The sequence below is a fragment of the Alosa pseudoharengus genome, unplaced genomic scaffold, assembly GCF_046254945.1.
Source record: "Alosa pseudoharengus isolate Yale_2024_CS ecotype anadromous, Long Island Sound unplaced genomic scaffold, YU_APseudo_1.1 YU_APseudo_1.1_scf_16, whole genome shotgun sequence".
Classification (NCBI taxonomy): domain Eukaryota; kingdom Metazoa; phylum Chordata; class Actinopteri; order Clupeiformes; family Clupeidae; genus Alosa; species Alosa pseudoharengus.
The window spans coordinates 10,860,974-11,005,152 of NW_027468630.1; the positions used below are offsets into that span (position 1 = coordinate 10,860,974).

General features: G+C 40.8%; 6 protein-coding genes and 1 long non-coding RNA gene across 11 annotated transcripts; 1 reads left to right on the forward strand and 6 right to left on the reverse strand.

Annotated features, from left to right (window-relative positions):
* Positions 1 to 15,024: 15,024 nt before the first annotated feature.
* On the reverse strand, positions 15,025 to 33,251 carry LOC143125496 (uncharacterized). The gene is made up of 2 exons (XR_012987267.1): positions 33,018 to 33,251; positions 15,025 to 16,154 (listed from the first exon to the last, which is right to left on the reverse strand). It is a non-coding gene; the product is annotated as an uncharacterized LOC143125496 (long non-coding RNA).
* A 725-nt stretch (positions 33,252 to 33,976) lies between these two features.
* Positions 33,977 to 37,512, forward strand: foxf1 (forkhead box F1). Its single transcript, XM_076287000.1, has 2 exons — positions 33,977 to 35,245; positions 36,416 to 37,512. Exons 1-2 carry the CDS (start codon positions 34,264 to 34,266, stop codon positions 36,580 to 36,582), a joined length of 1,149 nt encoding a protein of 382 aa, XP_076143115.1. The 5' UTR covers positions 33,977 to 34,263; the 3' UTR covers positions 36,583 to 37,512.
* Positions 37,513 to 40,723: 3,211 nt separating this feature from the next.
* Positions 40,724 to 44,864, reverse strand: mthfsd (methenyltetrahydrofolate synthetase domain containing). 2 transcript variants are annotated; one of them, XM_076286998.1, is made up of 8 exons: positions 44,710 to 44,864; positions 44,506 to 44,609; positions 44,063 to 44,176; positions 43,720 to 43,833; positions 43,352 to 43,442; positions 43,142 to 43,254; positions 42,826 to 42,951; positions 40,724 to 41,744 (listed from the first exon to the last, which is right to left on the reverse strand). In XM_076286998.1, the coding sequence occupies exons 1-8, from the start codon at positions 44,735 to 44,737 to the stop codon at positions 41,058 to 41,060; spliced, it is 1,377 nt and encodes a 458-aa protein (XP_076143113.1). In that variant the 5' UTR covers positions 44,738 to 44,864; the 3' UTR covers positions 40,724 to 41,057. The 2 variants fall into 2 exon arrangements, with proteins under 2 accessions (XP_076143113.1, XP_076143114.1); XM_076286999.1 differs by lacking the exon at positions 44,063 to 44,176 and adding an exon at positions 44,216 to 44,329.
* Positions 44,865 to 56,077: 11,213 nt separating this feature from the next.
* Positions 56,078 to 87,705, reverse strand: LOC143126169 (uncharacterized). Of its 3 annotated transcripts, XM_076288081.1 has the most exons (11): positions 87,594 to 87,705; positions 87,057 to 87,080; positions 86,100 to 86,411; positions 85,618 to 85,902; positions 72,979 to 73,062; positions 72,635 to 72,653; positions 71,709 to 71,737; positions 71,577 to 71,617; positions 58,130 to 58,199; positions 57,942 to 57,973; positions 56,078 to 56,650 (listed from the first exon to the last, which is right to left on the reverse strand). In XM_076288081.1, exons 1-11 carry the CDS (start codon positions 87,640 to 87,642, stop codon positions 56,501 to 56,503), a joined length of 1,095 nt encoding a protein of 364 aa, XP_076144196.1. In that variant the 5' UTR covers positions 87,643 to 87,705; the 3' UTR covers positions 56,078 to 56,500. The 3 variants fall into 3 exon arrangements, with proteins under 3 accessions (XP_076144196.1, XP_076144197.1, XP_076144198.1); XM_076288083.1 differs by lacking the exons at positions 56,078 to 56,650; positions 57,942 to 57,973; positions 58,130 to 58,199 and adding exons at positions 71,131 to 71,211; positions 71,308 to 71,339 and having other exon boundaries at positions 71,496 to 71,617; XM_076288082.1 differs by lacking the exons at positions 56,078 to 56,650; positions 57,942 to 57,973; positions 58,130 to 58,199; positions 71,577 to 71,617; positions 71,709 to 71,737 and adding exons at positions 70,533 to 71,211; positions 71,308 to 71,339; positions 71,496 to 71,524.
* A 2,548-nt stretch (positions 87,706 to 90,253) lies between these two features.
* On the reverse strand, positions 90,254 to 99,317 carry LOC143126171 (uncharacterized). Of its 2 annotated transcripts, XM_076288084.1 has the most exons (11): positions 99,214 to 99,317; positions 98,681 to 98,707; positions 95,619 to 95,930; positions 95,149 to 95,436; positions 93,725 to 93,817; positions 92,552 to 92,570; positions 92,269 to 92,297; positions 92,070 to 92,110; positions 91,594 to 91,648; positions 91,219 to 91,250; positions 90,254 to 91,093 (listed from the first exon to the last, which is right to left on the reverse strand). In XM_076288084.1, exons 1-11 carry the CDS (start codon positions 99,263 to 99,265, stop codon positions 90,947 to 90,949), a joined length of 1,095 nt encoding a protein of 364 aa, XP_076144199.1. In that variant the 5' UTR covers positions 99,266 to 99,317; the 3' UTR covers positions 90,254 to 90,946. The 2 variants fall into 2 exon arrangements, with proteins under 2 accessions (XP_076144199.1, XP_076144200.1); XM_076288085.1 differs by lacking the exon at positions 98,681 to 98,707.
* Positions 99,318 to 117,393: 18,076 nt separating this feature from the next.
* On the reverse strand, positions 117,394 to 119,633 carry LOC143126083 (guanylyl cyclase-activating protein 2-like). The gene is made up of 4 exons (XM_076288000.1): positions 119,430 to 119,633; positions 118,910 to 119,059; positions 117,627 to 117,732; positions 117,394 to 117,515 (listed from the first exon to the last, which is right to left on the reverse strand). The coding sequence occupies exons 1-4, from the start codon at positions 119,631 to 119,633 to the stop codon at positions 117,394 to 117,396; spliced, it is 582 nt and encodes a 193-aa protein (XP_076144115.1).
* A 13,290-nt stretch (positions 119,634 to 132,923) lies between these two features.
* On the reverse strand, positions 132,924 to 134,770 carry LOC143126172 (guanylyl cyclase-activating protein 2-like). Its single transcript, XM_076288086.1, has 4 exons — positions 134,573 to 134,770; positions 134,275 to 134,424; positions 133,384 to 133,480; positions 132,924 to 133,045 (listed from the first exon to the last, which is right to left on the reverse strand). Exons 1-4 carry the CDS (start codon positions 134,768 to 134,770, stop codon positions 132,924 to 132,926), a joined length of 567 nt encoding a protein of 188 aa, XP_076144201.1.
* Between the last annotated feature and the right edge of the window lie 9,409 nt (positions 134,771 to 144,179).

A 144,179-nucleotide genomic window follows, 5' to 3' on the forward strand; every position in this document is an offset into this window, starting at 1 on the left:
CTCTCCATCTGACCCGAACCCCAGAGAGCGAGAGAGCGAGAGAGCAAGAGAGAGAGAGAGAGAACTGCTGGGATCCATAAGCTGCATTCGCTCCCTCTCCTCCTCCTTCTCCTCCTCCGCCTTTTCCTTCTCTCTCTCTAACTCACACACTGTTGTTTTTGCTATTCGTTTTTTATAGTCTGCTACTAAAAGATAGCAGCAGAGGGCTTGGTGTGCATGGCATATTGTGAGGTGTGAGCGCCATAAACCGCTGCTAAATATAGATTTGTGTCTGTAGGACAATGGCAGGTGTCCTTTGCATGCCCTGCATATGACTTAGATGGCAACATTTCTATACTTAGGAGGCCAAATTGCATACAGTGTTACATAATAGGCCTCATGTGGATTTTAATAAAACAGGGGACACTGAGGTTGAGGTTGGCAAAAACCACAGAGTGTGCCCCACACAACACAACACTAAGGCCAGAGAGTCCTTACGGGAAAATGTCAATCTCAGGAAGGAGTTGTAGAAAGACCGTTATAAACGATTCCTAGCCTTTATCACTCTGTGGATTTTCAAATGAATGTCAGTCTATTAGTTTCCGTATTAAATGATCCAGTCAGTAAACATTCACCATGACTTTTTAATTGTTTTAAACATCATATATAGAAAATGTATTTATACTCAGTGTATACTCGAATTACATATTTTTAAATTCTTCCTTTTTTTAGCTTACTTACTTTGATGAGTGAGATCGATTGATACCTTTAGCATTTACCGCTCTGTTACTCAGAGTGCCGAGTGATCCCACGGTGATGAATGAATACTGTACGAGCATAAACTACTGTATATAAAAAGCAGGTCGCCATATGATGAGTATTGGGGGGATAAAGCACTATGGAAACAATAAAAAGCTAAATGCGAGACATAAATAATAATATCATCCCTGCACTTTTAAGTTAAGGCAGGGACACAGGGAGGACAGAGGAATAGCGCCCAAGATTCGAGACGGCATCATCATCAATGCACAGCTACCAGAGGCTGTTAAAGTGCCGTAAATGACTTGTGTGTCTATGTCGGCAGTAAATACAGAGCAAGGCAAATCAGCACAGACAGATCGACTTGTTTTCCACTAACTGAGAGCGTACATATAAATCTGTCAGGAACTTTAGTTTTTAAAATCGTGAATCCCTTCTCTTTCGTGGTGGCAAAGGTAATATATGTGATATTAAAGGAGAAGTAAGCAAATAAAATATAATCATATTGATGAAGATCAATCCCCAATTGCATACGGGAAGTTTTTTTTATTTTTTATAAAACTTAATAATTGTTATAACTGGCAATTGTATGCAATGAAACAAGTATTATTTGTTATAAATAATGGTATGTCTTCAATGTGAAATTATAAACCTTTGGCATTCTTCATTTTCTTGCCTCCTTTAATTTACATAATTAGAGTTTTTGCAATTATATTGTATCACCCATTATCTAAGCACCCACTATTTCCATTTTACCCAAATAAAACCACTCAAATGAAAATATGAGGGACGTATTTCACAAAGCTAAAATATGAATTAGTTTTAAAGTATGTCATAGTGTACATATATGTGTAACCTATTTTTAGTAACATTTTTCATGTGCATGGAATGATACACATACACTAATGTTAATGTATTTTCTAACTCCCTTACAACATTTTCAGTATGTCTCGTACATGCCTAATATTCTCCATGACTATAGCTGTCGAAAGTTATTCATTTTCTCAACAGTTCTTATGTGCCATAGATACTTTTTTTCTACCATATGTTTCAACTTTTTAAATATGAATGGTCGAGTTTCAGAAGCAGAAATATTTTTGCACAAACATTTAAGCTCGTATATAGTATGATGTAAAACATGTAGAAACAAACTGATTATTTCAACTGTACATTTTAAGATGTTCATTACCCCAAAATACTTGTTTTACTGATCTCACAGTTCACTGTAACTTCACTTCACATGTGTGTGTAAATACATATCTTCCTCTGCTGTGACCTCCGGCTCCCTGGACAGGTGCTTTATGACCTAACCAGAGTAATTAATGGCCATTTCAGCCTTCACCTTACTCTGGACTTCCTGCCGGACCTGGCTCAGGAACCAGTCTCTCTGCAACAATGGACATGAAATAAGTTTTTCAACGAGCCCAGGTCCATTCCAGTCGCCCTCCTTATCACCATCTTACAATGCCTGTGCAGCTGGCCCTGCACCCCCCTGCTTTCTTCCCCTCTCTCCCTCTCTACCTTTGAGGACTTATCTTTCACTGTGGGGGACCGCAAGGATTTTTTTGTCTAAAAGATCTTCCGCCGTGTATGAACAACTATGGCAAGGAAGGCCTCCAGAAATTATAACGTGCTGTGTAAAATGTAGGCCTACACACAACTAGACAGAGTAAGCTACTGTGAGATTCAGCTTTGTAACAATTCAGGCAAACACACACACCCACACACACACACTAATAATCATGCAGGCATATACATAAACCAGCAGACTAAGAAAGAGACTATGAACACATTTCAGGACGAAGAACTGAATTTCATACAGCTGTGTGTTATGACAGCGGATTACTGATAAATGTTTTCAGATCGGGCGGAGCACCAGGTCGATAGAGTGCACCGCCACTGTGTCCTCGGTTGTACCAGCCGCACACACTACACCATATGGAGCCTATCCCTTGTTTTTTTTGTGTCTTGTTTATTTTGCTTTATCAGGCCAATTGCTAAGACATGGCGGCAGTTGTTTTCATGGCCTATAAATAGAATGTTTAGAGTGTGTGTGGGGATACTGTTGTCTGTGTAGGTTTTGGCGCGCCTAAGCGGAGGTCTTCGGAGGAAACTCAAGCCTCCTGGGAGGCGCAGGTGTTCTTGGCCTGTTCCCCCATGTCGTGCAGGAGTCCAGTCATGTGTTTGTACACATGAAGAGTTAGTGGCAGTGGCCAGAGGATGTTTAGCATTTAGCCTGCCATATAACCACTGCCCGGGCCATGCTAGCTCTGTTTATGCTAAGCTCATTCCCTACTTCTCCACCTCCTCCTGATGATACCTGGCTTAGTCCATCTCTCTTTCTTCACCTCCTCCTGATGATACCTTAGTCCATCTCTCTTTGGGTAAACACCTGTAAAAGACACTTAAAGGTGTGTGCGAAAATAGCACAGACGTTCACCTGGACAAGACCATTTCGTTCGGTTCCCGACGGATTTCTCGCACTTCTCAAGCAACACGTCCCACTGCATGGGCTGATGCATGGAGAGCGGAGCTTCAGCACCAACCGCAGAGCAAAGTAAACAACACATTTGGCGTGGAGCTAATGGTGGAAAAATGAAACGTGGAAGGAGAGAGAGAGAGAGAGAGAGAGAGAGAGAGAGAGGCTGACCTCAGAGTAAATCCTCCATCTTCGCGCCGCTCACATTCAGACTTTCCACATTTACCAAACACCACTTTGATGCTGAGAGCAGGAATGCTGGGTGAGCGATCTCTCTCTCTGTGTGTGTGTGTGTGTCTGTGTGTCTGTGTGTGTGTGTGTGTGTGTGTGTGTGTTTTGTGTGTGTGTGTGTGTGTGCGCATGTGCGCGCGCATGCATGCGTGTGCGTGTGTGTTTGTATATAAATGTGAATGTGAGAGAGAGCAAAAACTGGAGCAAGAACTAGGTATGTTTAGGTGAAATGATGTACGGACAAAATCTGTGAGCCTGTGTGTGGGTGTGTGTGTGTGTGTGTTACTGTGCCTCTATGTGCATGTCTATGTATGTGCGCATGTGAGTTGGGGGGGGGGGGGGTTTAGTTATCGAGGCAGCAGATGTAGCAGGAGCGAGGGAGGGAAGGGAGAACTTCTTGGGCGTCCTCCTCGCCTCCCAGTACCATCATTTTAACTGATTTGGATTAATGTTTTAATTGGGAAATGCACACAGACCGTGAACATCTGCAGCCCATAGCGCAGGGACGCGCGGGGCCAAAACAAACCTCCAGTGAATCAGGCCGCCCGGATTCCAACGAGGATTCATGGGCATTAAAAGCCTGTGGCAGAGATGCAAGTGGACCTTAATGATAGTTTATTGGAAATGTATTTCTGTGGGCCATTGCTCATTTGCTCAGCGCTGCCAGCCCACAGCTAGGCTCACGCGGTGTGGGCAGGCCCCACTCTGGGCCCGACAGCACCGAGACGCTGGCCCACATCTGGTTTCACGATGCCATTAAGAGCCCACTCACACAAAGGGAATCAAGCGCTAATTTCAGTTACTGTTCCCCGTAGTAATATTAGCTTGTTAAAAGCTTTAACCCTGAAACTTTTACAGTGAGCAAAGAAACATGGGAGAGGGAGAGCTGAAGAAAAATCCTTTGTTGTCGTCAGGAACGGGCCAGGCTGGGGGAAAAAAAGGCACTTGGCAAGGAAATGGGAGGGTTCGGGGGTCATGCAAACATTGATTTTCAAGATGGCCGCACACGCTGGGAGGAAGCCTTGGCCTGGTATATATACCAGACACCTTTGAAAAATGAACAGGACTGCAGCAGGATCACACTAGGCTGCTGTTGTGTCCACAAATTTTAACGTTATTCATAACCAATTATAACAAATCGAATTTAACAGTCAAACAGTCAAACGTAAAAATCAAATACTATTGCATGGAAATACTTCACAACATTTTTTTTTAATCCAATAATCAATCAAATTAAGATAAATCTGGTTACAAATGAGATGGCAATTTCAAAAGAATGAATCAAAATAGAGTCTCCAAGAAAATTATCTTAAAGGCATACACATCAGAAATTCCCTAACATAATGTTAATTGGTTTCATTTTGAAGTTCCAAGACTTGATTATGTGTTCACGCTGTGCAGTGCAAAACCACAGTGAAATAAACCACAGAATGGGTTTCTGTTCTAGCAATGCAAAGAGATGCCAAAGGCTGCCCAAAGTTCTCTCAGTGAGCACTCTACTGGAGGAAATTCCACGCCTTGAATTCCTCCTTTTCAGTAAGCCAGGCTGTCTCACAGTATCCTGCAATGTGTGTGACAGTCGTATGTCTATGCAGTCCAGATGCAGTGCCTACTACTCAAATTGGGCTTCAGAAATCTTTAATTAAAATCAATGAACATAATCCTCCTAGCAGGAATTTCAACATCAGAGTTCAAACTTGGTAACCGAGTCACTTTGCTGCCGTCCCAAACACATAACAACGGCTCTCTCCTATCAGCTGTGATATCTCAAGACACCCAATTAACCTTGGGTGGCACCAAAACAAAGGAAATTGACAGGCTGAGAAACCCATTACAGACTCATCTCCCACCCTGCCCTGTCTCCCTGTGTGATCCCCAGATCAAACGGCCGCATGTGATGACTTCCAAATGGCTGTCAGCTTGGCGAAAAGACGCACGGGCGTGTCGCAGGCCGCGGCCTCTTGCCACACCACCCAAAAGCTGGAGGTGCCCATAAACAAGGCCAGTAAAAGCTTAAATGGGGCGATTGGGGGCTTTTTCTGCACTTAGCCGTTCACAAAACTCTCTGTGAGTTCTATGTAGTCTGTCTCTTCTATGTAGCTGGCTTTGTTTGTACATTTTATTTGACGGTTCTGTTACATGTTGCAATGTTGGTGGGGAAGCACTTCAACTTGAATTTCTGACCCCCCAGATAAATGCTGAAATGATTCAGCAACTTGTAAACCACTAATATCTCTTACAATTTTCCACACAATAGCCAGGGCCATAAATAGGAATGTGAAATAGAAACTGTTCTACATTACAAATACTCCCCTCCCAGATGCAAGGCCCCTAATACACTGAACCACACAACACCAGAGCCTTGCTAATGACCTTCATTATTCTATCCCTGACCCACCTTGTCTTGCATGCCAATCTTAGTCATCACACCCTCACACACAAACACATTCTCTCTCTCTCTCTCTCTCTCTCTCTCTCTCTCTCTCTCTCTCTCTCTCTCTCTCTCTCTCTCTCTCTCTCTCTCTCTCTCTCTCTCTCTCTCTCTCTCTCTCTCTCTCTCACACACACACACACACACACACACACACACACACACACAGTGAGATGCTAGGGATCAGTCTCTTATCTGCTCCACAGAGTGGGAAAGTCTTGCTAATTACAAGCACCGGGGGTAACAAGAGACTCGCAAGGAAATGAGCCCATCCAGGCCTGAGCCGTTACAGAGCAGTCCAAGAAATCAGACGTTTTGGATGGTGATTAATTGAAGTGAAATACTGGGCTTAGGATTTGACCACAGAGTCCAAAATGTATTACATCTAACCTTGGAGAAGAGGAGACGAGAAGGAAAGACGAGGGGGGAGGAGGGGAGGGGGGGGAGTGGGGAGGGGAGTGGAGAGAGCCCTTGCTTGCTGTGACTGCCAAATCTGGTCTGGTGTGCCTGTGAGCGCTCCCACTGAGGTCTCATATTCGCCCCGATTTCTTTGATGAAGTGGTTCTGCACCATGCTAACATCAGCATGCCTAATCAACACGCAAACACCACACCACGTGCTCATATGGCAGAAACACATGACACTCTCGGTGGTGCTGATACAAGACACAGAAGCACACACACACACACACACACACACACACACACACACACACACACACACACACACACACACACACACACACCATCTGGTAATGTAGAGTACAAGTGAGGGAATCAGTGCAAGCTGCTGATCTCACACTCATCCAGGGCCGTTTGCTATAACTGCTCCAGCACGCTGAGTGGATCACTGCTCTCTGTGAACCAAAAACAGCGCCCGGGGCAAGAGCTGACATCACCTACCCTGGCCCTGAGTGAGAGATGTGTGCGTGTGTGTGTGTGTGTGTGTGTGTGTCAGAGTGTGTGTTTGTTCGTTCGTCCATGACCTTGATACAATCACCCACTACAGAGTGGATAACACAAGTTCAAATCCTGGTGGGTCTGTCAATCAGGCAATCCACCACCCACCTATCCAATCCTTGGAAAAGCACAATGCTTTATTAAAACTGAAGGCCAAGGGAAATGCAGCAGTCTCCCGATATCCTAAATGAAAGTGAATAAGGCAGCCTCATTTTGAAATCTTTCAAGGGGGAAACAACACATACAGCTGTGAGCAAACATATGAAAATATTCCAGAGGTCCACCAAGCAAGCACCAGCAATCCATCAGTTATTGTGAAACATCACCGTGGTACAACTATAGCCATCTTAAAAATATCTATATATCTGTTATGCACATATTAAAGTATTAACATATTATGCACTTTATGCATGTGTCATTGTAGGGGTGACATAATGGCAGTGACATGTGCCTTCCCTACCGTTACACAAGGAAGAATGCTCTCCTAAACAAGTTATTTTTTCCATTTTGAAAAAAGTAATTAATCAAATTATTCCAATTTAAGGTGTATCATTTTACCACCAAGCATCGATGTCAGAGTTATGGTTACTGGTGTCTAGGCCTTGCTCCCACAACAGTCTGATTGGGAAAGTCATTACGGCTAATGAATCCCCCGTCCATTTACAGTGAAGTCACCACTGGTGTGATGAATTGATCTGAAGTACACCGAGAAAATATACACACATATAACTTTGGTTTTCTAAATGAAAATCTGACTTCTGACTCCAAACCACCATCCATATCATCCATCTCTTACAGCAGACAAAGAGGGAAAATACCAGTTGTGCATAAACACTGGGCGAGTGAAATTAGGGGTGTCAAAAAGTGGCAGACGATGGTGGTTTCACTGTGCCCATTCGCTCACTATAAATAATCTGGCAACGGGCAGAGGCTATGAAGGCATCAACTACTGCCTTAATAGATTGCCAACACCTTTATTTGAAGCACGGCCTGTGCTGATGCACTCTATACTTTTCAATCTGTGACTTCATTTGATTTGTGGTTACAGGAAGCATAAATTGAGCATAAACAGTAGTACAGAATGAAATACAGAAAGAAATAAAAACATTATTTTTTAAACATGTAATGTGTATCTATTTCACATCTATTTGAATTGCACTGTTAGAACAAGCAGGCGACGGGGCTTTGAGGAAATCTCTCGTGCATTAGGGGGTCACGGAATGCTCCTCGATTAATTTCTTTATTTTTGCAAACGAGCCCTTGGGAGGTGTTTACACAGTGGCGCTAAAAAAAAAGTAATTCAGGCAAGATCCTTGGATGCAGACACAGGTGTTTATCTTTTCTGGACTTGTTGTTATTATATGCTTTCTGACCCCAGTTTAAAGGCCAAATCAGACCTGAGTGTGAGTGAGAATGTGTGTGTGTGTGTGTGTGTGTGTGTGTGTGTGTGTGTGTGTGTGTGTGTGTGTGTTCGTATGTGTGTGTGTGTGTGTGTGTGTGTGTGCGTGCGTTCGTATGTGTGTGTGTGCGTGCGTGCATTCGTGTGTGAGTGTGTGTGTGTGTGTGTGTGTGTATGTGTGTGCGTGTGTTAGTGTGTGTGTGTGTGTACACGCAAGTGTGTGTCTCTGTGCAGATACGCACATGTTTATGTTCAGTGAGAGAAGGCAGAGAGGGAGAAAAAAGGGCAGATACACAGTAAGAATTTGCATCAACTTTGATCTAACCATTTGTAAACGTTCTTTTCACTGTGACCTTGTTAACATGCATCACATTCAAAATTTTTTTATGCATCTACAATTGCCTACCATCTCCCTCTATTTCTCTCTCTCACACACACACACACACATGCACACACACACACACACACACACACACACACACACACACTCTCTCTCTCTCTTCCCTCGCCTCTGAGTCAACACGTTATTACTACCCCAGGGTCCCTGGTGGGCTGCAGACTCTGTGGCGATGTGTGGGGTCTTGCGTGCAGCGCTGGGCCTGCTTATTGATTTTCAAGCATGAAGCAGGAATATTGTCCAGGGTTTTACTCTGCGCTGCATGCCAACTGCTTTTTCAACCTCCTACCATTTCAGTTTTCTAAAGTCATTTCCCTGCTTTTTGGACTCCGCAGCCACCAGAGCGGAAGGTTGCATTTGAAATGCTCTCTGAATGACAGCAGTGTGTGTGCTGAGACGCTCTCACACACACACACACAAAAGATCTGATCTCTCTAAAACACAACAAGGTTAGTGAATAAAATAGTCACACACCAACACAAGCATATCTCTCTCTCTCTCTCTCTCTCTCTCTCTCTCTCTCTTTCTCTCTCCCTCTCAAACACACATACACTTGCTCTCACACACACGCACCTAATGGAAGCTGGGGAATCAAATGTGCATACACACACAGACATAAACCCTCCATACCTGAGGACAGAAATATCAAGGCAATGAGGAAATTGGAAAACTGAAGTCCTGCCGTTGTCTAATTAAACCCTGTGTTTGGCACGCAGCGGCAGTGCAGATGTGGAAACTAAGTAAGGCAAGGTTTTGATTTGTAAGAATGGCAGCTACGGTACAAGGCAAGGGATGTAGCCCTAAACCAACAAATGTAAACAATTCCTTGCTCTTGAAATTGGAACAAAATTTAACTTCCACGTTAATTTAAACCTGACAAAACTCTGCTGACTGCATGATACGGATTTATCAGCCTCCTAGAAATACCGTACCGGACAATAAAACACCAATTAAAATGCTACTTTCCCCCTGTGGAGCACCACAGCCTGTTTGCAGGGAAACATTTAGGACACGGAGGGTATTTCCCTCAATGTCTGAGGACAGTGGCTCAGTTATTAAACGCCTCTTAGAAGGGGAGAGACTTAAAAGGAACAGGAATGAAAACAGCCCCTCTGCTACACCGCTGAAAGAACCTGCTGAAAAATGCGTAGAGGTGCCTCAGATACCAGGGGCCAGAAATAATATTGCTCAGCCCACTGAGAAGCAAGGGGTGGAGTGTGTGGTGTGGTGTGTGGTGGTGGGGGGAAAATGGCTCATATTCATATGTTACACACTCCTCGGTTCCAACAGCCACTGAGGAACCTGGCCTTCTGGGGAACACGTCACTCACGCAGGGGAACCGCAAACTGACAGCGGGCTGCGAGTGTGACGGCTTTTCCGCGTGTAGCTTTCATGACAAGCTGCAAAATATGATTTCTTTTCTTTTATTTTCTTTTTCTTTTAATTGATCTCCTCAAACAGAGAGCCCTATTATGCCCATATCTTCTGAAGCTTAATTCATTTTGACAAGGAAACGCTATGGAGCAAATCCCTGACAGCTAAAAGTCCGGGGATTTTTCAAGAGCCTCTCATCAGAGAGGATGATGGAGAACAACATGGGGTCTTCATTATTAAACCACAACTGGATTGAGCTTTGTTCCTAACTCATAGCCGGCTCAACAAGGACACAGGACCCAAACAAATTGCTGACGGGTGGAATTAAGAGTAATCTGATAATTTTTGTAGGGGCTAGATCGCAGACTGCCTTGACAGGAGGCTGTTTGGCAAATAGCTGGAGGCCGTCTATGGCAGGCACCCACTATCTCACCTCAGCTCAGAAAGATGGCGTCCACAAAGGCCCTGTCATGTAAAAGCTATGACAGTGTGGCTGTGGCCAGCATTCACTCTGTGCCATCTAGGACAGACAGGAACCGCTGTTGCAGGGCAGTGCGGTGAGCGTGAATTACCTCAGGGATGTCACTGGCCTTGTCCCCACATCCCTCAGGTTCGGAGCCAACTCAAACAGGGGGCCCCCTATCCTGCCGGACCTATTTGGCTCCGCCACTGGAGAAATTTCTGAAGGGGTTTGGGCACTCACGCTGCAATTAGCTGCTGGCTTGGACATCTCATATACCCCTACCCCACCTCGCCACAGAATATGTATTATAACTCCCCTCACAAAAGAAAAGCGCCCATTAAAAAAAAATAGGACTCACGCTCTCTCTCTCTCTCTCTCTCCCTCCCTCCCCCCAACTCTCTCTTTCTCCAGCTCCCGTCCACTCCAACATTGAAAACATCCCTTTCTTTGTGTTATTTGGCTGCTTTACTTTTTTTCGTTTAATGTCTTAGTTCCCGTCTGTGTGTGTGTGTGTGTGTGTGTGTGTGTGTGTGTGTGTGCGTGTAAAGAATAAACTTCTGTGCTGAGAGACGCATTAACAGAGGCTGCACCAATTTGGAACATCATGCAAGGAAAATAAGAGGCCGTGAGTTTGTGTTAACGCATGAGAGAAATTTTTCTCTTTTTTTCTCTCTCACAGCGAGTTGTTTTGGAGAGGTTGAATAAGTCTGGATGAGACAGCCGAGGATTGTTTTACAATTACTATTCTTACACGTAGCAGTATCCTGTGACGCAAGATGATGAAAAGATTAATTGTGTGAGGTAAAAAGTGTTACTTGATACATCTGAGTGAGTTTTAATGAATAGTTTTACAGTCACCTATCAGCCTTGCCACCTTAAAAAAAAGACTGCAAATTGACGGAAAACAAATGGGAGGTGTCTGAATGTACTGTAATGCGTTCAGGGTGCAAAGCAGCCAAACCCTACGAAACCACTCAAATTATATAAAACAGAAAATCCATTTTTCTCACACGTAAAATAGCTCAGCAGAAATCCAAGCATCATGGTCTGTTTAACAACCCACTGAGCTCGCTCCAAGTACTAGCATTGTTCGGCACAGAGCATGCATGTCTTGTATTATGGGTGTTCGTTGAGGGGTTGAACGCCTGCCATCGCGCTATTTATTTTTGCAACTTCCATCTGTACACCACTTCCACATTGACATTCCCCTGAACAACTGCGACCCTTGCGAAACCTTAGGCAACAGCATGACACTGATCATGAAACCTGTCGTCATCATTCCTCATTCATGTGACAATATGGAGACGCATAACTGTCTACCCTCCTGTCTGTCTGTCTCAATGTTTGTCTGTCTGTCTCTATGTCTGTCTATATATCAGACAGGGCCGCCTGCCCAGTCCCACAGGAGAGGACGGAAACCATAATCTGGTAATTGGGAGTGGTTCTGTATGATTAAAAGAACAAGAGGATTGGGCGCAGCTTGGATGGGCCCACACAGCATGGGGCACGGGCCTGTCCGACAGGCAGCTGCCTCTGCCAGCAAGCCTGGTTGCAGAACTCAGACCAGACCCCAAGCCTTGGGGAAGCCCCAGGTTACGGTTCCTACCCACAACAAGGCAGCATGTTGGTCTGTGGTCGCCACGACTACAGAAGCTAATCATTATAGGCACACAGGGAATGTAGCCCACAGATACATTATGTATGTACATAGCCTACATTGCATTTTGTGGATGGAGCTGTCCCATAAGCTTTGTATTTACAATTAACTGACGAGCACCAAAGGGCAAGGTTTGGACGCCACGATAGGTTGGCAATCTCGTATGCCCTAGTTTCAAGATTCAAAATCCATTTATTACTACACCTTATTAATGTATAAGGAGAGTAAAAATCTTGTATTTTGGCTCTTCTTGCAGCAATAAATAAATAAATAAGAGTAGTGTATGTAAGTGCTAATGTGTTGTGTTGATGTTGGAGAGGGTGTTTGTGTGTGCGTATGGGGTGTGGTTTGTCTGTAGCACTGAGAAACAGTTTAATGGCCATGTTTCACACTTACCCTTGTTTATTAATCTGAGAAGATTAGTCAGTATTTAGAAGCTGATTCCAGAAGTACCTCAAGTTGTTGGTATCCATACGCTCATATGAAGGAACCTTTTGAACCAAGGAACACATAGGAGGATCAAGACTAATTCATATCTACAAATGAGCAGTTTATGCAATCCTTCACTATCAAAAATGAACTGTTAAATTAAAATACCAAGGTTTTTTTTCCTAAAATAATATCCCAAAAGCACCACTCCAATATCTGCAACAGAAATTAAGATTTTAAGTGTGACAGAATTGTTGCACAAATCCACAAAATATCAAGCTCTCTATACTCTACAGAGGGCATTAAAGATTCCAACAACCATAAGTCATATTTGATTTGTAATTAAGCCTCTCAAGAATTCTAGTGTTTGTTCCATGTAATTATTTCTCTGCTGTTTACACTGCTTTTCTAATGAAGCCTATCCACTTAACCAAAAATAGCAAACATTTCAATGGGCCTTCTAGCAGAGATTGATATTTTCCTTCAGACCCACAAAACCAATAAAATCTGAGATCCTTGCCATAATAAATAATGATGTTGTAAACACAGCCGTAGGCTTAAAGCAAAGTTTCTCAGTAGAGGAGGAACTCAGTTAGGCTACCAGTCTCCTCTCCTCTGGCTGGTAAGTAGTAAATCGCAGAGGTGAAATGGAGTGAGCCCCTCAGACGCAGCAATAAGGCAACCGGCTTTTTCGGTTTGTCATAAACAGTCAGATTAGTCTACCTTTTCACAGGCTGAAGAAACCTAGAAAATGGCCTGGAGTTTGTATTCATCAACAATTCAAGACTTGAATTGAATGAGTTGCACGTCGTACAATTTGGTTGAATGTTTGTTTGAGGATTCGAGGAAATATTTTAGCGCAACACGTCTTGAAGTGAGATGGATAGTTTTGTTTTGCTAATCTTTTAGCATGTAGCTTACCTTCCATCTGCCACAGGTAGAAATATCACGAAATATGTGACTAACTTGTCTTTCTTTGGCTTTCGAAAAAAACTATAAAGAGACATTTCTGGTAAGTAGCAAACATTTGCTCATGCACAAGGAGGCAAGTTCTCGACTTTTAGCAGGTGCAAAAAGTGCACGTGCATTATGTGCGACGTTGAAAATTTCGAAACAGCCTATATTGGCATTTTTTTCTGTTTCATAAAACCTGCACCCCTGATTAAAAAAAAACTATATATATCGAATATGGTTGTTTTGGTTTTATATATTGTTATATATGGTGTTATAGTCTATTTTAATCGTTATTTTATTAAGTGCATTTCAAAGTAAAAAGCGTTCTCAGAAAAAGCATCAGCACCAAATAGGCTATGCCAGTTTACGCATGTCCAAATTACCCTCCAGCAGGGATATGTTTAATAGCGCAACACAAAACATCTGCCATTTGATTGACTCCCATATCAAATTGACCTTAGCAATGAAATGAGCTTGAGCTTTTATAACCACCATTTCAGCCTAAAACATGGCCCATTACCAAATGACTGTTCATCACCAATGCAGTCTGCAGACCTCATAGAAGGATGCACCCACACAGTAGGCTACAGTGTAGCCTATGTACTGTGTAGACACAACCGTTTTCAATATTTACATTCCAGTATTGTATAGACAAAACATAATCCCTTTTGCTGTCATATCAGCAGAAATTTAACCATTACTCCCCTTTGCTTTTTCTATATTGCATAAAAGTATGCTCAGCCAAAAACAACATTTTGATACTTTATAGGGATCCTATTGTCAATATTAATATAAGACCATAGTTATAATTTGCATATAGGCTACCACATTGCCCAGAGCAGACATAAATGCACAAATGTACAGTATAATTCTTAACTCTATTTTGCATTAACTTAATATGACATGAGATTGGAAGTGGCTGATGAGTAACCTTGTCTCTTAATACAAGTATGTTATATGACAATTTGAATATTAAGGAAATGTATGCACTTTAAGGCCATGTTAGTACATCTCAGTTTCTGGGTCAATGGACCTTCTTTCTTTCTCCCAAGACAATGATCACACAAGCAGGTACACTAGCAACGAGCACAGACATGATATCACTTGGTTACTTCACTTTGCACTGCGTTGTGAGGATACAAATATAAATACTGTACAAAACAAAATGGGCACATATTTTTTCACAAGGCTCTCAGAAAATAAACAGTTTTCAAAAGTCTTTAATTAGCATTTAATGTCAGACCTTTGCTGGAATTAAGGAGGTACAGGAGTCGTTGTGGTGAGCCCTGATTACTTAATAATATGTTGATGAACACGACTATCAATCAAATGCCTTGACAGGCCTTACAATTCAAGAGAAACTGTCCAAAATAAGGCCTGCTGACTCTTTCATTGTGGGAACATGTGTGAGTTTTGGGACGGGGTGGGGGGGGGGGCAGGGAGAGTATCCAGCACAGGTCAATGATGAGGCTCAAATTGAACAGGGAGAAAAAACAGAAGGAAAACTGTCAAATGACTGCATGCATTTTATTTACAGGGTTAAGCAAACTTAGCCTCCAATACAAAAACAACAATTGTGAAATTCCAAAAAGTGCCTGAGACTGGGGTAGGATATTGCTTTTTAATCATAGAGAAGGAAGGCGGCTTGCTTGCTTCAGTTGCAAAGGCAGAATACACTCTAAAAAAATATTTTGGGAACACGCAAGAGCCTGTCAGAGTAGAGTGTGCTAGTTAAGTGCATGAGTAATATTTTAATTTTACAGTGATATTGGGTTCATATAAAGAACAGGAAATGTCTTATGTGGTCTTTTTATTTCATTTCATTTTTAAATAATGCATCAAATAAAAAAAGTGACAGGTAACCACAAAAAGGGAAAAATTTCACTTTTCAAAGTAAAGACATCCCTGCACTTAGTTTAGCTCAAAATGATTAGAATTACTTCAACTTAGACAATTATTCCCAAAAGAGAATATAAATAGATTGGTTCAGTAGATTCAAACAAACTATACAGAATATATATGACATTTGCTTTTTTAGATTTCGTCTCTGATGAAACTCAGATTATGTCATTGTTTGTGCTCTACAGTTTTACTTTTGCAGTTTTGGAAATGAACTGTTATCGTTTTTACTGCAGTTCTGCATCTCCAGCCATTTCTGCAGAGACAATACAGCAGCAGTGGTTCAACCTGCAGGTACAGGACATTCGCCAAGGTTTTCTAATTTTAGCACTGTTATGACACACACACACAAATACACAGAGAGTGAGAGAAAGACACACAAAGAGAGAGAGAAATAGATTTCCCTCCCTGTCTCGCTCTCACTTTCTCTCCCTCTTCTGACTTTAGCAGACCATGGCGCTCCTTCCCTTCCTTGCGTGACTCTGTAACGTAAACACACTCAGAGAAGTGACTCATCACTATTTATCCGATCAATCACTAGATATAAACACGTGCTGGAGGTCAAAGGTCAGTGCCCTGGAGGGCGATCTGGTGAAGTGCTCACCGTGTGGCACATCTCACCGCAGAACGTACCCCTTGTTCCCTTTCAGGTTCATCCAGACACCCATGATCTCTGCAGAGAATAGAAACTGTCTTTTCAGGTGATGAGCCATATAGATCAGCTTGACCTCCACTCTCTTCTCCCTACAAGTAAAAGGGGAATAAGAAGAGAAGAAAAAAACAGACATTTTGAGACGAACGATCACTGCTTTCTCTCCAGCCCTGCAGAAATGGAAAGAATGCAAAACTGATGAGCTGCTTGTATCTCTTTTCAGATGGAGCTCTCCCCCTGTTTTTGTAATGAGCGAGTGAAAACCTATTCTGATGCGGTGCGGCTTTTGGACATGACGGCACAGCGTAAATGAGCTTTATCCTGTTTCATGTAGTGGTGAGTTGATTTACGAGTAGTGAAAAGCCTGTTTGGTTATGCATGCCAAGTTGCCTTTTCTAGCAATTGCCACTTTTTGGTCGGTGTGTTTGAATATCTATTGCACAGAATGTCTAATAATGTGTACTGAAGGAGAAATTTTGGATTACTAAAATTTTTTTATATTCTGTATATGCTTTCTATACATTCAATACTGTGCATCAACTTTGCTTTGTCTGTCATTTGCTCTTTCCATGTCATGATTTTCTAATAAAGGTCATGCGACCCCCTTTGTCACGAGTTAAGGGTATTCTGCCTGAGGCAGTAATATTAGGAATATCCCGACAGGAACTAGACTATGGCAAGAGAATGCTGAAGGATGTATATGTATTGTATTGACCAATTATCTACTTACTTGGAATGACCCCCATGACTTGCGTATGGTGCATGGATCACATGCTATGTCCAAGAAGTGTATATGTATTGTTGTATTTCTGCATGTATGAGGATTTTTGGAAAAGACCATTGTACTCATGTGATTTGTATTACCAATGTAATTAACATGTATAAGATGGGGCTTCGCCCTAGAGAACTTTGAGTAGTGTTACTGGAACATGATGTTGCTAGTGACCTGCTCCCGGTATCGTGAATAAACCTGCAGTGGTTCCTCACACCTGAGTGTTGCCTGGATATTTTTGACCACATTTTGGTGGCAGCGGTGGGATACCTAACTCCGAGACGCGGCGGTGAAACCTGGAAGGCTTAGGACCCGAAAAGGCCTTACGGGAGATCTATTTTTGATTTTGGGACAATACCGTGGAAAAAAGGCAACAACGCCCGCGGGACCCATCCTTGCCTAAAGGGAGTCATCCTGTGTCTCGGATACGGTATTACCATATTGTGGTCACAGGCACCTAGGTGGTGAGTGGGAAGCGATTTTTTTCTACCGCTTTGTAGTTAAGAATTGGCTTGTGTGCCGGGGTGCCACCGAAGCAATCTGCTCTACTTGTAGGAAGGTAGAAAGGTTGGCTTGTGAGCACAGCCGAAGAGCAATCGATAAAGGATCTGCTAAGAGAAGCAATCGGTAGGATTGGCTTAAAGCGCTTGATACGGGGATTGGATTGGTTGAGAACATTGCTATTGTACTCTGATAGTTTGCTCTGTTTTAGGCGTGAGGTAATTTGGCTAATAAAAATATATTAAAGGGACACTGCTATGGGGAATAGTTAAACTGTTAAATTGCCCAAAGGTATACATAATTATGGATGTTTAAAAGATATGTATAAGAAATATGGATCGATCTGAATGTGTAGATGAATGTTTATTGAATAAGTGGAGTAGATGGACTGAAGGAAAATTTCCTTTAGATGGTACGTTGAGTTTTGAAAGGTTAACTGAATGTAGGGCTAAGATGGAAAGGAAGGCTAGGCCTTTTAAGTATGATTTGTTTGATAAGTGGGAAAAAAGAGAAGCGAGGGAAAGAGAGGAGAAGAGAAAAGTTATGGAACAGAAAGAGCAGGGCCAGAGAGAAAGAGAAGGTTTGTGCGGAGCTATGGACATTTCAACTGAAGTCTATGTGCAGACGAGTGAACCTGACAATCCAGCCCTTATAGTCCGTAAATCTCCACCACCATTCCCTTCAGCACCCCCTACACCACAGCTGGCTTTGGCTATTCCTGCCCCTAAGCCCCTGCAAGTATTCAGCTACTGAAGATTGGACTAAAATGGCTTACAACAGACTGCTAGAGAATTCTTGGGAAGAGTGGCTTCAGCAGTTAACAAACTTTGTGGAGGAAGGAGAGCAGGATTTAGGTGGACTGAAAGAAACGGTTGCTGGAATTGTGGAGACGTAGAACACATAGCGAGATATTGTCCGAAACAGGGTGATTGGAGACAAGACGGGGATAAATCACCACAACGACGCCCTCAGGGTCCGGTCTGGACACAGAATGGAAATTCTGAATAGGACAGAGAGGACTCTGAACAGGGGACTCCGGGACCCCTCACCAACACTTCTGTATCACCCTATGAACTTTATCCACAACTTACTTTGAATGCTGCCACACAACCTAAGCTAACTCTTTCTCTGAATGGTAATGATGTATCTTTTTTAGTTGATACAGGAGCGGATGTTAGCACACTTGGAAGGAAAGATAGTTGTAAGTTTTTAACATTAAAAAGCAATAGAGTTATATATGTAACAGGAGCTTCAGGTCAATCAGTGGCAGAACCAGTTTCTACCCCTTTAGTGGTTCAATATGAACATCAGACAGTAGAACATTCTTTTCTCCTGAGCAGTGTTTGCCCTGAAAATTTACTAGGCCGAGATCTAATGTGTAAATTAAATCTTACACTTTTTCTTTCTCCTGAAGGAGTAGGTCTAGAAGGGCCCATTTATCTGTATTGTCAGAGAGTTAACCCCACATGGATAGGATATGAGTGTAAAGACATTAGTTTAGCATTAAAATCTCCGATCTCGGTTCTAGAAAAGACAGAAAACCCTGAGCAATTTCAGTGTACAATCGCATGTTTTCAAGGCTCTCCAGATCAGCTGTATGTGAAAGAGTGGTACCAGATAGGAAATAGTATTGAGACTATTGATGTAGCCGGCGTATTGACCTCTAAAATCTACTCTGCAGTAGTAGTAGACCTGTCTCCAGGTCTGAAATATTTGTTTGCAAACCCAAATTCTTATCCACATGTTGCATTGGTGAAAGCCCAAGATAATTAAATTGATTTAGGGTCGTTTGTGAAAGCGTGTGTGAATGCTAAAGATTGGACAGGGGTCCAAGAAACCCTAAATTTGTTTTATTAGCCATCACAAGATGCATGCAAGATGCATAGTGTTCTTTGAAAGTTACTCCTGTGCAGAAAGAGCTCTCTGCATGTTTAACACCCTCATTAACCCAACCCAATGAATGGAGGGTTCTCTCTTTAAAAGAGAAAGCAGATCTGTTAGCCGCTGTTCCAGATAATCTCTGGGCAGCTGATAGTTATGACTTTAGGACTATCTACTGCTCAACCAAAAAAAAATATGCGCAAAAACATTGCATTACCCGTCGAAAGCCCAATATCCGTTGTCGAAAGAGGCTGAGCAGGGGATAGAGCCCGTATTCAAATCATTATTGGACAGGGGAGCTATTGTGCGTTGCAGTTCCTCCCCAGTTAACACACCAATTTTGCCCGTTAAGAAGTCTGATGGTACTTGGAGATTTGTGCAAGATTTAAGACTTGTTAATGACGCTATTCACCCGAGGCATCCTGTTGTGCCAAATCCTTGCACAATTCTCTCTAGTCTGCCATCCACTGCGAAGTTTTATTCTGTAATTGATATTAAAAATGCGTTTTTTATGATAAGAGTACATCCTGCCTCTCAATTTTGGTTTGCCTCCACCTTTAAAGGTCAAAGGTATACTTGGAGTTGTTTGCCTATGGGATACACAGAATCACCTTCAGTGTTTAATGAGGCATCAGTGGCCTGTCTGACACAATTTACTCCACTGGCAGGAAGTACTGTTATTTCTTATGTTGATGATGTTTTATTAGGAAGTCCATCAAAAGAATCATGCCTGATTGACACAGTGGCATTGCTGAAATACCTGGCCAGGGAGGGACTTAAAGTCTCTAAAGAAAAGTTGCAACTCTGCCAAGAGCAAGTTAAGTACTTGGGTCATATACTTACTCCTGGCTGAAGGGCCCTGGATGCGTCACGCATCACTGCAATTACTGGCTGTCCGAGACCCAGGACAAAGCAGCAATTGTTAGGATGACTGGTTATTGTCGTGCTTGGATTTTAGACTTCTCGGAGAAGGCACAAACTCTCCGAACGTGTGTAAATGCTTGTAAGAGTTTGACTGACATTGTAACTTGGACTGACGACTGTGAGACTGTTTTTGTGATTTTTGAAACAAGCTTTAGCTTCAGCTCCAGCTTTGGGAATGCCTAATTTTTCATTTGTTTGTGTGTGAAAAAGGAGGTTACATGTCTGGGGTATTATGTCAGTTGCATGGTGGACAGTATAGACCAATAGCCTATCTGTCAAAGAGACTGGATCGGTAGCAAGAGGCTGGGTGCCTTGTTTGAAGTCTGTTGCAGCTGCCTCAAATGCAGTAATGGCTTGTGCGGATCTAGTATTAATGCATCCTTTGACTGTTCATGTTCCACATGACGTGCATGCATTGCTTTTACAACCAAACACATCACATCTGACAACTGCCCGCCTCCTCTCGTACCAACATGTGTTATTGACTTTAGCACATGTCACACTTGTACGTAGTACCACCCTCAACCCATCGACATTATTACCTTCTGCCGAAGATGGTGAAAGCCATGATTGCTGTGATGTCATAACAATTTGTACTAAACCTCGTCCTGATATATCTGAGGAATCCCTTACTAACCCTGACTTAATTTTTATGTTGATGGTTCCTCATTACGCTTGGAATCTGGAGAGGTAGGGAGTGGCTACGCTGTGGTGAATCAATTTGAAGTGGTTGAATCTTACTCGCTCCCTCCAACTTTTTCTGCCCAATCTGCTGAGTTGATTGGACTTTTTCGAGCTTGTGTGTTGGCAGCTGGAAAATCTGTTTGCATATACACTGATAGTCGTTATTGCTGGGGAATTGTTCATGACCATGGAGCAATATGGAAAGAAAGAGGCTTTCTTACGGCTACTGGTAAACCTGTACAACATAAAGAGTTCATTGTATTGTTGCTGGAGGCAATTCAGCTTCCTTCTGCTTTAGCAGTGGTTAAGTGTGCAGTGCATATTAGAGGCGCTGATGAGGTCAGCCTTGGTAATGAGAGGGCTGACTCGGCTGCTAAAAGTGCCGCGAAGGGGGGAGTTAAGAGGAAGATACCACCTGAGTTTGTAAGACATTCTTAATTTTAGTGTTTCTAAATGTATAAAATAGATATAAAAGAAAGATGAAAATGGAAAAATTGTAAAAAGAATAATGATGATTTGTGGCTACATACTCCAACAGGCAAGCCTGTTTTACCAAAATCATGTTTTCATATAGTTGATAAAGTCACTCATGCTTTAGATCATGCGAGTGCAACAGCTATGGTAAAAACAATAGAACAACTTTATTTTGCACCAGGATTCACCACCGCGGCAGCTGCTTACTGTGATAGGTGCATTACCTGTCTAAAACATAACACCGCACCCACAGTGAGAACCCAAGGAGGGCATCACCCACCACCATCAGACCCGTTTGAATATATTATAATGGATTTTATTCAATTGATCAATTAACAAAATGCAAAAGTTATGAATATTGCCTTGTAATTGTAGATATGTTTTCAAAATGGCCAGAATGTTAATGGAATGTTGAAAGATAAACTGACTAAAATAATGGGATGGAATTAGTTGACTGCTCTACCTTTGGTTCTCCTCTACCTCAGAGGCCGTGCATCAAGATCAAAAGGGTTAAGCCCATTTGAGATTTTGACTGCCCGTCCCATGCCAATTCCAGGTTTACCTAATCCTAACCTCATGTAGTTGGTACCTTGTCTGGTTACATGCGAGAACTGATTGCTGCTCTATCTTTTGTTTCTTAACAGGTGGTGTTGGCTTTGCCTCAAAGTTTTCTGGATACATACCCAGTGCTTGTTAAGGACTTTCGAAGAAAACGCTGGAATGAAGAACGGTGGCGCGGACCGTATCAAGTTCTGTTGTCTACACCAGTGAGAATTGCGGAAAGAGACTCTTGGATTCATCTGTCACACTGCAGAGTGGTGAAAGAACCGGAACATTATCTCAACGGATTGTGACTTTATGCTTGAGGTTGACCAGTGGAGGTTTTGGCAAACTTCGCCAGTAGGCCTTTGGATATATTTTCCATCGGGGATAAGGGAAGTGTTGCAAGATCCTGCTGTTTTAACCTGCATTACAACTAGAAAGTATTGGACTGCAAATGAAGAGAAGTATACTCTGATTGTTACACATTTTACTAAGTAAAGTGTGAAGTCCTTTGAGGGTAGGGAAATCAATTAGTGTGGTACACCAGTGTCTATTTAAATTAGTGGATTCAACCATCCATCATCCAAATCAATGGTGGATATTAAAAGTAGAAACAAGATATCAGTATACACTAAACTAGCACTGTTTTATTTCCAGTTTAGCTAGATATTTAATCATCGCTGGACAGTGACCTGGGGAGGGCCTAAAAACCCAAGCCAGCTCTGCTGTTGAAGATAGAATAGTCTTTGTTGTTTTGTAACTGGGAGTAGAGTGGGGCTAGTGTTGCCATTCTGTGTGTTCTTACTGATTATGCCCACTTCTCCAGAGGATGAGATCTGTGGTACTAATAAAGCCTGTGAAGTGGCTTTCCAAGTTAGAACAACTGTAGCAGGGACGAATGAGACCTGCTGGGTGTGCCAAGAAAAGTCTTTTTAAATGTGTGTTTTTCCCTACAGGACTTCTGATGATTCTGCATGCTCTGCATCTCGACTGTGTACTAGTAAAGATTGCCTTAACATGGTATGTGTGACAGGGATAGAACAATTTATAGGTGGTTCGTCCTTGAATATTATGTTAACATTAATGGATTCTGTTTGGAAAAATAAAACTGGACAAAAGATTTGATAGAATGATATTAAATTGTGAAATGAGTTTTACCCTGATATGATGACCCGGAAATGTTTTTGGAAAATGTTATTTGAAATTGGATTTTTCTTTTTTATTTCTCTTTGATTACTAAAATGTTTTTGTGGCCTTAAGCCCCAAAGGGGGGAAATGAAGGAGAAATTTTGGATTACTAAAATTTTTTTATATTCTGTATATGCTTTCTATACATTCAATACTGTGCATCAACTTTGCTTTGTCTGTCATTTGCTCTTTCCATGTCATGATTTTCTAATAAAGGTCATGCGACCCCCTTTGTCACGAGTTAAGGGTATTCTGCCTGAGGCAGTAATATTAGGAATATCCCGACAGGAACTAGACTATGGCAAGAGAATGCTGAAGGATGTATATGTATTGTATTGACCAATTATCTACTTACTTGGAATGACCCCCATGACTTGCGTATGGTGCATGGATCACATGCTATGTCCAAGAAGTGTATATGTATTGTTGTATTTCTGCATGTATGAGGATTTTTGGAAAAGACCATTGTACTCATGTGATTTGTATTACCAATGTAATTAACATGTATAAGATGGGGCTTCGCCCTAGAGAACTTTGAGTAGTGTTACTGGAACATGATGTTGCTAGTGACCTGCTCCCGGTATCGTGAATAAACCTGCAGTGGTTCCTCACACCTGAGTGTTGCCTGGATATTTTTGACCACAGTACGGTTGACTGAGTGAGTGTGTGTATGTTTATGTGAGACTGTGCATGGTGCATGCAAGTGTGGGTGTGTGTGCGTATGTTTGTGTGTGTGTATGTGTGTGTGTGCGTGTGCGTGTGTGCATCTGTGTGTCTGAGAGTGTCTTTGTGTACATAAAAGTATTTTCTGAGAAAGTCGTGATCAGCACATTGTCCTATTTTACAGCCCTTGTTTCACAAGAGGTGCTGGTGCTGAATAGAGGTGAGGGTTGTGTGGGTGGGTTGGGGGGATGGGGGGGTGGGTAGGCTACTTCCCTTTTGGACCAGATCTGAAGAAGGGCCAAACATAATCCTACATCAATCTTAGTGCTGTCACGAAGCACTCTCCAGCCTTTTCCAGTGCCATTGTTATAGAGCAGGCCAACGGAAAGAGGTCTGGAGCAGGTGGAAATAAAAAGCCCTTTGACGGTTTTGGGCGTAAGATTCCCCGTGTGCTCCTTATGACATTTACACAAACCCCAGGGAGCGAGCCTTTGGCAGTCGACACACAACGTCTGGATACACACGCTAGCTGTCTTGCTTGTTGGCCGGCGTGTCTGTCTGTTTCATCCTCGGAGCACGCTCTGTGACCGCCACTCCACCACTGTATTCCTCCCCCTTTTTCATTATACTGTCATTACGACTGGCATCAGGCGTAGACGTAGCAACGAGCAGAAGACTAAATAAATGTATGAGCTTTGGTCAGTAATTCAGTTTCATCTACCCAGCAGCTTTAGAAATCTCTAAGAAAGTCCTAAGAAGTATTATTCAATGCTAGTTTTAGTTGTATTTAAAAAGGCTAGTGAAGGAACGTTTATGTTTTTGTTTTGTAGCATCTATGGTTCTTTGTTATGAGTATTGTTCTCTGACTGGGAGCAGCCATCTCCTGTAGAGTTTCCCATACTTTCAAATTCAGCTGGTGTGCATTCCTCTTGCTCTGGAGCAATTAACAATTTAGGGGCTTCTGCTGTGCTCCCTCGCTCTCTTCTCCAATTGAGATCACAAACTGTGCCTTGGCGGGCTGCACGTCACATGATGCCAGTTCGGTCTGATGCATCACTGGGACCCCCCTCTGCGCAGGAAATGCTCACAGCCCTTTTTCCCACCCTGGTCTTCCGCTGTGGGGAGAAGGCATTATGGGGCCGAATCACATTACGTTTCCGAAACATTCTTAAAGCCGACCACTGCTTGGCTATCGGTTCCCACAGACAATGAGGATATGCCCCGGGTTCAAAGTTACACGAGCGTAGATTGTACAAGCATAATAATGTAAGCTGCCAAGCCTTGTTTGTAAGAGAACAGAGATGGGGTAAACTTCAGAGAGGAAATTACCACACAACCCCCCCGCCACCCCACAACCACCACCACCCCACCCTGACTTTTACCCCCCTACCCCCACCCCATCCTTCTGGCTACCTGCCCCCACACTCAGTTGAGGTTTTTGAGAAGGTGCCTCCTCAGTGCGGTTCAAAAATAGTTGAGGGCTGTCTCAAAGGAAAACCTTAAGAGACTCAAGAACAACACATTGCACAACGACATCGTCTATTGTTGTGCGCTGTTTGGGAATTCTTAATTGCTTTTTCCGAATAGCCTCCCCACAGGAAAATCCCCCTTTAAAGAGTGGTGGTGGTGGGGCGGGAGAGGTGGCGGGGGGCGGGGGGTGGACGGAGCAGCCGCGAGGCCATGTAAATACAGTACGGATGCAAACGATGGCTCTCTCGTGCGCTCTCTTTAAATTCAAATCACTGTATATCAAAAGATTAAACCTGCAACAGACGCCACCACACCAACCCATTCTCTTCTCTCTCATGTTCAGCCTGAGTGGATGTCTACTGTGTGATGTCTCTCCACTGATGTATAATGGGCTGACATGGACAGACTCTGGTTAATTGTGTGTGTGTGTGGGGGGGGGGGGGGGGGGGGGGAGGGGGGGGCCTAGGGGGTGGCAGAGCAAAAGAACACAAACACGAACTTCACAGTGGGTTCCTTTCAGCCACCCTCCCACAGGCATGTGTGTAGATGTGTGGATCTAAGAGGCCAGACTGGATTGTAGGAAGCACAGAGAAGTGCGTGAGAGAGGGAAAATGGCAATTTTATAGTGGGTTCTCCGGCATTTCGCCCCCAAGGAGAAAGAGAATCTTTTGCGATCCATAGCTCTCAATTATCATTAGTCTGAGGAATTCTAACAGGCAGGAGGTAGGAAGAATGGGGAACTGATGGAGGTACTTCATTGGATCCCTTTGATAAGAAGATCAGCCTTCCTGGAAACCCTGTAACTTTATATAGACTACACACTTCAGACAGTTCAGAAGAAATAAGGGTTTGATGATACTGAAGAGATTTCATCATAGTTCTATTGAAATACATACAATTAAGTCTGAATGGGAGATAAATACCTTAAAAAACAATGCTGAAGCTAATTTGCAATAATCATTTCGTTTGAACATGTTGCTAATTTTAATTGGTAAAATGAATTGATGAACCCATAACTTTACAACGTCATTATCACTGATTGCAATTGACAATACCATCAGTTTACATACATTTAACATGGCAATTTGGCTTTTTAAAACGCATACTATACCTGCATGACACACTTACACATGACATTTCCTGAATAACTTTGTTTGCCTAACTTAAAAGTAACTTAAACTGCACTTATTGTCCTAAAGGAATTGCATATGGCTGCAGACCACCATCACAGTCCTTTTCATTCTCATCTTCTGACCCTTTGCGCACATCCTCATCAGTGTGCATGTGTTTGTATACTGGCCGAGGCTTTGTGCTGCATCCTAGAAGTGTTAAACGATAAAGGATGTTATAATCCTGAAGTAAAACGAACGTGTTGTGGCCAGACCGTCATCGGGGAGACATATTTACGCTTCCCAGTGTATTCTGGTTCCTCCAGTTTAAAGTAGGAAAAATTAAATATGAAACCGAAGCTCAATTGCTCGTTTCTTCCGTCGGGATATGTTTTGTTTACTTGTTTTCTTTTCGGTATGCGCTAAGAATGCTGTCATTTTGAGTGAAAATAAAACTCTTGGGCTTGTGCTTGCAGAGGAATTTTACATAGGCCACACTCAAGCAGTTTCAGTTTATTGCCACGAATTCAAGTCAAGTTTTCATGGCTCCTGCCCTTCACTCGTGTCAAGTTTTGATGCGGCTTTGTAAAAGTAGCCTACCTCATTTGATCCAAAGAACAATGAAATTGTTGCATTTGTTTCATTTATTTTTAATTGCTTGCTTGTAGAGCTAACAACGTTTGAGGCTTTAATGAAGAAATCTCTGTTTATTTTTAAACATGCGTGCCTTAATTCTAAGGCCTGTACCGCGCTTTATCCATCTATTATTTTCATTTGACAATGCCTCTGGGATAACTTGGTGATGCTTGAAATCCAGGGAGAAATTGGCACTTGCAGACTTCTTTAAGCAGTCTAGTTCTCAAGGCATTTGGCCTGATTGCTGTTCCTGAGAAATAATACTCGTATCTGTTTTAAAGACCATGAGTTTGTGAAAGGCAAAGAAATAAGTGCAAATATTGTACAATTTTGGGAAACAGATTAATTTAAAAATAGGCTATATGCAGATTTGGGTCGTGTGTTAGTGTTCCATAATGTTAACACACTTGACAGTGTATCACGTCTTATTTCTTATAATAATGTATTTGGTTTTAATTAAGTTAGAAGTTTAATGGTGTGTGTTTTTGCACAATTTCCATAATGCTGTTAGAAAATTTGCCGGTAGGCCTATTGTTCTTGCTGAGCAATCATAACTAGCCAATGTTTGTAGGCTTAATTACGCATCATTGTTGAGCTCAGGCGCAATCAAAAGAGGCTTATGCCCCAAACAAAATAAGCAATAATAAAGAATTTAGGTTGTCTAAGTATTTCCGAAACAGGTTTACCCTGTAAGTTCATTTGCACGAGTTGAAATCACAACCCAAACAGAAATACTTTGATTTAGAGACAGCTACCTTTGATATAGTAAACATGGGCCTACCGGAGAATTCCACCATGGCAGTCAGGTATACGCGTTGGTCAAAAGGAAGTAGACATCAAAATATTTGCCTTAGAGAGTGTATTTGATGATGAGAGTTCTGGGTAATCTGGCCAGAGATGCAGAGGTCTGGACACAAGTATCAAGAGACAGAGTATACAGGACAGAGGTCATCGTTGCTCTCAAGGAGGCTTCGTGCTTGTTTTGGGGTAAGATTCAAATGATCAATGACCATGTCACCCACTTAGGACCACCATGAAGCCACTTCAAGTCCCTTATTATTTTGTGTTTCCTGCGAGCCAACAAGCAGATTTGCCGTTCAGTCAAGTTCTGTTTCTGACGTGAGTGAAGATCTGAAACGAGGTTAACTCAAACAGTCCGGTGTAAGTGGCTTGGGATTTCATTGCAAATAGGCTACTGAAATATCACTCTCATTGATGACGTAGGCCTATGCTATTAATTTAATACACTAATTAGGCCTAAATATTATGCCCATGTGCAGACAATGCGTATTAGCCTGCGTATTGTATTTTGAGGTACAGAAATACAGTCTCAATGGGTTTAGCCTTAAACCCATAGACATAGGCTATCTTAATTTATTTATTTGTATGGTTCTGTATACCCATGCTACAAGTGGAAATCTCATTTGCTTAGCCTTTTCAAGTCTGTGTTGTCCTAGAAATTCAAGCATACATATTAATTCAAAATAGGCCTAGGCCTCTACATTAGACATTTTGTTATCCGTTTCCGTAAATTATCGTTTTCGTATTTTGATTTTCGATCCGTCATTAAGCAACATGTTGACCTGAGTATTTGAGAGCGTTGGATAGCCTATGTGACCTTATGGGGAATTAGTTCAGCAGTGTTTGTAAAAATCCCTATACTAAATTAAGTGAACCACTATCCTTATATGTTGCAAATAAATCAGATGAATATCTATGTTTACATATGAGAGGGTCGCCCTACCCAGATACCTCGTGCAACCTAACCCTATCCAATATTCACCTGCTTCACGTAGGCTAGCCTACTACACCATCCTATCTTCAACCACTCAGAGATGCTATTGTGTGTGGGGATCAATGACAGTCATTCCGTCCGTCCTTACAAATCAATATGTATTCATGAAGCAAGCGACAATAGAGCAGTTTTCAAAGCAACTGTAGTCGTGTGATGTGAACATGGTCAACATAGTTGCTGTGGAAGGTCGATCGATTTACCCACTTGACCCTTTCTCTGTTGCTGTAGTGTCTTGGTACACTTACTTGTCCCGTTACGGTCAGACGATGCAAGCAGTCTGCCTTCCCGCCTCTTTACCACACCAAATCACCAGGGTGCAATGGCAAATTCTCGCCAAGGAAATTAAAAAGTCGTACAGTGCGATTTTAGCGCCGCTGATTACAAGAAAGGGTGGGGCCCCCATCTTCCACAGTTCAAATCAATCCCGCGGCCCAATGAGCGCAATCAGCCCTCTGTGTAATCCCATCCTTTTTCATTCACATAAACATCACTTGAACAAAAATATACATGGCCACCTACTGAGTAAGTGAAAGTGATGTGAGTGTGCTAGCCTGTGTGTGTGTGTGTGTGTGTGTGTGTGTGTGTGTGTGTGTGTGTGTGTGTGTGTGTGTGTGTGTGTAGAGAATGCAACAGGATTTATCTTATATCAAAATTATCATTTGAAATCACCTGAGACTCAGCTAATTAAACATTTCTCAGTGGCCATCCTTCTGTAGCCTACATCATAACTGAGATAATAGCTACTCACTCAGGTCGCTTACCTTGCTTAATTTTAAAAGGTCTGTCATACTCCTCTCTGGAGCAAATGACGCAGTGACACAAGACTTATTTGTAGCCTACGACAGCATCTGCCTCTTTATCTACCTCCTTCAAAAATATGCATAGTGGTGTGAAAGGTGTTTCATATCATGTCAACATGTACTTGAAATACTATTTTACCACCATGTCCATCAAGAGAATACTTGAATAGCCTACTCATTAACACCTGAATAATACAGGTATTAAAGAAAAATTAACTTACAATGGTTCAGCTAACAATCTAGACATATATCGTTCACATTGTATTACAAGTAACGCTATCTACATATGAATCAAGAATTATAAATGTAATTTCCCACCAAAAGTCTGGAAATGAGTTGGCTATGTGAAATGTTTTACCACTGTATTGTTGTAGCACTTCTCTCAATCACACAGTGAACATCAACAGAGTATTTCTTTCTTTGTTTCTTATACAGGGTCATGCAGGTGTTTCTTCACTATTATATTCATATTAATATGAACTAATGCAAGCTAACTGGTCCATCGCAACAGCCAATAATAATATCCTAGGCCTAATAATAATAATAATAATAATAATAATAATAATAGCCTAATAATAATAATAATAATAATAATAATAATAATGTGTTTAATCGTATGTTTTAAAATACTACACACTATGTTCTTTAGGGATACTATCCAAATTCAATTAACTGATCAAAATAAACACATGAGTAGGCTAGATATACTTTAAAATATCGTTTTCCTAATAAAAACGTAAAACACAAATTCGTTTTCTATTCTTCCAGAATAAGTCTTCAAATGCTACAATTAGCAGACTGGTTGGTCCTAAAGAGGGCAGAAAAGATGGTTCATCTTAGTGTTCTATTATCTAGCCTACCTTGATTTTGAATTCCTTGTCTGTATCAGATAGTCAAATAGGCTACATTTTTGTATTTACCTTGATTTGGAATTCAATGTCATTTAATGTCAAATATGGTTCGCTTCACTATTTTAATAACCCAGTACAATAAATAGTGTTTCTTCAGGTTTGTACCTTGTTTGTCCTATTTGAACCTGAGTAGCTCCCGATATAGTAACAGAGCCTTCATTAAGCTGCCAAACACCACAACGTTGCTCAACTAGCCTATACTTGAGAATTAAGGATAGCCACATTGTTTATAAGTGATTTGTGGTTTCAAATAGAGATGTGTGTGACAACATCTGCTTAGAAAGGCGTTGTCTGCTATACATAGGCTAGCCTATATATTGCTGAAATTTAGAAACGGGATTGAATATAAGGCGTTAAATATTTCAGTCACTGTTGAACGACTTGCGACAAGGTAAATCAAAACACACAAACTAAAACTATATCACCTGTTAGGCTATATCAGGAGAAAAGATAGGCTATCAGTGTGCGTTTATTTCTAAGTAAGACATCCCAAAAGCTCGTGGATACCCATCTTGCCAAAACGGCAATTATTTCATATATCAATCGAGCAAAATGAACATTTTAGAGACGTTGTTACGCCAGCGATGAGGAATTGTTCTACCTAAGTGACTGCGCATTCCAGGGGATGCAATGCTGTCAAATATTTCACTGGCAGACGTCATGGAAAATGAGCGCGCATTCAAGAAGTGAGTGGAAGCCGGGAAGGATTTCGGAGAGTGGTTTAAAAATGGCTGTGTTATGGGGGACCAAAAAAGTGCTTGAAATGTCCTTATTTAATGGACTCTTTATGAGACCTTTTAAAATAATCAATTCACGCAAAGGCTAAGTTGTAGTAATTTAATCTAAGCTAATAGGCTGAATTAGCCTACACTGTAAATTATAAATTGATTTAATTAATTACAGTAGGAATACAAGTGTTAACGTCACATTTAGAACTGCTATCAAAATATTAAAACCAATATTCTCGGTGGGCCGATGTAGTCGTTATTAAACATGTTTGTTTTTTAATAATTTTATAACTCTCTTTACAGATACCAATTCAATGTCTGTAGGTTGTAGTTTTGATGTTCTGCCGACACACTTTTTCAGTGTCGTTAAATAGCATGCCAATCATGGTTACTGGATGATCTATAATTCATGGCGCATGCACACTCTGCCACAAGTTTAAGTAAACACTGAAGCATCCCATATCTATAAACTACAGCCAGGTTGTAGAGGGCATGTCCTGGAGAGTGGAGGGGTGGGAAGAGTGTGAAAGGCACTGGTTTTGGGGAACGGGTCGAAACAAGGGGTGCTCTCGGAATGAAGTCATCAGCGTAATTAAATGCAGGGAGAGAGAAAAGACGGGCGCGCGCCTAGTTCTTTGGCGCGCTGGGTGGTCCATGTCTGATAAATGCATGGGCCCCATTCCAAGCGGGCGCTCCTTGTAGAGCGGTTAAAACAATACTTCTAGCCATATACATTCCTCACTTGGGTTTCAAACCTGGCCACCCCATCAAATATCTCCCTTGCACCTAAACTGCACGTTGGCCATGCGAGGATTTGTATGTTATGGTCACCAGGAGCAATGTCACGCAGGCTCCGACCTTATACCATGTTTTGCAGTAGGATTTAGGCTACAACTCAACTCAACGTGTATTATATATGACAATAACTTGCATGCATTGTTCTTGGCATGCATGTGATATTTTGAGCAGCCTTCTATAAAGAGGCACCGTCACATAAATGTTTTTCCTTCTATCGTGGGTAATTAAAAAGTCACCGATAATTTATTTATTTTTAAAAACGGGAGTCTAATAGCATACAGTTACATTTAAGGGCAGTGCAATAATGAATGCAACTACAGTATTAAGACAGTGTCAATAGTTGCACCTTTAAGGCAGTGTCAACTGCACATTTCAATGGCTTCAGGAGTGAAAGTTGTGCACTGTGCACACTGGCATTTGCTAACTGTTTGTAGTTTACTTGCTTAAAGTAAATGTACAGAGCTGTGTGTGTAAAAGTGCATATTAAATCCGACTGCTACAAAAGGCCTGAAGTTGGCAGAAACCAAAACAGCAGCCAGAATATCTTATTTCAGGGACCGGCGAGCCACCCGGAGTGAACCTGCAGGGCCGTCCGTCTGCGAGGGGGCGAAGGCTGAGAAATCTCGAGCTCTCCCGGGATCAATGAATACCAGTACTGCTTTCAACAGCTTAAGGCAAAATAGCAGAAGTTCTCTGCCACGCACAGACGGCGGTAAATGTATATTTAGGCTTGCGCAAATTTGGCTTGAAATGGTTTTGTTATAACACAGACACGAACATGTTTTTTAGTATTTTAAAACCCTCTTAGTGGATAGAACACTCAATTTTTCCCGGTTTATTTCACTGCAAAGAAAATAAGGTTAAAGGACGTCGATTTGGAAAGAAAGAATATATGGTGCTGAATGTAAATAATCTGGAGCAGTCCGTTACTTATGTGACCACGGAGTCAAATTGTTGCTTATACACACTCAGTATCCTACACAACATCATTGTATGTCACAAACTAAAGTTAATCAAAACGCTAGGCTACATGTCCACTTTGTCGTCGTTCATACTTGACATTATTCTAATTACTTGCCTTGAACTTGCGAATGGCTGGGTTCATCTTGAAGGTTTGCAGGGCGCTGTTCAGAAGACTCCATCCGAGTTTCTAGGTTCACAGCTCGGCCATACTAAGGGTGTCTCTCCTTCTTTCGCAACTAAAATATTATATTCATTCTTCTTTTCTGTATTCATGATTAAAAACAGTATCCAAATGCTGCGCCGAGTGCTCTCACAAACGGGCACAATGTATCATCAGAGTATTAGCTGATCTAGCTGGACTTTTTGCTTGATTTTTTATTTAAAGAAGGCTAGGGAAAATGTTTACATTTTGCAGTATAAACATCCTGCCCATGTTCCTGTCTATCTTAAAAAGAAATCAGCATCGCGGTTTTTGAATGGGTACAGCTTTTCCTTTCCAACAAACTTTTTGAAAATAATAGAATTTTACATTTATTCCTGATTTTTTAAATCGGCCCAACTATAAAAGGTTTCAGATATTCCAAAATGCTAGGCGACACCCACTACTTAATGTTTGGGGAACACATGCAAAACACTAATATTTTTGGTGTAAAAAAGAAACAAGTATTGCTCATGAAAGCCTACTATAAATTGGAATTACTAACCTAGGTTTATGAGCACACAGATGAAAACTACAGCAATCGTGTAGCCTAATCTGGAACGACCAAACATATTGCAGGTGTATACATATCAGTAGTATTACTATGTACATACATTGAATACATTCAAATGTAAAAAATGAGTAGTCTTTGTATAATAAAATATTCTTTACTTGGCGAAGCACTGGACGATACAGGTTAGAAATTAGAAAAAAACAATCATACGGAGAGTTGAGGCGGGCAGATGTTCCGGTAGCCCACCCCAGCGGAGTGGGAGGGGACTGGGCGGGCCTCTGGGCTCCTCTGACGCTCGGATGGTGAAGAGCTTTGGAAGGCACTGATGGCAACAGATAAGTAAAAGGCGATCTCCTAAGGAAAGACGAGAAGAGTGCGACAGAACTTGAAAGAAGTTCCCTCCTGTCCCTTGCTTTTTGAGGACGCTACTACCAGAGGAATTCGGGACACCAGTTGCGGGGTACACGTAATTACGCACGAGATAAAACCATTTTGTCTACGCATTACGGCTATAACTTCATAAGTCGACTATTTTGTTTCTATTCGCTAAAAAGGTCAGTACAATAGTTTGAAAAAGACTACCCATTAAGTAATTGTTATTAGTTTTAACGTGGAGATTTTGACTGAAGATTGAATTCCTAAAACCAAATGACGGCCGAGGTCCAGCAGCCCTCAGTGCAGACTCCTGCCCAAAGCAGTCCGATGTCTGCTCCGGAAAAGCCGCACAGTCAGACGTCAGTGATGGAGACGGCCTCCTCTACGACCAAAACCAAGAAGACAAACGCTGGTATTCGTCGCCCTGAGAAGCCGCCGTATTCTTACATAGCCCTGATCGTCATGGCCATCCAGAGTTCCCCTACAAAACGTCTGACTTTGAGTGAGATTTACCAGTTTCTTCAGAGCCGCTTTCCTTTTTTCAGGGGCTCTTATCAAGGATGGAAGAACTCCGTGCGTCACAACTTGTCCCTGAACGAGTGCTTTATTAAATTGCCAAAGGGTCTTGGTCGACCAGGGAAGGGCCATTACTGGACTATCGATCCGGCCAGTGAGTTCATGTTCGAGGAGGGATCTTTCCGCAGAAGACCAAGGGGTTTCAGGCGTAAGTGTCAAGCGTTGAAGCCGTCAATGTATAGCATGATGAACGGACTTGGATTCAACCATCTACCAGAGTCGTATAACTTCCAGGGGAGCGGGGGAGGACTGTCCTGTCCTCCAAACAGTTTATCTTTAGAGAGTGGAATTGGAATGATGAATGGACATTTGGCGGGCAACATGGAGGGAATGGGGTTGGCAGGGCATTCGATGTCACATTTGTCGGCCAACGGTGGACATTCCTACATGGGAAGTTGCACAGGGTCCACCGGGAACGAGTACCCACACCACGACAATTCTGCCTCTCCCCTGCTGACCAGTGGAGGAGTCATGGAGCCTCATCCGGTCTACTCAAGCACACCATCCGCATGGGCTCCTGCGCCCTCGTCCTCGCTGAATAACGGGGCCTCTTACATCAAGCAGCAGCCATTGTCTCCATGCAACCCCGGAGCGAATCCACTGCAGCCAAGCTTGCCAACGCATTCTCTTGACCAGTCATATCTGCACCAGAACGGACACAGCACAACCGACTTACAAGGTAATGTCACTTAATCAGGTCACACAGCTTTTCCTGTATCATATTTAAACCAAACGAGTCTTTTGAGTTGTTAAATGAATCCGTATTAAATTGCAGACACTGTCACAAATATATCTGGCTAAATCAGTCTAATTTCGATCAATGCCTGCTCAACTAAAATAATCATAGTCATGTTTAGTCCATGATAAATTGAGTATACGTTTTGAAAGTAATCAGAGCGCGTTTTGTCTCTTTGGGGTTGTGTTTTATACGAGGGTAGTCTGTCATTAATGATAAAGGCCCTCCACAATATAAGGCTATACTGGGTCATATAAACCGGCTTATAACCCTGTTGAGGGAGAATGGACGAAACTTTAAACCTGACTTTGGTCTCTAAATAAATTTCTGAAGGGGTCATCGAAGACAGGCCGAGGGCATCTCAGTAGGGACACGTGATTAGGACGGTGCCAATCCAGAGTCTATGATAACATGCGCGAGCAGGGCCAGTCTGATTGCCCCGCGGCATACAGTCCTCAGGGACTCGCGTGCAAGCAGTCGACTGTCAATTACAGACTCTACCACCCTCAAACCCACTTTCCAGGCCTTTTAGCCCTCCTCCCTGCAAAGACACAGATGACAACCGAGAGTGCTTGCTAGACGTTGATAAAATAAATACTTTTAAAGGGCCTTTGTAATGTAAGCACTTCCGTAATTATTTAACTAGTGAAAACTGGCTTTTTTGCTAAGACATTACATTATTATTATTATTATTATTATTATCGTCATTATTATATTATTACTATTATTATTATTATTATTATTGACTAGAATGGTGATGCTTTTGGTTGACTGTAACTGTGCTCTTAGTATTAGGCTTATACCTAACTAAACTAGGAATATGAGAGCAGTTTGATTTGGGTTAGAAATGTAGGAATCGTGCTATGACTTCCAAGATTATGGTATTACACATTACTTATTTATATCCAGGCGTGCATAATACTTATTGGATATAAACTCAGTGCGCAAGGGCGGTATGTTCTTCATTTTTATTTTTCAGGCTTTAAAACGTTGTGTTTCTACTTTTCTAAATCAGGCCTTCTGAGTCCTTACAGTTACACATGAGAGCCATATTTTGGCCCTAAGGTTTATGACGGCCTGTAAAATACACCAATTTCCCTCCTTGTCTTACAGGTATCCCTCGGTATCATTCCCAGTCTCCAAGCATGTGCGACAGGAAGGAATTCGTCTTCTCCTTCAATGCGATGACGTCGTCAACGATGCATTCACCGAGCAGCGGGTCTTATTATCACCATGCACAACAAGTCGCATATCAGGACATCAAGCCGTGCGTGATGTGAAGGCAGTATCTTGAATTAAAAGACAAGACTGACAAAGAGCCACTAAACCTAGTATGCAGCTGTAGGGGAGCAAGGGAAACGCTCAGTCGCAGCCCCATAACAACGTGGCCTAGAGCAGAGATGGCTTTTCATGACTGCGAAGATTACCAAGAAGCAAACTCCAGTCACTGATTTCAGTGAGCAGTGGATCCAGTCGCAGAACCACGACTTCAGTGACCGTTATTGCGGTGGGAAATTACCAGAAAGGTGCATTGACTTGATTTCAATTTCCCGAGTTGCCAGCGTACCACTACCAAAGGTAACGCCGCAAACAACCTCCATAATTCCAGTGCATCTCAACCCCTGCAGCCGCTCGGTACTATAATTCTGCTGGCGGATAACTACCACTTGACAATTTGTATTTTTCTTCAAACTCATTTGTATTTTTAGACAAAAATGATTCTCTATTATACTTTACACTCGGGTTTTTAATTGCAACACTATTTTATGACTTCATCTATTTTTAATCAGAAATGAAACTGAGGGGAAATGAAGGCACTTTTAAATACCAAAGCGCAACTCATTTTATTTATTCTGTGCATATTTTAATTGTAAAAAATATCGCCACATATTGAATGCTTTATTGGCAATATTTGCCCAGAGAATTTTTTACTGAGGTTCAACAGATAATGGAGAATAAATGTAAGCACTGTTAGTTATTATTTGTCTTTATTTTGGTGTATATATACATACTGACACCCGTCTTACTTTTCCCAGCACTATAAATTGTACATGATGTAATATCGTTGAGTGGACTTTTTGTCTACTTTCATTGCTTTAGATTAGGCTAGTATGTATTTTAACTACTCACGATTTGTATAGAATTAAACGTATTGGCATGAAGTTTGTTCAACTGTTGAAAACGTCTATAAAATTGTTTTCCCTTTCAAATGAAGTGTCATGGTTTTTCAATTATGGATTTATTTCACATTATGCAACCTTACTAGGCAACCCATTATTTCTTAAAATCCAAGCGTAGAAAAAGTGACTGGTTTTGACAACCATGTAATTCTTCTATAGGCAACACTTGATGAATACCAAAACTCCAGCGTACGCAACCAAACCGATTGCAAGCATTCTTTCTCCTGGCTTTGACATTTTGCTAAAAGGTTTCAGTGGTTCTTTGTAAGAATGGCTATGACCAAAAATTAGAATAAGCACGTTTTCAAATATTAACACCGTACCAAAGACCTCTGCAAGCTTATCATTTTGCAAAATGTATTGGTTTTTGGTTAATTTGACTGTCAAGATGGAAAACCTGTGTTAAAGTTAATGTGTTGTTATATGACCCCAAAATAGGCCTATTTTGCATGGTAGGCTATTTCGTCTAGCATGATAGACTGACGACCACCAGAACTTATGACCATCATTCCCAGATCTAGTCATACCTAATCTCACATAGGTCAAAACAGACATGGAATATTTTTGCGATGAATAGACAACCTTGTTCCGTAGGGGGAATAGGCCTTGCGCCTTTTATTTCAATTAAAGTCACATGTGACCTGCAAGTAGTTTTATTCTCTATGTGCAGATTTGACTAGATGTGGGTGCATTTATAAATATGTGTGCTCTGCCTTGTGTTGGAAATAACTTTAGGCTAGAGAAACTCGTGTGCGTAACAGCAAGTATGAATTGCGGCATTTAAGCTGAAGTTTGAGCACGAGCCGTTTTTTTAATGTCAGAATAGCCTTGGTTATGATAAAAAAAAAACACATCTAAGAAATCAATACACGTGGTCATGAAATTCATATTAGCCCAACCATGTAGATCTCAAACGAACATGCCCAATAGGTCAATATGAGAATATTCAATTCGGGCAAAGGCCTTGTGGTGTAGCATTAGCGGCACCTATTGGCAAGATGTCGCTGGTTGGTGTAGGCCCTTCTACCTTCTAAGTATCTAAAATTTCAAAAGTAAGATCTGCAGAACATCTAAAATTTAAAATGCCGTGTTTGACTAAGTTGTTGCAGACGCGGAGTGGGCCGACGCAGCCTGGCTGAGAAATAGTCCGTGATAGAGCCCATGTTTTTTGTGAGTATTCTTATGTAACGCAGAACTGCAATTTCATTACATGTTTTACACTCATATTTTAACAGACCAGGTTAAGCCAGTACACTTTAGTTAGCCTTTTTGGTTTATGATCCCGACTTTTGCTTATGCTATCCGGCCTACTTTAAACTTCGCTCCTTGTTTTTTAACTGTTCAATTACGGACTAACATGTCAATAAAGTTGAATTTATTGTGAATGTGCCTGATTAAGTAGGCCTAAAAGGCCCCTATAAATAATTTCTCTCTGCTAGATATCCCTGTCTAAATGTCTAGAGTTTAAAATGGTTTCCCAAATATTTCCACAGTACAACTACAACTACAAAAGGATCATACAAATATTGCAAATCTGTCTCTATCAAATAAAACGAATGTTAAGATATTGATGATCACAGATCCGGTTTATCAAGTGGTGGGCTCCTAAAAGAAGACTGCAGTCATGAAATGTTTCATTTGTTATGATCCCATTATCATTCAATAGAATTACATTATTGCTCACCATCTCTATTCACTTATACCTTAGATGGCTCCATGGTTTTAGTTCAATCAAACACACAACTCATCATGTATAGTATTTATCAACAGGTTAAATAGTGATTTTAGACATGTTTCTGATAGACAAACAGTCCTACAGAAATTAGGCTATTAAGTATGCCCCTGCTAGGTTCTCCATATTGGCCCTCTGCTTGTCTTCTAGCCTATATTACTGCCTTATCTTGACTAGTGACCAAGCGCTGAACCCAGAGAAATTCTCCTTGTATGAGCAGTGGGGTGCAGCAAGTCCACATTTCTCTGCGGAGCTGGGACCACACATTAGCCTGCTGATGACGTTAGCCAGAGCGGAGCGTTTTGGCCCGGACAAGGAGTTAAATTCTTGTTACTGGCCCACAGCTGTTAGCCAGGGCGGGTGACAGAACCATAAAAAAAAAAAAGACCTGCGCCTGTACTGGTCTGGCTGGAGACTCGGAGAGGCATGCTGATCTTGTACATCTGCCTCAAAATGAAAAGAGAAGGCTTTGGAAGCAGCCGAGCACGCTGTATACTTATATGTTCATGCAGTAGCCACGCATTCCTGTGTGTCTTTTTAAAACTGTTTGTAGGCTCTCAAAACTTCACAGAACATGTAACAAAAGAGAAACCACATATGGGATACAGTATAGGATACATTACTGAAAAATACAAGACCTACATTATGTCAAAAAACAATAGTAATAAACTTGTATATGGAGGCAGTGGTGGAGTCTATATGATACGCAGGACTATACGCAGTATACCCACTTAAAAAGCATCACCATCTCAGTATACCCACTTAAAATAGGCAAAGGATACATCTTAATATTTGGGGTTGATCACAGTATACCCACCACAGCTAACTACTACATCACATTATATCCACTACAGCTAACTAGACTACACCACTGCATGGAGGTTTGCATACAGGGATGATCCTGTGGCCTGTGTATAGCGAAATGTTATGATCCAAAATCAACAAGAAAAAAAAACACGCCTGACACAGTGAAATGTTAGAGGAGTTATTTCTCAGACAATAGGAGAAGTTGACTTTATGATCCTGCTTACAACCAACAACCACTGCACGGACAAGCGTTTGCGAATCTGTGCTCAGGGGTCATCTTATCTGAAGCCTTAGCATACCAAACCCAAGCCAGACTAATTGGACTTGTCAAGCCTCCTGATATGCTTCCCCTGCGTATGAATTGAGGAACTCCAACAGTGGAACGGAGTGAGAAGGCCTTAACTTCATAAAAGTCATGCTGACTTAAAAAGGCCAAAGGAAACTAATTAAATTTGAAAACAAAGAGGCCAACACACAATTCATCTTGTTTGGCTGTGTCTTGTTTGACTGCTTGTGGATTTCTTCCCCATTAGACTACAGCTGTGGAATAAAAACCACAGCAATCCAGTCCTTCATGGCCTTCAATAGTTTCATTTGACATTTATATGTTTTATCCAACCCCAAGTATATTTTTGAATGAGGAGAACTCTGTCAGTCAACTTGCATTTGAGGTTTAGGTTTGAGAATATATTGCCAGAAGTGTAACAACTTGAAGTAAAATTTATTTTCATATGTACTCTACATTTCCATGAATTTCACGGCAAATTATTCCTGAAGTATAAAAGACTCAGGTAAATTAATCCCAGCAGTCAGGGAATAAAAAATGTGCTCCCCTATGCTAGATCACCGAAACATATACACAAACACTGCAACCACTGCAAATTCATCAGTTCCAAGCTTGATAAAAGCTTCTTTATGAATAATAATAAGTTATAAGCAACACAACAAGCCTGCAGTCATTGTACAAAACAAACAAAAAAAAACACAGTAGGACCTTTTTCCTTTTTGCTGACGTTGCAGGACAGTGTCTAGACTATTAGGAAGGAGGCAGATTTTCCACCTTCCTCTTGGGGGTTGGCCTTTTCGTTTTAGGCTTGTCCGTGACTGGTGCGCCAGTGGTGGTGGTGTTGTCAGGTGTTGCCGCAGCGGTGTTTGCGGAGGTCTTGGATCTCCTGCGGTGTGCCTGGCCAGGCCTGCGGTCCCCCCTCTGGCTCTTGGCCAGCTCTGGCTGCAAGGTGTGCTCGTGTATGGACAGGCCCTCGAGGGCCGCAAGGGCACGGTCGGCCGCCTGCTGGCCTGCGTAGTCTAGGAAGGCCCGGTGCTGAGCGCCCTGCCAGGTGAGGCGGAGTGGTACGGCCTCGCGCTCCCTCAGGGCACTCTTGAGCTCGCTCACGCGCACGCCCGCTGGAATGTTCCCCAAGTAGACGGTGGTGACAGGAGCTTGGCCAGCTGCCCTGGGCTCCAAGATGCTCTCCCCCCCTCTGCCGCCTCCACCACCACCACGCCTCGCCGCCACCTCCTCCGGTTGGCCTTCCTTGGGCCGCCGGCGCTCTGAGGGGCCTTTCAGGTCTCGCTTTGGGTCACTCCTGGGTTCCGTCCTGGGCCTGGCTGCCCTCTCCCCTCCCTCAGGACTTTTATTTAGCGTGACGTCTTTTCCAGCCTCCTGCTCCAGAGCTCGGAGTTTCTTCAGGATGGGAATCTTCTCCAGCATGTCTGTGTCTATCTAAGAGGTTATTAAATTACAGTTGTTTTTTTTAAAAACCTGAAATGAGCATAACCTGCTGACTACTGTACAGTAGCAAATGCTAAGATTGTTGAACTTGAAGAGACCCTGGGGAACCTTTCTCACAATAAGAAGGCCCCATAACCTTCCACTGACAGACGCCGTTTCGCATATATATATCTGAACGGAAGCCCCTTTGAGCCCATCCTGAAACACGTCAGTAGAACATCAAAAAGGCCGGCGCACGGTTTTGGCACCATTAAAAACAGCTGATAATAGAATAACTACGCTGTGCTGCGCAGGGGGAAATGGACCCCCGCTGTGTGTTTGGAGCTCTGATAACCCTTCACGTCTTCATCCTTATCAGCACGACTATTTTACTTCCGCCTGCGGCTAAAGAAAGACGTCTTTCTGATCTGGAGGAGGGAAAAGCGTTTTTTAGAAGGGCCTGATCACAGGCTGTTTCATTCAGGATATACACGGCTATTGTCTTTAACCTGACCTATTGACCAGTTTTTTTCCATGCCGTATGCAGGGGGGTTCGGGCTTGCCAGGCATTAAGGTCTTTGAAGATCAGACGTGCCCTTCCTTTCTAAGAGTCGGCCAACACCACCTTTTAATGCCCTTTCATGCTCTGGGAAAGAGCACCATCAGGGCTGATGTGTCAGGCCAAGAATGCAATACATTTGAAAAAATACAACAATTGGCAATAATATAGTCACTGCAATACTCAAAATAGTTTTTTGAATATTTCAAGTGGATAATAGTTTGGGATTTTGGTATTACTGCCTTTTAAGAATTGGATTTTTGCATTATGAATAGCATTAATGAGAATTATGTTTAGTTTACTTTCCGCATTAAGTCGGTTAATAATTTGCCGATATTTTTTCATATATTTTTGATATTATTGTTTATAACCTTTACAACCTAGTATTGTCAGAGGTACTATGGGATATATGTTCTTGCACTAGTTTGATTTCAGTTGCATTTCAGGTAGGATATGAGTACGTAGTATAAACACATTATATCTTTCTGATTATGAACAATATGACTGAAAAGCACAGTTGAAAAGTATAATCACCTTTGACCAAATGATGCCTGGTGGCTTTGGATGTGTGCATTCCGTCTTGATAACTCTCGTTGGAGTAAGAATGTAATCAACAGTGAGGTCATGGATTTCAATTAGATCCTCAGAAATATCCACTACCTTAAAACAAAATTAATATATTAACACGGATTGTTTTCTAATCAGTACCTTAATTTAATTAAAGATACAGAATAACAAATATGTGATATATGAGATATGTGGCATCTTGTGGATGCTAGTCAAGCACTGTTGGCAATGTAGTATGTTGATTACATAAGCAAAATAGACCAGGAGTGACGAGTGAACTGACCTGGCAGTCGTGAACAACTGTGGCTACAACAGTAGACTCATTCACGGCTCCCATAGCGACCATCATGGCATATTCCATGTCTGCAAAACCCTCACCCTTTCCTATGCGATAGCCTTGGATTCAAAAAATAATAATACACAATAAGTAAGTACAATGTAAATTAACTATAGTAAGCAGTACAAGTCTAGGTATAAAGCATGACCGCTTTACCTTTTTCAGACACAGCCACAGACCCAACTACAACAAGATCAACGTTCACTTTGGCATCAAGACCTATCGGGACGCTGAAATCCTTCACACCCTGAGGGAGAAACGGTATTGTAGGATTGCTACCACATTTTAGTGTTGTGCAGAATTAAAACCAAGTGAAAAAATTCTGAATTTCCCCTTGGGGATCAATAAAGTATCTATCTATCTATCTATCTATTCTATCTAGTATCTATCTAGAAAGGGCCCATGTCTTTAAAATGTAGTGTATTAAATATGTAGGAATATAATTAATTATAATGATTTGTTTTATTCACAGTATTAAATGGGTGCTAGTGTAGTATAAGTCTATAGCTGTGAAAAGTCGTGACCTGTGAGGTGGAGCACACACGCAGGTCCTCTTTGCTGGCTCCCTGTGGAGGGATGATCTTGTTGAACAGCCCAGTCCGCAAACGAGGTGTGGGCACCAGCAATGTTTTCTTGGCCTGAACGACAGAGCACACACATTGATAATACACAACAAACAAACAAAACTAAAAAGCAACTTTAGAAACTAGGGGGGGAAGTGACATGCGTGAAAACAGCTGGAGGATTGCTGAGGAGAAGCACAAGTGCCAATTAATTTAGCAAAATGGATGACACACAGTGATGAATGCAGCCTAAAAAAAGGCCAAAGACTGAGCCCAACTCCTTCAGGCCCTGCTGACTGAGTACCTGTAGCACCATTAACCGGGCCCCTTCCAGTGGTTTATCGGGGTCCACTTTCACCTCGTTGGTTCTGCTGAACACCTGGAGTTCAGACACCTTGCTGCAGGCACCATGAGCCCCCTACGGAATCACAGAGAATAGGAGGTGAGTGACACTTACTTCCAAAGTACAGAAGCGTGCCTGCTCCTGGGGCTTGTCTGGATTCACCTTGACCACACTACTGGACTTGAACTCCTGCAGGACCTTGAGCTGATTGCAAGCTTGGGCAGCACCCTGTCCAACCATAAGGGATTTACATAGAAAGTGTTATGTATGGACATTGACAGAACTGAGTAACAAAGGACTAACTGTACCCGAACATGGTATGCACGCTCACGCATGATCAACGCAATTAATGGACACTTTTAAATGACCAGAATGTCACTTTGGGCAATCGATTAAGGACCTACCTTAAAATTGGGAATCCTATTATGAACAGGCCGTGGGAAATTGGCAAGATTATTAGCTTCGATATAATCCCACACTTTTTTGCGGATGTCCCATTTGGTTGCTCCTACAATCAACAAGTAAACATGAAGGTTAAGATTACGCACTCAGTTACAACTCATTTCCAAACACTCATTTCCAAACAGTCAATGATATTCCGACTTTACCCCGGTTTATCTGTATAACCGCGTCCATTTTGGAGAGGGCAAATCGATCGTAATTATAAAAGCAGAACACTTTAATTCACTGTGCAGCGGTGGGCCGGGCAAAAATAGAACCGTTGCATGCATGCCTTGCTGTCAAAACACGTGCGCCCTCCCCAATCCACGCAAACACCGAGTATGTCCTATGTCATAATAAGGGGTGGACAGGAAAAGGAAATGTTTCAGATATTAACACGGACCACAGCGCCCCTGCCGGATTGAGTGCGTACTGTAGTAAGACAACTCATCAAAACTCATAAAACAGACCTGCACGAACATGCAAATGGCATGCGAGTTATTGGTGAATATAATGATATATGAAGAAATAGCCTATGTCGTTTCATACGGGTAAATTCAGAATTCTGTTAATTCTTGAAATAAACAAATTACTACTGAAGTTTATTAGAAAATGTAAAAAAGGTAGCCCACTAGTATCTGTAAGATTTAAAAGATGCGCATCACTATACCCTACATTTCGCTGTTCTCTCTTTCATTTAACCTATTATACTAAGTGTACCATGACACAATATTTCGGCTATCCATAGGGGGGCAGCAACCCCGAAACCAACCTTTGATTGTATTTTAATAACCACCCTTTATGACCTGGAATGACTTTGAAATGAAACCCACACAGCATGCCTCCCGAGAACCCCATGTGAAAACAAGTAGGGAGTAGGGATATGTCAACATCACAATAACTTGTCAGATTTGTTGACCAGAAATAATCATTCTGCAGAAAGGATCAGTGTCAGCAGAGGGCGCTGTCTCTGCAAATAGCACTGTGGAGGCAAGCTGTAGGCCTAACTAAGTCATTCACTTTCTCGTGGGACAGTTTTGCTGTGTGCATAACAAATAATTCTGATAAACCATAAGGGTGAAGCTTAATGTTGCAAATATAGCATACATTGGCCGTGTGTTTTTGATTCTGATATTTGAAGATGGTTGTAATCTAAGCAAAGGCTTGTATGAGGTTCTTGTTAAATGAAAGGGATCAGTGAAAGGCAATTGAAACTTATTATACATCCTCATATACTCCTGCTCTGTCACAAATCCAAGCAGACATTCACAGACAGTGCTTTACGGTGATGTTTGGTTGTATCTCTTAATTTTTCAGACTTCTAATATATTGTGGAAAATATTAAGATACAAATGTCAGTCTAATTCTGTATTTCTACATCTTTGGAGTTGAGAAGAGTGCTGTAGCACCATCACCCTGCTGTAGCCACACATAGGCTACACAACTCTGAATAATCAAAATGATATGTTGTCTGAGAAATGACCACAATACCACTTTATTGGGACATATGAAGAACGGAATATCAAATTTGTTAGTTTTCCTAATCTAATGCAAATTACACCCACATTTAGTAACTATACAGCAACATGCCCATTTGAGTTGTATGTCCCCAAGCAAAAGGAATATGAACTGCAGGGAACAGAATGCAGTGAAGCACTTTAAGTAATCTATGGGTAAGACGAAGGATGAAGCTTATTATACCATGAGCTGGCAGCATTAGTGCATGCAAACTCAAATTAAATTCAACCTCTGATGGATTCTCTGCAGACATCTGGGTTAATTCAGTTTGTCTGGGTCAAATATCAAATGTACTTTTTTTTGCAACAGGAGAACTTTCCCTGTAAGAGCATCCTAATTTGGTTGAATCTTCCTGTTGCCCAAACATATTTGGTGCAATCACACTCATGCTACCCGTTTGTTTCCACTGATGTATTATAGTATGATGACTTTTCAGAGAAAGTTTTTGAGTGGCAATGTAATACCTTCAGGCTACTGCCTCTGTTGGCTCTATCTAAGTTAAAGGAACCGTATGTAAGAAATGTATTTCAATTAATCATAAAATGGCCCTGATATGTCACTAGACATTAAGAAATCATGTTCATTTAAAATACTTATATCACTGACAACAGTTAGTCCGGCCAGAATATTGTCGTTTAAAAAGTGAAGTTGCAGCCCTCAACTGATGTTGATGTTTTCATGTTGTGTTTTGGCCTGATGCGCCACCCTCCACCTATCTACTAATCACAAAGTCAGTGTTTCGGCATCCGGGTTGCCAGCTCTGACAGTCAGGGGGGAGGGTGAGGGAATATACCGCTCTACAGTAATTTGAAAGTGATTGCAGTACCAGTTTTGGCCAAAATCTTACATACGGTTCCTTTAAGCGTTAAGATCGTCTTTGATTATTATCACAGAGGAGCTGACATCCATCCAGCTTGACCAGAACAGTGTTTGGACATTACAGTGCAGCAACACAGCAGAGGTCACTAAGTTCTATCACTAATCGATTTACTGTTAACAACTGTGATCAATACTCAAGAATGTACTGCACCACCCTTCACAAGAAACCTCTGCAACGAGCGATCAAATAATCAAAATAGAAAATAAGGACAGCACTCCCACTTGCAAAGAATTTGTGTCACGACAATATTCAGAGACAAATACTACTAATTAGAATAATTAATCAACATTGTTGGCATTGGCACATTTATTAAGTCATTTTAGACAGACATTTATGCACATCACGCCAGTCACATCTGGATATGTCAGTAAGCTTTACTTTTCGTGTGTCACTTATACATGACTTTTAAACATCAGTGTATGATTTTGAAAGAGTTGGTTAAGAGTAGGATTACATGTTGCCCATTGTAAATATTAAATAAATAATGTAAATAATACTATTGAAATAGCATCAGCTGCATAAATTGCATTTTAACTGCACTTAGTTACAAATTACATCAAATTATGCTTTATTGAAACAAAGGAATTAAAAAAGTAATTGTTGTCAAAGCTACATATATCACATAATAAGTATTGATTGAAATAAACAGCAGAAACTACTGCACAACACTGTAAACGTCATAGACTGATTATGAGTATAATCCTGTATTAGACTGTAGGGATTCTCCTCATGGTTGGAGCTGTTTGGGACATCGGGGATAGTGCTGTACACATGGTACACAGCAGACTAGAGAGAGGTACAAAGAAAGGGGGGGGGGGTGAGATAATAATTGGTAGCCATAGTCGAGTGTATGAAACTGATATATAAATAGGAGTATACTTACATCCTGATCAGGATTCAGGGCCACTGTCATTTCTAAAACCCACACAACAAAACCGCAAAAAGAGTGTAGTCAGAGACTCTCTAATGATGAGACACAGCATTCAAAGAACCCTCCATAGAAATGTATGGGGTTAGTTTGTAACGCCAATATGGCCGTTGTCTACACATATCCTGCCCCTTTCCGCCACCAAGTCGACATGTGAATCATGTGGTATGTTGTGAATACATCATGCCAATCATGTGGTATGTTGTGAATACATCATGCCAATCATGTGGTATGTTGTGAATACATCGTGCCAATCATGTGTTGTTATCTCACAGCTTGATGTTGTGAAGCCTTGCCCACGCGCAGTGTCCCAAAATATCTGCTCGATAACTACCCAAAGTGTGTTGCAAGATGGCCGCCGAGTGAGGGGACTTGCATGAAAGGTTCCATTTGGTTCCATTTGTTGTCTCATCATATTGGCATCAGCTTCTGACCAATCACCTGCATCTGCTTCTGACCAATCACTTACAGATCATATCTGCATTCTTCACACTCAACAGTGTTCTTACCTGAGGCTGCTGCTGTAGATGCTATTGCCATGTCACCCATCACACCAGGCTGATGGAAGGCCAAAAACATCTTTACATATTCAACTCATTCACGCATTGAACAGACGTTTGTTCATGTGGATTTTACTTGGCTATTTTAGAATCACACAATGTCAGGTAGTATTCTGAAAAAAGAATTTGGTGAAATATGTGATTATTTTTTTCTCTTATACAGCAGTGGTAGTGCTCGTAGATCCCATACTAAGATTCTCATCTGTCCAATGCATACAAATATTATGTGAATACATACCCAGTCTGCCTTGTACATTCAAAAGTTGATTGTTATTTATTGTTTATTGTTAACACATACACACTTACATGTACGTCTAACAGGGGAAGCATCTACCTGTGGTCTTGAGACAGAAGGAGAGAAAGAGAAATAAACAGAGGAGAAAAGAACATGTGCATGTGTGTCTGTACACATTAACATATGTCCAGATTAACAAAAACACAGTTTTGACATACCTTTTGGGAGCACATCTACAACCCAAATCACCCTGGGTTCTCTTTTGCATTTTTGTCCTACTTGCCTTACCATTGCCAAAAGAGAAGGCATATTTTTATTATAAAAAAAATATATATTATCATTAGGCTCATGATAGACCTACAGACATTTTTGATGTGGCTACAGCCAAACAAGTGTGTTGTAACGTTAACACATACATGCCAACGTTTAGCTTTTTAAAAATGGGAGATTTTTTTTTTCTTGGGGGGGGGGGGGGTATATGTATGTTTGCATATATATCATGTTTCATACACTTCTTGCAACACTGCATTTTGGTCGTTGCTTTTACCTTACCGAAAGAGATATGCATGCCGGTTAGGTGTCCACCTGCTGGGGGTCACAATTTGCCTATTTGCCGGGGACACAATTTGCCTATTGTGTATCAACAACACTCAATAACAGGTATAATGTGATGTGTTAGTCACACAATTTCCCCTCTAAGAATTTGACAACCTAGTCCTAGGCTATTCAACTAGCTCGCTTTCTTGCGAAACTTCAGTAGCTGTGCAGTGTGCATCCTTATTTGGATTTTGAGTTGCCAGGTTTTATGACAAAACGGTTGAAATTGAAAGTAAGTCATTGTGTAGGCTATGTGTAGGGTGTATTCCATACACAATTTGGCAACCTGGGAAATGTCAGACTAACAGGAAAAATGAATGGATCCGTGATTTTAAAATGAAGTTTGACGGTCTTTTTATATATATATATATATCGAGGCCCTTATCATAGCTGAAGTGCACCAGAAAGAGATCCATGTCCTCTTTCAAATGAACTCACAATGTGAATACAAAATGAACCGACTCCCCATAGTTTTAGTCCACTTTCTGGTGCCCTTTTAGTGGACTGCAATTCTGTAAACTTGACAGAGGATTTCCAAAGACCTGATGCCTTTTCAACTGATGTGTAATACCCACGGAGGTATAAAAATTAATATATAATACACTATAATATAAGACTCTGACGGACTGAGGAGGTCCTAATATAGACCCCATAGGCTTTGTGGCCAAATGGCCCTGTCATGCCGGGTACACGGCATCAAGGGTGTCTGCAGCACCCTCTAGAGGATTTGATAGATGGAGTCCTTTCTTCCATTGCACAATAACATGGCCAAGAAGCTACGACTAGGCTACTACAACAAGGCACGGCTGGCAACCACTAGTCACCATTTCAAGCTGCCTCCAGTTTGCCCTTGTCAGCCCAGTACAAAAGGAGTCACGTCGACCAAGTCCAGTGAATCCCAAACACACTTATAAACAAACAGATTATACTGTTATTCATTTATTCTGATGTACTAAAGCTCAGTTTCATTATGTAGGCTACTGATCATTAATATGTTTCAGATCATTGATGAAATTTTATAATTGAGTAGAAATCCCAAAGAATGGCATTATATTACATTATATTAAGTAAAGAAGATGATAGATATAACAGAAAGGGCGAAGTATAACATTTCCATTTACGAAGCAACAGAGATACTAATGTAGTCCACCAACAAATTCAATTATGGGCAAACTTCCGCCAATATTTTCTAGTGAACTCATTTATTTCCCACAAATTACCCACAATTTTGCTACAAATCTGCTGCAAACATTTCATTTTTGTAAGGGTATGTCTTGCTTTGTCAGTGGTGGTCTTTTCTAGATCTTTTCTACATGCATGTAACTTGTTTGAGCTAATAATGCATACAGTACTTGCAGGACAGGGAGAGACATAGAGGTGGTATTGTGATGATTTGTAGTCAGACATCATGTAAAAATTACCACCACCACCACATTCTCTAACAATGCTGAAGATATTTTTAGGCTGATATATGCAAGTTAAAAGCAAAAGACTCTAGTCTTTGAAGACAGATTTAACTTGGCTGTTGAAAGGTCAGTTTTTCTTGAAGTCCCCTAAATGCTACATACCAATGATGACTTGGATTCGAAGCTTGTAAACTTTTAACTGTTTTGTCAAAACATTGTTTATGTTAATTAGGTGTACATCTCAGTGACCACTCAGAGAGGCAGCCAAGCCTCAACGAACAGGAAGAGTTCAGAGAAGCATGGTATATCATACGACATGTTTGCAGTGAGACAATAAAGAAAGCTAAGTTAAGAGCAAATAAACTGTATTCACCAGCAGTATTATTTGACATGTTTAACTGTTCACTGATCACAGTCTTTGAGGAAGGAATCTCTGGCAGGTTAGGTTTCAGTATGTGTCAGATGAATTTCCAGAATCTTTCTTTATTTCAGTTCTGCAGCATCCTACAGCATCTCCTCTAGGCCATTGTTTTTTTTCTTAACTGGTGTGTTGGGACCCAAAAGTGGGTCACAGAACCATTCTGGGTGGGTTGCAGAGCTTGTGGGTAAAAAAAAAGGCACTTTATCAGATCTAATATCGGACCATTATTTTGATAGACTTTATTCGTATATCAGTCGTTGCCATGGACACAGACAATGTTGATGTGACAGGTCATGTTAGACATCAGTTTAGTAGTATACACAAGTAGGCTACCACCCTGAATATTTGAATCAGGACTTGGATTCACTTAAATTGAGGTCAAAATGGGACTGAAACCCCAGTGTGTGGTGAGCAGTGAATTGCTGGCACATGAAAGCATGAAACCATAAAAACAGAAATACTACATGGAAACTAAGCACCCCTATGGGCGGATTATGAACTTTCGGGCCCCTGGACCCAGATGTATTAAGGGCCACCCACTAATTGTCGCATATGTGGGAGGGGGGGTTTGGGGGCCCTCCCCCAGAAATGTTTTAATTTGTTTGATGTGATTTCCTGTATTCTGGTGCATTTTGGGGATGGCCAATACTAAATTCAATCAGATTCATAGCCTACATCCTGATTTGTTGATATTGAGGCAATGATTCCATGCAAAAGCTTGGGCTTCAGGGCCCCCTGACCCCATGGGCCCCTGGGCCTGGTAGGCCCGTGCAGTAATCCATCCCTGCCTGTCGAGTACTTTGAAAGGTGACATCAGGAGTTGAAGACCTCACAAATGTGATGCCAAACATCAGCATGTTCCAAACAAGTAGGCCTACAGGCACTTTGCGTGTCTTACCATGTAGCTCACCATATCCGTTGGCTTGAAAGCTAAAAAAATATATATGGGTCACGACTAAATGAACATGGGAAATTGTGAGTCCAAAAGCCAGACCAGTTAAGAACCACTGTTCCACACAATAATCTAAAAAAACAATAAAATAAATCAAATCAACAACATTCTCAGTGTTGTTGATTTGTCATGTCATTAAGAACTTTGCTCGGCAAGATTCACAGGTTAGTAAGTCCTCAGCGTGGCTGAACAATAGAACAATGAAACACATTGAAAACAATGAAAATATATCGATGATTTGAGAAATTGACTGATAAAAATGATAAGACTCAAATATTCAACAGAGATGCTTTCAGAAAAGTAAAAGTGACTGAATAAGAATTGATCGAAATCATTCCAAGGACACACTCTATCCTTACTAATTATCCTGACTAGGTCCTTTAGAAAGCAGCCAAATCAGGTGTTCTGCAGTACATTGTAAATGCTGTTGTCCTGAGTGGGTTAAAGTTGGCTATACACATGGTCCACACTGGAGGCACAGTCCTCTTGGTCGGCCACAATCGGGATATCAGGGATGGAGGAGTACACAGGATGCACTGCAGACTTAAGATATGAGACAGAAACAAGGATATAGACATGTATTCACTTATTTACATACCAGTTGGTTCAATATTGCAAACAACTCATCTGTATTATATTTTACCACGTCTGCTCGCGGACCACTTGGGATAGCTTGTGGACCACCAGTGGTCCCCGGACCACACTTTGAGTAATCTGAGTACCCAGAAGCTCTCTGGTTTAGGCTACATATCACATAGGACTTATTCTTTCCTTGAAAGAATGCTTTTTGCTTAATTTAACCATGAGATGCCGAGTCTTACTGGTTAGTACACTAGCAGTTTTTTTTGTCATATTTTCTGTGTGTAGACGGCCTGAAATAAACCACTGTGAAAGTTGAAGAGGCCCCATCTTTCACTGTGCTTTCACTGTGGTGAAATATGAAACATGGTCCACACCCAAAAAAGCCTATACTGTTGATAAGTGTTCAAGACTGCATCCGGTACATTCGGCACACATCTGTATTGAACATCCTGTACCTAAACAGTTAGGTACGAATATGTGTAGCTTTACACCCCTACTTCAGGTGCATTTCAATTCATAGAGACTTGTGATATCTACAAATATCTACCAACCCAAAGAGCCAATAAGTGTGTAACCATAGGCCCCAGCTGTGGTGCAACTGGCTGGGGCACCTGCACCGTATGCCGGCGACCAAGGTTCGATTCAAAAAGTGTGTAACCATAGATACGTCCAGCCATGAAGCAAATGTGAACTTTAGCGTGTGTGTAGGCTACTTGCCTACAGTAGGGAGTGGGTATCTCGTTTAGTGTTTTCTCTACAGTATAATGGAATATAATGGACATATGTAAACAGCATCTAAACTACTGTGTCTTTCTTGAATCCGCAGTCATTTACTTAAAGGAACACGCCACCCAATGTCAGTAGTAATATATGTTCTTACCTTAACTTTCACGAGCTGAGTCATACCTCTCCCGTGTCGGTACGTGCACTCAAACGCTCTGGTGCGTGGCGCGAATGTGTTAGGAGAAGATCTTCCCATGGTCTGCTGAGACAGAAATAGATAGAGAAACAAACAGAAGAGAAGAGAAGTAGCCTATGCTCTCCATTTTAGTGGAGTACATGCCTGTGTCGAAAAGTCCAAAGATATACTCTCACCAGTGACCACAGAGTCTGTGTAAGGGTGGACTGCTGCAAGGTGTCGGAGGGTGTGCATGCATTTTGCACTTCTGCATTTTGTATGTGTGTCTCTGTACACACTTCCATATGTGTATTTAGCATAACAGCACTGTTTGACATACCTTTTGAATGCACATCTTCCTGAGGAGTTACAGTGATGATTAACAAAATAGTATTGGCTATCACTGCTCAACTGATTGCTCTCGGAAGAACAAGAATAGTCCAGCTAAACAGACTGAGTGCTACAGCAATGGGTGCCACAGAAACAAAACTAGAGAGGGAGACAATGAGAAGGGAAGAGCTGCATGGGGATGTCAATAATCAGGAAAAAGGCCAGTTTGAAGAGTCGGGGTTTGAGGGCCTGTTTCATGGATGCTAGGGTGTTTGATTGTTTGATGTGGTCAGGTCTGGAGCTTCTTCCTGGTGGCCTTGAGTGTGTTTGCATCAACTGATCTGAGACAACGGGTGGGTGTGGCAGATGAGGGGGTCGGACAGATATGGAAGGGGCAAGGTTATTAAGAGCTTTGTAGGTGAGAAGTATTTTGAAGTTGATCCTGTGTTTGACTGGGAGCCAGTGGAGGTTGTGGAGGACGGTGGTGATGTGGTCACGATGGCGGGTGGAGGTGAGGAAGCGGGCAGCTGAGTTCTGGACATATTGAAGTTTAGAAGTGATAAGGGTATGGATGAGTGTTTCAGGTGCGGGGAAGGACAGTGAAGAGCCAAGGTGTATAATGTTGCGGAGATTAAAGAAGGCAGTTTTGGCGACTTGGTTGACATGTGGTAAGAAGGAGAGGGTGGGGTTGAAGATGATTCCAAGGTTGCGGACCTTGCGGAGCAGGATTACATGATACCCATGTAAATATGAAATAAATAATGTAAATATTACTGTGGTGTGGATGAATGTATGTGTAGCCTGTGGAACTCGTTCACGGGAGTTAGTCCGTTCTCTTATTGTTTTGTTTCCCCCTTGTAACACTTGTACGCTCCGGTTACGTCACTGATTGGGGCTGACATGGGTGTCAATTAGGAACGGGCATATGTATAGTCACCTGGGGTCCTTAGCCAGGTAGCTTATTCCCTGCTGCTGGCTCAGTGTTGGGGTGTAGCAGTGTTTTGAGTCGTGGTGACCAGGCTAAAGTGTTGGAGGGAGCCGACACTGAGGAAGTTACCGTGAGCCATTTTCCCTAGCGGTGTTCTGGTCTGCCCAAGCGAGTTATGGTGGATTGATTTAGGACTCATTCTGTGTATAAGCGCACAGCTGACGGTGTGGCTGCGGACAGGGGGTAAAACTGCGAGGATTAGGGCTCACAGACAAGGTCAACTTAACACAACGCAGATCTATACCACAGCACTGTGTGCTAGCTGCTGTTCTCTGTAGTTTTGTATGTTTGGTGTGTGTGTGCATGTACTGCTGCTCTTTGTCTGACAATATTCTTATTTTATTTTCTCTAGCCTGTGGGCTGTATGTGTATGTTTGGCATAGGCCTAGGTATTGTGAGCCACCGGCTAGAGGTGTGTTTTTCTTTTTTTTTTCTTCTTCCCTTTTTTTTCTTTGTGGTTTCTGTCTCCCCTCTTTCCCTTATCCAGCCTCGGTGTCAGTCGAGCCCTAGTGGACACCGGGAAAGCAGGTCTCCTTAGTCTGAAACTCACCTTAACGACTGCGGTTAGCAATGCTGTGTAGTGTGGACGCTTAACATCCTTAAGCCTTAGTGGAGTGTTTATCAGAACCCAATGCTTGCAGTGTGTGTGACTTGAACTCGAAGTGTGTATTACTGAAAGGGTGTGTGCACCCGTCCACGTGTGGTAGAGACCATAGCTTTGTGTTAAGTGCTTCTCCCCTCTCTTTTCTTTTTTCTCTGTGGCTCGACTGGCCTTAACCCGGTGGCGGTGTAAGTCCCCTTCCCATTAAATGTATTTTTGTATTTATTGATCAACCCATGCAACAACTCCAAAAGAAAACATTTAATAAAGATCGTATTTTGGTACTTTTCTAAATACATGTGCTTGTGCCTTTTTGGGAGCAGAGTTCCCCTTGCTCTGACACATCAGGTTGCTAGTTACTCAAGGGGTGGCGTAGTCAGCCGTCCTTTACGAGGCGCTACATATGTGTACATTATGTGTGGGTGGTGGGTAGACTACGTCAAGTTCCCAGTTAAAGTGGTCCCATTTCCACAACTCATACGAAAAAGGGGCTGTGTTATTCTTGTATGCCTGTTACATGCTGGTAATAAATGGCCGAGAGCCAATCAGCATGTGCATGTGCAGTTGATTCCTACGTCACAATACTATTGAAATAGCATCAGCTGAATCAACTGCATTTTAACTGAACATAGTTACAACTTAAATCAAATTATGCTTTATTGAAATGAAAAAAATTATAAAGTAATTGTTGTGAAAGCTACAAGTATGAGTACAAGTATTACTGTAAGTACTGACTTAAATTAAAGGAGAATTCCAACGATTTTTTTTCATAGATCTGTTTCTTGAGGTCACCGAGTACTGTCGGTACAAAAAAAGACGCTTCTAGCTCAAGTTGCTGCGGCCAACTGCTAGAGCTGCCAGGCAGCTACAGTGCTGGAGTGTAGCATTGTAGCTACTGTACCTGGTAGCTCTAGCTGTTGGCTGCAGCAACTCGAGCTAAGTGGAACCAATTGTTGACCCTTTTTTCGTACCAACAGTACTCAGTGAACTCGACAAACAGAAAACTATTTGAAAAATCACCGGATTTCTTCTTTACCAATTAGTCGGGTGTAGATACTGAAATCAGTCCATCTCCACAACACTGTAAATGTCATTTTCCTCCTGTGTAGACTGAAGATGAGTATATTCTGGTATTAGACTGTAGGGACTCTCTTCATGGTTGGAGCTGTTTGGGACATCAGGGATAGAGCTGTACACATGGTACACAACAGACTACAGAGAGGTAGAGAGAGAGAGAGAGATAAATGAGTAAGTGCAGTGCCAAGTTTGACGTTGTTTGGATAAGTAATGCAAAAGATATCGTTATTGTATATCAGTAAAAGAAGCACACATTGGCTTTCTCCGCTCTAGCCACATCTCACACAGAGTGTTGGCCGCACTGAATCAGGGCACAGCACGGGTCAAGATGCAAGATGTTTTGGATGATAATCATGTCTGACATCAACAATAAAGATTCCCTGTATGCAGTTTGCTTGCATAAAATGATTCCGCAGATCTTGCAACAACACGCCAACAAACACGGTGTATGCAGTGGCCATTCAAAATTAAGTAAAAATGATGTGCAATAAACTGACACTTCAAATAGCCAGGCTACTTTGGACTTGACACTTTGAATAAACAAACAACAATTACAACTGCAACATCCCAAGTTGAAATGAGTGATAGGCTAATGGTCCCGAATTTAAGGACATTTCAGAATGCCACACAGGTAGATAGATAGGTAGATAGGTAGATAGATAAATAGATAGATAGATAGATAGATAGATAGATAGATAGATAGATAGATAGATACTTTATTGATCCCCAAGGGGAAATTCAAGACAACGAGTGGCAGACAGAGCGACATGTCATATACCACCAAAAGACACTTTTATACCACCAAAGACTGTTTTTGAGTCATATCTTTGCAAATCTCATGATGATGCATCTTTCTACAAAATGGTTTGTCTTCTATCATTAAGCTATTCAATAGGCTAAACATATAGCCTACATCAAAGCATTAAGCTTATGTCATTTCGATCAGCTACAGACAACGAGTGGCAGACAGAGCCTGATGAGATTGTTACTAGAGATTGTTGAGTCACATCGTTGCAAATGTCATACGATGATGCATCATTTCACAAAGTGGTTTGTCTTCTCTATCAGGAAGTTATTCAATAAGCTTAACAATAAACATTTAGCCTTAACTCAAAACAGCTGTTAGGCTTATGTCATTTTGATATGTAAAAATGTCACATGCAGCCATGCCTAAATTCTGCTTACTGCACATTAATTGTAGGCTGATATAGTATAATATTCAGTATTCATTATCATCCAGCTTAACTGGAATGATGTTTTCCCCTTTCATCCTATTTTTAAAGCAGGCATACCTGCGGGCATGTAATTGGGCTATGGGTGATCTACAGGAATGGCATGTTTGAACAGGCACTGCACTAATAATTGGAAGCCATAGACGAGTATTTAGATGAGACTGATATTTATATAAATACAGGAATATACTTACATCATGATTAGGATCCAGGCCCACTGTCATTTCTGAAACCCACAACAAAACCGCAAAGAGGCAGTGCAACTATTACATCAAAAACCCCAAAATAGCATATCTATTCTGGTTCCATTTGTTATGTAATATTGGCTTCTGATTCTGACAAATCACTTACAAATCATATCTCCACACACAAGTGATCTTACCTGAGGCTGCTGCTGTAGATGGCATTGCCATGTCTTTAGATGCCATTGCCATATCACCCATCACACTAGGCTGACGGAAGGCCAAAAACATCTTTACATATTCAACTCATTCATGCACTGAACAGAGGATAATTCATGTGGATTTTACTTGGCTAGTTTAGAATAACACAATGTCAGGTAGTATTATAAAAGAATTTGGTAAAATACAGTAGGTGAATGTTTTTTTCTCTTGTACTTACAGCAGTGGTAGGGCTCCTAGATCCCATACTAAGATTATTATCTGTCCAATGTAGAGAATATGTGAGTATATACCCAGTACACCTTGTACATTCACACGTTTATTGTTATTTATTATATGATACGTTAACACACACACACACTTACGACTAACATGTGGATCATCTACCCATGGTCTGTTGAGACAGACAAAGAGATGAAGAAACAAACAGAAGACCTCACATATGAGTACATGTCTGTGTGGAAATAAAGTCACACGATATGTTCACACCAGTGACCAGAGTCTGTGTAAGGGGGGACTGCAGGATGTGGGAGGTGGTGTTTGCATGTTGCACTTTTGCATGTGTCTCTCTACTGTATATGTGTTTGGCATACTTGCACTGTTTTGACATACCTTTTGAATGCACATCTTCCTGTACAGCAGAGAAAGACATTGTTACAATGATGATTAATGAAATTGTATTGATTATCACTGCTCAATTGATTGCCCTCTCTTCCATTGGAGCAACAGAAGAGCAAACATAATCCAGCTGAACAGAATCGAGATGGGGTAACTTCCTTTTGTGGTCAGTCAGCTTACATATGAACATGTATGCAAATTATACAACTATGAACAAAAACAACAACACTTTGTATTTATGTAACGCTTGATCAAGACATCTAAAGCACTTTGCACTGAAGGGGGGACCACCACCAAAGTTAATCAATGGGTGCTACACCCAGCTATGCTATGGCCTCCTGATAAGAGAAACTCACTGGTTTTCATGCAGAGAAAGGAGGTGACCAGGCCTCCCACAAACATCATCACTCCAACGATTACTATCACTGTAGTCCAGCTTCTCCCAGAGTCTTTAGAGAAAGAAAATGTATTACATTAAATTTCATATATGTGAAAATATAATTTACATTATTTACATGCAATTGTCACACAAGAAAAACACACACAAAACCTTCGGACTGCCTTTGTACAATATTTGCAGTGCTGTAACTTACCAACAACACTGACGGAAGTTGGCTCAGTGACACCTGTAGAAGTGGACACCTGTACACCTGACCAGAGGATGACATTTTCTGTCTGACCTCTAGCTGGTGAGGACTGATGACTGACGCCCTCTACACACAGCTGCGTGCATTGCAGTGCTGGAGATGAATTCCCATTCACTTTACATGGGCTTACGTCATCCGTTGCCGAACTGAATTGTGGGCCCGTTGCATCGCGTTTCTCCCGTCGCTCGCGTTGAGAAGTTCAGCTGTTGCTGCACCGACCAATCAAGCCAATCGACGGACGGCACCAACCAATCAAATTACAGTTATACTTCAAGTCATTTGCATAGCTACCGTCGGGAACACCCACTGGCATGCGTTGACGGAACGCAACTGTGTGTAGAAGCCGTGAGTTATTCTGCTTCATTATATCATTTAGCAGATGCTTTTATCCAAAGCAACGTACAGAATGAGGAATAAACTTGGAGTCCCCCTCACGAGCTTTGCAGCCGAATATAACCTGTAGAAGCCTACGCGCTGACAACAAAAGCCTTTTAAAGGCAGCAGCATATTAGTCCGAAAGACAAAGGACATGGCATATGAGTTCCGTCGCTACCTTCCGCCAAGGATGTATTATTGAAAGGGCCTACCGAGCCCAGGGGCCTTGAAGCCTCAAGCAATCTGCATGAATCAGAGTGCTTCCAGTTTTCACCGTTTATGCCGAAATAACAAAAAGACAAAGGAGACAGAGATGTCTCACAAGTCAGATTAACTGAGTCAGACTGTCGGATGTCAGCAGGGACCACTTTCATTTTAGGTGGTGGAATACCTAAATGCATGGACACAATATATGTGAGTAAAAGTTGTTTTAATCTGATCTCAACAAAGGCAAACTTCAGTGACAAAGATCGGTAATCGCATGCTATTAGTGCAAACTGACCTTGAGCTTGGGTGTACTTAGTAGGATCTAGAAAGCAACATAAAAAAGAGAGGTAGGCTAACACTTTACTTTAGATTTCTACATAAGAGTGACATGTCATAACCCTATACTAACCCTTGTTATGACAAAAACAAAATTACACTTGACAGAAGCAAGTAACAGATGCATTAGGCTATGTGATAAACGTTTTATGACTTGTTTATAATGTTTATGACACGTTTGTAACCCTGTTGAAAATGTATATACACATTTGAATACATAATTTCATAATAAATAGAGTGTAAGTTTAAAAGTTAAGATTCATTGACCAGCAATGAAGTTATGAGTGCTCAATAAGAGAAATGCATATTGGGTAATGTTCATGTTTACTGAGTAGGCCTACAGCATTTAAAATGTTAAATATTTGTTGTTTAATAATAGGCTTTAGATGCTTTAAAAATGCCTGTAAGAATAGTAAAAAAGAGTTACACAAATGTTTTGTGAATTTATTTTATTTCTGAAAGTTTTGTGAATGAGCCAATCACATTCAAGTTCAAAGGACAGGGAAGTGAGGGGTGCGAGAAACGAGAAGACAACGTGAAACGGGAGTTGGGAGGGAGCACGTAAGAGTAGTCAAGGAGAAGCGTGTTTGCTGAAACAAAAATATTTATGTAGGCCTAATGCACCAATTTAGTAAAAGTGTTTGGCCAGGACTCTTATACAAAACGTTAATAGTGATAGTTTCTGTCAGTTTGAGTGGAATACTCAGCACACAAAGACAGAAAGAAGTTTAAGTTAGCTGCTGACTTAGTGGCTAGTGCTTTGCATGGACTTTGCTAACAAGCTACTGTAGCGACCAGCGACCTTGACTTGTTAATGGGGCTATCACATTGTACATGGTATGCACTGCGCTTTGCTGAGCGCAGCAGCAGACCAGTTTTTGCGCACGCAAGCCATTGACTATAATGCATTTCATAGCGCATGCCTCGTGTAATGTGACAGGCCCTTAAAGGATAATTCCGGTGTGATTTTGACCTAAAGTGTGTTGAAACATGATACCGAGTGTGAACGTATGTCTCATAGCTCACCTCAGCTTGTCCCCTGCACTCAGAAATCTGGCGCTATGGGGCGCTGTGGCACAACAGGCTACAGCGCTCATACCATACATGGGTCTAAGTGCCCACGGCGACCCAGGTTCGAATACGACCTGCGGTCATATCCCGGTCCCACCCCATCTCTCTCTCCCACTTACTTCCTGTCTCACTTCACTGTCCTATACAAATAAAGGCAAAAGCCCAAAAAATATACAAAAAAAAAATCTGGTGCTAGTTAGCCAATGCTACCAACAGTGTTTCGTTGCGGTACCTCGGGCATCGGCCTAGCCATGCAAATAAATCACTGTTTTACACCATTTACGAGGCTCAAAGTAGCTCCATACTTCATTTGTAGACTTCCGAGGGCCTTGACATTTAAAACGAGACATGGAGAACTTTGAAAAAGCACTGGTAGTTTATTTACAAGACGATTTATACAGACAGTACCTTAAGGAATTTTACAGTTCGACGCCATCTTGAATTTAGTCACGATAAGTCGAGCGACGAGTACGAACGAACAGGTATGATAAGGGATCAGATTCCAAAAATAAAATTATCAAAAATCCTTACATATGTTTGGATTAGCCACTTGTCCATCATCTATTGACGTGCTACTTCAACCACTCACATCGAAGCCAACCCGTGACACTGAGAACAGTCTCACAATTGCTTCTACGCTACGTCACATCTACGAAGCTCCCGCCCTGCGTCCTGATTGACTCTACCATAAAATCTGGTGCCGAAATCACTCTCAACGGAAGCGATCCCAGATGGATGTGAGTGGAGTTAGGCGGAACGAAATTCATCTGGCGAGACTCAGGTTAATCCAGGCCTGCATCATTTGAACATTTGAAGGGTATTTCCAATTAGGTTAGGTTGTTGCCGGCTATTTTATTTTCTTGAGCCCTTATGTTTTCAATGTGGATGTGAATGTGAAGGTGAATGCATTTATGATTGGAAAAGCGATTTTGAAAAGACACATTTAAATACTTACCTACTTTTTCTAAGTACATTTTTTATAGGCCTACTTTTTTATAAAACAGTTGTGGTGAATGACTATTTTGATATTTTAAGTTAATTAAGAAAAATAGTAATTTTGGTTAAAAATTAAAAGTGTTTAAAGGATAAAAGTAATTCCAAGACATTTCATTTTATTTTAAAGTGTATATTAATGCTTAAAAGTGATTTAAAGGGAAAGAGTATTTCATATATTAAGTTAGTAATTACACACACACAAGTTAAACACGCATTACACACTGATGACGTTTATTAGTGAAACCCCTTTTTGATTGATAGTAGGCCTATAGTTAAAGAACTCACCTCTCACTATTGCCAAACATGCTAGAGAGGCACTACACGTTCATGACAGTGTCATGTCACTCTTATGTAAAGTGTAACCATAAGAGAAGCAGTTACAGTGTGATGCATGATTGTGGAATAACTAGTAAAGCTAGTTGTTTCATATTCAGCTTCAGATACTGTATACTCTTTATTCTAATCCAGATCTAAGAGCCAACTATTTTTCTTATTTTTTATTAATCATGAAACTGTGGCGACCGCTGCATGGTCTTGCCACTTGCTACACAAGAAAATAAAACACATTTCCCAAATTCTCTCCATGCTCTACTTCTGCAACTCCTTGTAAAACGGCAAGTTACTCTTCCCAAGTCCTCTCCACCCCCTCTTCTGTAACTCTTTGTAAACATCAAGTCTTACATGTTCTGCCCTTTTGTTTCTCAATGTTCAACAATGCATGCTAGACAAGAACATAACTGCTTGAAGTACATAAACATCAAGTGTGAATCTATATAAACTTGTGTGCACTGGTTTAATAAGACAGACAGAATACTTTGGTGACACACAGACAGAGTATAATTTGGTGACAGCCAAATGCAGATCAGTATAAATTTTTCTGCGTGTAGTATGTGAAAATCAGAATGTAATAATCTGCAAATCTCGTAAACTCACATTAAGTTGCAAAAAGGACATAGACATATCAGATGTTGAAACCGGCAAATTTGACTATTTAATGGAAAATATAAGCTCATTTTGAATTTGATCTCAAAAAATTGTGCTGGGAAAGTTGTGAAAAGGTAACGCAAACAAAAGCAGGAATATTTCATAACAAATCAGGCTAACTAGCATACTATTGGATATTAAAAAGAACATCCCAGAGAAGCAGAGTCTCTTGCCGAGGTTTTCATCTCTCGGTGAAATCTTCTGTGGGCAAACATTATACGTTTTTTGGGATTTCATCATCTACATATAATACTTAATATCATTAAAATATTCAGAGAATCCAAAATCCAGTCCTTTAGGGACTGAAATGGCACTGGATTTCAAAACCTAAATCATTGTATAAAACTTGCCATATTTTTCTATGAACACAGTTTGATGCCCCATACACAAATGCAGGTTAAAACTCTACAATAAAACAATGGAACCATATAAAGACCAGATCCAGAAATGGAAGAGGAAAAGTGGAAAAATGTGGAATTCTTTTTGGAAATCATGGACTCTGCATTCTTCAGGCTAAAGAGAGAGTATCCAACTTGTTATTAGCACACTGTTCAAAAGTTAGCATCTATGATAGTAAGGGCATGTAATAGTGCCTATGACGTGGGTAACTTGCATATCCGGGAAGGCACAATTAATGCTGAATGATGTAAATAGGTTTTTTCATAACTGGTGTGTCGGGAGCCAAAAGTGGGTCGTGGAACCATTCTGGGTGGGTCGCGTAGCTTGTGGTTAAAAAAAGTAGGCACAAGTAGGCTATGACCCTGAATATATTAAGTAGGATATGGTTTCACTTAAATTGAGACAAAATGGGAGAGAAACTCCAGAGTGCGGTGTTCACTGAATTGCTGGCACATGAGGGAAAATGCCACAAAGCACCCCTGTCAAAGACAAACCTGTCGAGTACTTTGAACGGTGACATGAGGAGTTGAAGACTTCAAAAATATAATGCCAAACACCAGCATGTTCCAAACAAGTAGGCCTACAGGCACTTTATGTGTCTTACCATGTAGCTCACCATATTCGTTGGCTTGATCACTAAAAAAATATATGGGTCGTGACTTAAAGGAAAATTCCGGTATTTAGCACTTTGAGTCCCTTTTCTGGTTTGTTTTAGATGAACTAGAGTGGTGGATACTGAAATTTTGACGATTGCTGTCTCGACTTTTCTGACTCGTTTTGAATCGCCTTTACTGCTTCAGAGTGGCTGCCTACAGGCATGCACAAACATGTCCTTAAAACAACTCTTAATGTTTGTTTTCAAAACTGTGCAACTCACCGAGTGGTTAGTGCACATAATACAAAAGTACGGCTTCATAGCAGAAGAGTCCAGGTTCTACAATGTGTGCCCGGAATATAATGCCCGGAATCGTAACAAACTTCTTTTATGACTACAGAACATATTTGTACTACTGTAAAAGTTTGTTACCATTCCGGGCATTATTAGTGGGGTAATTTATGAGATACACCGTTGGGTCCGTTAGTGCCTGCTCTAAGCTATTATCCTGATAGCGCTAACTCGACCAATGTTCGACCAAGGGAAAAAAGCTTCTGAGGGGATGTTTGGCTCGAGGTCATGGTGCAAAAGACCCTGGGGTGAAATTACTCCGAACCATTGCTTTATGCGGCTGTAATCCTATATTGAGCAATAATGAGACAATATTTCATTCTCAAAACTCCAGCAATTGATCTCCTCAATTCCCAAACATTCACAGACTGTTGTTACATGTAAAAGAAGAGATGAAGCACCGTAGTGGTAAACATACCCTTGTCCCAACTTTTTTGAGATATGTTGCTGGCATCAAATTCAAAATGAACATGTATTTTCCGAAAACAATAAAATGTATCTATGTCAAAAACGGGTGTCTTTGTGCTATAGGATATAGGATTTACATGATAATGCAAATCATGGCATTCTTTTTTTATTGTCGAAATCCCATCCCAAGGCTGTGGGTCAGGCAGCTCTGAGGCCTTTGGTAAGCATGTTCAAGAAATCAGAATTTGATACATTTCAGGAAATAGATGGCCATTCTGTGTTAATCAGGTGTACTTTTCTAATTTTGTTTGACCTATTAATCCACATCTAAGAGCCAGCAAACTCATTAAAATGAAAGTATAAGCACAAACAAAAGCATACACAAGGTCAAACCGATTAGTTATTTTAATTTACCAAAGCTCAGTTTCATGTTGTAATGGGGATCAATAAGATTCAGATGAAAGATTCAAATGTATCGTAGGCTATGCTAATTTTAAACTGAACACAACTTATAAAGAATGACATTGTATTACTCACAAGCAAGGAGCATAGTCACAACAGAAAGGGTGAAGTAAAACAATTCCATCAGTTCCACATCTATGAAGCAACAGAAATACTAATGTCCACCATCTACTAGTAGTAGAATGAAGTAGTTTAAGGGTGGGACACAGGAACACTAGACCTTGCTCTGACATGTGTATCACTTCCCCTGTGGTAACATTCGCTGCTGCTACTGCAGTACTGTACAAGTGTCACGTCTGTAACCACTGCTGACGTAAAACAAAAAAAAAAAAAAAATATATATATATATATATATATATATATATATATATATATATATATATCACTTCCTAAAATATTTAAAGAGTTCAAATGTCTTTGAGAAACAGAGATATTGGCATATGACTATGGGTAAATAAAGTAAAAAATGAGTTTACAGCTAATTCACAACAAAAAAAACATGTACTTCATTAAGTAGCTGTGAGAATGTGTGACCAAAAAAAACCTATTAAGCTGATGGTCAGACAGCAACACATCTATTGAATGCATTGTCAGTAGTGGTCTTTTCTACAGGTGTTCACTTTGGTTCCTTTGAAGATACAGTAAGTGAAGATTGTGATCTGTATGATTTCTACTGATGCAGACTTGCAGAACAAGAAAAGACAACAGAGAGAGTGTGATAACAATTAGAAGTCGGCCATCGTTCAATGAAATGATTACCACAACCACCACATCCTGCACAGCTTCAACTTCAATATCATAAGGCACTTTGGGGAGATCTCAAAACATGCAGTTCATGTAAAACAAACCCATCCGCAAAACAATCCCAGCTGGGGATTTGAAGATGAATGGGCATCTCCACCATCTCAGAAAATGAGTGTACTCATCGACAACTATCACAAAACACTGCAAGCTGTCACTGATTCCAAAGGAGGCAACACACAGTATTAACTAAGGGTATGCAAACTTAACAGGGATCATCTCATTATTTTTCTGTATGATGTCCCCCTGTTTGCAATGTACCGTATACCAGAAACAACATAAAGTGTTACAGATTCACTAGGGTTCATTCTAACTGGCGATGAACGACAGCAACAATGCAGTTTTAAATACATTTCACTTGCCTCTCTGGCACAGAAAGATGACCCTATGAGACAAATGAACCCTTGTTAATGCACTGACAGACCATGATGAGTTAAACAACCCAAAATGTCACTCATATATCACAAGTTGTAGGGTAAATGGGTATTTCAAATGCAACTAGATGTACCGCAGAGCGGTACAAAATATGACCGCCGCCCAGTCCAGCACATTTTTTCCACAAAAATAAATCACGCTGAAAGGCCTATATGATTCTAACTGTCTCACTAAATTGCATTATCCTCACATACTCAATTCTCACTGATATCTGCTAGACAACAAGTACCAAAACATGATTAGTTCATAGATTTCACATGTAAAATTCATTTTATACAACCCCACCTCCATCTTGCCTGTTTATAATTCTGAGAAATTCTTGAATTGTGTGCATGTGTGCATGTTCATGTTTATGTTGTGTGTGTGTGTGTGTGTGTGTGTGTGTGTGTGTGCATGTGCGTGCGTGCGTGTGCGTGCGCTTGTGTGTGTGCCTGCGTATGTGCCTGTGCAAGCGTACATATGTCTACTGTGTGAGTATGTGTCATACGTATGATTACTGTGAATGTATGTGTGTGTGTGTGTATCTGTTTGTGCACATGTGTGTACATGAAATGGGTTAACATGACCCCTGGAGGCAAACATACGAAAAAAAATGGTCATCCTAGTCCCTACAGTTCTCAAGATATTCACAGAGAACTGTGTCTGCCCTACCCTCCTTTCGGGGGTCCAGTCCAGCGGGGGGGCTACAGATCAAAACGAAAAACGACGGTTCCATGCTATCCATGTGGGGTTACATGCCCACCAAGTTTTGTGTACCCCGGTCATTCAGTGTCCTGGGAATCATTGTTGGTGTACGTCACTAAATGTACACATAAATTATTTTATTGTAAGGCCCCCCATGAACGAAAGTACACAAAACTTGGCATGCATTCGGAGGGTGTCATAATGATCCTACACTTTTAATTTCGTGCAGTTTTGACCTTGTCAGCCAGAGATATTGTGATGAAAACACCTAATTTTTTGCTTTTTAATTTTTAACTAGGTGGCGCTATACATGAAATGAGTGGTTATGGAATGGGTTGACATGGCCCCTTGAGATCAACATACAAAAAAAAAAAGGTCCTCCTAAACCCTACGGTTCTCGAGATATTCACAGAAAACTGTGTCTGCCCTACCCTCCTTTCGGGGGGTCCAGTCCAGCGGGGGGGCTACAGATCAAAACGAAAAACGATGGTTCCATGCTATCCATGTGGGGTTACATGCCCACCAAGTTTCGTGTACCCCGGTCTTTCAGTGTCCCGGGACTCATTGACGGAAATTTGGGCATGCGAAAAAGAAAAAAAAAAAGAAAAAAAGAAAAAAAATCTGACTAAACCTATATGACCGCCGCTTCGCTGCGCGGCGGTCATAATAATAATCATACATTTAATTTGTATACTTTATATGTACATATATTTGTGTATTTTTCAAGACACTCAAAGACGCTTTACAAATTTCACATAGATACATAAATACAGGTACACGGACAGAAGGCACAAGCAGAAGACAAAACTAGAGAGGTAGGCAATGAGAGGGGAAGAGCTGGGCAAGTCAGTTAACAGGAAAAGGCCAGTATGAAAAGGTGGGTTTTGAGGGCCTGTTTGAAGGACGGTGGGGTGTTTGATTGTTTGATGTGGTCGGGGAGGGCGTTCCAGAGGGATGGTGCAGCAGCTAAGAGAGGCCTGTCACCTGACGTCTGGAGCTTGGTCCTGGTGGTACCAAGTGTGTTTACATCAACAGACCTGAGGCGATGGGTGGGAGTGTGGCGAACGAGGAGGTCGGAGAGGTATGGAGGGGCAAGGCTATTGAGAGCTTTGTAGGTGAGGAGAAGGGTTTTTTTGCCAGTGAAGGTTGTGGAGGACAGTGGTGATGTGGTCACGATGGCGTGTGGAGGTGAGGAAGCAGGCAGCTGAGTTCTGGACATATTGAAGTTTATTGGTAGTTGTGTTATATGTAGTCCATAAAGAATGCTGTTGCAGTAGTCCAGAAGTGATAAGGGCATGGATGAGTGTTTCAGCTGCGGTGAAGAACAGTGAAGAGCCGAGGCGTGTAAAGTTGCAGAGATTAAAGGAGGCAGTTTTGGCGACATGGTTGACATGTGTTACACTTACCCCCCTATTTTGAGTTTTTGCTCGAAATTGCACACCGCCTACTAACAATGGCGCTGTTTCCACATACTTTGACTTATATTCAAGTGCTTGACCTCTTTTGAAAGTTGAGTCAGATTATTTTGGTAGCAATAGATTAACTGTGTGATGAACTGTCAGAGAGTGGCAAAGGGTAGAATTTTTTTTAGGCGGTTTTGTACATCTCTGCAAATGACCACATTCTGCCATCTTGGTAATTTATTTTCTCTTGGAAACACAACTGAGGCCCACTACCAGGTCTTGTCAATCTGTATCTCAAAGTAGATCAATATAGAATGAAATATGAGTACTTTAGACCATTATTTGCCCAGGTATGTTCATGTGTTTTGTAAAATGCCCTATGGAAATTCCCCATAGGACTTTTGGTTACCCAAAATGCATACTGACAATAAAAGGCTTACTGTGTGGCACCCTCTTGGTTTAGAAGCATGGTCTCAAATGAAAGGTAACGCTTTAAGGTTTCTTGAAGACTATTCAATTGGTTGGAATGTATGTCAGGGGTTCTGATATAGAATGACTACACAAATATGGAATGATTACACAAAATCTCTATTTTTGCATTGTCTTGGTTCAATGGATGTGTATAAGATGGAACTATACATATGCACAACTAATATTGGATAAAACAACATGCATGTTCAATTTCTAGGGATTCCTGTGAATATTTCAGGACTCGATATGCTGCATCTACTTATTGCTCAGGGATATACACTGCAGCTAGAAAGTAGGGAAGCACCAAAGGCAGAGGAGGGGGAGGAGGGCATTTTTGCTTAAATTGAATTGAGACATAGTAAGATTAATCTGACAATGTAAAGCACTATACAGATTGTATATGAAAAAGAGTCCAAGCTTTCAAATGGTGAATGCTACATAGCAATATGGCGCATACAATTGATTTAGTATGCTGGGGGGAGGTGGGGGGCACAGTAATTGTCCCGACTTCGGGATACCCGAAGTGTAATATATCAATAATCAGAAGGAGAGCTAAACATGTGATATCAACATGTGACAGACATCAATCAAAGACACTGAGGACTCCACGTGGCCAAAAAAGGAATAACAGTCAGACGTCATGACACCTTGGAATCATATTCCACCCCACTCTGTCCTTTTCAATTTCACTTGAGCCTTGTTAAGTTGCCTATTTAAACCTCCTGTCTTCATGAGCTCTTTGCTCAGTCTTGAGTTGACACTTGTGCATTCTGGTAGAGCAAGCCTGTCTGTGAGTTGTTCTTAAAGTTTGTTTTCCCTTGCGTGATCTCTTGTTACTGACCTGTTACTGGCCTGTTTTTTGAATTATGTGTTTGTTGCCTACTATCCTTGGATTTGTGAACTGATTCTGACTGATCACTGGATTTTGACTTTTTGCTTGGATTGTGGATTTCCGTCTGTTCCCTGTTGGATACTTCTGCCCGTCAAGTAAAACCCTATTAAGTTCTTTGTGTTGGTCTCTGCATTTGAGTCTGATCACATTACCTGCTACGCAGGAGACGTGGGTTCACTTCCCAGCTGAACTGTAAAAGTATTACATGATGCCCATTGCAATTATTAATTACATAATGTAAACAATACTATTAAAATAGCATCAGCTGCATCACTTGCATTTTAATAAATCTAATTATGCTTTATTGATATGAAAGAAATAACATAATTGTTGTGAAAGCTACAGGTATGACATATTACAGTTTTTTTCGCTAACAAGCGCTTACAAGCGCTTACCCATACTTCAGATACTTTTTCTAAACTCTTTACACAGACTCACACAAAATACAATTGGCCAAATTAATAATTTTCTTTTCAAAAACACATTTTGTTAAATATATACTAACACATCTTTCTCTGCACACACTAACTTTACCAAAACACTGGAAATCTGACTCAAAATGAAATTATTCTGTCAAAGAATAACACTTATTTTCACTTTACAAGGTACATGCAGTCAATCAAAGTACACCAGGTTTCAAAATACTGGCTATTGTTGACATTACAAAAACTGCATAGACTTTTATGTTTCAGTTTTACAGGTATTGCATGCAAAACATGCAATCCACCGTTTTTACACTACTGTAACAGTTAGCATGGTGTAGACACTGCTGAAGTCATTCAATCTGCACAACACTGTCAATGTCATTTTCCTGCTGTGTAGACTGAATATGAGTAGGCCTATATTCCTGAATTAGACTGTAGGGAATCTCCTTCTGGTTGGAGCAGTTTGGGGCATCAGAGATAGAGCTGTACACATGATACACAGACTAGAGACAGAGAACAATGGAATGAGGGTTAGATATACTTATAATGGGAAGCCAATGATGACACTGATATTTATGTAAACACGGGAATATACTTACATCCTGATCATGATCCAGGCCGACTGTCATTACTGAAACCCACAACAAAGCCGCAAAGAGGGCAGTGCAACTATTACTTCAAACCCCTAAAATAGCATATCTATTCTGGTTCCATTTGTTATGTAATATTGGCTTCTGATTCTGACAAATCACTTACAAATAATATCTCCATACACAAGTGTTCTTACCTGAGGCTGCTGCTGTAGATGGTAGTATTCTGAAAGAAGAATTTGATGAAATATGTGAATATGTTTTTCTCTTATACTTACAGCAGTGTTAGTGCTCCTAGATCCCATGCTTAGATTGCCATCTGTCCAATGTAAAGAATATTATGTGAATATATACCCAGTATACCATTCAAAAGTTTTTTTTTTATGTGATACGTTGACACGCACACTTACGTCTAACAAAGGAAGCATCTACCCATGGTCTGTTAAGACAGAGAGAGACATAAACAGAAGAGAAAACATGAAGTATGTCCCTTTTTAGTAGACTACATGTCACACGATATGTTGACTCCAGTGACCACAGAGTCTGTGTATGGGGGGACTGCAGCAAGGTGTTGGAGGTAGGGCTGTCACTTTACGTTCGAAAATCGATTGAACAATCGATTGGACCAACCAACACAAGTTTCGAAAACTAAAATAGGGAATCGATTTTAACCAAATATGTACACTATTCATTTTAAACGAATTAAACAAATAAAAAAATAGATGTAACAAAACTCACAAACAAGCAGAAAAAGAAAATAAAGAATTCAAAAAATGCAGTAGGCATTGCGAAAGCTAAAAAGAAAATTCCCACAAATGTCACGCACTGGAAACCCTATAGTTTCAATCGGTTTCAATCAGCTGCTACTGGTGTTTTGCCAAAAAAATGGAGGACAACGGCCATCAACCTGTGCAACATGGGAGACGAGTGATAAGCTAAATAAACTTGAGGAGTTTGTTATGGAAGCACTTTGGGTTTTGGACTGTAGATCAAACTATGGAGAAGGACAAAGTGGTACGCAAACTGTGCGATCATGAGTTCCTACGTAGGCCAATAAATGGCAATAAATAATTGACCTGACCTCTGCATCTCAAGCACCCTCTATACGTTCGTCCTATAACCTGTTAGTTGTCCTTGGATTTGGCGCTGAAAATGGAAACGTCATTAGACATGGAAAATCGATTTTACAATCGATTCAATGAACACTTATGTCTCAAAAGTGACAGCCCTAGTTGGAGGGTGTGTATGCGTTTTGTACTTCTGCATTTTGCATGTGTGTCTCTGTACACACTTACATATGTGTATTTAGCATTATAACAGCACTGTTTTGACATACCTACTGAATGCACATCTTCCTGTAGAGTAGAGAAAGACATTGTGATTATGGTAATTCATGAAACTGAGTTAATTATCAGCGCTGAATTAATTGCCCTATCTTCCATTGGCGCAAAAGAAGAACAAGAATAATCCAGCTAAACAGACTTGGGATGGGGTAACTGACTTTTTTGGTCATGATCATATATGCAAATCACACAGCTATGAGCAAATACAACAACACATTGTATTTATATAGTGCTTTATCAAGGCACCCAAAGCACATTGCAGTGAAGGGGGAACCTTACTAACCAGCACCAACGTGTAATGGGTATTACATATGACCTCCTGATAAGAGAAACTCACCGGTTTTTAGGCAGAGAAAAAAGGTGATCAGGCCTCCCACAAACATGAAGATCACTATCGCTGTAATCCAGTTTCTCCCAGAGCCTTTGTAAAGAGAAAATTATTTAGTTAAATTCAATTTCACGCTATACATGAAAATATAATCTACATTATTTCTGATGCCTTCACACAACAAAACCTCCGGTCTGCCTTTGATGTACAATTCAAGTGATTTAACTTATAATTACAGTGGTAGTAGTTGGCCAAGATGGATTCTTTTAACTGCAAAACAACAACTCCAAGACATCTGTACAAGTGGGCAGCTGCACACCTGACCAGAGGATACATTTTTCCTTGCTGGCTTGATGACTTATGATGAGTTATTCCGCTTCATAGAAGCATACTTTAAAGGCGAACTATGCAGGTTTTTTTAGGTTAATTTACCTTAACTTAACAGCTTCAGAGTTATTGGAATGGTTATATGATTTTTTTTGGGTTGAATGGTGGCCGTCTCGCTTCCCCCTAGCGCCTGTGAGCGGAAAAAACACCCTTGCAACTTTGGACTGGCGGGCCGCCAGCCTCAGTGACAGGACAAGTGTAACAAATTGCTTTACTGCATTTAAATACAGATACACACCGGCTAGAACAAGGTAGCGATGGAGTTTTTTCAGACATTCGTCATGACAGAGCCAGCGAAAAAGAAGCAAAAACCGAGAAAACAGCGAAGAAATTGCCAATACTGCATAGTTTCTCTTTACAATATCATCATAGCCTATCAAGTATTCACTAACTCCATACATAAGTTCTTTTTCAGTTGATTTCATTATTTCTTTCTTTCACTTTCTTCAGCCACCTTAAGTATCTCGGATCAGCTGAATGAAGCTTCCAACCTGTCATCGAGTAGAAAGCTCATCAGCTCACGAGCCTCGCAGGTGAATAGAGCTTGTCAAAGCATATACATGGTGACAACAAAAAAGCCTTTTTAAGGCGGTATATACAACCCCAAAACAGGAAAAAGTTGGAACGTTGTGTAAAATGTGAATAAAAACAGAATGTAATAATCTGCAACTTTCTTAAACTCATATTTCGTTGCAAAAAGGACACAGACAACATATCAAATGTTGAAAATGACAAATTTGAATATTTCAGGGGAAATATATGTTAATTTAGAATTTGATACCAGCAACATGTTTCAAAAAAAGTTGGGACGGGGCTAACAAAATGCTGGAAAAGTTGTGTCATGATAAAGAAAACAAAAGGAGTATATTTCACAACTAATTAAGGTAACTGGCAACACGATTGGGTATGAAAAAGAACATCCCAGAGAGGCAGGGTCCCTTAGAAGTAAAGATGTAGGGGTATTCATCACTCTGTGTAAACCTGTGTGCACAAATGATGAAACAATGTAATTTTAATGTTTCTTAAGATGCAATTGTGAAGTATTTGGGGAGTTCATCATCTACAGGACATAATATCATTAGAACATTCAGAGAATCCAGAGAAATCTTTGCAAACAAGGGAAAGAGCTGTAAAACAAATTGGATGGCCGTGGTCTTTTGGACCTCAGATGGCGCTGCATCAACACCCGACCTGTTTCCAGACCTGTCATTGTTGGGGCTCAGGAAAACCTCTGATAACCATTGGCTATGTGCACAGTTTGATGCTCAATTCAAAAACTACAGCCAAAATTGTGTCGGTCAAAACAGCCAACATTGTATTGAGACATGATACAGAAAATGCCACCATCTTATCTGGGCCTAAAATGGACTGAGGTAACATGGAAAAAGGTCCTGTGTTTAGACCAATCAAAATTCGCCATTCTTTTTGAAAATCATGGACTCATCTGGGCTAAAGAGGAGAGGGCCTATCCAAGTATCCAACCTATCCAACTTGTTTTAGAGTTCAGTACAAAAACCCAACATCTATGATGGTGTGGAGGAGCATTAGTGCCTGCAGCATGGGCATCTTGCACAATTGGCACAGCACAATCAATTCAGAATGATGTACACAGGTTTTGAGCAACATATACTCCCATCCAGGCAATGTATTTTTTTTAGGGAAGACCTTAAATATTTCAGGAAAACAATGCCAAAATAAATTCTGCACATATTTAAATAGTATTTCTCCATAAATGATGAGTCCAGGTGGCCTGTCTGCAGTCCAGATTTGTCAAATTAGGTGCATAATGGAATGGAAAAATATGACTAAGAATACCCAATACTGTTGAGCAACTGAAATCCTATATCGGGAAGTAATGGGATAACATTTCACTCTCAAAACTCTAGCAACTCGTCTCCTCAGTTCCTAAACATTTACAGAATTTTGTCAATTGAAGAGTTTAGGCAGCACAGTGGTAAACATGCTCCCGTCCCAACTTTTTTTGAAACAATTAACATATATTTTCCATGAAATAGTCCAAATTTTCATTTTCAACATTTGATATATTGTCTATGTCCTTTTTGCTGATAAATATTGGTTTACGAGACTTCCATATTATCACATTCTGTTTTTATTTGCATTTTACACAATGTCCCAACTTTTTCTGTTTTGGGGTTGTAATTTAAAACACAAAAGACACAGCAGATGACTTCTGCCACTGCCCTCTGCCATGGGAGTGTGCTATCTCTGCGACGAATGGGTATGATCACCCTGTGGTGTGCCTAGGACCAGATCATGCCCACTGCACTGCTATGGTGTGTGAGTCTGGGCCTGGCAGTCCCATATTGCCCAGTTCCCAGCCGTCTCCACTGAGGCAGACTCGCTCTGTGGTGCCCGTTGCTGCTCAAGGCTGCTTTGCTATTAGAGGTGCACAGATGGGAGGCAGGACGGCATCCGCATATCGATTGGACTGATGGCATCATCTCTAACAATCCTGCAATGTCAACCAGTCAAATACAGTCACCATGTAACAATCTGCTAGGTAGTTTTGAGACACTGACGAGGCCATTCTGTAATGTGTGTAATTCTTCTAATAAACTTTGTGTGTCAGCACAGCTCTGTACAGTTCTAGACTCCAATACAACAGCGCCATCTAGAGTCACAAAATTCGACATGTCACAGAATTTGGTGCAACACCAGACGTTTTGATTCCCCACAAAGGAGGTTGAATTTTCTCCGAACAGACCCGGGTCTTAAGTAAGTAATCAATATCTGATCCACTTTTTAAAGTTGTAAGCTTATGTGTAACAGGTCTCTTTTAGGGTCCCTCCTTAGCGCGTCGTTCTTCTGACAAAAACATTCCCAGTCAGCTGGCAGGGTTTGACAAGTCATAGTTAACATGCATATAAAAGAAAGATAATCATAACACTTATGTGGTGGTGCCACAACCAGTCACGTCAGCCACTTCGGCTTACAGGCGAACTGGGCAAAATGCTCCCTCATGCCCACACACTAAAACTTTCTCCAACTTCCCTTTTTAGTCTCTGAATGAGATTGAGCTCAAAATGTTGTCACTCAAAACTGCTCTGCTCCTCACCCTGACATCAGTCGAGTGAGTTAGTGACCTGACAGGCCTCTGAGTGAACCCTGCTTGTACACATTTAACTAACGATTCTATGATTCTAAAATCGTGTCAGGATTCTCGTATGAACTGTTGTTTTTGTCTCCCCCTACCTGTTGGAGTGTGAATTCTAGACTTTATTTTTGTAGCCATGTGTTGGGTCATGTGCCCGGAATCACGCCCATGTCCTTATTTGGGCAACTTCCTGCCTTTGTTCAATTCCCTCCAATTTCTCTGTTCAGCTGTCTCTCATTTTGTGTTGATTTTTGGAGTATTTAAACACTGCCCTTTTAGTTCTCTTTGTCCCGTAATGGACGTACTACGATGGACCCTGTTGTATGTCTAGAAAATGAAGTAAGGAAAGCGCAAGTCAGTAAAGAATCAGTCTTAGCAACATTCTTTGATATAGAGAAAGCGTATGATATGCTATGGAAGGAGGGACTGTTAATTAAGCTGAATAGAATGGGTATTAGTGGTAAGATGTTTAACTGGATTAGAGACTTTTTAAAGGATAGAACAATAGAAGTGAGAGTTGGGGTTAATTTTTCAATAGAAAACGGAACACCTCAGGGTAGTGTATGCAGTCCAGTGCTGTTCAACATCATGATTAATGATGTTTTCAAAAAATAGACGACATTAGAATCAATAGAGCATTATATGCGGATGATGGAGCTTTGTGGGTAAAAGGACGCAATATTGATAATATTACAACCAAAATGCAACTGGCTATTAACAAGGTAGAAAAATGGGCATGTGAGTGGGGTTTTCATTTGTCTATAGAGAAGACTCAATTTATTTGTTTTTCAAAGAAAAGAATAAATCCCACACTAGAACTTAAGTTATATAATCAATCATTAAAACAAGTTAACGTTATTAGGTACCTGGGAGTGTGGTTTGATGTCAAGTTAACATTTAAGGAACACATACAGAAAATAATTGAGAGGTGCAAAAAGGGCATTAATGTTTTGAAATGTTTGTCAGGGTACAACTGGGGAGCGTCAGGGATGTCCCTTAAAAGAATTTATATTGCACTGATAAGATCAGTGTTAGACTATGGATGTATTGTGTATCGTTCAGCATCTAAGACATTGATTGGTGAAATCAATAGAATGCAGGCTAAAAGTCTGAGGATATGTTGTGGTGCATTTAGAACATCTTCAATACCAGCATTACAAATAGAAACAGGAGAAATGCCCTTAAGCCTTAGACGTATTAAGTTGAGTATGGCTTACTGGATTAATTTAAAGGAACATGATGTATCACACCCCACTAAGAAAGTTCTTAACGAGTGTTGGGAATATGGTAGATCCCAGATTTGTAGCTTTGGTTGGGATGGTAATAAAATAGCAAACCAATTGGAAATAGATGGTATCAATTGTAGTAAGACTGTGCCCCTGGTAGGAACTCCACCTTGGTTGTTTTGTTCTCCTATGGTGATTATGGAAAACAAAGAGATAGCTAAATCTGGAGGAGTGTATCAGAACGTAGAGCAATATCTAGAAAGTATGTATTATGATACAACACAGGTCTATACAGATGCATCTAAAGATTCAGAGGGTAAAACAGGTATTGCAGCATATATCCCTGATCACAAAATCTCTATTAAAAAGAGAACATCAGAACATCTGTCCATATTTGCAGCTGAAATGACAGCTATTATTATTGCATTACAGTGGATAGAAGAAGCTAGGCCCCCTAAAGCAGTTATTTGTTCTGATTCAATGTCATCTCTCACATCTATACAAAATGGAGAATCATCATGCCGACAGGATTTATTGAATGAAATTAATAATATCATATTTGCAATCAGTCAACAGGGAATATCAATCCAGTTTGTATGGGTACCTGCTCATAAAGGAGTTGGTGGTAATGAGGAAGCAGACAAGCTGGCAAAAGAGGCAACTAAGGAAGAGGAAGTTCAGTTAAACATTCCACTCAGCAGATCAGAAGTTAAGGTAATCATCAAACACAAAGTTAACTTAATATGGCAAGCTGAATGGGATAAGGAGAAGAAAGGTAGACATTTATATAATATACAAAAGAATATCCTAAATAACAAACCTATGTACCCAAACAGACAAGAGGAGGTTTGGTTTACAAGGATGAGAATAGGCCATACTGGTGTGAATAATAGCTTACATGTTGTAAATAAACATCCAACTGGAAAATGTGAGTTTTGTGGAATGAGAGAGGATGTAGATCATGTTCTTTTAAAATGCTTAAGATTCTCCAGACAAAGAGAAAAGCTAAAGAGGGAAGTGAACGCAGCCAAGAAAGCCTTCTCTTTAGACACCTTATTAGGTGAGCCTAGATCAGGAAACATCACTCGTGCTGTCATCACATTTATCAAAGAAACACAATTAGCAAATAGGATTTAGTTGGTTGTTTTGTGTTTTTTTTATTTTTTTATTATTTATTATTTATTTTTATTTTTTATTTTTATGATTTTCCTTGAAATAACATCCAATTGATTGCATCTCAGTCCAGTAGATGGCGGTAATACACTTTGCCTGTAAACTGCCATAAAACCTGACAGAAGAAGAAGAAGAAGTTCTCTTTGTCAGATCGTCACGGTATGTACTGTTTGCTACCTGACTGCCACGTGAGTGAGACTAGCGTGAAGCTCTTTAAAGAGAAAGAATTAGTTTACTGTCTTCCCGGTTTTGAACTCTGCCTGTTATTGATGAAGTCTTCTGCCTGTCGGTTTTGGATTACTTGCCTGCACCTGTCCGTCTGTATCTGTCTGCCTGCCTGCCTGTGTATGAAACCTGCCTGTACCTGGACTCTGATTTGCCTACTGGACCATTTGTGAATAAATCTTTTGATCTGCTATTGATTCCCGTTCTGAGTCGTGACAGTACGATCTGACCAAGATGGAATCAGCAGATCTGAATCAGATGAAGACTGTGCTGGAGAGGCAAGGAGCGCTTCTCGGTCGACATCAAGCCCAGTGCGAGGCAGTTCAAAGGTCTCTGGAGGCCCTCACAACCAACATCACAGACATGTCTGCCCAGCTGCAGCAGCTCCAACTGGGCCTGGTGCCGCCACCCCAGCCTCAACTGCCGACACCGCCCGACCCGTCTGGTAACCCGTTCCGAGAGCCCCGACTGCCAGCCCCTGCACTTTATGCCGGGGAACCAGGAACCTGCAGATTTTTCTTTTCACAATGTTCGTTGGTGTTCCAGCTGCAGCCCGCCACCTTCCCGTCGGATCAGTCCCGGGTTGCATATGTCATCACTCTCTTGACGGGCCGTGCAAGAGAGTGGGGAACTGCGGTTTGGGACTCCAACTCTCCAGTCTGTCTCAGCTATCAGGCATTCGTAGAAGAGATGAAGAAGGTCTTCGATCGCTCAGTCATGGGAGAGAGGCCGCCAGAATGATGTTGCAGATCCGTCAAGGCAAGAGGTCTGCTTCCGACTATGCTATCGACTTCCGCACCCTTGCCACCACCAGTGGCTGGAATCCAGATGCCCAGTATGATGCCTTCCTCCATGGACTCTCTGAGGCCATCAAGGATGAGATCGCCACCCGTGTACTACCTTCCACCTTCGATGACCTCGTTGAGCTGGCCATCCGAGTGGACAAACGCCTGAAGCAGCGCACCGGGGAGCGAGAGTTCCGCCCTCCTCTGCGGTCACCTTTCTCGGAGGTCCCTCACCTGTCCCTGCCAGTGCCAGCAGACCCCAGCGTACCAGAGCCCATGCAGGTGGACCGTACCCATCTGTCCCCAGCCGAGAGACAGAGAAGAAGGGACACCAATTCTTGCATGTATTGTGGTAAGCCTGGCCATTACTCCGCCCAATGCCCAGCAAAAGGCAACGCTCACCTGTAGAGGGGGGATTACTGGTGAGCGTCACTCCTCTTCATCCCTCTTCTACCGTCCGGGAGTAGACTCGGGAGCTGATGGCAATTTCATGGACGCTTCTCTGGCTTCTGAGCTACACCTCGTCTCAGCCAAACTGAAGACACCTCTGGAGGCAAGGGCACTAACCGGAGTAAGGTTCTCCCAGATAACCCATGTCACGCCCCCGGTGAGTCTACTAATTTCTGGCAATCATCAAGAGAACCTAGTGTTCCATATGTTAAACTCACCGACTGCTCCCATTGTCCTTGGCCGGCCCTGGCTGGTAAAGCACAATCCACATATTGATTGGGCTAATAACACCATCCTAGGCTGGAGCCCATTCTGTCTGAATAACTGTCTTAAGAATGCTGTTACCCCCCTGTCTGCAGTCTCACCAGTCACAGATGATTCCATGGACCTGTCTAATGTGCCACCTGAGTACCTGGATCTCAAGGCCGTGTTCAGTAAAGCCCGTGCAACCTCCCTGCCACCACACCGACCCTATGACCTGGCCGTCGATCTTCTACCTGGTACGTCACCTCCTAAGGGCCGTCTTTATTCCTTGTCTCCTCCCGAAACCGAGGCTATGAACAAATACATTGGTGAATCACTAGCTGCCGGTATCATCCGCCCCTCTTCCTCGCCTGCTGGTGCCGGGTTTTTCTTCGTTGGGAAGAAGGACGGCGTCCTGCGTCCGTGTATAGACTATAGGGGCCTGAACAACATCACGGTGAAGAACCGCTACCCTCTACCTCTGATGTCCTCAGCGTTTGAGCTGTTGCAGGGGGCCAAGATTTTCAGCAAGTTGGATCTCCGCAGTGCTTACCATCTGGTCCGAGTAAGGGAGGGGGATGAATGGAAGACTGCATTTAATACTCCTTCAGGTCACTATAAGTACTTAGTCATGCCATTTGGTCTCACCAACTGCCCAGCTGTGTTCCAGGGTCTGATTAACGATGTCCTGAGGGATATGCTTAACAAGTTTGTTTTTGTTTATCTAGATGACATTTTAATTTTTTCCCCGTCTGTTTCCCTGCACTCCCAGCATGTCCGTAGTGTCCTGCAGCGCCTTTTGGAGAACCAACTGTTCGTTAAAGTGGAGAAATGTGAATTTCACAAGGAGACTGTTTCCTTCCTGGGGTATGTCATCACAGCAGGAGGGGTACAGATGGATGGTCCAAAAGTAAAAGCAGTCACCAACTGGGAGCGCCCAACGTCTAGATGGGAGCTACAGAGATTCCTGGGGTTTGCTAACTTCTACCGGCGGTTCATCCGCAACTATGGTTCGGTGGCTGCTCCCCTAACCGCTCTAACCTCCTCCAGGATGAAATTCTCTTGGTCACCAGCTGCCGAAGCAGCGTTCAACGACCTGAAGAGTCGTTTCACATCGGCCCCGATCTTGAGCCAACCTGACCCTGACCGTCAGTTTATCGTTGAGGTGGATGCCTCGGATGTTGGGGTGGGTGCTCTTCGTGCAGTTCCCGGATTCAGATCCTGCTCTTGCACCTAGCACCATCCTGTCTCCACAGTGCCTCATAGGAGCTGCTAGATGGGATATTGAGACCATTGTCCGCACAGCCCTGTCTGGTGAGTCCGGCCCCAGTGCTTGCCCTCCTAACTGTCTTTTTGTACCACAATCTGTCCGTCCCCAGGTCCTGCAATGGGGTCACTCATCCAAGCTGGCCTGTCACCCGGGTGTCAGACGTACCACTGCGTTAATCAAGCAACGCTTCTGGTGGCCTGCTATGGAGGGGAGTGTGCGTGAGTTTGTGGAGGCCTGTTCTGTGTGTGCCCGGAATAAACCATCAAACCAACCACCTGCCGGCTTACTGCAACCCTTACCAGTACCCAGGAGACCCTGGTCCCACATCGCCTTAGACTTCGTCACTGGTTTGCCACCTTCTCACGGTAACACAACTATCCTCACCATTGTTGACCGCTTTTCCAAATCTGTGCACTTAGTCCCCTTACCCAAGCTACCCTCTGCCAAAGAGACCGCTGACTTACTCGTGCAGCATGTCTTCAGGCTACACGGGCTCCCAGTGGATGTGGTCTCAGACAGAGGTCCCCAGTTCACCTCTAATTTTTGGCGTGCTTTTTGCAACCTTCTTGGTGCTAAAGTTAGTCTGTCCTCAGGTTTTCATCCCCAGTCAAATGGCCAGTCGGAGCGAGCCAACCAGCAGATGGAGACAGTGTTGCGGTGCCTGACGTCACAGGACCCTACAGCCTGGAGCCTTCAGCTGCCATGGGTGGAGTACTCTATGAACTCCTTGCCATCCGCTTCAACTGGTGTGTCACCGTTTCAGTGCTGCCTCGGCTACCAGCCTCCTTCGTTCCCGGCCCAGGAGGAGGAGGTTGGGGTTCCCTCCGCACAGACATTCATCCGACGCTGTCGCAGAACGTGGTGGCGGACCCGGACCGCCATTCTACGCTCACAGACCAGAACGAAGGGTCAGGCAGACCGTCGCCGCATCAGGGCTCCCCACTACTCCCAGGGGCAGCGGGTTTGGCTTTCCACGCGTGACCTTCCTCTGAAGGTGACTTCCCCATTGAATCCGCGCTTCATCGGCCCCTACACCATCTCCAAGGTGGTCAATCCCTCGGCGGTTCGCCTGAACCTCCCTCCTGCCCTCCGCCGCATCCACCCCACCTTCCATGTGTCCCGTGTCAAGCCTTTCTTGTGTAGGCGTCTGGGTCCCAACCCCGACCCCAAACCCCCGCCACCCCCCAGACTCGTTGATGGGTCCGAGGTTTACACAGTCCACCGCCTGCTTGACGTCCGCCGTCGGGGTCGGGGCCTCCAGTACCTGGTGGACTGGGAGGGCTACGGTCCCGAGGAGAGGAGCTGGGTCTTTGCCCGGAACATTGTTGACCCCTCGCTCATCAAAGACTTTCACCGTCAGCACCCTGCTCCTTCCACGGTCAACGCCAGGAGGCGTTGGTAGAGGATGGGGTACTGTCAGGATTCTCGTATGAACTGTTGTTTTTGTCTCCCCCTACCTGTTGGAGTGTGAATTCTAGACTTTTTTTTTGTAGCCATGTGTTGGGTCATGTGCCCGGAATCACGCCCATGTCCTTATTTGGGCAACTTCCTGCCTTTGTTCAATTCCCTCCAATTTCTCTGTTCAGCTGTCTCTCATTTTGTGTTGATTTTTGGAGTATTTAAACACTGCCCTTTTAGTTCTCTTTGTCAGATCGTCACGGTATGTACTGTTTGCTACCTGACTGCCACGTGAGTGAGACTAGCGTGAAGCTCTTTAAAGAGAGAATTAGTTTACTGTCTTCCCAGTTTTGAACTCTGCCTGTTATTGACGAAGTCTTCTGCCTGTCTGTTTTGGATTACTTGCCTGCACCTGTCCGTCTGTATCTGTCTGCCTGCCTGCCTGTGTATGAAACCTGCCTGTACCTGGACTCTGATTTGCCTACTGGACCATTTGTGAATAAATCTTTTGATCTGCTATTGATTCCCGTTCTGAGTCATGACAAATCGTCCCTCAACCTAATCCCTTTTACCAACCAAAGGTTCTGACCTCAGCCCTTGAGGGTCATAGAGATACCTGCTTTCCGCCCTGACATCCAGTAGGAGGAGTTATGGCTATAATATGCCCGGTCAGAGTGCTCTGCGCCTTCGGCGTCCAAACACGCCCCCTGCACAAGATGGAATAGCTGTTCAGCTGCTACAGGGCACAGATAGTTGGCCATGCTCTGCCGAAACATTGGCTGGTTGAGGTCATCACTCTTCTACAAAGCCTCAGGTGTACCTCCCCCTGAAAGCTTAAGAACCCACTCCACCAGGAGTGGGGCTGACTCTTGGGTGGCATGGACAGGTGTCTGAAATGAACAGATATGTCTGAGCATGAGCTGGGCTTTAGGCCATGAGATCTGGACATTACAAACACCTGCTCTGTGCCTTCAGGATGTGAGTAAGGACATCCTCAGACTCAGGTGTCAGACTCAGAAAAACATCGGTCATCTTCAGACAAAACTGCCTCAGCGTCAGAAAAACCTCTGTCATCTTCAGACAAAACTGCATCAGCGTCAGAAAAACCTCTGTCATCTTCAGACAAAACTGCCTCAGCGTCAGAAAAACCAGACTCAGGTGTCAGACTCAGAAAAACATCTGTCATTTTCAGACAAAACTGCATCAGCGTCAGAAAAACCTCTGTCATCTTCAGACAAAACTGCCTCAGCCTAAGAAAAACCTCTGTCATCCTCAGATAAAACTGCTTCAAACCAAACTGCCTCAGAAAAACATCTCTAAGGAGTCAGGTCTCAGAAAAAACGCTATCAGAAAAGGTGGAGTCAGGTCTCAGAAAAAATGCTGTCAGAAAAAGTGGAGTCAGATCTCAGAAAAAACGCTGTCAGAAAAAGTGGAGTCAGGTCTCAGAAAATCAGGTCTCAGAAAAAACGCTGTCAGAAAAAGTGGAGTCAGGTCTCAGAAAATCAGGTCTCAGAAAAAACGCTGTCAGAAAAAACAGAATCAGACGAAAAAGTCTCAAATGAAAAGTTATTGTGGGGACAGAAGAAGACGACGGATACAGAACGGTGAGTTTAATATTATGCTTAATACGTTTATTCTGTCACTGGCATGTTATATCTGGTGCTTGGTTAGACGTAGAAATTATAAGTAATGGTAGAAAGTGATCCAATGGTATACACATTGTAGGAAATCCATGTATGTAACTTAGCTAACCTCACTTCGCTAGTAACATTAGCAGCTGCTGTAAGGCACATACCGGAGTAAGCTACGTACTACATACAACAAAATAATTTGTTTTTCGTAGGATTACGGTACATTCAATGAGCTAGGGAAAAGTGAGTTAAACATTTTTCTACCACGAAAGTCCAGAACGACACCTGGACCATTATTTCCTACTTTTGCTAACCGTTTCCCAGTTGTACACTACCTAAGAAACCTGCATCATTATCATCACATCATTATTCCCAAACCCCCATTAAGACAAATGTGCTATGCCAATATGTAATGTAAGACGTGTATTTGACGTAAGTCATGCCTAGTCCATTGGATTTGTAAGCGGTCTCACACATCAGCAGTTAATTAAATCTTCTCCAGTGAGTTCTATATTGCCAACTGGCATATGATGGCATTGATCACTTTCATAATCTATATTATTAACTATTACCAAAAGGGATGGGAAATGTCCTGTCTGCTTACCTTTGTTCATTTAACAGTCAAGTTACATACATCACTAATGCAATACTGCCTACAACTGCCTACACAGTCAAAGAAAGTTGAAACGTAACTTTATCAGATTAAACCTTTGATTTGCAATATTCAAATTGCATGTGCACTTACCTACAGTAATTGAGACTGGTTGAGATGGGTCAGACGACAGTTGAGGAGTTGTAACTGTATAATAACAACTCAGTGATATTTGTGCAGGTGGCCTTACACCCGACCAGTGGATAAAATCCTTCCCTGTGCTCTGTAGCTGGCATGATGGCTTTGGGTTATTGAGAGGCTTTCCCCCCACTAAGAAGAAGCACTGAGACACAAGAGGGGAATGAGGTGTCAGACAGGTCAGATGAACTGTATCTGTCTCACTGATGAGCTGAGGAGACACCTGGAGTTGTGGAGGTCCTGTGGGATGATAAGAAAGGCAGATTATGAATGATCTTGTAGTACAAATCCAAATCTGGATCCAAATCTGGATCTGACTGTCTTCTTGCATTGTCTATACTGTATATCCATTCAGTATATGTCTATGTCATATTATGAATGATACATGAACACGTGACCTTTTTTATAAATGAGCTTAAACATGTGCATTTTCTTACCTACAACAATGACCGTAGAGGAGGCAGAATAGGGAGATACCTCTGATGGTGATTGTGTTCCAGCATTATAGAGACACGATAGTTCAATTTCTGCAATCCCACTTTGATGTGACCATGTGAACAGATAATTTCCAGACAGTGCCAAGTTGCATGAATCAGAGTGCTGGTTGGAGAAACATTCTGGCAGATGCACCGGCTTTATACAAAAAAAACAATGGGAGATACGATACTGAGATAAGGCACAGGTCAGACGAACTGAGTCAGACTGTCTGATGACTGCAGGGACTACTTTCATAGAAGGTCGTAGAAAACCTAAAAATCACAGGGACAAAATATGTGATGAATGATTATTTATGATCTGATCTCTAAGGCAGGTTTCAGAATGACAGGATTAGTAATTAAGCAATCCGAACATGTTTTCGCTCGGTGATCCCTCTTTTCTTACTGATGATAACATGTGATTAGGGCTGTCAAATTAACACGTTAATTGCAATTAATTAATTACAGAAAGAATATCGCGTTAAAAAAAATGAACACTGATTAATCACATTTCACATCTAATTAATCCCATTGCAGTCTGGCTACAGTAACTGAAGGAGGCAGAAGAGAAAACACTGCTTGGTCCTGTGAATGAAACATTTAGCCTATGAAATGCCCAGACCACTTCTGTTGACAGGAGCATCTTTCTCTACTGTTTCTGCAGTACACTTAACATAACGCTTCCAAAATCATTTTGATGGCATATTACCTCTTATAGTAACATGACGAACGGCACTTCTGCAAATGTCTGAGCGGCACTCTGTAGGCGATTATGGTTTTAAGTTCCTACTTTGTTGCAAAAGACCCTTATTTAGTTAATATTGCGCTTCTCAACCAGAGGGGGACCCTGAGAGTAAATCTTGTTACGGATGCCTTGTGTTAGTGCATCATGTTATATATTCATAAACAAACACTTACGTTGAGCGTTGGTGTTCTGAGGATCTAGACATGAAAATAAATACATATAAATGAATATAAGGAAAATACATGAATATAATGAAAAACTATTTCAGTTTGCATTCACAAGTTAACTGTTTCACATTCATCTTCAGATCTTCTCTTCTGTCTCATCACTGTCATACATGATCCATAACCACATTGATAATGGCTCCTACTTAAACATGCTCAAGGAATATTTGATACATTTAAAGAAATAGACAGAACCACTGTGTTAATCAGGTGTATTTGTCTGATGTTGTTTTACTAATTAATCCACATCTAAGAGTCAACAGACTAGCTTAGTTCATTAATCATAAAAATAAGAGTAAACGCGGAATCAAAAATAAACTTTACAAGTTTTTTATGCAAACAGATAAGTTATTCTCATTTAGTAAAGTTTAGTTTCATTTTGTAATGACCATTAATATGTTTCAGCTCAGTGGTGAAATTCAGATGTATCATTTCCTTATTTTAAAATTGAGCAGAAATCCTAAAGAATGCCATTGTACTACTCACATGTAAAGACGATGGTAGCTACAACAAGGGGGAAGTGTAACATTTCCATTTGCGAAGCAACAGAGACAGTAATGTAGAGTCCACCAACACAAGCAACAGAGATACTAATGTAGAGTCCACCAACACATGCAATTAGAGTGAAGCAGTTCATGGGTGGCACAGGAAAACAACACATATTACTTCTGACATACTGTAAGCTGCTACTGCATTTGCAGATGAATGTCACATGTGTACATGTTCACAAAGACAAAGGCTGATGTGACCAAAAATCATACTTTCTTAAATGTGTATTGTAAATAGTTTACATCAGCTGAATAGTTATGAGATGAAAATACAAGAAACTATGGACCAAACTGCATGTTCTTTATGTAGTAGCTCAGCTGTGAGAGAAAATAACTGATTGATCAACTGATGATCAGACAGGAGTAGATCTGTCTTGTATGCCTTGTCAGTGGTGGTCTTTTGTACAGGTGTTAACTTTGGTTCCCATGAAGTGAAGTGAGAAATATAACTTGTTTGACCCACTAATGCATATAGTACTTGCAGAACAGGAAGAGACTATAGAGGTGCTATCGTGACATTAGCTGTCAGACATCATCTAAAGATTACCATCACTACATCCTCATGTCCTCACATCCTGCAGGATGTGAGGACATGAGGATGTTGTGATAGATTAGATAGATAGATAGATACATAGATAGATAGATACATAGATAGATACTTTATTGATCCCCAACGGGAAATTCAATTAAATTCAAATTAATTTAACTTTGTTAAAACTTTAATTTAACTTTGTGTGTTTAGTAAGGGAGGAAAAACAAAACATATTCAGGTTCAACACCACAACACATTATTGAGTGAAATGGCATCCTCATATATCTTACATTATTCCATGAGAATTACAGGAATTAACGTAAAAGAAGAAAACACATATAGAAAACAACACATTATTTCATACCTGCACTATACTGTAAGTAATACATGCATATAAATAAACAATTGCATGTGTCTATCCATACAGACGATGTAAATCAACAAACAAACCAAAAGAATGTGGGGAGCACATTTTAGTTTGTTCTGAACAAATAAATCTCAACAACATTCTCAGTAAATAAAACATACAGAACTTACAAAGCTCAATTATGCACACAAGGGAAGACAGGATTGCAGGTAGGTCCTCAGTGTGGCAACAAAAGGGACGAAGCTCTGGGCACAGGTGTTTTCAGAAATGCTCTTAACTGTGGTGCAAATATTAATGATGATTTGAGAAATTCAGAGACAGTAAGCAAGGCTCCAAATTCAGAGATGCTTTAAGAACTCAGATCAAGTGGCTGAATAAGAATTTATCAAAATAATTCCAAGGAAACACTCTATCTTTACTAATTATCCTAACTGACTAGGTCCTTTATAAAGCAGACAAATCAGGTGTTGTGCAGTACATTGTAAATGCTGTTGTCCTGAGTGGGTTCAAGTTGGCTATACACATGGTTCACACTGGAGGTACAGTCCTTTTGGTCGGCCACAATTGGGATATCAGGGATGGAGGAGTACACAGGATGCACTGCAGACTTAAGATATGAGACAGAAACAAGGATACAGACATGTATCCTTATGTGAGAAGTAGTTCATGGGTGGCACAGGAAAACAACACGTATCACTTCCGCTTGTGGTGACATAAGCTGCTACTGCATTTGTACATGTCCACAAAGACAAAGGCTGCTTTTTCAAAAATCTTACTTTCTTAAATGTGCATTGTAAATAGTTTACAGCAGCTGAATAGTTATAGGATGAAAATGCACAAAACTATGGACCAAACTGCATGTTGTTTATGAAGTAGCTGTGAGAGATGGTCAGACAGGAGCAGATCTGTCTTGTATGCCTTGTCAATGGTGGTCTTTTGTACAGGTGTTCACTTTGGTTCCTATGAAGTGAGGTGAGGAATGTAACTTGTTTGACCTACTAATGCATACGGTACTTGCAGGAAAGAGAGACACGGTAGAGGTGCTATCGTGACATTAGCTGTCAGACATCTTGTGAAGATTACCATCACCACATCCTCATGTCCTCACATCCTGCTGAAACTACTGGTTACACTTTATTTGAAGGTATCTACATAAGAGTGATATGACACTGTCAAACATTATAAACAAGTCATAAGTGTTTATGACAACGCTTCTGTCACAGTGTCACTCGGTTTTTGTCATGACAAGTTAGGGTTATGGTGAGGGTTAGTGTTAGAATTATGACAGTGTCATGTCACTCTTATGTACATACCTTCAAGTAAAATGTTGCCAAACTATTTTTAGGCTGATATTAAAGTTAAAACAAAACATTTCTAGTCTTTTAACTTTGTTGTTGAAAGGTCAATCATGTATATCTGTAGCTTGGCTTTTCTTAGACCCCTAAATGTGCCATACCAATGATGACTACGATTGGAAGCTTGTAGAAGCTTTTCATCTTTTAAAATTGTACACTGATCACTGTCTTTGAGCAAAAGGCATCTCCTATAGGTTAGGTAGACATTTATAAAACAGCAGTACTTTTATCTTTCTTCCTTTAACATTTTTGAAAAGGAGTGTGACTAAGATGGGTAGTGCTGGCTTGATTCCAGTGGGGGTATCAGTGAGAACACAGTCCAGTCTAGTCAGGTTGAGTTCCAGAGTCTTTTTATTGGAGTTATATTCAGGTGTGTGTGTGTGTGTGTGTGTGTGCGCGCGCCTGTGTGTGTGTGTGTGTGTGTGTGTGTGTTTAGTAAGGGAGGAAAAACAAAACATATTCAGGTTCAACACCACAACACATTATTGAGTGAAATGGCATCCTCATATATCTTACATTATTCCATGAGAATTACAGGAATTAACGTAAAAGAAGAAAACACATATAGAAAACAACACATTATTTCATACCTGCACTATACTGTAAGTAATACATGCATATAAATAAACAATTGCATGTGTCTATCCATACAGACGATGTAAATCAACAAACAAACCAAAAGAATGTGGGAGGCATATTTTAGTTTGTTCTTAACAAACAAATCTCAACAACATTCTCAGTAAATAAAACATACAGAACTTACAAAGCTCAATTATGCACACAAGGGAAGACAGGATTGCAGGTAGGTCCTCAGTGTGGCAACAAAAGGGACAAAGCCCTGGGCACAGGTGTTTTCAGAAATGCTCTTAACTGTGGTGCAATATTAATGATGATTTGAGAAATTCTGAGAGGCAGTAAGCAAGGCTCCAAATTTAGAGATACTTTAAGAACTCAGATCAAGTGGCTGAAAAAGAATTGCTCAAAATCATTCCAAGGTCACACTGCATTCTTACTAATTATCCATGACTAGGCCCAAATCAGGTGTTGTGCAGTACATTGTAAATGCTGTTGTCCTGAGTGGGTTCAAGTTGGCTATACACATGCTCCACACTGGAGGCACAGTCCTCTTGGTCGGCCACAATTGGGATATCAGGGATGGAGGAGTACACAGGATGCACTGCAGACTTAAGATATGGAGGAGAAACAGGGATAGAGACATTATTAACTTATTAACAGAATATTAGTATCCAAATCTGTACAAAAAATGCATATGGACATTTACAGAAACAAGAAATACAGGCATACTTACTCCCTGTTCAGGTTCCAGGGTCACCATGGTATCTAATACACACAATAAAACCACAATATGATCAGTAACGTCATTATGACACAACCACAAAAAAGCATGTCTCTACGCTGGTTCCATTAAAGGACATGCTTAGGCTATCACATAGGGCTTACAAATCTGCTTATTGAAAGAATGCTGTGTTCTTGCTTAATTTAACCATTAGGTGTTAATCAAATGAGGTGCTGTTTCCACCACTCTAGTTCATCCAAAACAAACCAGAAAAGGGACTCAAAGTACTAAATACCGGAAATATCCTTTAATACAATGTGTTGTCTTGGCTTATGCTTTTAACAAATCACTTACAAATCATATCTGCATACACAACAGTGTTCTTACCTGAGACAGCTGCTGTAGATGACAGTGCCATGCCTTGATCACCCATCACACCAGGCTGATGGGAGGACAAATAAATGTTACATATTCAACTCATTCATCATCATTCGGGCGGACTTGTAACTGGAGGGTTGCCAGTTCGAACCCCGACCAGTAGGCATGGCTGAAGTGCCCTTGAGCAAGGCACCTAACCTCTCACTGCTCCCCGAGTGGTGTTGTTGCAGGCAGCTTACTGCGCCGGGATTAGTGTGTGCTTCATCTCACTGTGTGTTCACTGTGTGCTGAGTGTGTTTTACTAATTCACGGATTGAGATAAATGCAGAGACCAAATTTCCCTCACGGGATCAAAAGAGTATATATACTTATATATACTTACAGTATACTTCACTCACATGTTTGCTGATTTTACTATTTTAGGATCACACAATATCAGGTAATATTATGAAAAAAGAATTTGGTAAAATGTGTACAATACTTACAGCAATGTTAGTGCTTCTAAATCCCATACGAACACTCTTATCTGTCCAATGCAGAAAATATTATCTGAATGTATACTCAGTCAGCCATGTGCATTCAAGTGTTTATTGTTATTTTGTTATATAACACACACATGTTTACACACACACACGCGCACGCACACGCACACGCACACACACACACACAAAAACACATACTTACACACACTTCTAACAGGGGAAGCATCTTCCCTGTGTTAAGATGGAGAGAGAGAAACAAAAGAGAAAAGAACATGAATATGCTCACCACTTTTAGTGGAGCACGTATCTGTGTGAAAATATAAAGTCACACATTATGTTCACACCAGTGACCACAGAGCCTGTGTAAGGGGGGCTGCTGCAGGGGGTGGGAGTGTGTGTATGCATTTTGTACTTCTGCATTTTGATGTGTGTCTCTATACACACTTACATTATGTATTTAGCATAACAGCGCTGTTTTGACATACCTTTTGAATGCACATCTTCCTGTAGAGCAGAGATTGATGAAATGAAACTGAGTTAATTATCAGTGCTGAATGAATTGCCCTCTCTTCCATTAGAGCTACAGAAGAACAAGAATAATCCCGCTAAAAAGACATAGGATGACTTTTTGGGCCTCCCAGCCTACACATGATCATATATGCCAGGGGTGGCCAACCTGCGGCTCGCGGCTGCTCAACTGATGTTCTCATTTCTCCTTGGGTTTATAGTTTTTTTTATTTTTTGAAATAGCCTATATTTCTGGTAAATGACAATGCTTTTCATAAGTTGATAGTACTGGCAATAGTTAGGCTGCAATGTTTAAATTAAAATAATTTTATTGTCATGTGGATAGAAGTCTAGCCCATAAAGAAGCAGAAACGTTTGTTTCTTTAGCCAGGTGTAATGCTACTGTTGCAATCAGGAAAACCCTGATGCTAAGAGTAAATAGAAAGAGGAACACGGACATTCAAAAGGCGGATTAATCTTTTTTGTAGGCTAGCATAACCCTTCTGGTTGATATGTCAACATAACCAAAATAAAACCGTAAAAAAACTGTTTAACACGTTAGTTTGGTACTTGGTATGCCAGACTTAACTGATGCATAAAAGCTTCAAACCTGAACATTTCCCAAAGGCACTGACCTTTGCAAGTGCAAGGTAAAGGTATGATACATAGACGTTAGTCAGAGAAGCAGACACTCGACGGAACATTTGACGGTCACATTGGCATCTTATCAGTTGTTACATCAGAGCATTTCTCATGCTAATAAGTCAGTCAGTGATGGGGAATTTGTGATGTGTGTCAAATATCTTTGTTGCTTGCTACTCATTCCTGAAAACGATAATTTGTAGCATCTGCCAAGTGTTTCATTTTAAATGAAAAAGAAGAAGATTTAAAGTGTAGGTCTAAGTCGCTGTTGTGGTGTGGGCATCTTTTTTTGTTGTGCGGCTCTTTTGAGTTGTGTTAAAAAACAATTTGGCTCTTCATGCTGGACTGGTTGGCCACCCCTGATATATGCAAATCACACAGCTATGAACAAATACAACATTATATTCATAGAGCGCTTTATCAAGGGGGAACCTTACTAACCACCACCAGTGTGTAGTAATGGCTGTTACATCCAGCTATGCTATGACCTCATGATAAGAGAAACTCACTGGTTTTCAGGCAGAGAAAGAAGATGATCAGGCCTCCCACAAACATGATCACTCCCAAGATTACCATCACTGTGGTCCAGCTTCCCCCAGAGTCTTTGTAAAAAGAAAATTGATTAAATTAAATTTCACACATGAAAATATGTATAATCTATATTAGTTGTGATGCCTTCACACAATAAGAACACACAAAACTGTGACAATAAGACAATACAATACAGGACAATAAGAAAACACAAGAAGGTGTGTCACTAGACCTAGAACTGTACTGGGACACATCATTGTAATTGTAAAGTAAAAGAAAGACCAAACCCAAAAGTAAGGAGAGAGAGAGAGAAAGAGGCCAGAGAGTGCAAGGCCTCCTCCAGAAGAAGTGAGCAGGCAGGACAGAGCCTAGCCAGTCAAAGACAAGAGACAGAATAGCAGAGAACAGGCCAAAAGAAAGAGAAGAGTAAAGAGTGTGAGGAATCAGATGAATTGGTTGCTTCAGAAATGTTAGAGAGGACTAGTTTATCACAGGGCGGGCCTATAAATTGTAAGGCCCACGGAAAATTCCCTCAATGATCAATGACATCATGCAGAGATGACTTCCCATTCATTCTTCAGAGTACCAAGGTTATATTCATAACCATACAACAGTTTTCAGACCAAGGACCACTTAGCCAATAAAATCACGGACCACCTAGCTAAAAAAAAACAGTAGGTCAACAGTAGGCTATATTACACAATAAGTCTACTCACTGAACCACCTTACTTATTGTCTTTGCACCTTGCTTCTTGTGTCAGAGGATTCATATAATTTAAACTGGCGGCAGTGTTGCAGAACTGTTTAGATTTACATACAAGTTGGTTCAACAGGGCAAACTCATTTATATTATATTTTGCCACGTCTGCTTGAGGACCACTTGGAATAGCTTGCGGACCACCAGTGGTCCCCGGACCACACTTTGAGAAACATTGCCATACAATATTGTGAAAGTGTGTCACTTACTTTTGCAAGGGTTGTCTGTGATGCACAAAATACCATTTGTAGTTCATGCTAAGTTACCATCTGCAGTAACTGAGGCTGTTTGAGATGGATGAGATGACTAATGATAAGGGATTATTGATTCTCTATTTTAATTTAGCAACTAACATTTGTGCAGGTGGCCTCACACCTAGGCGGTTAATTAAATCTTCTCCAGTGAGTTCTACCTGCCAGCTGGCATTGATCTGATGGCATTGGTCACTTTTATAATCTATATTGTTAACTATTACCAAAAGGGATGAGACATGTTCTGTCTGCTTACCTTTGTTCATTTAACAGTCAAGTTACATACATCACTAATGCAATACTGCCTAGAACTGCCTACACAGTCAAAGAAAGTTGAAACGTAACTTTATCAAAAACCTTTGATTTGCAATATTCAAAATGCATGTGCACTTACCTACAGTAATTGAAACTGGTTGAGATGGGTCAGATGACAGTTGAGGAGTTGTTGTAACTGTATAATAGCAACTCAGTGATATTTGTACAGGTGGCCTCACACCGGCCCAGTGGATCAAATCCTTCTTTGTGGTCTGTAGCTGGCATGATGGCATTACAATACTGACAGGTGACCCCCCCACTAAGAAGAAGCACTGAGACACAAGAGAGGACTGAGGTGTCTGACAGGTCAGATAACCTGTATCTGTCTCATTGATGAGCTGAGGAGAGACCAGGAGCTGTGGAGGTCCTGAGGGATGATAAGAAAAGCAGATTATGAATGATCTTGTAGTAGCTACAAATCCAAATCAGATCCGACTGTCTTCTTGCATTTTAGGTCCAAATATCCATATAGGTCTATGTCATATTATGAATGATATATGAACATGTGACCTTTTTTATAAATGAGCTTAAACATGTGCATCTTCTTACCCACAACAATGACCGTAGAGGATTCAGAAGGATAAGAATACACTGGTTGTGATTGTGTTCCAACATAGAGACACCGTAGTTGAATTTCTGCAATCCCACTTTGATTTGACAATGTGAACAGATCATTTCCAGACAATTCCAAGTTGCATGATTCAGAGTATTGTATGGAGACACATTCTGACAGATGTACTGGCTTTATACAAAAAGAACACTGGGAGACATCAGACATGGGAGGCCAAGAACAGGTCAGATGAACTGAGTCAGACTGTCTGATGACTGCAGGTACTACTTTTATAGAAGGTCGTGAAACACCTAAAAAACACAGACACAAAATATGTGATGAATGATTATTTATGATCTGATCTCTAAGGCAAGTTTCAGAATGACAGGATTAGTAATTAAGCAATCCGAACATGTTTTTGCTCCGGTGATCCCTCTTTTCTTACTGATGATAACATGTGATTAGGGCTGTCAAATTAACATGTTCATTTCAATTAATTAATTACAGAATAATGCATTCAAATGAACGCTGATTAATCACATTTCACATCTACAGTAATTAATCACCTTTGACCCAGTGCAGTCTGGCTAAGTGACTAAAGGAGGCAGACGAGAAAGCACTGCTTGGGCCTGTGAATGAAACATTTTGCCTATAAAATGCCCAAACCATTTCTGTTTACAGGAGCATCATTGGGGGCCAAGCAGCGAAGCTGCGAGGCAACCCATAGTGATTCTACGTTTTCTTATTATTATTATAACGAAACGCTAATTTGCCATTGAACCATACAGTAACAAGTTGGGAAATTTGGCACATTGATTCGGTTCAGTCATACAGTATGTTTAATTTATCAAAGTTTCAAGTCTGCACTTCCGAGTGCTCTAGCGCCACCAATGTTTAAATTTTTGTATTACATCTATGCACTTAACGTTTCAACCGTACACCACATTTTGAACATTAAGGTATATTTGGAATCCTTGGATGAGACCGAACTCGACGCACCACATGACGTCAATATCCACCATGTTTGACATTCCGCCATACTGAATTTCACCAAAATCACTTAAAAGTTTTCACAGGTCACAAAGTTTATCCAATTTTCACAAAACTTGACACAGATGATCATCAGACCATGACTCATAAACGCATTGCTCCTCGGAGCCATATATAAAACCTGTCGCCCATCACGACCAATCAAGTTTGGCGGCAAAGCTTCTGCATATCAACACCAAACTTGGTACATGGTCTCAGGACCCAATTAGGAGGAGGCTCAAGAAATTTGGTGCATTTTGACCACTGTGTGGTGCTATAATCACTGGAAGTATAGTCATATTTCAGTAATGCTTTCACCTATCGAAACCAAACGTATTTTATGGACTTGGGACCTTATCCTGAGGACAAAAAAAAATAATTTGGTGACCTTCAACCACTAGGGCGGCGCTAGAGTAACAGAAGATTAGGTCATATCTCAGCAATGCTTTCACGTATTAAAACCAAACTTGGTTCATGGGCTCAGGACCACATCCTAAGGACACACAATCATTTTAGCAACCTTTGACCACTAGGGGTGCTATAATTTGCAACACTTTCTCGTATCGACATCAAACTTGGTTCATGGACTCGGGACCACATCCTGATGACGCACAATAAATTTGGTCACCATTGACCACAAGGGGTGCTATAATTAGCCACACTTTCTCATATTAACATCAAACTTGGTACATAGACTCGGGAACACATCCTGAGGACGCACAATAAATTTAGTTACCATTGACCACAAGGGGCGCTATAATTAGCCACACTTTCTCGTATCAACACCAAACTTGGTACGTAGACTCGGTACCACATCCTGAGGACGCACAATAAATGTAGTCACCGTTGACCACAAGGGGTGCTATAATTAGCCACACATTCTCGTATCGACACCAAACGTGGTACGGAGACTCGGGACCACATCCTGGACACACAGTACATTTAGTAATGTTTGACCACTAGGGCGGCGCTAGAGGAACAGGAAGTGCTGATGCATGTCAGATGCAGTGCAGTGCAGTGCAGTTGAGAGACCCTGGGCAATGGGCAAGTGGTGCAGTAGAGATCTTTAGGCAATTGGCAGGCGAAGCAGTAGAGACCTTGGCAATGTCAAATTGATCTGCCATCTCAGCAGCTCAATTATCTGCAACCAGCTTGGCCCCCTCATTGCTGCTTTGCAGCTATATTTATCTACTATTTCTGCAGTAGCCTACACTTAACGTTTCCAAAATAATTTTGATGGCATATTGCCTCTTAACTTATTATACGGCTCTTCACAATGCTAGTAGAACACTCCATTGACTTGAATAGGATTTCCCAAAGTTCTAGCGGTAAGATATATTCATGTAATTACCGCTGCAAACATATAATTACCGCTGTCAATGGCAACGGGTTTTGTGCTTCTGATACGTCTTTCATATCACTACGCAAGGACTGGAACTTCATTCAAACGTGACAGCAGACGGTTGATCAGCTGTGTTCTAAAGAATGTTTGATTCAAGTTCAGCAGCTTGTGTTGTTGCGAACTATTTGTTTCTCAGCAAATGCCACGATGAACGGTAACAAATAGGCTAGGTTATGTAGGCTAAAGTGATATCGTGGGGAGTTTATTATTTCGTTTTGGCAAGTAGCCGTATAATAAGCGGGATAATGTATAGAACGCCGGTCATTACTGTGAAAATAAGTCCCTTCAGGGCGGAACAAGACCCCTCCGCTGCGCGTCGGGGTCCGGTTCGCCCTGTCGGGACTTATTTTCCCAGTAATGACCGGCGTTCTATACATTATCCCTTACATAACGAACGGCACTTCTGCAAATGTCTGAGCGGCACTCTGTAGGTGATTACCGCTATTTCTACAGACTACTATTGGTGCATTCCCTCTATATTATATTGGTGTTAAGATCCTACTTTGTTGCAAAAGACGCTTATTTTGTTAATATTGCGCTTCTCAACCAGAGGGGGACCCCGAGAGCAAATCTTGTTAAGGATGCCTTATGTTAGTGCATCATGTTATATATTCATAATCAAACACTTACGTTGAGCTTTGGTGTACTGAGTAGGATCTAAACATGTAGGAAATAAATATGTATATGATATACATGAGGAAAATACATGAATATAAGGAAAAACTATTTCAGTATGCATTCACCATCAGTTAACTGTTTCACAATCAGCTTCAGATCTTCTCTTCTGTCTCATCACTGTCATACATCATTACCACATAGATAATGGCTCCTACTTAAGCATGTTCAAGGAATATTTGATACATTTCAAGAAATAGACAGAACCACTGTGTTAATCAGGTGTATTTGTGTAATGTTGTTTTACTAATTAATCCACATCTAAGAGCCAATGGACTATCTTAGTTCATTAACCATAAAAATAAGAGTAAAGGCAGAATCAAAAATAAACATTACAGGTACAAACAGATAAGTTATTCTCATTTAGTAAAGCTCAGTTTCATTTTGAAATGACCATTATGTTTCAGCTCAGTGATGAAATTCAGATGTATCATTTCCTTATTTTAAAATTTAGCAGAAGTCCCAAAGAATGCCAATGTATTACTCACAAGTAAATAAGATGGTAGATACAACAGAAAGGGTGAAGTATAACATTTCCATTTACGAAGCAACAGAGACACTAATGTAGAGTCCACCAACAAATGCAATTAGAGTGAAGTAGTCCATAGGTGGCACAGGAAAACAACATGTATCACTTCCCCTTGTGGTGACATAAGCTGCTACTGCATTTGCAGATGAGTGACACATAAGTACATGTCCACAAAGACAAAGGCTGATGTGACCAAAAATCTTGCTTTCTTAAATGTGTATTGTAAATAGTTTACATTAGCTGAATAGTTATAGGATGAAAATGCACAAAACTCTGGACTAAACTGTGAGAGAAAAGAACTGATTGATCAACTGATGATAACAGGAGCAGATCTATGTCTTATATGCCTTGTCAGTCGTGGTCTTTTGTACAGGTGTTAACTAGGGTTCCCATAAATTGAGGTGAGGAATGTAACTTGTTTAACCTACTAATGCATACATACTTGCAGGAAAGAGAGAGATGATAGAGGTGCTATCGTGACAATCATGTAAAGATCTTTAAGCAAAATGTTCTTTGGCAGGTGATGTTTCAGACATTTTATCTTTCTTCCTTCAAAATTTTTTAAAAGGAGTGTGACTAAGATGGGTAGTGCTGGCTTGATTCCAGTGGCGGTGGCGGAGAAAACACAGTCCAGTCTAGTCAGGTTGAGTTCCAGAGTCTTTTTATTGGAGTTATATTCATGCGTGTGTGTGTGTGTGTGTTGTAAGGGAGGAAAACATGACAGAATACAAGACTCAGGTCAACACCACAACACTTTACTCCATGAGAATAAATAGCTTACAAGAAATAGTTTCCCCATAGACATTATATTATTTTCTACCTACATTATAATTACAATACATGCATGTAAATAATCAATTACGTGTTCAGCGGAAAGTTCTCCATATTGACAAAAGCCTAAATCACAGTGCCCCTGTTTACAGTATACATGCATTGTACATGCAGACCTACTGTAGGCCTCTGATATCAAATGATATTTTTTCTCTCTCTCTCTCTCGCCTCTCTCTCTCTCTCTCTTGCATATCTGATTTTACCATGCATCCAATTTGAGTGATATTGTTTTTTTATGGTTTGCTGAGTAATTAATTGTTAATTCGCCAAATGCAATTCTTCATGAGGTGCATCTTGTGCCATCTTTACCATGGCTAGCCATATAGACAATATTAAACAACAAACAAACCAAAAATATGTGGGGGGCAAATTATAGTTTGTTATTAATAAATACATCTAGCAGTATGTAGTAGATATTAAACATACAGAACTTATGAGGCTCAATTGCTTAGCGTGGCAACAAAAGGGATGAAGGTGTATTCACTGCACTTAAAATGCACTTAACAGTTGTGCAAAGAGAGAAAAACAGTGAGCAAGATTAAAATATTCAACAGAGATGCTTTAAGAAATCCACATGACTCAAATAAGTAACTCTATAAGTGACTGAATAAGAATTGATCTAAATCATTCCAAGGTCACACTCTATCCTTACTAATTATCCTAACTGACTAGGCCCTTTATACTGTAGCAGCAAATTCAGGTGTTGTGCAGTACATTGTAAATGCTGTTGTCCTGAGTGGGTTCAAGTTGCCTATACACATGGTCCACACTGGAGGCACAATCCTCTTGGTCGGCCACAATCGGGATATCAGGAATGGAGGAGTACACGGGATGCACTGCAGACTTAAAATATGAGACAGAGATATGTATTCACTAACAGAATAATTGCCATCCAAATCTACAGAAAATGTGCATGAACATTTACAGACACAAAGAGCGGTATACTTACATCCTGTTCAGATTCCAGGGCCATCTTGGTATCTTGAACACACAACAAAATCACAAGATGATCAATGACATTAGTATGATACAACCACAAAGCATGTCTCTATGCTGGTTCAATTAAAGGAAATGTTTAGGCTAAATCATCGCCTAAATGTGCTCCTTGAAAGAATGCTGTGTTCTTGCTTAATTTAACCATTAGGTGTTAATCAAATGAGGCGCTGTGCCTTACTGTTTAGTACACTAATTGTTTTTGTCATATTTTCTATCTATGTAGGAGACCTGCACTAAACCACAGTGAAAACCACAGTTTAATGCAGTTTAGTTCAGGCTAGGGGTGTAACGGTACACAAAAATCACTGGTAACACTTTACAATAAGAGTACACAAATTAGTTAGTTAAGTATAAGTTAAGCATTAACAAACACTTAATTTATCATTATTAATTATGTTTTCAACATTACTTAAGGATTAACAATGTACACATTAGGAATTCATCATTTATAACAAAGGAAAACACACAGATAACCAGGGGCGCCTGCAGGAATGAATGCTATGGTACGCACACCCATCTAGACACCTGCAGGCGCGCCTGCTGATAACACCTATTAAATAAGACTATTAACTAATGCTAAATTGTGTACCCTTATTGTAAAGTGTTACCTAATCACGATTCGGTACATACCTCGGTGTTGGGTTAATTTCCGGCACAGTAAGTCTGTAAGTACTGCTAACCTAACGTATGGTCCACCACTTTTTGCATGGGAACTTGAAATTGAAACATGGTCCGCACCCAAAAAAGTCAGCTGTCAGACTGATATCATGAACTGCATATGTATGACACGCCAATGGCCACTAGCGTGTTATCTAATACATAATAGCATTTTGCCGTGTTTATCAACGCCATAACCTAACCATAACCCTAACCCTAGAGGGCGCCACCTGGTGTTGACATACACGCGGAAGTGAGACGATAAGTGGCGTCAGGGCCGGAGTGGGACCACTTTTCAGCTCGAGAGTTTCAGACCCGAGACCAGCCCACTTTTTCCATGGTGGAAATAATGGTTGGATAAATTGGTTGGATAAAATAGTTGGATAAATTAAGCAACAGTTCAGTCCTTACTATCCTGTATTTTTTATTAGTAGCATGGTTCAACAAATGTGTGAAGGTTATATAATAATTTACTTAAACTGAGAAGTTAACAAAAATATTCCACTAGGCTATTCCACAAGGATAGGTTGATAAGTTAACAAAAACAGAAAGAAATAAAGCATTTGAAATGAAGTCCTGACTTGTCCGGCTATCCACTGGGCCGCCCGCTTGAACCGCCGTCCCTGACCGGCAGTCCTCCCGGCCGCCCGCCTGAACCGCCATCCCTGACCGGCCACCCACCTGAACCGCCGTCCCGGACCGGCAGTCTGCCCGGCCGCCCGCCTGAACCGCCGTCCTTGACCGGCAGTCCGCCTGATCCTCCGTCCCTGGCCGGCAGTCCGCCCGGCCGCCCGCCTGATCCTCCGTCCCTGGCCAGCCATCCACCTGACCCTCCGTCCACCTGGCCGTCCGCCTAACCTTCCGTCCCTGTCTGGCCGTCCACCTGGCCGTCCGCCTAACCTTCGGTCCCTGTCCGGCCGTCCACCCGGCCGCCCGCCTGACCCTCCTGCCGCTAGCCCCTCCGCCCGCCCTGTTTGGACCTTTTTGTTTGGGCCGTCTGGAATCCGGCCCTTGGAGGGGGGGTAATGTAAGGATCTTGTGTTTTTGTTTTCCCTGTTTAGTGTTTTCCTTCATGTCTGCTCCTTTGTTTACCTCCTGTGCCATGTGCTCCTGTGTTTACTTCCTGTCTCTGTGTTTTAGTTCCTGTCAGCCATGTGCTCCTTTGTTTGTCTTGCCAGGTCTCAGTTCTCGGTGTCTCCGCCCCTCACCTGTTCCTCATTATTAGTCTGCTAGTTTAATTATGATTTCCAGCCCTGTGTTCACCTGTCTCTTGTTTCTTGTCCACTTGTGCCTTGTTAGCCTTGTTTAACCCCTGTGTATTTAAACCCTCTGTCTCCCCTCAGTCTTCGTCGGTTATTTGTCTTGTTGTGTTGCCTGAGTTCGAGTCAGTTTCGTATTAAAGATTTCTGGGATTACCTTACCTTGCCTGGCTGTGTATTGCCCTTTTGATTCAAGCTCTTCCCGAGGAACCGTGACAGCCACATTTGGCAACATCCTCCTCCAATGCCTTCCTTTTTTTTAACTGGCCTTTTCAGTCCCACCTGTCCTCTTTAAACCATCCATCCTTACTGACGCTTATCGCTACGGTAGGGCTTGCCCGGCTATCGGTAGGCCTATCTGAGAACTTTTTGGAAAAGACCGGCTATATGGACCCAACCAACTCTTTGGGAGGGGAGAACTCCCTCTCATGGACACTGCGGTGTCAGGCATAGATTGCGGAACGTGAGTAGCCTACTTTAAGAGAATGTCAATATGTTTTTCCTTGACCGGCCCAAAAGTGAAGCGGCCCACTGGGAATTCTCCTGATTACCCACCCCTGGCCTGAGATTACTCACCCCGGGCCTGAGTGGCATGTATGTATATGTAGATAGCTCAAAATGCGTGCAGATAACATCCCATGCCATGTATGATGTGCCATGTATATTTACACTCCCCCCCCCCCCACCCATACTGGGCCCCCACCGACATCCAAAAAAATGCAGTTTGTCCGAAATGACTACCTGAACCGTGGCACAGAGAATGAAGAAAATGCTATGGTATGTTGGTCTAAAGGGCCCACATCAACCTAGCCCATAATCACTCATTTGTGATTTGAACCCCCCTGATAAAAAATGAAAATGCAATATTATTCTGCTTTAATCGCCCCTATCTTCAGTTGAGATGTTTTGAACTGCACCAAATGTCATGTGTATGATTAACCTGGCATCTTGGGTATGCCAAGTTTCATAGAATTTCATCCATGGGGGGTTATAAAATAAATTAATTTATGTGTACATTTAGTAACTGTACACTCATCAGCCTGTAGATGGTGGCGTTAAGCGAAGGGTTGCTGGTGGAAGATGATGAGAGGAGCTACAATGCAGGACTGTCTTACACACACTCTCTCTCACAAATACACACATTCTGATTTCCAGTATTGGCACACAATAGCCCGGTTAAAACCAGACCCTTCTCAGTCGTAACTGAGAGTGGGTCTGGGGAAGGTTCGTTCACAGCCCATTTCCAAAGGGCGTTTAGCCTAGAAATCTAGACGCACCCTAGCGGCGGCAAATTAATTTGCTCAGCCTGTACGTCTAGTATCAAACCATAGGGATTTCTATTGGCTGACGCCGTGGATGTCATCCAATCACAGCGCTTTATTTTGTTAGAGAGTCTTAAGGCGGGCTTAACAGGATAACGACAGTCCTGCGACGGTGAACAACAAGGAAGTGGCTATGGCGAACGAAGAGCGGTTGTTTGAATCAGAGTTGGCGTCAACTTTGGAGGAGTTGGACTTGTGCTTTTCTTTGAAAGTTGAGCAACACAATGCACTTAAGTCATTCCTTTCGAAGAAGGATGTATTTGCCGTTTTGCCGACCGGATACGGATATGGTCGTAGCGCTGGCCTATTGCATGCCTAGGCAGTTTGAAAGACAATTCTCTGGCCGCCCCTTGGATTAAGCGAGTTGAATGGTTCGATTCCAGACTATACATTTCAATGATATAGGATGGCCCGCCAGGCTAAAGGGCGTTCCCAAACGGACGCCGATCAAAATGCCTCGGACGCAATAGGAGAGGGTATTTGACTTTATTTGACTAAGGCAGCCTGGAAACTACCGCCCTAATTTTTTCCTCAGATAGGGAACCAATCACAGAACAGGGGGAAAAGCAAGACGATGATGAGCTATGCACAGACGCATTTGATAGACATCCGTGGCACCCAATAAACGGATCTGGGCATTTTTTTCAAATACGAGAAAATGAACGTTTGGTTCCCAGACCACGTCTCATTGAGAAGTGGTGGCGCTAGCCAGGCTAAGAAGAGGCCAAAAAACAATCAGAATAATGAAAGAGACAGACTGAAGGAAACACACAATTTGCAACACTGTCTGGTTGTAGGGAGAAGCAGGAAGAATTAACCACTTTTTAATTAAATGTAGGCTAATTTACAAAGACATCGTGCCACACACTATTACATCTGCCCTCTGTCAAACACAATTGCATTTTCAGCTCTGAACAAAACCGTTCACATTCAAACAAGCATTTTGTTTCATTCGTCCTTTCTGGCTGACCGGGATATATAAAGCAGGAATGGGGGACGAGAGACTGAAACGTTCAAAGCAATTATGCCGGAATTGTTTCAAGGCAAACACTGAAGTGTAGCATTCGAGTTATGCTCGCATAGCACACCAACTCAAAAGTAGCCTATGTGTTTTCTGTCGGCTACGTGTCCAGCTACTATAGTCCTATAAATGAACAGAATATCAAACCGTTTTCAGTAGCCTACCACTGTTGCAGATATCACATAGGTATCCCTTACATACATGTTTGTACAATGTTGCATATTCCAACATAAGGAAGCAGTTAAGAAATAATCAGCTTCAAACAAGCGGCAGCAGCCATCGTTGATGTTTTTTTTTTTTTTTAAAAACCCCGGCTCCATCAACAGGGTGCGCTATCGTCATCGTGTAAAGCCCGCCTCAAGGGTTCTGATTGGTGCCTCGATCTAGGAAAATTGGAAATGCGCTAGAATGGGTTCTTGGCCAGACGGACTTTCAGAGCGAATCTCGACTTTGCCGGAAGTACGTCTGGGTTTTTCCCAGGCTAGGCACACAATGTAATAAAAAAAAACAATTTTGGTTGTTGTCACAGGGTGTGAATAGCTCAGCTGTGTAATAGACACTCTGAATAAGGTATGCTGTTTGCATCACTGTATAGTTAGAAGTGGATGCTATTCGTACCCTGGTGTATACAGTAATGTATGCAATTTACACCCTGGTGCATGAACTAGCTAATTGTTGCAATCAAAACTTCCGTTTGAGAAACGATTTCTTGTTCAAATCGCGCACCTTCTCTCCAGAGAAGTTGGTACATGTGTGCATTCACTTTGCCAAAACACATCATGCCGGAATCAAACCCCGGTCTCCCACATACTAAACCAGGGCCCAGTTTCCCGATAACGACGGAGACACGCTCTTACGAGGGTTTTCTACGATTCATCTTGGGATCGTTCGTTTGGTTTTTCTGACTGTTTCCCGAACATGCTCGTAGCGTGAACGCGCGTGCACTGCTCTTAAGATGCTCTAAAGGGGAGCTGTCCACGTTAATAGTTCTGAACTAGACTGCATTTCCGGCAGGAACTGCGAAAGTGTGCTTGCCCTGGTCCGGTCACCAACGTGAGCAGACAGTGACATACGCTATGCTGAACCTGGCTTGATCCAAGCATTCTAACAGTGCCTTTCAGTGTTGGAGCAGTGGCAATACCTCAAAAGCTCTATTCAACTATTGCCTTCCGGGGTGAATGCGGTTCGTTGGATTTTACCGCGTGTTGCACCTCTCAAACTGGGCTATCAGGTAACCTAGAGAAAAATTTGAAATTATGAAATATGACTAAGGCATTAAAATGCTGCTTGTTTGTCAGGATACTTTTTCACTGATTTATTTTAAAAATATTAGCTATGAGTGTGAATGTTATATATTCCATCCCCTAATTCTGTTTTACTGGGGCAGGGATTTGACATTCTGTGACTTCTTCATTGAAGGCTTGCTTAGCAGCACTGTCCGCTTTCTCATTTCCCCTCAGACCAACATGGCCTGGGACCCAGCAAAAAACTACACTCAAGTTCTGGTTCTTCAAGCTCAGCTTTGGTTGTACTTTTTGCGTGACATTAAAGCCTACTGGAAAGATTTTTAATTGCAATTTAATTGAATGCAATTTACTTTTACGATTAAATAAAATTAATTTATCCCTCTTACCCATAGGTTTCTATTCATTTACAAATGTACATAGGCCTACTGTAATTACATTTATACATAGTTATTCTACTGATCTTTATACTATTCATCCTGCACATACACTTATTCTTACTACTCTTATACTGTAATGTTTCTGCACTACAATGACACCGTTTCCACACACATTTCTACTATTATAATGTTACTGCTACATCTACATACATTATTCTACTTATTGTATGAGAACTGCTAATACACTGCATTTATATTTAATTCATATTACTCTAAACCACCTTCTGCAGTGTTTCCCCTACAATGTATTCATCAGCGGCGCAGCGCCGCTCCTGGAAATCAAGCGCCACTGCAAAAAAAGTTGCCTAATTAAAAAAAAAAATTTGACGCAAGTGAACTTCAGGAACAGCTGCCGTTCGTTCAGGTTTCATGTCAACAAATAATAGTAGGCTAACATTGAAGGCGCAGTCAGGATTCCACAGGAGATCACGCTTGTTTGTGTTTATGTTTAAGTTTATTAGCAGACGCAATTTTGTGCAAAAAAACATAGCCTACATTATGTTAATCAAGGAACCAAATTAAACATGCCAGCGAGATAGCTCGCCCCTACTGTACCTTCAGTAGCCTATTCCCAGATAAATTCCACGCATTGTTCGTTTTTGTTTGTGATACAGGCAATGCTTTCAAGCCATGTTGCTAGCCACATACCTAGGCTGTGAAACTAAGGTCTAGCTAGCCTATTGGTGGGTTTAATTGAATTTGAGTAATAGGATACGCAACCATTTACATCTGAGATAGTTTGTAATTCCTGTAGAGCTCACCAAAATTATAGATATGATACAAGACACTTATCTGCTATAATCCAAGTTAGATTTTCGAGTTTTTGAGCATTTATTTTACCAAATGACATGGGAAACATAATTAATTTCATCCACATATTCTTATGCACCATGCACAACAACGCTACTAAGTTAGCTTAAAACCGTGAGAATCAAGCAAGCCGTCACGGCATTAAAGTGACAGGCACTCAATTCGACTTGCACAGCACCAATATAGTGTAATGACATGAAAGAGGAGTCTATATAGTTTATACAGTGCTGTGCAAAAGTTAAGACACCCATGCTGAAATTGACTAAAGGGAGGAATAAAAAACATATTTTGCCTTTTGTCTTAGGACATCAATTATTTTTTAATGTATCATGTATCGTAATAAAATATTATATAAATAAATGTCTTAACTTATGCACAGCACTGTATATTCTAAAAAGTAAGTTTGTACAGTGGTCTACAGTGTACAGTTGTACAGTGGCTAATTACTAATAATGTAAATGAAAAAGGTGAAAGAAAAACATGAATAATCCTGTTCAAGTACTGCAATAATCAACCTTGTGTTGATGGTTATGTCATAATTTGTAACTCAATCTGTCCATTTCTTTCACAAAATCCACCAGAAGTCACCATTTAAGGAGTCATTTGTTACAAATTTTCTCTTTTTTTGGGGGGGGGGGGGGGGGGGTTCCTACGATAAACAGCACCGCTGCTGGAAAGATTTCCAGGGGAAACACTGATGTAAGCATTTGGACATGTGGTGCAAAAGGTACACTACAGTGCCTATAAAAAGTATGTGATTGCATGAATATTCCCCCCCCCCCCTTAAAGTGACTGACCTAAATCAACAGCGGTCCAGCCAATTGGTGCTAATAGTATCACAATTAGTGAAATTGGGATCGCCTGAGTGCAGTGCATGTGTATAGTAATATTTTATTTTATTTATTTTTATTTGATCTTTATTTAACCAGGTGAAACACATTACGACCTTCAGCCTCTTTTGCAATGGAGCCCTGACATATTGCAGAAAAAATAAGATAAAACATAGAAAAAGAGCACAGAAAAGACAGGTTCAAAACACTAACACTGACACTGAGGTGCATAACACTGGGAAGTGTACAATAAGACACCAAGAACCACTCATAGCCTCTTCTTCACATTATTGGTTCTAGCGCATCTTGACTAAAAAACTGTCATCTGAGCACAAAAATACTTCTTTGCCTTGCGGTCTGATGAGACCAAAATTTAGCTTTTTGGCCATCAGACTAGATGCTATTTTTGGCAGACACCAAACACTGCACATCACCAAAAATGCATCATCCCTAATTTTAAGCATGGTGGTGGTAGCATCATGTTGTGGGGATACTTTTCGAAAGCAGGCCCTGGAAGGCTTGTAAAGGTGAAGGGTAAAGTAAATTCATCTAAATATATCCTGGGGGACAATCTGATTCAGTCTGCAAGATAACTACGACTTGGGATAATACTCTCAAGCAAGACAATCAGTCAAAGCCCAGACCTCCATCCTATAGAAAATCTGTGGCAGGACTTGAAAGGTGGTGAATATTAATGCAATCACTTATTTTGACTTGCATATTTTTAACTAATTACTTTGTAGAAATCTGCTTTTACTTTGATATTAAAGATGGGCTTTTTGTAAATTATTGTAAAAAGGCCAGATTAAATTGATCAAGATTCCATTTATAAAAGCAGTAAAAGTGGGAGTATAAATATAAAGTGGAAGTATAAATATTAATTTGTATAGGCACTGTAAATAAAGCAGGGCCGCACCCAGTGCTGCTGAGAGCCTGCGAGAGCGAAGCAAGCGTCAGTGCAAGAGACAGCAAACTGGAGAGCACAGATTTGATCTACCCTCCGATTAGGCCATAAATTAGCACCCCTGGCTAAAACTCCACAGCTCCACCTCTGCAGGCCAAAAGAGGACGAGACACAGGCAAGCCACAAACAATGCAAGGCCAGCCAGGGAGAAAGAGGAGGACCCAGCATGGTAGAGCTGGGCCATCACAATCTGGAAAGGCACAATTAATGCTGACTGTTAAGCTGCTATAATCCTATATTGAGCAAAACTGGGAAAATGTTTTATTCTCAAAATTCCAGCAATTAATCTCCTCAATTCCAAACATTCGCAGACTGTTGTTAAAAGAAGAGGTGAAGCACCATAGTGGTAGATATGCCCCTATACCAACTTTTTTGAGACATGTTGATAAAAACACAAACAAAAGTATACACAAGCTCAAACCGATTTGTTATTTTAATTTACCAAAGCTCAATTTTATGTTGCAGTGACGATTAATAAGATTCAGATCTGTGATGAAAGATTCAGATGTATAATATCCTAATTCCAAACACATCATATAAAGAATGCCATTGTATTACTTACACGCCAGGAGCATAGTAGTTACAACAGAAAGGGTGAAGTATGTCATTTTCATCAGTTCCACATCTATGAAGCAGGGTTGTGCACAATTCGAATTGCAATTCTGCTTCCTGTTTGCTACCTCAATTGAAATGCAAGTGAAATTCAAGAATTTAATTGAAATTGAAGAGCCAGTTTCAATTCAATTCTGGAATTTTGCACAAGCCTGCTATGAAGAAACAGAAATACTAATGTAGAGTCCACCATCAAACACCACAAATAGAATAAAGTAGTTTAAAGGTGGGACACAGGAAAGGTTGACCTTAATCTGGTGTGTGCATCACTTCCCCTGTGGTAACATTAGCTGCAACTGCCGTGGCAGACAGGTGTCACATGTATGACTACTGCTCAGGCTTAAAATATCGTATTTTTTCCTCTGACCAACAGTAACTGTGTAAAGCAGTGTTTCTCAAAGTGTGGTCCGGGGACCACTAGTGGTCCGCAAGCTATCCCAAGTGGTCCGCGAGCAGACATGGTCAAATATAATATAGATGAGTTGTTTGCAATATTGAACCAACTTGTATGTAAATTCAAACAGCAACATGCCTATGCAAGCTACGCCAGTTTAAATCATATGAATCCTTTGACACAATAAGCAAGGTGAGTAGGCCTATTATAATCATATGAATCCTTTGACACAATAAGCAAGGTGAGTAGGCCTATTATAATCATATGAATCCTTTGACACAATAAGCAAGGTGAGTAGGCCTATTATAATCATATGAATCCTTTGACACAGTAAGCAAGGTGAGTAGGCCTATTATAATCATATGAATCCTTTGACACAATAAGCAAGGTGAGTAGGCCTATTATAATCATATGAATCCTTTGACACAGTAAGCAAGGTGAGTAGGCCTATTATAATCATATGAATCCTTTGACACAATAAGCAAGGTGAGTAGGCCTATTATAATATACTGCTGAAGTATGTCTACTCTTCTTTTTTAGCTACAGTAGGTGGTCCGTGAGGTTTTTTTTATTGGTTAAGCGGTCCTTGGTCTGAAAAAGTTTGAGAAACACTGGTGTAAAGCATGCGTGTAGCTCACTAGAGCCCAATGTGTCTCAGGCAGAATAGATTCTTGTAGACATTTACATTGGAACAATATTCTTGATCGTATTGCTTTCAGCATTTTCTTTGAGCACTGTATGATTCCTGTTTCACATAAACTGAATCAATTAGACATTAGACATTTAAAAAACATTCATTACTGGTAGACAGGTGTTGTAGCTTATGCTCTCCATGTGTCTTCACAAAGACAAAAGCTGACGTTTTAAAACATTTGACTTGCTAAAATATGTATTGGTAGGGTTCAAATGTCCTTGAGAAACAGACATCTCTTGCAGAACAGGAAGAGACTATAGAGATAGCGTGATGACAATTATAAGTCCTGGGCCAATGCATGGTAGGCCTGTTCATCTGTGTGTGTGTGTGTGTGTGTGTGTGTGTGTGTGTGTGTGTGTGTGTGTCTGTGTGTTCTGCATATCTCCGCGTCTATACCTGTGTGTGTATACCACTCTCTCTCTATGTGTGTACAACAAAACCACAATGTGATCAGTGACATCATTAAGACAAAACCATAAAATAGGTTATGTAGCTCCATTAAAGGAAAGGACACTTTTGCTTGACATCATATATTTTTCCAGTCTTGTCTTGCCTTCTATTGCAGACCATTCATTTTAAGAGAACATGGGTTTTATACCTGAAGTTGCTTTAGTAGATTGCAATGGCCTGCTCACTCTCCTTACCAGGCTAATAGAGGACACCATATTACATGGTCAACCCTTTGTCAATCAAAAAGCAAAAAAATGTCATTTATATGTGTTTTTAGGATCACACTGTAATACATGTAATAATATGCAAGACATTTGGTAGTCGAATACCTATCTATACTCACTACAGTGTTAGTGTTCCCAAGTCCCATTCTGAGATTTTCATAAACAGACTCTGGAGCTCCCCCTAGTGGGACAAGTCATTATGAGGACACAACCTCAAGAATAACCCGTTTCAGTTGCAACCCTCTCACTAAAATAGTGTGCTAGTTAGTATGCTTAAGATGGCAGTTTATACACATAGGCAATTATACAGCAGGAGAAGTATGTGCCTGTGTTCTTACATCATCTACTACATCAAAACCTCAACATAGCATGTCTGTTCTGGTCTCATACAGTACATGGTCTCATATTGCCTTCTGATTCTGACAAATCACTTACACATCATATCTCCACACATGACAATGTTCTTACCTGAGGCTGTAGATGACATTGCCATGTTTTCATCGTCCATCACACCAGGCTGATGGAAGGCCAAAGAAACGGTATTCAACTTATTTGTTCACCACAGACATGTATTTACATGCATAAAGAATTTGGGTAACACTCCATAATAAGGTGCCATAATAAATAGCAAACTAGTAATTACCTAACCCTTTGTTAATTGTTACTAACATATCTATTTGGCACAAGTTAACAGTTTTTTAATCATTAATTAAATATGAGTTGTTTGCATAAAATCTGTATGTTAATGTTTTAGCAAATCTATTAACTAATATTGTATTAATATGTGTTAATAGTTAACTAAATGTCTTTTTGGCACTAATTAACAGTTATTTCTTGCATCATTTAAATGTTAAATGTTTATTTGCAAACTATATGTTAATAGAAAAGTTAATGACTTATTATTATTTAACTAATTGTTATTAAACTGTGCTTCTGCCTATCCCAATATGAACCGCTCTCCATAGGACCCTTACAATAGATAGATAGATACTTTATTGATCCCCAAGGGGAAATTCAAGAAAAAAACACGGAGCTACCTTGACATGCTGCCACTGTTGTCGGTGCCGGAACCGCTTGCAATAAAGTTGGTTAAGCTTAATTTATATATTAGTAGTATATAGCTATAAGCGTGGGGCCCCTTATAATAAAGTTGGTTAAGCTTAATTAATATATTAGTAATATATAACTATCAGTATGGGGGACCCTTATAATAAAGTTGGTTAAGCTTAATTAATATGTTAGTAGTATATAGCTATCAGTGTGGAGCCCCTTATAATAAAGTTGGTTAAGCTTAATTAATATATTAGTAATATATAACTATCAGTATGGGGGACGCTTATAATAAAGTTGGTTAAGCTTTATTAATATATTAGTAATATATAACTAGTCAGACGGTGAAGGGACTGAGACCAAAACTGGCTTATCACATGTATTCCTTTAGGAAAAGTTAAAGGAAAATTCCGGTTTTTAGCACTTTAAGGCCCTTTTCTGGTTTGTTTTGGATGAACTAGAGTGGTGGACACCGAAATTTTGACGATTGGTCCTGTCTCGACTTTTCTGACTCGTTTTGAATCGCCTTTTCACTTGGCTGGCAATGGGCATACTGTAGTAGGCTACTCAAACATGTCCTAAAACAACCCTTAACGTTCGTTTTCAAAACTGTGCAACTCACCGAGTGGTTAGTGGTGTTCGTTGATGTTCCAAAACAAGTAGCGTAGGGAAATACAGTTTCTGTCGTCTTTGATTTCTGTCATTGCACGTTGATATTACTGCGCCACCTCTATAACCTGGCCCTAGCCAGATGAATGTCGTTCCGCTAGCTCCGCCTAGCTTCACTCACATCCATCTGGAACCTCTTCCATTGAGAGTGATTTCTCCAACCAACTTTATGGTTTAGCCAATCAGGACGCAGGGCGGGAGTTTCATAGATGTGACATAGCGTAGAAGCGACTGTGAGACTGTTATCAGCGTCACGGGTTGGCTTCGATGAGAGTGGTTGAAGTAGCACGTAGGACAAGTGGCTTATTCAATCATATGCAAGCATTTTTTGATTAGGTCCAGCCTTCTGAAACGACATTTCAATGGATCGGTTCCAGATGGATGAGTGGAGCTAGCGGAACGACATTCATCTGGCTAGGGCCAGGTTACCACCTCTATGCTTCAGGTTCAAATACGAATCATACATTGCGCTGATATATTTGCTTTTAAAAGTCAACGAACTCCACTAACCACTCGGTGAGTTGCACAGTTTTGAAAACGAACGTTAAGGGTTGTTTTAGGACATGTTTGAGTAGCCTACTACAGTATGCCCATTGCCAGCCACTGAGAAGTGAAAAGGCGATTCAAAACTAGTCAGAAATGTCGAGACAGTACCAATCGTCAAAATGTCGGTGTCCACCACTCTAGTTCATCCAAAACAAACCAGAAAAGGGCCTTAAAGTGCTAAAAACCGGAATTTTCCTTTAAAACAAAACAACAAGTAGTTGAATGGGCTATATTACATGCATCATTTCTATACCATCACTGTCAGCCCTACTAGCAAGGGAGACATGCGACATGGAATGTTCAGGTGCACAGAACAACAGTTTATTAATATTCTGAGACTCACTAAACACTCACAGACGTAGACCATACGGAGGTAATGCATAAACATAATGCTAAACTAATGTACATTAATTTCCTGCTAGACTGAATTGCACTTTCCATGCACACTAAGCTAAACTACACTGAATGCATGGACAGTTGCTAGCGGAGTTTGAAGCTAGTCAGTGTGTATGAACTCGTGGTCATAATGAAAACATTAATAAACGTTCTCTAAGTTGCTAGAATTGCACCCAAATCTTAACAATACATGTAAAGTAACATAATACAGGTGGTATATCAAAGATTTCAACTTAAACAACATTTTACAGTTACAAAATTAAAACAAAGTGGGGAGAGCTTTATACAGTCAACCTACACAATGCAAAGCATACCGCGTCTGATCGGCTATGGCAACAATACAAGGACAAAACGCAGCAGAGCTGCAGTATAGCGTTTCTCCAAAGGGGGCTCCAAAACACCAATCTCAATAAAGCTGCTTAATTACGGCGAAAATCACATACAAACACTAAAGTACATTTCTAACTCTGTTACACCCCCCTCCCCTGAATTTCACCAAATTCAAGCAGCAACCAAATAGTACTTCCAAAGGCAAAGAGTACACTACTTTCAAACACTAGACAGAGTCACCAATTACAGGACAGCCAACCACAAAGGTATCCAATAAGGATGAAGTGGAAGAAGAGGAGCGCAAACTCTCACACAACCAACCACTGGCAGTAGGGTGCCTTATACACCCCATAAGACCATAAAGCCATAAACCATAAATTCCATAAATTATCCACAAAGCTAATCAGAAAAGCTAGATAAATAATAATATGTCATTAACTTTTATATTAGCATATAGTTTGTAAATAAACATTTAACATTTAAATGATGTAAGAAATAACTGTTAATTAGTGCCAAAAATATATTTAGTTAACTATTAACATATATTAATACAATATTAGTTAATAGATTTATTAAAACATTAACATACAGATTTTATGAAAACAACTAATATTTAATTAATGATGAAAAAACTATTAACTTGTGCCAAATAGATATTTTAGTAACAATTAACAATATTAACAAAGGGTTAGGTAATTACTAGTTTGCTATTTATTATGGAACCTAATTTTGGAGTGTTACCGAATTGGGTCAAATATCTGCATATTTTCTTATACTCACAGAAATTTTGTAAAAATATTATGTAAATATATGCCCAGCCAGGCATGAGCATGAATACGTTTTTTATGTAACGTGCACATTTACACACACACACTTACCTCGATCAGGAGAACATTCTTGTCTGGTGAAACAGAAAGACAGAGAAAGAGATAAATGAAGTAAGAGTTCACAAATACCTTTGCAGTTTCTTAATCTTTTTTCAGAGAGTAGCCTACAGTACATGTCTGTGTGAAAATATAAAGTCAAACGATATGTTCACACCAGTGACCTCAGAGTCTGTGTAAGGGGGGGACTGTTGGGTGTGTGAGGGCATTGGCGCCGCCAGCCATAATCCTGTAGGGCCTACGCACTGTACCTGTGGTACAATTTTTCAACGCATTATTCATTAAATCATTTAATATTACAACAATAAAAATAGCTTGTGTACTGTCTTAATTGAAACATGCTTCATGCACAAATGATAGCCTATGTTTAGGGCAAAGAGAATGGACATTTCAACATAAGGATACATTAGAAGATGATGATTGGTGTAAACTTTGTCACGACATAATACGCAGTTCTGGCACTTAAAAAACGCAACGTTCCATTCAGTCATAAATCATTCAAGCATAGGACTCGTCATGAAAAGAAAACAGCATCTTAATATTTTTATAATAACAGCAGCTTTATTATAATCTTGTGTTAATCTTGTGAAACAATGTAATTTCATAATTTCCTTGTGTCCTCACTTTAACTGAATATGAATCAGGTTATTACAAAGTAATGTCCCCAAATATGAAACATGAAAAATAAACAACAATGAATGCTCAGAATGTATTATTTATTTGAAATATACATAATAAGAGTTAAATAATAAAAAAAAAACCTCAATTTAAATCTAAATTTAAATTCTGGCCTTGAGTGTAACCACTTTTTTAACACAGCATGGATTAAGATGAACACTGTTAAACCTGACAAGCAGAGACAGGTCAGTTTGAGTTCAGAAGAAAGAAAGGGAGGGTTTTGGTTATCTTGGGGGACATGCTGCCCCCACTTTGTTTCTTTCCAGTTTTTGGAGTCTGGCCAGACATCATTTTTGTACAGTGAGTGTACACACGGCATGGGTAGCTAGTCGTGAGTAGCTAATCGTGAGGAGATGTCCGCTGAATGTCAAAAAATGGTATGGACTTGAAATTGCGTAAATCACTGGTTGCACCTTTAAGTATAAGGCATCAAAACTGCTAAAATGTCCTATTGCCTCATTTAAAATAACACATGTCTCATCAGTGCAAGTTTATCCTCTCACCCAGAGCATCATTTTTTTTCTCCACAAAAAAATCTTCACGGTCATATCCATATCAGACACTGGTATCTCATACCATCTTTGTGATCCTGCTCATATCCTTTTTACAGCCTCTCTGTCATTTTGATAACCTTTAATGGTAAAACACAATTCCTTATAAATCTGGAGACAACACCTCCAAAAGAGTTTCTGTTGATTTTCAAGTATAAAAGTGATAGCTTTCACTGGAAATGTTGGTAGAACGCGTACAAGGTCATCCCTTCCAGAGCATGCATTCATTGTTGACAGGCTGATGCTCTTGAAGGCTTCAGTAAGTCTGTTGTCTCATTTTGCAATTGTCAGGTTTTAGCTGGATTGCGCTCATTGAACCATCCACTGGGTCTCACATCCAATTTGAGCTGTCCCATAACCCATGGGTCCTGTTGTGCACCTTCCACAAACTCTTCAAGTGAGATTTGGCCTGTGTACAGAAATAGAGACATATGTTTGTATGGATGTTTCTTTGCGTTTGACCTCGATTTATTACAAAACAGAGAGGAAAACAAATGCTTATAGTGAGAAAATTAATCACCATCTTTGTTTTTATCCACACGTTCAAAAATGCTGTCACAAATCTGATCAGTACTCATTTCCTCGCCTCCGGATGGCTTGTTATGGCTCTTTAACTTGGTAATGATCTGTTGGTAATAACAGGTTAGATCATTACTGCACATTAGAATCCATTTACTATACAACCCCCAAATTAATAAAATATCTGCAATTAAGTTCAGAATGGCATAACAGCCTCATGGAGCAATGCATTACAATATACAGTACCCTCCAGAATTATTGGCACCTCTGCTAAAGTTGACTAAAAAGAGGGATATAAAATCATCTTTTGGAATTTGATCTTAAAGGTGCTCTAAGCGATGCTGGGTAGCGTCACTTCTGTTGACTTTCAAACAAAACAGAGAGCTAGCTCGCCAATCTCTAGGTATGGTGAAGGGTATGTGATGATGTGGGGCTATTGTAATTCCAAAGGCCAAGGGAACTGTAGCAGGATGCATAGTATCCATGAAATAACTGGCCTTTAAAAAAACAAAAATCTGCCCCAGCCGTGGCGCAACTGGCTGGGGCACCTGCACTCTACGCCAGCGACCCGGGTTCGATTCCCGCCCCCTGTGGTCCTTTCCAGATCCCACCCCGACTCTCTTTCTCACTCGCTTCCTGTCATTCTCCACTGTCATATCAAATTAAGGCATAAAAAGTCCCCCAAAAATATACTTAAAAAATAACTAAAGAACATTTATTTATTTATGATACATTATTCATTCACAAAGATAATTGGTGTCCTTAAAGGTTGGATATTTTCTCATTTACTCATTTTCTCATTTTCTCATTTACTTTAGGCATTAAGATCAATTTCCAAAAGATGATATTATATTCCTCTTTTTAGTTAACTTTACCATGGGTGCCAATAATTCTGGAGGGTACTGTAATCATGCAGTGTATGGAGACCCACGGCGTCGAAAATGCCATGTTGCCTTGTATGTACTATAAAAACACAAGCAAACAACCTTATTTAGTCTTTGATGACGTGGTGGGATCTCCCAACTTAATGCCAAGGATCGTAGACTAATCTGAGTTAAACCTTAAGTGTAAAAGTAAATAAGCTTAGACTGTCCTGGAAGACCCAGGGGTGGCTGGGTGAAATGTGGCTATGGATCAGACGCAACAGCCTAATGGTATATACAGTAGGCACACACTCTAAGTCCACTGCCAGATTATTGTTTTCTCCCTATAAACTCAAAGGCATTTACAAAATTGCATTATAACATTTGTATACAGCTCACAGTAATAGGAAAATGATCTTACTTTTATTATGTGCTTGACTTCGCATCTGTCCAGGCGACCATTTCCATCCCTGTCATAGACCTTAAATGACCACCTCAGTTTATCTTCGAGTTTGCCCCGGAGAACAAGGTGCACAGCAGCCACATACTCCATGAAGTCTATTGTGTTATCCTGAATGAAACAGTCAAGAAAAGAATTGTGGAGAATGTAAAAAGTACAGTACAAGAAACAGAATGAGGTAAAACACAACGAGTATACTGAAAAGAGTACTCTGTTAAAGTTCCCTGAAGTACGTGAATGCTTAAGAAACTTTAAAATTAACTTAATTTTGTATAGTGTGTTGATGCTACAATAACTTAAATCACATACCAGCCCAACTAACTCCCTTACCTTTTTATATTTTATTCTATTCTATATTCTTGACTTTTATATTATATTCTCTAATTCTGCGGCAATAGTGTACAGATCACTGGCTGTATTGGCGGCGCAGGCGGAGCAGCCGTGAGACGATAGCGCTGCATGGTGATCTAAAGACTCTTACCTGATTTGTGTCGAAAGTGCGGAAGATGTTGTCAACGTAGGCACTTTCCTCAGGTGAAGACTGAGTGCTGATGCCAAAGATCTTTTTGAATTCGTGCAAATGCAGGTTCCCGCTCGGGCACTCACTAGCAAACTTCTTGTACAACTCCTGAATCTGTGTCAAGGCCACTTCATTATCCTCATCATCACTGTATGACTGACCCATAGTTCCTCTTGTCGCCAATTAATCAAAGCAGTAAAATGTATCAATAAAAAGATGTGGCTCATCTTAAAATTCTTGCCATTTTGCATCCAACATCATGTCAAAGAAGGAGCTCCTTTAGTGGCCAGTATGCCTGATGGTGCTCTGAGGCTGAAGCCCACTCAGATCTCAGTTAAACCTTTAATTAGGTGATTAAGTATTTTTAGACGGGGTTGCCAATCCTATCTTCTTCCTTTAAGTCTAAATAATTTCTCTGGGCTCAGATACAAACTGGGTTTGTATGCACATTGGACTCGTATGCACATTGGACTCTCCTGTCTCTCTATCTCTGTATTTTGTTGTTTAAATGATACTTAATGGCATGGCATGCACGCTCACACACACACAAACACACACACACACACACACACACAGACAGACAGATGTACCAAGCTTTTTTTTTTATTGTGTGTGTATGTGTTTGTGTTGGGGGGGGGGGGGGGGTATTTTTGTGTTGTATGCAACATAAGTACTACAGTAGGTAATTGATTCCCATGGTGCTATACCAAAGGAGAGAGTGTGAAGCTGTTAGGCCACTGAATGGAGTTTCCTGTTGGCAAGAATTTGGTGTCATTACAGCAAGATTAAAAGAGTGGTGGCCAATTGAAGTTTACACTACATGTAGACAATGAAAACAAACAACACCAGCTGGGCTTCTTCTATATAGTATAAGTATAAGTATATAAAAGTATAAGTATATATACTCTTTTGATCCTGTGAGGGAAATTTGGTCTCTGCATTTATCCCAATCTGTGAATTAGTGAAACACACAGCACACAGTGTGGTGAAGCACACACTCCCGGCGCAGTGAGCTGCCTGCATCAACAGCGGCGCTCGGGGAGCAGTAAGCGGTTAGGTGCCTTGCTCAATGGCACTTCAGCCGTGCCTACTGGTCGGGGTTCGAACCAGCAACCCTCCGGTTACAGGTCCGAAGTGCTAACCAGTAGGCCACAGCTGCCCCCAATACACATAGGGATACAATTACAGAATAAAGGAAAGAGCAAGTGTACAGACAGATGTTTTCAGGAATACACAGTAAAATATTTATTATGATGTTTGACTCTGCCATACACACATACAGGCTGACATAAAGACAGATAGACAGGCATTCAGACATGTCTCACTCTCTCACAGCTACGCACGCACGCACACACACGCACGCACGCATGCACGCACGCATACAAGGCACACAAAGGTCATTACAAAGCATTAAGGGGCCATGTTCATCATGTTCTAATTCTCTCGCACTCTTTATGTCTCAGGCCCCTCCCCCCACTCTCCAATTCTTGGGAAGTACAGTAGGCCTATTCACCCACCTGGATGATGCACTGCAGCCAGTTTGTGCCGGAACGTTCACCACACACCAGCTTGAGAGTGAGAGAATCAATCTGCCAATAGGGAGGAATCGGGGATGATTAAGTGGCCAGATAGATTGAGCCAGGTTTGGAATTTAGCCAGGAGGCCGGGGGACTTCTATACTTTGTGATGAGTGTCATGCACGGAGCTGATATATAGAGCTGGAGAAAGTAAGGAGATACTGCCCCCATTCACTTCAATGGTCATAGTCACTTCATGTGGCTGATCCTGCCAGTTCATCTATCAATACTGACAACATTTCAATAATAGGCATACACATTCCATGAGATCACCCTAAACCTCTTAGTGTTTACAGTGGCTTACTGTCGGCACTGTTTACCAATATCATTCATTATCTTCTTATATCTTTGTTTTTGCACTAAAGATTTAGATTAGTAATTTAATATGATTAATGGATTACAGAAGGCAGCAGCAGAACTACAGTTACACCCAACTAATGATCAGCGGGCAACCTGTAGAGAGAGTCACAAGTTTTAAATACCTTGGTGTCCACATTACTGAAGACTTAACATGGACTGTTAACCCCCAATATGTTCTGAAGAAGTCCAGACAATGACTCTACTTCCTTCGTCAGCTAAGGAAATTCAAAGTTTCTACATCCATCATGAAGGCCTTCTACACTTCAGCGGTTGAGAGTGTTCTAACTGGTAGCATCATCACCTGGTATTGGAACTCCACAGTTAGAGATTGTAGTACTCTGCAGAGAGTAGTGCGCTCAGCTGAACGTACTATAAGAACTCAACTCCCTGCTCTACAAGATGTCTATTCCAGAAGAGTACTCCTAAGAGCCCAAAAGATTCTGAAGGACTCTTCTCATCCTAACAATGGATTATTCCTACCGCTGAAATCAAGAAGACGCCTATGTAGTCACAAAGCCAGAACTGAGAGACTCAGGAGAAGTTTTTATCCCCAGGCCATCTGAACTCTGAACTCACACTATACTGACTTTGCACTCATTCACTACTCAGCACTCATGACCCCCCCCCCCCCCCCCCCCCACACACACACACCTACAAGACTTTTAGCACTTTTACGTCCCTCTCCCTATGCTACAGACCTTTTATTTATTTTCTTATTTCATCACACGTCAAAACACACACACACACACACACATATCTGACTTTCTCCAACTTCTGCACATCTCCATAGAACTTTTTATTTATTATTTTTCCTCCATCTACCCATGTCCTTGATTACCTAGCCTTTCTGCCCCATCAGGAAGCTTCTCCAACACACATCCCCAACATTCTTACAGCACACTGCCCCCCCCCCCCCCCCCAATACACAGCACATTGTGTCATGAGGAAGCTTCTCCAACACACATATTGCACACTGCCCTCTCCCCACATACACAGCACACTATCCCATCTCCCCTGTCATCCCCCCAACACACACACCAAGACCCCTGGCAGTTGGGTTAGCCCCTTGAGCCGTGGATCTGCCACGGAGGTTTCTTCCTTGGTAAGGGAGTTTTTCCTTGCCCCTGTTGCTCTTGGGTGCTCCTTGTTGGAGCCCCCCACCCAATCCCAATCCTCCCCACCTTTTTTATGCAGCCCTTGCCACTTAATCTACTAAACCCCTCTTCTACTTCACTTTTTACCCCCCCCCCCCCCATTAATGGACAAATAGGCTGACACCAGACATAATTTCACTGCATTTCTTACTTCCAGTAACTATATGCATGTGACAATAAACTTCCTTGTATCCTTGTATCCTTAATATATCTTTATTATTTATATGTATTACTTCCTCTGTGAAGCTGAGCTGGCTCTGTCTAAGAATTGCATTACTGGTTTTGATGGGAAGTCTTTATCAATATGTCTTGAACATGAACTTGTTTCAATGTAAATTTTTATGTCCCTTTGGAAATGACTTAGAAATAGTTTATACTATTCAACTACTATTCAAACTAAATGAATGAATGAATAAATGAATAAATACTTGATAACTAAAGATGTCACTATCGCTGCAGTAACATTGACCCAGTGTGCTAAAGAAAAAATAGGATTAATTTATGGACACTTTCTCTTGCTGCTGCCCTCTAGTGGGGACTTGCCATAATTCTCATTCTCTATTTCTCATTCAAACTCTGTCTAGAATAGAGAGGAATGGATCCATAATTATATGGATTATAGAATGCAAAATACCCTTAGAGGAGAAAATGTTTAGATAACCCTAAAACAGATGACGCTGGTGAACACACTTTGTAGGAATGTTTTTTTTTTATTCTCACTGTTACGTTGTGCTATAGGCATACTCTTAACTAGATGTACCGCAGAGCGGTACAAAATATGACCGCCGCCCAGTCCAGCACATTTTTTCCACAAAAATAAATCACGCTGAAAGGCCTATATGATTCTAACTGTCTCACTAAATTGCATTATCCACACTCAATTCCCACTGGTATTGATCATCATAAATTAATTAAAAATGAATCATAAAAACATGATTAGTTCATAGATTTCACATGTAAAATTCATTTTATACAACCCCACCCCCATCTTGCCTGAGGGTGTCATAATGATCCTACACTTTCAATTTCGTGCAGTTTTGACCATGTCAGCCAGAGATATTGTGATGATTTTTTGCTTTTTAATTTTTTTAACTAGGTGCCGCTATACATTAAATAAGTGGTAATGGGATAGGTTTACATGTCCGCTTAAGACCAACATACAAAAAAAAGGTGGACCTCCTAGGCCCTACGGTTCTCGAGATATTCACAGAAAACTGTCTCCGGCCACCTACAGGCCAGTTGGTGTATAGTAACATAAATTAATTTATTGTGTGGCCCCCCATGAACGGAATTCCACGAAACTTGGCGTACATTCAGAGGGTGTCATAATGATCCTACACTTCCAATTTCGTGCAGTTTTGACTATGTTAGGTCACAGATACCTGCGATTACAACACCTCATTTTTACTTTTTTGTGTTTCACTAGGTGGCGCTATACATGAAATGAGTGGTTATGGAATGGGTTGACATGGCCCCTTGAGATCAACATACAAAAAAAATGGTCCTCCTAAACCCTACGATTCTCGAGATATTCACAGAAAACTGTGTCTGCCCTACCCTCCTTTCGGGGGGTCCAGTCCAGCGGGGGGGAAAAAAAAAAAAATCTGACTAAACCTATATGACCGCCGCTTCGCTGCGCGGCGGTCATAATAATCAAACAGGGCATTTTATTTTGATGTCTAAGCTATATTTAATTGTTTGAGCTTGGTTTTGACTATGTGCTTCCAACCCAATGGATTACTGTACAGTACTGCATCATGAGTAGTATGCACATTTCCATTCTGGAATAAAAAAGTCTTTATTCTAAAATATCATATGTCTACTTGACTGAAAAATACTTTTAAATCCTTCATATCTCTAGGTAAAACAGAAGTCCTTTTCATTGGCCCTGACAAAGTCTATAATCAAGCTAAGAAATTTAGCCTCAAATGACAAGACTACTTCTAGAAACGTAGGGGTTTTATTTGATACAGATTTAAAATTTGACCAACATGTAAAACTCCTTGTGCATTCCTGTTATTATCAACTGAGAAACATTTCCAAAATCAGATCAATGCTTTCTTTAAAGGACACAAAGGGAATTATACATGCATTTGTCTCATCTAGACTTGATTACTGCAACACCTTATTCACTTGTTTAAATCGTCATTCCATCTCTCGTTTACCGACTGTTTAGAATTCAGCAGCCAGACTTTTGACAAAGCCTGCATTTAGGGAACACATCACCCCAGTTCTGGCCAATCTTCACTGGTTGCCAGTGAGTTTTAGGATTGATTTTAAAATCCCCTTATAACCTATAAAGCATTACATGGTTTGACACCTGACTATTTAAAAGATTTATTAACCCCCTACTGTCCGGCTCGGCCCCTCAGATCAAAGTAAACTGTCAACTATAGGGGTGACCGATCATTTGCAGTTAGGGCACCCAAGCTTTGGAACAGCCTCCCTTATAACATCAAATCTGCACCATCTGTGGCTGTTTTCAAATCTAGTCTAAAGACCCACTTATATAAAATTGCTTTCCTTAAATAGTGAATGATTCCACTCACGTCTCTGCTAATTTATTATCATTATTATGACCGCCGCTAGCGAAGCTAGCGAAGCGGTCATATAGGGATTGTCAAAGTTTTTTTTTTTTTTTTTTTTTTTTTTTTTTTTCCCGTCATCTACTTCCTGAAATTTTGGTCAACGATACCCGGGGCACCGAAACACCGGGGCACATGAAATTTGGTGGGTATGTAGCCCCACTAGACTTTTACGGAAAAATTTCGTTTGGTCCCCGGGGGCCACTCCCCCTCCGCGCTGGGCCCCCCGAAACCCAAAAAATGCAGTTTTTCCTAAATAACTACCTGAACCGTGGCACCGAGGATGAAGAAATTTTTATGGTATGTTGGTCTCAAGGGCCCACATCAACTTAGCCCATAATCACTCATTTGTGATTTGCACCCCCCCGGTAAAAAATGAAAATGCAATATCATTCTGCTTTAATCGCCCCTCTCTTCAGTAAAGACGTTCAGAACTGCACCAAATTTTATGTGTATGATTAACCTGACATTCTCTGGGGGTATGCCAAGTTTCGTAGAATTTCATCCATGGGGGGGGTCTAAAAAATTAAGTTATGTGTACATTTAGTGACTCTACACTCATTGGCCTGTAGATGGTGGTGCACACATATACACATGCACACACACACACAGGCACCCACATACTATCGGTATTAGAACGGCTGATACATAATTACAAATTCAGTAGGATTAAAAGAAAGCCAAAATAAATATTCATCATCATCATCATGGCTGCATTTCCAGTATTGGCGATAAGTAGTCGTTTGTCCACTAGATGGCGCATCGTTGCAGTGAGACGTAATTTTGTTGGAAGTTAATCTAAAGTGGGTTAGAAAGACACTATGCTTCCTACAAGGACAAGACTGTAGGCTACAGTAGTTTACCGCAGAGAACGTCTAAGGGTAGGATGATTTCTGCATGAAATGTAATTCCCATTTCCTCTTGAAGCCGAAATAAATCTGAGAATGTTTATCGGACATGCTTGTTTTTTACTGCAGGTAGGCTACGTTAATCCTATCAATAGCAGAACGTAGGTAAAATAATTTTACCGTTAGCATGGTTGAGTGATGGAGGCCAATTTGATTATTGATGTATTTGTAGAAAACCATAAATGCGTTTATAGGCTACCAAGCAAATCGATAACAGCACTAATTGTATCTTTCGACTGTCATCTCATTTGCTTATGACCATAACCTAGGCTACTAACAGGAGCTAAATGAGTTAGCCACAACACGTTCGCTACGTGATGGTTTTTTAATGGAAAATATATAGGCCTAGGCTACCTGAAAGATAACCTGTCTATGATCCCGTGATGATCTACATCTCCATTTAAACCAGATGTTTTAGAGCGCACGTTGAGATGTATTCAGGGCAGGGCTGTACCTACACATATTTGTTGCACGTGCTACAAAAATCATTCTTTGCGATGGATGATTTAATACCAACGTTACACCGGTCAGATACAGTTTTGCCTATGGCTATTCCGTGAGACTGAGGCGCTTTTTGTTTGTTTGAAGTGCGTGTTTAGGGTGTGAGAGGGGAGTCGATGTGCTTTGATTCCAGCTTGGTAGTTGTAGTCTATGCGATTAAAAAACACGTGTGTGTGAAGTATCCAAACAATGATAACGCTTTCATTATGGCTGCTTTAGCCACAGACCTTGAGTTACTGTACAGTGGGTTGGGTTCCATTTAGAAGTGTCCACTTCATTCGCCCTTTCCGTGATTCACAGCTACGTGAAATGTATTACTACTGATATGCAAAACTATTAACTTTTCGCCAAGAGGTGGCAGCTTGATACTGTAAGGTGTAAGCCATTGGTTCCAACGGAGATTTTATTTGGGTCGCCAGCATAGCCTGGTGACAATTTGTGTTGTGTAATAGGCCTAGCATAGGGCCTACCTTATATAGCTTATAGTTTGTTAACAGTCACGGTTTTGTCATGCAATGTCTATGCATTTTTGCATTTAGAATAGCTCTAAAACCGGGGGGCGAACACGTCGCAGGGGGGGCGCCAGTGCGTGGATATCTCAATCGCAAAATTAAACAATATTTCTATCGGGCGCCTACCATGGACTAGGCTGGGTGAAAATCAAAAGATTGCGTCAAAAGATTGAGCTTAACCATGGACCTCATGGTTGCAAAATGCAAGGGAACATGAATCAGCATATTATTTGCACAAACAATAACGGAGAGTAGCTCTTCAACTTTGCCCGTTAAAATGTGTATTAACAGTCTCGCAACGCATTTCATGAAGGCCCTTTTGGACATGTCAGTTATTTGCACCACTGGGTAAAACGGCATTTTGTTTTAGACTACTGGTATTTAATTTGTGCATTGACAATAAAGCTGAATATAATTTGAACTAGATGACTAAACCTATGCATATGTAGAAGAAGAAACATTCACAAAAATCCATGACATGACCTCTCTTCTTGATAGCTGTTGAAAACTGCATGGAACTGACAGGGATTGTTTTAGTTTAATAATAAATAAATAAATACATTATGCTGCTACCTTCTGCTTTTCCCAAATACAATGTAGCCTACAGGTGTACCTTTCATCAGTCCAGTTGCAATGGGTGGACTATGATGAACTGCCCTACTTGTGATTGTTTAGAGATTTTAAAGGTTTTATAACAATGTTACAGATTTTTTGGCCCAGAAACAAATCTATTCACCTTTGCAGCGCCAGTAGGCTACTTTGTGTGCGGAATGTGTGCAAACACACATTCCAAACAAGCATACACAAAAGTTTCAAGAGTGGGGGATGGAGTAGAAGATGGAGACAAATTCATTAATATGATTTATTTTCGCGGAATGGATGTGCAGGACTGAGCGGCGGTCATATTTTGTACCGCTACGCGGTACATCTAGTTATAATTTCTGTTTGTTTATTTTGTCTTGGGTAGCCTACTATACTGTATACTTTTCCTATTTTCTTTTTTATATATATATTTAGTTAAGTTTGTGTTTAATAGTTTGCAGCTTGGTAGTTTACTATTTTATCATTATTATGACCGCCGCTAGCGGTTATATAGGGATTGTCAAAGTTTTTTTTTTTTTTTTTTTTTTTTTTTTTTCCCGTCATCTACTTCCTGAAATTTTGGTCAACGATACCCGGGGCACCGAAACACCGGGGCACATGAAATTTGGTGGGTATGTAGCCCCACTAGACTTTTACGGAAAAATTTCGTTTGGTCCCCGGGGGCCACTCCCCCTCCGCGCTGGGCCCCCCGAAACCCAAAAAATGCAGTTTTTCCTAAATAACTACCTGAACCGTGGCACCGAGGATGAAGAAATTTTTATGGTATGTTGGTCTCAAGGGCTCACATCAACTTAGCCCATAATCACTCATTTGTGATTTGCACCCCCCCGGTAAAAAATGAAAATGCAATATCATTCTGCTTTAATCGCCCCTCTCTTCAGTAAAGACGTTCAGAACTGCACCAAAGTTTATGTGTATGATTAACCTGACATTCTCTGGGGGTATGCCAAGTTTCGTAGAATTTCATCCATGGGGGGGTCTAAAAAATTAAGTTATGTGTACATTTAGTGACTCTACACTCATTGGCCTGTAGATGGTGGTGCACACATATACACATGCACACACACACACAGGCACCCACATACTATCGGTATTAGAACGGCTGATACATAATTACAAATTCAGTAGGATTAAAAGAAAGCCAAAATAAATATTCATCATCATCATCATGGCTGCATTTCCAGTATTGGCGATAAGTAGTCGTTTGTCCACTAGATGGCGCATCGTTGCAGTGAGACGTAATTTTGTTGGAAGTTAATCTAAAGTGGGTTAGAAAGACACTATGCTTCCTACAAGGACAAGACTGTAGGCTACAGTAGTTTACCGCAGAGAACGTCTAAGGGTAGGATGATTTCTGCATGAAATGTAATTCCCATTTCCTCTTGAAGCCGAAATAAATCTGAGAATGTTTATCGGACATGCTTGTTTTTTACTGCAGGTAGGCTACGTTAATCCTATCAATAGCAGAACGTAGGTAAAATAATTTTACCGTTAGCATGGTTGAGTGATGGAGGCCAATTTGATTATTGATGTATTTGTAGAAAACCATAAATGCGTTTATAGGCTACCAAGCAAATCGATAACAGCACTAATTGTATCTTTCGACTGTCATCTCATTTGCTTATGACCATAACCTAGGCTACTAACAGGAGCTAAGTGAGTTAGCCACAACACGTTCGCTACGTGATGGTTTTTTAATGGAAAATATATAGGCCTATAGGCTACCTGAAAGATAACCTGTCTATGATCCTGTGATGATCTACATCTCCATTTAAACCAGATGTTTTAGAGCGCACGTTGAGATGTATTCAGGGCAGGGCTGTACCTACACATATTTGTTGCACGTGCTACAAAAATCATTCTTTGCGATGGATGATTTAATACCAACGTTACACCGGTCAGATACAGTTTTGCCTATGGCTATTCCGTGAGACTGAGGCGCTTTTTGTTTGTTCGAAGTGCGTGTTTAGGGTGTGAGAGGGGAGTCGATGTGCTTTGATTCCAGCTTGGTAGTTGTAGTCTATGCGATTAAAAAACACGTGTGTGTGAAGTATCCAAACAATGATAACGCTTTCATTATGGCTGCTTTAGCCACAGACCTTGAGTTACTGTACAGTGGGTTGGGTTCCATTTAGAAGTGTCCACTTCATTCGCCCTTTCCGTGATTCACAGCTACGTGAAATGTATTACTACTGATATGCAAAACTATTAACTTTTCGCCAAGAGGTGGCAGCTTGATACTGTGAGGTGTAAGCCATTGGTTCCAACGGAGATTTTATTTGGGTCGCCAGCATAGCCTGGTGACAATTTGTGTTGTGTAATAGGCCTAGCATAGGGCCTACCTTATATAGCTTATAGTTTGTTAACAGTCACGGTTTTGTCATGCAATGTCTATGCATTTTTGCATTTAGAATAGCTCTAAAACCGGGGGGCGAACACGTCGCAGGGGGGGCGCCAGTGCGTGGATATCTCAATCGCAAAATTAAACAATATTTCTATCGGGCGCCTACCATGGACTAGGCTGGGTGAAAATCAAAAGATTGCGTCAAAAGATTGAGCTTAACCATGGACCTCATGGTTGCAAAATGCAAGGGAACATGAATCAGCATATTATTTGCACAAACAATAACGGAGAGTAGCTCTTCAACTTTGCCCGTTAAAATGTGTATTAACAGTCTCGCAACGCATTTCATGAAGGCCCTTTTGGACATGTCAGTTATTTGCACCACTGGGTAAAACGGCATTTTGTTTTAGACTACTGGTATTTAATTTGTGCATTGACAATAAAGCTGAATATAATTTGAACTAGATGACTAAACCTATGCATATGTAGAAGAAGAAACATTCACAAAAATCCATGACATGACCTCTCTTCTTGATAGCTGTTGAAAACTGCATGGAACTGACAGGGATTGTTTTAGTTTAATAATAAATAAATAAATACATTATGCTGCTACCTTCTGCTTTTCCCAAATACAATGTAGCCTACAGGTGTACCTTTCATCAGTCCAGTTGCAATGGATGGACTATGATGAACTGCCCTACTTGTGATTGTTTAGAGATTTTAAAGGTTTTATAACAATGTTACAGATTTTTTGGCCCAGAAACAAATCTATTCACCTTTGCAGCGCCAGTAGGCTACTTTGTGTGCGGAATGTGTGCAAACACACATTCCAAACAAGCATACACAAAAGTTTCAAGAGTGGGGGATGGAGTAGAAGATGGAGACAAATTCATTAATATGATTTATTTTCGCGGAATGGATGTGCAGGACTGAGCGGCGGTCATATTTTGTACCGCTACGCGGTACATCTAGTTATTATTATTATTATCATTACTATTGTTTTGTTTTTTGCTTGGTTTTTGTTTGTTTGTTTGTTTGTCTGTAGAGCACTTTGTGCTTTGTGCTTGAAAAGTGCTATATAAATAAATTATATTATTATTTATAATTATTATATAACACTGATGTATAAAAGATATGGAATTCTGAGTGGAGAGTGTTAACATGACATTGACATCTCAATATCATTATATTTTATGCTGTTGAAGGTTATAGATTTACTAAACCTTGACAGGCTCCTGCTGGTATCTGTGTATGCCAGTAAACTGTGAAGGCTGACATTCATGGGGAAAAATCATCAGCAACATAAACACAAACATTACATCCCATATAAACAAATACTGGGAGGTTAAATGAAAGAGCAGATTTGCTCACAAATAATAAAATGTGTTAGATCTTCCTGTAGTGTTTCTTTTTTGGGTAATATTTGGTGAGCTGTCTTCAGGATTAGCCAACTAAATATTACCACAAGGAGTATTAGATATTGTCTTCTGTATTGAGAGTTAAAATAGACTAAAGACATTTTGAATTCGAACACTCAATAAATGCAGAAATACAGATTCATAAAATAGAGATTTTATTGAAAGAGAAACCACAACACAAAGTAATTTACATTTAGATTTTTGAGGATTATACAGATACACATTTGTCTATTTGTGGTTAAGGGTTGATACTATTTGTTGATACTATTTGTCAGTTGCAATATGATTAGGGTTGATACTATTTGTCAGTTGCAATATGATTACATTATGACATGAATATTATAGATCTTGATGTATTATATAATTTTCCTTCAAAAACAAAAAAATGGGTAGATTTCAAATATGGATAAGGTTGCACAGTGAAAGAAAATGAATCCAAGAAAATTATATTTAACTTAAACTGGTTTTCATTTTTCTGCTGTCAAACATACTAATTAACAGTGTCAGAATAAGACAAAAAAAAAGTTGGGGGAGCGATTCCTGACTGTCACTGTTATGCCCTTGAGCAAGGCACTTTACTCTTAGTTGGGAGACTCCCTTGTAATGATTGACATATAAGTGGCTTTAGATAAAATATTCGGGCAAATAAGTAAATAAGACCCAAACTATGCCCATCTTTTCTTTCATAATTTGACTCAAAACAGGAAGGGTTCAACCAGAGACTTTCTAATGAGGAGACACAGCACTCAAAAAATCCTCCATAGAAATGCATGGGGTTAGTTTGTAACGCCAATATGGCCGTTGTCTACACATATCCCACCCCTTCCTCGCCAAAACGTCGACATGTGTATACATTGAGCCAATCATGTGGTGTGATGTGATTACATTGAGCCAATTATGTGCTGTGTTGTGAAGACATCATGCCAATCATGTGTTGTGAACTCGCCGCTGGAGCACGGTTGGTGTCGTGAAGCCTTGCGCACGCGCATTTCTGCCGAATAGGATGCCCGATGAGTACCCAAAAAGCGTTGCGATATGGCCGCTGAGTGGAGGGACTTGCCTAAAAGGACTTTGGTTCAACTGATTAAATAATGCCACACTGTATTTTGTGCATCAGCTTGCCAGTAAGCACAAATTAAACAAACATTTCACAATATCTGCAAAGTGTTGAAGCTGCATCATTGTTGAAGGACATGTTACGGATCCAGCTGGTGTTGTCTTATCTTTGAATGCCCAGTAATATGCTATCTATATTTTAACTTCCTTCTTTCCAGCTTTTGTCACATCCATCATCACAGTAAGAGAGTCAGATGTCTCAATTTGTTCAATTTCCTGGCACTGTTTTGTGAAGCCCTCGATACAAGGACCAGCACCAAAAATAACAGACCCGTGTGTGGACTTGCTGGAAAAACAGCTCTTCTGTCTGCTGATAGATGAAACTCATCTATATGGATGACTGAATTCAAATCTCACAAGTGAAATGAATCCTTGTGTCATGGTGTTTTGATCAGATTCTGATTGACCCATCCACCTGCGTTAAAGTCTAGTTTCAACATCTCCATCAGCCACTCGTCCTTCTGTGCTCCTTCCATGAACTCTGCCAATGATATTTGACCTAAGGAGAGAGAAAGAGAGAGAGAGAGAGAGAGAGAGTGAGAGAGAGAAAAAGAAGTGATTGAGAGAGGTAGATGGAAAAAGGGATGGCCAGAGAATGGACAAACAAACACACATATAGGCTAAAGGTCAAAAGGACAGACAGACAGACATATGCATGGGTGGACACAGATGAAAAGACAGACAGAATTCGGTGTGGTACCTCTAAATGGTAACATACCATGCCTCTTCTTTACCTGCCCCCTCCCACCTGGCTAATCCTCATCCTTATGGATTACTTATGAAACCCCGGTGGTCAGTACCACTCCCACATAATCAGACTTAACACTTCACACTTACCATCATGATTCTCATCAACCAGTTCAAATATTCTGTCACACATTTCAGCGGGAGTCATGCCAATATCCGTGTTCTTGGTCTTCATTTTGTAAATTATCTGCAAAAAGGGGGAAAGTGAGACAGTTTTATTATTATTTTACTGAAGTATTTTTCTTTAATGACAATATTGTTGATTGTTGGTGAATTCTTGGTGAATATTCTGTTATACACAGCATGCTTTGCTTAGCTTTCATAACCAGCCTAATAGCAGATTCTTTTACACTGATACTGGAAGAGTGTAAGTTAGGACAGCGAAGCTATTTAAGGTGTCCACTCTTACCTCGTTAATCCTTACAATTAGGCCACACTCATTTAGCATGTGTCCTAACACAGCCGACTTTAGATCAAGAGGCCAATGACCAAAGCTGACCTGACCAAACCTAATTTAACTTAACCTAAGCTAACCTATCCTTACCTAACTTAACCTAACCATATGACTATAGCTCCAGTCAAGTATTTCATAACCTCTGTTTAAATCTATTGGACATATTTTGAACAAAGATGTGAACAGTTCAGATGCTAACAGTTAAGTCCACCTTTACAAATGTGCAAAAAACATGTTGTTTTATTGTCAATCCCAGGCCATTTTTTTGCCATTTGGGTGTTTTCATTTAATTAAAATAAATCAGATCATCACAACCCAACCAATTCAACACAAATGGACTTGCATCTGAACCCTTCATCTATTTCATGGTCTGTTGTTAGATTCAAATGCAGGTGGATTATAATAATCTACATCAGGCCTTGATGAGATTAACTAAATAACATGGATAAATTAATAATTACCACCACGTATGCACTATAATGTGTGAATATTAATTAACATTTAACATTGAGTTTTTACTCTCTTACCTTAATGATGTGTCTGATTTCTTGACGGTCAAGGCGGCCATTTCCATCTCCATCATAAATTTTAAATGACCACTTCAGTCTGTCCTCCAGCTTTCCCCGGAGTACAAGATGCAATGCTGCAGTATATTCCATGAAGTCTAATTGGTTGTCCTGCAAGGAAAAATCACACCAAAAAACAGAAAGTTACTCCTCAGCAAAGTACACATATTCCAGACCAGCCAGCATCATCCACAGCATCAGCAACAGCAGCAGTGTAGTTCTATGTGAATGATCACATACTGACCAATTGTCATCTTACCCTGTTTGTGTCAAAGGAGTGAAATATTGTCTCGATGTAGATGTTCTCCTCTTCAGACGTGCTCTGTACTCCGAAGATCCGTTTGAACTCGTGTAAGTGTAATGCTCCACTCGGGCATTCCTTAATAAATGTCAGGCACAAGTCCTGAATTTGCGCAAGGTCTACCTCCTCATGTTCTGCACTCTCTCCTTGTCCCATTTTGTCCAGCAATGTGGTCAAATTTTTGAGAGAAAGAAGGAGCTGCAGAGAGAGCTGGTCACCATACGCTTGGCTGTGATCATCTACTAACTCTGACCAACTGGCTTACATGGGTACCGTAGATTAAAGGTGTTAAAGGTGGCAGGGAGTTATTTTTAAATGTCTGTTAAGCTACTGTGACTTAACCTTACAACTAACCTGTAATGTTCCCTTAAATAACCCACTGGGGCATATAACCATGGAAAATAAGAAAGAAGTATAATGTCATATTACATGTAATTTTGCTTGAAATTAGATATTAGCAGTGATATTTGAGATATTCAGCACTTTGATCGAGTACTGATTTTTGTCCGGCAGGTTTCACCCTATGACCTCACTACAGTGACACACAGTTTTGTTCAAACTCAGGCGCTCCGGAACAAGTTTCAAAGTGCAGGGGCATCTTCAATCAGACACCCAAATGCTACATTTTCCCGCAGTCAGAGACAGGAATGGAATCATTTACATCATATATAACTAGATGTACCGCGTAGCGGTACAAAATATGACCGCCGCTCAGTCCTGCACATCCATTCCACGAAAATAAATCATATTAATGAATTTGTCTCCATCTTCTACTCCATCCCCCACTCTTGAAACTTTTGTGTGTATGCTTGTTTGGAATGTGTGTTTTCACACATTCCGCACACAAAGTAGCCTACTGGCGCTGCAAAGGTGAATAGATTTCTTTCTGGGCCAAAAAATCTGTAACATTGTTATAAAACCTTTAAAATCTCTAAACAATCACAAGTAGGGCAGTTAATCACAGTCCATCCATTGCAACTGGACTGATGAAAGGTACACCTGTAGGCAGGCTTGGAATTTCACCATTCTGGGGGCAAGGCCACTTGGCCTTCAGTTGGGCATATTTGGTGGGGGGCACAAAGGCCACATGTCAGGGCACCAAGGCCAAAGTTAACTATACAGTAGTAGGCTATAAAAATGATCAAAGTTGTATTTAGCCTATTCACTGCAGTAGACCTGCATCACTGTATGAAACATTACAAAAACATGAAATGAAAACATGACATATTACATAGAACTGTAAATCATCTGACTATCTAATATTTACAGATATCTAGGCTAAATATAACATTTATTTTATATTTGGCCTGTTATGAAATCATGTATTGAACAATTTAAGCACAGCTCAGCTTTAAGAAACTCAAATAGCCTAGATGCATGCTTAGCATTTTGTGATCATTAAGGCTACTTTCACAAACTCTTAGTCAGCTGTCCTCTGATTTACCAATATCTAGGCGATATTTGTAACATTTATTTTGTATTTGGCCCGTTATGAAATCATGTGGAACAATTTAAACACATTGTAAAACTTAAAGCCCAAATTTGGAGACATCCATGTCATGTCGAACTTTACTGCAAATTCAAAACTGGATTACTCTGGAACGGCTAACTGTACAGGGGACTGCTTTACACCTTTGTGTTCGGTAAGGTCCCCTGTTTATTCTGATATATGGTTTGTCATGTGTTAAAAGAAGGGTTCGTAAAGTATTCCACCGAGATGAATGGGTAGGGAGATCATGGGACGCAAAACCTTCAGTAGAATGTATGATTAAATTGAATTATATTATTTACTTTTCTCGCGAACCGTTCAACACAGCAATTATCGGTTTAAATCGTTTAAAAGCTAATAAAAAAAAGCTCTTTCATGTGATACTTCTGATGTCTGTGTGATGAATAGGCTACTTCGCGAGTAGTTCAACTGAGAATGGGTGAATTTGGACGCAATTTCTTTCTTGCGCTGTCACTTTCTCCACTGCGTAAAAGACTAAATAAATTTGCGCTGTGAATGCTACGATTATTTTGACAAGCCACAGGCTAAATAAAAATCGCTATTAGTAGGACGCAAAGCAGAATATTGAAAGAAGGGGGCACCAAGGCCACAGTGGCCTGTAAACCTCTGATTTTCAAAGGGGCCTCACGGCCAACGCAAGGGGCTACGGCCGCCGTAAAATACCTACCCTGCCTGTAGGCTACATTGTATTTGGGAAAAGCAGAAGGTAGCAGCATAATGTATTTATTTATTTATTATTAAACAAAACAATCCCTGTCAGTTCCATGCAGTTTTCGACAGCTATCAAGAAGAGAGGTCATGTCATGGATTTTTGTGAATGTTTCTTCTTCTACATATGTATCTACATAAAAATGTATCGTTGACCAAAATTTCAGGAAGTAGATGAGGAAAACAAAAAAAAAGAAACACTTTGACAATCCCTATATGACCGCTTCGCTAGCTTCGCATCCTCATATAGATAGAACTGCAACAGCATTAACGGGGTTGAGCAAGTGACTCAAATGTGACAACAAAGTCAGATTAAAATGTTAATTCCAAAAATGATATGGCATGGGCTTGCCAGTACAAAAATGTTTATAAACAATGTCCACCTAATACTTTTTTTACAGTCTATGCTCCCCTCTCACACCCTAAACACGCACTTCGAACAAACAAAAAGCGCCTCACCAGTCTCACGGAATAGCGATAGGCAAAACTGTATCTGACCGGTGTAACGTTGGTACTAAATCATCCATCGCGAAGAATGATTTTTGTAGCACGTGCAACAAATATGTGTAGGTACAACCCTGCCCTGAATACATCTCAACGTGCGCTCTAAAACATCTGGTTTAAATGGAGATGTAGATCATCACGGGTGCGTTAATAAATCTACATTGCGGCGAGTTGACACAAATTATTCACTTTGACGAATTTATGTAGTTTCAGTTACTTTACTTTGAGCCATGCTCTTCCTTACTTGAATCACCTTTAAAAATAGAGGATTGAAGTAGCCTATATGGGTGTTTGGGAATGAACGTTGACTCAGATGCTTTTTGAGACCTTGAGCAGAAATGTACAGGATGAGCAGCAATGTACAGCATCATAGACAGGTTATCTTTCAGGTAGCCTATATATTTTCCATTAAAAAACCATCACGTAGCGAACATGTTGTGGCTAGCTCACTTAGCTCCTGTTAGTAGTTATGGTCATAAGCAAATGAGATAGTCGAAAGATACAATTAGTGCTGTTATCGATTTGCTTGGTAGCCTATAAACGCATTTATGGTTTTCTACAAATACATCAATAATCAAATTGGCCTCCATCACTCAACCATGCTAACGGTAACATTATTTTACCTACGTTCTGCTATTGATAGGATTAACGTATGTACCTGCAGTAAAAAACAAGCATGTCCGATAAACATTCTCAGATTTATTTCGGCTTCAAGAGGAAATGGGAATTACATGTCATGCAGAAATCATCCTACCCTTAGACGTTCTCTGCGGTAAACTACTGTAGCCTACAGTCTTGTCCTTGTAGGAAGCCTAGTGTCTTTCCAACCCACTTTAGATTAACTTCCAACAAAATTACGTCTCACTGCAACGATGCGCCATCTAGTGGACAAACGACTACTTATCGCCAATACTGGAAATGCAGCCATGATGATAATGATGAATATTTATTTTGGCTTTCTTTTAATCCTACTGAATTTGTAATTATGTATCGGCTGTTCTAATACCGATAGTATGTGGGTGCCTGTGTGTGTGTGTGCATGTGTATATGTGTGCACCACCATCTACAGGCCAATGAGTGTACAGTCACTAAATGTACACATAACTTAATTTTTTAGACCCCCCCATGGATGAAATTCTACGAAACTTGGCATACCCCTAGAGAATGTCAGGTTAATCATACACATACAATTTGGTGCAGTTCTGAACGTCTTTACTGAAGAGAGGGGCGATTAAAGCAGAATGATATTGCATTTTCATTTTTTACCGGGGGGGGGGGGGTGCAAATCACAAATGAGTGATTATGGGCTAGGTTGATGTGGGCCCTTGGATGTGGGCCATTTTTTTGGTTTCGGGGGGGCCCAGCGCGGAGGGGGAGTGGCCCCCGGGGACCAAACGAAATTTTTCCGTAAAAGTCTAGTGGGGCTACATACCCACCAAATTTCATGTGCCCCGGTGTTTCGGTGCCCCGGGTATCGTTGACCAAAATTTCAGGAAGTAGATGACGAAAAAAAAAAAAAAAAAAACTTTGACAATCCCTATATGACCGCTTCGCTAGCTTCGCTAGCGGCGGTCATAATAACTTACAGCTACAGACCACTAACAATTTAAGATAGGACCACAAACATGCATTTGACAGGGCTTCAGCCCCAAATGTAATTTCAAAAGTAGATAGACAACGCCTATTTAAAGCTAAACAAAAAAAAATATGTGGACGCCTATAACTGTGGTTCGTGACAAACTCAGGTCTCTTTCAAAGAATGTAAATGTCCCTTTGTTACAATTGCAGCTGATCTCCGTTACTATGTTGAATATTTAAAAAGTAGCCTACATTACTGCATTTTGAACGAGCGAGAGAGAGTCAGATTTTTGGTAGTTTGCTAATTGACTAAAGCAAGACTTGAGTATGAATATCACAAATTTAAAAATGAAAAAGAAAAGATGCAGGCAAAGAGTGACAAGGCTGAAGTTAGAGGAATCTTGTGTCCTGCTGTTGCTGTAAAAGAGTACGCGAGAGTGCTGCTGATGGCATAATTCACAGGTAAACAGCATGATGTGAAATAGGTTAACCTGCTCTATTTGAACATTGCTAGTAATCTCAAGTGAGATATACAAACCCAGACGGTGGCAGCGCTGCCTTGAAGTCGACAAGGCCCAAAAGACCATCAAGCGAAGACCATCAGCAAAAGTGGTTTGGGAAACGGGCACTCAGATGTGACCTGCAGGGGCGGAGCTAGAGGGGTGGCCGGGGTCGGCGCTACCACAGAAACCGAAAACTCTCAGACCAGTAGCATATGCCCAAATTTCAATCTTAACTGTTCTATTTCATCAGAAACAATCTGAAAACAGGGCTTTAAGTGTAAAATACTGAACTTGTCCTTTAAAATAAAGTGTTACCACATTTATTAATTTGGCAGACAAGCGACTGACATATCTCAATGATATTACCAGGTCCATTGTCCTCAGAGCAACTCAGAGGTATAGTGCCCTTCTTAACGGCACATCAGTAGAAGCTGGGTATTGAACCCACAACTTTTCAGGACACTGCATCCTAGCCCAGCTCCTTACACTATTACCACCCAGTAGTATCAACTATACTGTAACAAAATCAAATACAGTATCATAGTAAAAATAGCAGTGCTCCAAATGCTACCCAATGCTAAATAGCAGTGCTTCAAATGCTACAATTGTATGGCTGAAATGAACGAAAATGAAATCAGTTGATTAAATTGATTGTTGGTGGTCTATCATGACACACATCAATGTATAAGTTGTGCTATTAAATGAGATCCCTTTACTGGCACCACACTCACAGTTGCAGTGCCTAATTAGATCATGAGTTTATCCTCTTTTGTCAGGCTTAATCCAATTCAAAGTCATTAGCTACTGTTCTCAGGTTAGCTGTACAAAGGGTGAGATGCTAGTGACCAGTTTGCATAACTGCTCAAACTAAAAGTTGCATAACTGAACAAAGGAATTTTATGGATATTTTAACACTTCACCTAAATGAAATAATTACCACTGATTGAAATGTTGACACTAGGAAAAAGAGATATAGTGACATTAATTCACAAATCTCAAATATTTCTGAAAAACTTATTAGGGAAAGTGTGTTACAAGAGGAGAGAGTGGGGTAAGATAAGCCAGTGGTAAGGTGGGCCACAATAGAAGATTCCCTATTGACACACACTAATAAAGACTCAGAGAATAGGAAAGGACTGTTATTTAGATATTTATATAATTTTAACGTTTATGTTCATGGTATTTCGGCAGACACTGTTGTCCAAAGCGATTTAAAGCATGGACTGTACATTACTTAAAAATAATAATTTCAAATAAAGTTGAAAAGCCTAAATTGACCATAATAATAGTAATAGTAATAATAATAACACTATCAAAAATATGAAATGTCAACAATGAAAATAATGATTTTTCATATAACAAAAAACATAACTGTGTAAGAGAATGAATTAAGTGCAAGGTGAAAAAAAGAGTCACATTTACACATTTCTTGAAAATCCCCAAACTATCACAAGAATGTAGAACACTAGGTGACTAATTCCACCAACGAAGAATCACTGAGGAAAAAAGTAGACTGTGACTTCTTAGCATTAATGGATGGTCATTTAATACACAGCTCATCAGAATGCTGCAGCAGACAGAGTTCCACTGAATTGAATGGGTCAACCCAATCATTAAATGAACACTTCAGATGCCCACACCCTGGGACCATTTTACTTTTAAAAAAGTTCATGTTGATGAACATTCCTTCGCACCAGAATATAAAGTATAGCTGTCAAGAGTGCTGGCACAAGCAGCTGAATCTCTGGTCTTAATTGCATTTTTTATACCAGTAGATGGCAGTATACCAAAACCGTGCTGTTAAACTGATGAAAAGCCGTAGTGGCTAAGGCTCAGTCATTTGTCTGAGTATATGCACCATTATGGTACCAATCAAGATTACAACAGATCATTGTCCAACGATCACTCAAGAGAACTCAGACAAATGTTCTAAAATGCACATTGTTTACAATGTATGGCTATGTTTGAGCTGGTGCCAGTGCAATAATAGTTTTGGGCAAAATGAAACATACTTCAGGATGCACAGAGTCTAACAAAAGACACCACACCACTATTCTGTAATATTGCCTTTTATGTCTTGTGATTCATTTTCATTTTTATTTTACTTTTAACATGCCATGGACTCATAACATTTTGACAATGACTTTACGAAGCAGACACAAGCAGATTACTATGTAACTTTTTATTTTTCTTATTTCATTTGTTAAAAAATAGAGCTTTGAAGAAAAAAAATATACCTTTGTTACAATTGATTCTTAAAAAGTTCCAAGTATCATACATGCATTCAGATTTCCTCATTCTCTATCTCATGCAAAGTCTCGTCTTTATATACAAACATGCAAATATTGTGGCATTGCACATACATTAATGTGAGGTATTATCCAAGGCTTGGTACATAGCAGTAACCCACAAATTGGCACAATGTTTGACAATTTTACACAAATTGGGGCTGCATTGCTATGCCAAGCTCTGATGATTACATGGATGAAATGTTTTTTGCTGCGGATATGTGAGCTCTGGAGAGACGCTTTTCATATCCAGGTGGGGATGTTTTCATGTGTCAGGTGGAAAACGTAATGATTGACAGCCCTCCAGAGATGCAGATGTTTCTCTCTATATGAGTCCAAACTGGGCCAGGTCACTCAGCTCCATGTCCCCAAACGCCTCCCAGGGGCACACAATCGCCAAGTCTGGGAGGAACAGAGAACATCAAAGTGAGCGTAATATTTACAGTATACTGCATATTGTATATTCTAACTGTATAATGATATGATTTATGGTAGTCATCTTCAGTTATTTCCATCATAATTATATAAGGTCATACTGGCATTCATTACTTCCATTTCCTGATACTGATACTTTCTCAAATAAAATAGAAATTCCAGCTCACCTCCAAGGCCAGAAAATGAAATAACCAACATAACGCAGTGTTGTATAGTTTTATATATATGTATATATATATACGGTAACACTTTACTTGTATGGAATGTTTTTTGTGCCAAAATTAAATAAATAAATGAAATATAAAATCAATAAATTAAATATGAAATAAATCATTAAAAGTTGAAATAAATAAATGAAATATGAAATAAATAAATAAAAGATAAAATAAATAGTTAAATAAATTAAAAATAAATAAATAAATAAATAAATAAAAGATTAAATGTAAAAAACATATATACATTGACATTTACATTCCATATGCACGGTCTTGCAATGTGCCATGAAATAAATAAATACGTCAGTCACCCATCAAGGCGGGACCTAGCCGCTGATTGGTTGCTGCCTGAAAAAAAAATCTAACTTTGTGAGCATGACTGGCTGATCAGAATAAAGTCATTGACAGAAGCTAAAAGCTAGTGCTACTGCTAACAGCCATAACCTAGGCATTTTCATTCATAAAGATTGTGTGTTCTATGTTGCTAACTCTTGGCTGTGAGTTATCAGGACGTAAAAGCATAGCATCTAGTGCTGTCAAAAATCCTTGTCGGCTGCTAAGTTATACCCTCATATTGAGATCTAAAAAGTCTCTGGAAAGTTGTGGACACTGCTTGGGCAATGTAGCAAGCTGGCACCGACACTCACATAATAAGAGTTCACGGCATGGGCATCTCAAGCTTTATTGTTTATGTATCATATAACAAATGAGGTGAATTCAGCTCAAGTGAAGTTAACTGGGAAGTCTGGGCACCCTACTATAAATAGAAGCAATAGCAAAGTCGTTTGCCATAGATAGAAGTTCGCTTTCTGTAGATGTCAATAACTAGCTAACGCTTGTATGGCAAGCGATTTTAACATTTTCCCGCTAGACTGGATATGTATTGCAGATATCTGTAATTCAGTTTTGCCTAGTCAAAACGAACATTTTAGATAGCCGCAACTGAATTCTTCCTATCCATAATCGTCATTTCAGATATCCACAAAGACATTCTTCCTAGGACAAATGACGCCACATTTGCCATTCATTTCTATGGGGTTTATCATTACGGATATCTACAATTCAGTTGCAGATATACACTATGTGAATTACGGATATCTGCAATTGAATTGTAGATATCTGTAATTCCAGTTAGAGATATCTACAATTTGATTCTGACTAGTCATAACTATGGCAAGCGATTTTATCATTTACCCGCTAAATTTGACTATCTGGAATTAACATTGTAGATATCAACAACGTCTTTCTGACTAGTCGCAATTACATTTTGGATAGTTGGAATTGTCATTCAAGATATCTGTAACGTAATTGTGACTAGTCGAAACGTCAGATAGAGATATCTGTAATTTAGTTTTGACTAGGCAAAACTGAATTACAGATATCTGTCCTCACGTCATTGAAAACAACATTCAACTCGTCACACATCTTAAATGGCAATTGCAGATATCTTTAATTCAGTTTTGACTAGGCAGAATGAAAGGTGAAGATATCTCAAACGTCATTATGACTAGTGCAAATTATTGTGCAAGACGTTGCTCTTTAGTTCCGTAGCAGAGCCCGTCTAGATTTCTAGGCTAGCCCATCTACTTAGACATTGTCAGCTAATTTCCCCTCCCCAACATAATCGAAGAAAAAGTGGGCTTATTTCCTTATTTCTATGAATGGAAGAAGAATAAGCAGGCTGTAATGTCGTAGCCTACATTAATTAGTAGGCCTAGGCTACTAAATTCACCAGCACCAGCTACAGGAAATTCCATTCATAATGGTGTTGGCTCTAATCGAAAAAATCAAAGCAACATTGAATCATCAATTCTTGCTGCCAGC

Bases quoted from the DNA above. Each gene is read 5' to 3' on its own strand.
- foxf1 (XM_076287000.1), top strand. From the start codon at position 34,264: ATGACGGCCGAGGTCCAGCAGCCCTCAGTGCAGACTCCTGCCCAAAGC. The intron at 35,246-36,415 runs GTAATGTCACTT...CTTGTCTTACAG, and splicing joins CAGCACAACCGACTTACAAG to GTATCCCTCGGTATCATTCC.
- mthfsd (XM_076286998.1), bottom strand. From the start codon at position 44,737: ATGGACGCGGTTATACAGATAAACCGGG. The intron at 44,177-44,505 runs GTAGGTCCTTAA...GTGATTCCGTAG, and splicing joins ATAGGATTCCCAATTTTAAG to GGGGCTCATGGTGCCTGCAG. The intron at 43,443-43,719 runs GTCACGACTTTT...TTTCTCCCTCAG, and splicing joins GTGTGTGCTCCACCTCACAG to GGTGTGAAGGATTTCAGCGT.
- LOC143126169 (XM_076288081.1), bottom strand. From the start codon at position 87,642: ATGGAAATGTTACACTTCCCCCTTGTTGTAGCTACCATCGTCTTTACA. The intron at 57,974-58,129 runs GTAAGATCACTT...TGTGGGTTTCAG, and splicing joins ATCTACAGCAGCAGCCTCAG to AAATGACAGTGGGCCTGGAT. The intron at 56,651-57,941 runs GTAAGTATATTC...ACCTCTCTGTAG, and splicing joins GCCTGGATCCTAATCATGAT to TCTGTTGTGTACCATGTGTA.
- LOC143126171 (XM_076288084.1), bottom strand. From the start codon at position 99,265: ATGGAAATGTTATACTTCACCCTTTCTGTTGTATCTACCATCTTATTT. The intron at 98,708-99,213 runs GTGAGTAATACA...CTACATGTTTAG, and splicing joins ATCTACCATCTTATTTACTT to ATCCTACTCAGTACACCAAA. The intron at 92,111-92,268 runs GTAAGTATGTGT...TGCATTGGACAG, and splicing joins TTCCCCTGTTAGAAGTGTGT to ATAAGAGTGTTCGTATGGGA.
- LOC143126083 (XM_076288000.1), bottom strand. From the start codon at position 119,633: ATGGGTCAGTCATACAGTGATGATGAGGATAATGAAGTGGCCTTGACA. The intron at 117,733-118,909 runs GTAAGATCATTT...TATTACCAACAG, and splicing joins AAGTCAAGCACATAATAAAA to ATCATTACCAAGTTAAAGAG. The intron at 117,516-117,626 runs GTGATTAATTTT...TTCTGTACACAG, and splicing joins TGTGGATAAAAACAAAGATG to GCCAAATCTCACTTGAAGAG.
- LOC143126172 (XM_076288086.1), bottom strand. From the start codon at position 134,770: ATGGGACAAGGAGAGAGTGCAGAACATGAGGAGGTAGACCTTGCGCAA. The intron at 134,425-134,572 runs GTAAGATGACAA...TTTTCCTTGCAG, and splicing joins ACTCCTTTGACACAAACAGG to GACAACCAATTAGACTTCAT. The intron at 133,046-133,383 runs GTAAGTGTGAAG...CTCTCTCCTTAG, and splicing joins GGTTGATGAGAATCATGATG to GTCAAATATCATTGGCAGAG.